The sequence below is a fragment of the Oryx dammah genome, unplaced genomic scaffold (assembly GCF_014754425.2).
Source record: "Oryx dammah isolate SB20612 unplaced genomic scaffold, SCBI_Odam_1.1 HiC_scaffold_4, whole genome shotgun sequence".
NCBI lineage: Eukaryota > Metazoa > Chordata > Mammalia > Artiodactyla > Bovidae > Oryx > Oryx dammah.
This window is the reverse complement of record NW_024070188.1, coordinates 13,557,794-13,701,972: the sequence shown is the minus strand read 5'-3', so window position 1 is coordinate 13,701,972 and position 144,179 is coordinate 13,557,794. Positions and strand designations below refer to the sequence as shown.

At 40.6% G+C, this 144,179-nt stretch overlaps 3 protein-coding genes across 7 annotated transcripts in view; 2 read left to right on the top strand and 1 right to left on the bottom strand.

Annotated features, from left to right (window-relative positions):
* Window positions 1–19,262, top strand: part of RNF217 (ring finger protein 217) — a 133,872-nt gene extending 114,610 nt beyond the window's left edge. The window contains exons 5-7 of the mRNA XM_040239332.1: window positions 4,113–4,314; window positions 7,859–7,930; window positions 9,319–19,262. Of these exons, the coding sequence (XP_040095266.1) occupies window positions 4,113–4,314; window positions 7,859–7,930; window positions 9,319–9,392 (348 nt within the window). The 3' untranslated portion in view covers window positions 9,393–19,262. The remainder of the gene's footprint in view (window positions 1–4,112; window positions 4,315–7,858; window positions 7,931–9,318) is intronic.
* A 26,252-nt stretch (window positions 19,263–45,514) lies between these two features.
* On the top strand, window positions 45,515–136,994 carry TPD52L1 (TPD52 like 1). Of its 5 annotated transcripts, none has more exons than XM_040238994.1 (8): window positions 45,576–45,748; window positions 106,187–106,302; window positions 114,574–114,722; window positions 122,525–122,626; window positions 125,962–125,976; window positions 127,904–127,942; window positions 130,884–130,944; window positions 136,378–136,994. In XM_040238994.1, exons 1-8 carry the CDS (start codon window positions 45,730–45,732, stop codon window positions 136,504–136,506), a joined length of 630 nt encoding a protein of 209 aa, XP_040094928.1. In that variant the 5' UTR covers window positions 45,576–45,729; the 3' UTR covers window positions 136,507–136,994. The 5 variants fall into 5 exon arrangements, with proteins under 5 accessions (XP_040094932.1, XP_040094929.1, XP_040094928.1 ...); XM_040238997.1 differs by lacking the exon at window positions 45,576–45,748 and adding an exon at window positions 65,508–65,697; XM_040238995.1 differs by lacking the exon at window positions 125,962–125,976 and having other exon boundaries at window positions 45,521–45,748.
* Window positions 136,995–143,088: 6,094 nt separating this feature from the next.
* The window catches only part of HDDC2 (HD domain containing 2), a 17,961-nt gene continuing 16,870 nt past the window's right edge, over window positions 143,089–144,179 (bottom strand). The window contains exon 6 of the mRNA XM_040238993.1: window positions 143,089–143,438. Within this exon, the coding sequence (XP_040094927.1) occupies window positions 143,341–143,438 (98 nt within the window). The 3' untranslated portion in view covers window positions 143,089–143,340. The remainder of the gene's footprint in view (window positions 143,439–144,179) is intronic.

Genomic DNA, 144,179 nt, shown 5'->3' with positions numbered 1-144,179 from the left:
ACTTTACATAAATGTAATTTATGTATTTATAGCATAGTTTAAAGGTTTATTGAAAATTTTAATAGCAAACCTTCATTCCAAAGGATAAGGAAGTCAAAGAAAAAATATCAATTTGCTTTCTCAGAAAAAATGACCTTTTTTCTTAATTTAGTTTATTATTTTTTAATATAAATTTATTTATTTTAATTGGAGGTTAATTACTTTACAATATTGTATTGGTTTGCCATACATCAACATGAATCCGCCACAGATACACACGTGTTCCCCATCTGAACCCCCCTCCCTCCTCCCTCCCTGTAACATCCCTCTTTAAACCGATTTTAAAAGCTTTGATGTTTTGAAAAGAGTGACCTTGAATATTCAGGGAAATTTGTCATCTTCTGGGTGTCAGAAGTTCAAAATTATAACTTGCTTATTAGCAAATGTGAAAAGTCATGTCTCTTGTTACAAGTTAACTTGGATTATGTCAGTTCATTTCTCTTTTAGCCTGAAGTTATAAAATATTCATATATAATCAAGATATATTTGCAATAGTATTAAGGGATTCACTATGTACCTGACAGAAGTTCTGAAACCATTTTTCATGATTAAGTCATTGCTGTTATGTGTGTAAAATATTCAGATTACTCTATGGAACCATATAACCCTGCAACATATAGGGTTCCAATAGAGTATTATCAGAGCTTAGAATTTTATCACTTCCTGTGTAGACATATTATTGGACTAACAGTACTTTAGTAGCCTGCTATGTTTTGAGTGTTGTTTTTGAAATAAGGAAAGACTTAAAATAGGCTAGAAATTACAGTCTTCGGTATTTAAATGAATAATGAATATACCACATAAAGATTTTAGAACACAATAAAAAGTATTACAAACAGATGTAAAACAACAGTGAAATTTGAATATGAAATTTTGAGGCAAATGAACTGTCAGCGACAAGTTTAATTTATTAGAACAAGTTTCCTGTTGAAAAAAGTTTGACTATTATTTTAAAGGAAGAATGTGGATTCGTCCGGAGAGCAACTAAGCCAAGCAGAAAGACTCAGACCTGCCTCGTGCAGGAGGCCGACAGGATGACACTGTCAGCAAAGAGTACAATTGACCCTCTGGTTTTATCTTTAAGTTTATGATAAGAGGATGCTTACCTTCTTGGGTAGCTTAAATGGTTAAGACCCTGCCTGCAGTGCGAGAGACCTGGGTTTAATCCCTGGGTTGCAAAGAATCCCCTGGAGAAGGCATGGCAACCCACTCCAGTATTCTTGCCTGGAGAAGTCCATGGACAGAGGAGCCTGACGGGCTACAGTCCACGGGGTCACAAAGAATTGAACACAACTGAGCAACAAACACTTTCACTTTCATGTTAGCATAATAACGAAATAGACATGAATCAAAATCCTTTCTCCATTCATTCAAGCAGAGTACTCCTCTGAGCTCTGGTTATGAATAAACATGCCAGTCTTATGGTTGGTCATGAGGGTAAAGATGCTATGTATGTACAAAGTTTGGTATATAATAGGCTCCAAGCAAGTATTAGCCCTTCTCCCTTTTATAGGTTACATACAACACTATGGTGTGTGGCTAGGAAATCTGTTAAGATTTATTATCTCCATATCAAGATCAAATACAACATACAGTCCAAAGGTTGAGGGTATGAAGAAGTAACCTTTATTTTGGATGCTTAGCGTTTGTCTCTGAACATGTTTTCTCCTAATGCTCGGGTGGTTTAAAGGATGAGAAATAACTCAAGGGTTAAATAGGGCCTTGCCCTACATCGTTCCTAAATGCCATCTGCTCTGCTAAGTGGATGCAGTCACAGCAGTTGTTCGTCAGGCTTATTCATAGAAACAGGCCCTACGGGGCCATGAGGGGAGAAGTTACCAGGCAGCTGCAGAGCTTAAGCTGCAGAGATCCTCACTGCATGGGACCCTTTGTAAGCATCCAATTTGTAATTTGCATGCTTCTCCTTTAAGCATGTGTGTGCTCAGTCATCTACAACTCTGCAACTTCATGCACTCTAGCCCACCAGTCTCCTCTGTCCATGGCATTTCCCAGGCAAGAATGCTGGAGTGGGTTGCCATTTTCTTCTCCTAGAGATCCTCCTGACCCAGGGATCAAACCTGCGCCTCCTGCATTGACAGGCGAACCTCTTTACCACTGCACCCCCTGAGCCCCTCTAATTAGATAACCTTAAGGCTCCACAAAATCTGGGTCCACTCTCAAAGGACTGTCGGGTAAAAGGGGAAAAAAATCAATACAATTGAAAAAGATGAGGTGGCCAATAGCAGGAAAAGCAAGTTTGGCTTCTATTGACCAAATAGTGATTGGTAGTTACCTTTGACCACTGATGCCCATATGCCCTTGACCATAGCTAGTTCTTGCCTGTCCAGGAAGGTACTCTCTAGTCTAGCATCAGTCTAAGAATTATCCATATGAAGAAGTGATAAAGGAGGTCACCTGGCAATCAGGGAATGTCAGTTACACTGCCCAGGTATTTGGTTCCTCACAGTTTTAGGTGAGTGAAGGGGGAGGGATAAATGGAACCAGTATTGTACTGATCTGACTCAGTATGTGCCTCCAAAATGGGTTAGTCCCTCTATGTATATTATCACATTTTTATTCTCTCTCTAAGTAATATAATATAAGTAAGTAGTATCATCTGAATTGTAGCCTGGGAGATAAGAAGTAACCTCAGTATTTACCTGTAACTTGACAGCAACAACTTCTATATTTTCCTGTTAACTTGACGACAGCAGTTGTGCAGGTAGCATTGTATACACAGTCCTGTACAGGCGTTTGCAACTAACCTTAGAGCTGGGAACTAAAATGGTATTGCAAATGCACTTATACCTACTGGGGCTTTCCTGGTGGCTCAGCTGCTAAAGAATCCGCCGGACTGGGTTCAGTCCCTGGGTTGAGAAGATCTCCTGGAGAAGGGAAAGTCTACCCACTCCAGTATTCTGACCTGGAAAATTCCATGGACTGAATAGTCCATGGGGTTGCAAAGAGTCAGACATGACTGAGCAACTTTCACTTTCACTTTCCACCTATTGTCATTCCCTTCAGTTCAGTTCAGCTCAGTTGCTCAGTCATGTCCGACTCTTCGCGACCCCATGAATCGCAGCACACCAGTCCTCCCTGTTCATCACCATCTCCCAGAGTTCACTCAGACTCACATCCATTGAGTCAGTGATGCCATCCAGCCATCTCATCCTCTGTCGTCCCCTTCTCCTCCTGCCCCCAATCCCTCCCAGCATCAGAGTCTTTTCCAATGAGTCAACTCTTCGCATGAGGTGGCCAAAGTACTAGAGTTTCAGCTTTAGCATCATTCCTTCCAAAGAAATCCCAGGGCTGATCTCCTTCAGAATGGACTGGTTGGATCTCCTTGCAGTCCAAGGGACTCTCAGGAGTCTTCTCCAACACCACAGTTCAAAAGCATCAATTCTTCAGTGCTCAGCCTTCTTCATAGTCCAGCTCTCATATCCATACATGACTACTAGGAAAACCATAACCTTGACTAGACGGACCTTTGTTGGCAAAGTAATGTCTCTGCTTCTGAATATACTATCTAGGTTGGTCATAACTTTTCTTCCAAGGAGTAAGCGTCTTTTAATTTCATGGCTGCAGTCACCATCTGCAGTGATTTTGGAGCCCAAAAAAATAAAGTCTGACACTGCAAAGAGAAATTTCTATCCCTTAAAAAATTTTATGTAATCCTTTTTTTTAAAGAATCCTCTTTGTCTCTTCTTATTTCCCAGGCCACCTCATTTTTGCTTATAGCATCAACAAAATATACCTTCACAGCATTTTAAATTGCCTCCTAATCATTGAGTGAGATGTATGTTTAGAAGGATAAGTGAATTTTCTTCAGGTTGTGTTTGTTTATATTAGTCAAAATAGGCCAACAGCTTCAGCATCTGAAATGTTAATGAGCTTTACACATCTAAAGGGTTTGATATAAAGATGGCCTTAAAGAATGTGATTATAAGCAAACTCACAGTTTCAGGAATGCTATCTAAGGCTTTTATTTTGGTGAAACTTGTATCTTTTGTTCCATACATCCTTTATTAAAAATTTAATAACCTTGTTCTTCTTTCTCTCTTTCTCTGTTACAGATCCACATCCAGAGAACTGAAGGGTGTGACCATATGACCTGTTCCCAGTGTAACACTAATTTTTGTTATCGCTGTGGGGAGAGATACCGCCAGCTCCGTTTCTTTGGAGACCACACCTCAAACCTCAGTATATTTGGATGCAAATACCGCTACCTCCCAGAGAGACCTCACCTAAGGAGATTAGTGCGAGGGTCAGTCTGTGGTGAGTGTCCAACATTATTTATAGGGATCTTCCTCAGGAAGTACGCGGTGATGATGACAGAGCTTAGAAATGGAATCCAACAGCTGTGATAAATCTCAGCACCTGGCATGCATTCTAGTAGAGCCTTTAGCTGAAAATAGGAAGAAGACATTTTCTCTCCTTTTGTGTTTAAAACAAAAACAAAAACTTAAGTTTGTTAGCAGGACACTACCTATATGAGCAAGTGGATTTTGTTCGAAAAACGAATAATTGAATATACCGCAGAAATGTGAAGTCATTAGTCTTCTGAAACCCTATTGTAAGTGATTTGATAAAAGGGAACACTGTCACATTTATTTTTGTAGTGATGATACCTAGCAACGGGTCTTAACATATAGCCTCTGTTTATTCACGGAAGACGTAAAGTACAATTTTTAAAACCCCTGTGTTTCCTTTTGGAGCCCATTTTCGTGTGTGTGTACGTGTGTACTCGCGTGTCAGGATGTACCTGAGAAAGCAGGGAGCAGCTGGCCTTGTAAGTTCTCTCTCCTACACATATTTTTCCACCTTCAGGACAGCTGTCAGACCATCTCAAACTGCTGTCAGACCATCACAAGTATGGCAGGAAAATGTGGACTTTTCTCCTGTCACAAACAGGGAAGAATACAATAATCCATGTGACCCATTACATTTTACAAAATGGAATAAAATGATTTTATAAGCAGTGTTTTTAAATAAAAGAGTAGTTCAGTTTCAAACATCTCATCCCTACAAAAGGCAGGACAAGGAGTTACTCTGTCAGTCCCAAGCTTGCTTCCTCCCTGCCTTGGAAGAGAGTGGATGGATGACAGCAAAGCCCTCCTGACCTCTGTCTTTCCCTGATCTACAGTTTGGGAAGTTTGCACATGTCCTTGGATAGAGACAGGAAAAGGGCCTGCCCTCCTCTCAAACCTGGAGGATGAGAAACAAGGTCTTCATTTCATGTCACCATCTGCCCAGCTACAGATCAGAGGTTCTGCCTCTAGAGAATAAGGCAGAACAGCGATTGGAGGATAATTAGCGTCCTCTGACATGGAAGTATCTCCCTAGTAGGGAGTAGGCAGATTTTTCAGTGAATGGCTTCCTGGGTAGCTCAAACAGTAAAGAATCTGCCCACAATGCAGGGGATTTTGGTTCAGTCCCTGGATTGGGAAGATCCCCTGGAGAAGGGCATGGCAACCCACTCTAGTATCCTTGCCTGGAGAATCCCGTGGACAGAAGAGCTTGGCGGGCCACAGTCCATGGGTTTGCAAAGAGGTAGACATGACTGAGTGACTAATCCTTTCACTTTTACTTTTTCAGGGAGTAGGTGGATTTTTCAGTGAATCGTATTGGGAATGAAAGTGACAGAAAAAAGCTTAGTTCTCATATTATTCCATACAAATGTTCAAAGTATTAAATCATACATTGGTGAAGAAAATACAGGTCTTTAATTGTTTTCTTGTTGGCAAGTAGCTTATATACAAAAATGGCTTATGCAAAAGAAATGGAGTCCCCCAAAAAATAAATATCAGTTTTTTTTAAAAAAAGAAAGAAGTCTGGAACCAGAATTGAAGAAATAAAGATAGCCAATAAACATGTTTTAAAAGATTCAGCATTGTTAGTGGTCAGAGAAATGTAAATTAAAATAAAATAAGGTTTCTTTGGATTATTGATTAGCAAATATTTTGTCAAGTTAATATTCTGTGCTGAATTTCCATACTCTATTGAATGAATTGGAAATTTTGTGCAGTTCTTTTACAAATAAATTTGATGGTAACGTGATAGACATTTTAAAATATAATAAATCTAGGCTGACAATGGTGTACTTGCAAGTATAATTTAAAATAGCAAAAAAGGGAACAAAAAATAAGTACTAAAATATTTAAATAAGATAGGATATATGGATATGATAGAATATTGTTCCAGCTATTGAGAATAGTATTTTAAAAGAATTATTATTGATCTAGGAATAACAGAATCTAAGCTTAACTGTCCTCAAGACAGTATTAAAAGTAGACTTAAACATGTATCAAACATTGATTGCATGATTATAATAAGTTTATTGCTTCCCAGAGAGAAAGAGAGCACATATCTGGTTGAGTCCTGTGATGTTTGAAAACAATAGTGCTATTACTTTGCAGTCATGTTTTATCACTTATGAAAATATCACTCTTAGCAAAATTGATAATTACTTAAAAAAGAAATATGAATGAGCACACACTGAGCTACATGTACAGGAGAAAACGGATTCACTTAAAATATGCATGTCAATATATTCTAAACTCAAGCATAACTTTACTAGTGTGCAAAATATAATTGTTCAGTGGGATTTAGTATTGCTTGATAAATTATATCATTGGTGAAAAATGTAAGTAAACCTCATGGTTAGACATTTTGTCAACTGAATGGCAATTTTTTCAAAATTAGATATTAAAAAATATATTTCCTAAAAAAATATTTTCTGTCTATATATTTTCTGTGGTTCCAGAGACCCTTTCTTAAGAAGAAAAAATGTTAACATTTTTCTGACAAATTTCCAACAAATGGCGACATTATGTTTCTGTTTTCTAATGTAGTTGGTTAATCCAAATTAGCATCCTTATTTATAGAATGGTGTTGCTGCTGGATTCTTAAATAGCAATGTGATTCTACTGCAAAGTCCCTCCATTCCTTCCTCTTCTCTTGTGTTTAGGTTCTGTAGCTGTTGCTACGTCACATGCTTTGAGATCAAGATTACCATGTAATGATAAAGATTACGATGTAAAGATATTAACTATTAGCCTCTATTTTTGTGCTAGTGTCTTTTAACACAAGCAGGATTCCAGTTGTGAACTCTGTGCTGTAACTAGAGTTTATTGTAATCACTGCTCAGTTATTCATTCAGAAGAAAAAATGCTGGTTGATGCCACTGGCCTGCTTACCAGTGTTTCGCCTTCTTATAAGTGCTTCCTTTTTAAGTTTGCTAAAATGATTTATTTGAATAACCTTCAGTATATTGTGTGTCTACTGGTAATTTTCTCTAACAACAGTATTGAAACATCCCATTTGTCATTCAGTATATTAGATGTTCATGTTATTAGTTTTCATTGGACCCAGGAAATAAATAAATCACGTTTTCAGATATGGGCTTTGGCACTGCTAGTGCTCCATTTTGTGAGCTAATTAGATTTTCTTTTGCCGGCTCAGGATGTGTCACTCCCTTTTTAATCTTTCAGAATATTAAAAAAAAAATGAAAGTGGAAGAGATCTAAAGGAAAAGCATAAAGCTGAATGGTTCTGGTGGAATAAAGTGAGTCAGTAGCTTTAGAATTTTCTTGGTTGTATAAGGTGAGTAATTTATGAGATGGATGACTCATGTTTCCAGGACTTGAGTGAAGTTACTGAATGTACATATTTGTTCTACATCTGATACATGTCCAGAGAAATATTGCCTTAATTATAACGACTGCTTAAAAATACACACTGTGATATTTAAAAGCATTGCTGGATTTGTATTTTGGTTTTAGTTTAAGACTCTCTAAATGGTTTGCCTTTTGTTTTCCAGCTGGAAAATTGTTCGTTGCACCTCTAATTCTGGTCTTGGGATTAGCACTAGGGGCCATAGCAGTTGTCATCGGTAAGAAACACTTAATGTATTTGAGATAAGAATTCTCTGGGTGCCGTAGAGAGAAGACGCGTGTAAATGTAATAGTGATTCAGTTAGTAAGCAGGGGAGATACCTGTCCCGTGCTTGCTCTAGATAAGCCATCAGCACGATTTATAGATTCAGAGGGCTGTGTTTCATAGAGGATGTATTTGTGTGGCACTTTTTCAGTCCAGGAATACTTTCATTCATATTTCTTATAAAGCATTATTAACCCTCTTTTAATACAAAAACTAGTATAACTAGAATTTTACCAAAAGATTCCAGTGGACAAGAACCCAGATTTTCCAATTCTGAGTTCAGTTTAGAGCATCAAAGGAAAGAGGCTCTGGTACAGTTCGGTTAGTTCTAATAAAAGGATTCCCTGGGTCAAAAAGATATGTTTGATGTGTGTAGAACACATGCCCAACATAAAATTGAGCACTGACAAATAGAAAATGTATCAGTGATAAATATAGTTTAATTCATACAGGTATGTTAAAATACACATTTCAAGCAGTGATTCTGAGACTCGGGAGTGCTTTATAAGAACCATGGAGGCTGGTTAAAACACAAAGTTAACGGGTCCTTGCCCTAGTTTCTGATTCACTACAGAGACGAGACCCATGGATTTCTAGTTCTAAAAGGTTAGGTGACGCTTATGCTGATGGTCCACTTTGAGAACCACTGCTTTAGAGAATTTAAAAGCAAACTTGATAGCTAAAAGCTGCTTGGATAATTGTTCCACATAGTAGATAGGATTTATCTTTTTTCCCTAAATAAATTAATTTTATATGTAAAGTTCTGTTTAGCAAGTAATTCACATGTGCAGCATAGATAGAATTATAAAGTAACTGACATTTATAAGTTCTTAAAATGAGTGAGGCTTTATGAAGTAGATGCTATTTCTGCATTTTACAGTTCAGGAAATTAAAGCTAGTCACTAGGACCTCACACATGGTAGAATTGGGCATCAAAGCTGACATTTGTTCCACCACCCATCTTCTTGAGTAACATGTTATATGGCCTGAAACCGAAGCATGAATATCAGTGTGAAAGATGTTAACAAGGGTTAATAAAGAAGACTTAAACTTAAGTTTTGATATTTTGATTTTAAAAAAGTCATATCAAAACTGGTGTCACAGACTCTGTTAAAAGGTGAAGAGAGAGTTTAAAAAACAAAAAAAGAATAAAGAAGAGAATCTTGAGAAACTAAGTACATTTCATAGCATAGGTGTCTTCCCTCTTCTCATGTATTACTAAATAATGATTATTAATAAATAGCTTGCAAAATGAACATTTGAAAATAGAAACGTTACAAAGCTATAGTATGAAAAGCCTGTTCTTTTAATTAGCTTTCATCTTTTTCTTTTAATCCCCAGGTTTATTTGTATTTCCTATCTATTGCCTTTGTAAAAAACAGAGAAAACGATCGCGGACAGGAATGCACTGGTAAATGCAGGTGACGTCACGTGACAGCACTGGTCTGGGTAAGAACCACACAGGATGGTACACGCGTCAGAGGGCTGCACCTTGCAACCGCCTGGAGGAACCTTCTGCCTCCTCTTCCCCGTGTTCTCTGCAGGCCACAAAGCCTCTAGCTCCAGTGCATTCCCAACATGGTATCCTGTCCTTTCCATATACAGATTGCTGCTTTTACGAAATGGTCACTTTCATAGACTGTAAACATCTATATCATAGATTCTTCATGGTTCTTGGAAGACAATACTTTAATTAGAACCAGTTATCCTCAAAACTGTCTGAGCATGTGTCTCCTGAGCATTGCTTAGACTGTCTTTGTCCCTGACTCTCCCTCCGGGCCTTCTTCTGAGACTTGGGGTGAATAACTCAAGTGCCACCTGCACAGCAAGCAAGGCCACCTTTCAGAAGATGGAGGCTTCCCACGTGCACCTGTTTTCATCTGTGGCCCAAGCATATAATTCCTTCCTCCTCCAGATGCTCTAATCGTTACAAATCTCAATGCCCAAAAAGGAACTAATGAAACTAAATGAGAAGACTCTGAAGTGTATACGTGTAGGGGTGTGAATATGTGTGTATATACATATCTATATTAAAACTAGGTCCATACCTTGTTCTTGTCGAGTTCCATGCCTCTACACCATTTTTCCACATTTTTGTAGACGTATTTAAAGACGATCGTTCCTTTGTGGGCATAATTTGGTAATGTACTGAATTAAAGTCAGTGTAGACAGCAGGCAGTTTTGATGTTGACCCTTTCTGTTTCTTGCTGTTTTCATGTGTGTCTCAGATGCACACACGGAAATTTGTGCAGGGTCACCTCAAAGATTATCAAACTTTATAAACTGACAAAACGGAGAGGCTGCTTCTGGGAAGTTCTCGAGACCTAAACATTCAGTCTTCTTTTCAGATTTCTTACATGTTGGCATACTTGCTTCACTCTATAGTTAATTTAAATGAGTTTGCTGTAGAGAGAACTGCTGAGGCCTTTGAACATATCCCCATTCTGCTAATTGTTTAACCAACTTGTGATGATAATAATTATGCTTTAGATTAAGCATATGGTATTATTTAAAACTCCACCCTCTCACCTCTCCTTTCTCTTTCTATTTGTCCCCAAGTTTTTCATAAAAACAAATACTGTTTTTGAAGGATTTTTCTTACGTTTACTGCTTCAGTGCATAATAATGTGTTGGTATCTTCTTATGGAGGGTTGATTTGAAACAAAACTTTTTATGTTCACAGGTTTATCTAGAACATAAACTGGGCTTTTAGAGAAGGAAGCAGAAAATGAAAAAAAAAAAAAATTTTTTTTTTCAGGATGTTTTACCAAACTGAGAAGTCTTTAAAAGTAAGAAAAGGACAAGTAACTAAATTGTGTTTTATTTTGTTTTCATTATGAGTGTTCATCATTAAAGACCCCTAAGAAGCCTAAAGTTTCCACTTGTCTACAAATCCTTAACATTAGTTATTGGCATTGATGTAGCCATTTACTTGTCAGCTGCCTTTTCTTAATTGAAATAGATTATGTGATAAAACATGCATTAACATGGATAGTTTGTCTTGTTGGGCTTCAGAGTATAACATTTATCATTTTTATTTGATCTAAAAACTCCATGATAGTGAAGTTTATGTGCACAGATAACAAGCCAGCACTTCCATTCTCTCTGAGTAACACTCAGAAAAATTTTACTGCTGGACTAGTCTGTTTCCAGTTAGAGGAGGCTGTGTCCATTTATGGTCCTAGAATAGCATATTTCAAAAGCATAGCATGGTACAAGAAGTCATGCTGTAGCTTCACAAATTCATCCGTGCCTCTACACTGTTTTTCCGTTCATCCAACTATCTATCAGTCCAACAAATATTTATCGAGTGCCTAGTCTACATCCTTTAGTATGAGAACTGAGAGAATGGAAAGTTCTAGCCCTAAATCCACATAATTTTGTCATAAAAGTGCTTAATTTTTGTAAATTAGTCTTTCCCTTCCTGGACTTAGGTGTTAGTTTAATGATGTGTGCATGTGATGAATTCTGACTCTAGTGGATGTGTCCATGTATGATATGTGTATGTGTATATATTTAGATATATACATGGCTGCATATGAATACATATATACCAACTAGCTAAATAATATACTCTCTGGTCCTGGATAATCTATTTCCTTAGGTTATTGTATCTGTGTGTCTGTTGTCTTTGGCCTACTCAGGGATTTTTTATTCCTTTCTTTGAATAACTTATCTTTTGGAGATATTTTTATATTATTTGGAAATGTTCCAGTTTTCCACTTACAGAGCAGTGTCTGTTATCAGTGAAGGCTCTTTCATCAACACTTGTGATAGTGTGCACAGCATTGCACAGGACTTTCATTTTTATATTTCGTAGACTTTTTAAAATTAATGTGTGCATTTTTCACTTTCAGAGTTGCTATATATCAGGCCTTTCCCTACTAGTGACTTACAGTAGGTATTTGTGAATTTTTTTGCTAAGTGTCATTAAGATCTTAAAAAGGAAGGAGAAAGATAAAAGAGATTATTTATATGTTAGTGCCAACATTGAAGGTAAAACAACCTTACCTTTTGGAGGAAATTTTAAAAATGACTTTAGAAAAAGAAGTATGTGCATAAGATGAATATCTTTTTATCCAAGGCTTATCATTTTATTATTTTTTATTATAAATGCAATATATGCTCCTTTAAAAAAATCAGCTGTAAGGAATTATAAAATACAAATTCCTCTGCTTTTCCCCACCCCTTATTTTCTAGGGGTAACCACTCTTAATGGTTTGGTATAGGTCTTTCCAGATACTATCTAAAAATATACAAATAAGTAAATATGTGTGCGTGTATCTGTGTATGTATTCGTTTTGTACAAATAGAATAATAATATGCTTACTGTCCTGTGACTATTTTTCATTTTACTATGTATGGGTAGACATATTTCCATAAGTGTTTAAATAGAGTTACCTCATTCTTTTGTAAATTACTACATATTCCATTGAAGGGTATACATTAATTTATTTAATCAGTCCCCTATTAAATGGACATCAAGATTGTTTTCACTTCTCTGTTACAAAACATTGGTGAAGACCCTTTACATATATTTTTGTCACTGTGTGAACATTTTCATAAGTTTTAAAATTTGGTTTTTATATTTATAATAAAATTTGAATACATTTTGGATGAGTGAAGATCATAGAGATAATATATTTAAGACCCTTTTCTTGGAGAAAAAGTTGTGTAAAAGTGCACCATTTTTAAAGAAAAGCATATTTTGCAGGATAATTTGTCCTCATGCTTGATTAGCCAAATAAATATCTTGCCAACACAAAATTCAGCTTATTCCAATAAAAATAAAATGCAATGAGATGTCTATAATATAATGAGAGAAAGATACATTGATGTTTGGATTGCCTAGTTTCAAAACTTGAGGAATTTAAGTGAAATGGCTAAAGTGATTTTGTCACATTTTAAAAACACTATCCATGTTCATGCATGTTGTTCCACAGAGGAACTTAATCATGCCATTGTGAAAAGTAGGAAGCAATATGTTGGTAATGATGAGTGACCACAGTATCCAGGGGAAAATAACTTTGAGTGTACATAAAGTTGATGGTTTGCTGGGGTGCTTACGAACGGAACAGCATGGCATTTACTTTACAATGATTCCCAGCATCTCCTGAAGGACTTCTGTATGCGGAGTTAAGAAGAAAAGAGGAATCACACCTTTGGCACAAACAGCATTCTCTTGCCACCACCCTGATTTTCTGATAGGTGCTGTTGTTTCCTAAAGGTAGAGCAGACTGGAAAACAATCAAAGATAATTAAACACTGGTCAGGTTACAACCTGAGATCTTTAATTGTGCTGTCCTTTCTGGGATCCCGGATTCAGGAGTGCCTATCAGGAAATCCCCTGTCTTGTGTGACCCATCATCTCTGAGTCCCAAGGCCACAGGTGAGTCTTTGTCTTTTGATCCTATCACCCAAATAGATGGCCCAAGGCTCCCCTGCAATATCTTCAAACAGTTTTCCAGTCCCCTAACAAGCCAACCTCATTTTCTCCACTCCTCTGAGACTCTAACTGGCTCCTCTGCAGTAGAAAAGAGGAGGGAAGGAGTAGGTTAAAAACTCACTTAGGAACCTGCAAGGCAGTTTCATTCCTCCTGGACCTTTGTCGAATTACAGTACATCTGCCAACACATCGATCTAGTTTCTCCCTTGTTAAACAATGCAGTTGTTTTTAACACTACAATTTTATAAGCTCTATTGAATTCATGATTATAAAAGTTAGTGGCCTAAGTAATATTAATGGGTATACTTCATTAAGTACCAAGATAAAAACTCATACCAAATGCCATTTTCTATTTGAATTTTTTATGCAAGCTGCACATATGCCTTAATGTCAGTCTTCCCATTGGATTGTGTGCTTAACCTTTCATATTTGTGGCTGAGATCTGTCTCGACTCTTGAAAGTCATCTTTCCTGTGGTCAGCTTTATTGTTTTGTGTTAATGCCTATTATAAATATAGCCTTAAGGTCCAATAATGCACTTTAAAATACTTGTGTCATTTTAAGTAATCTGACAGAGTTGAAGAAACTGATTGCAATGTTTTGATGGAGACAGTAGAATAACACTGTTAGCAAATAGATGTCACCTCTTTAAATCTGGCAGGCGAGCAGGGAGGAGGGTAGAATCAGAAGCTGAAAATTTAAACCAAGTAAAACATACCTGAAAAAGATATAGCCAAGATTCCGAAACATATAGTAATTCTAAAAATTGGCATTAGGAGCTCGAACCTAGCAAGCAATTAATGCATGTTACCTAATAACTTCACTGGAATATTTGTTTAAAATATTAATTAGTTTCCACTGCACATTTTAGCTGCACTTTTTATTTTTCATGAAATATAAAAGAAATATAAAAAAGAAATATATAAAAGAAGTTCTACCAACTAGTACCATAGTAAATCAAAACTACCATTAATAGCCAGTGTAAGCATATTTTGTTTGTTCAAATCATTGTATTTTAATTATGACATCTTCCTCTGGAAAATAAGTTGCAAGTCCCATTTTAATATGAATATCCATAATTATTGTTTTAATAATTATGAAATAAGTATAAATTTGGTCTGAACGAAATCAGAGTCCAAATTTGGGGAGTATTCAAGATTGTGAAATGCTGCCTTTCCAATGCAAACCTTTAAAGAGAAAGACACTTCTTCGTAAATCATAGAGGGGTTTCGCTGGTGGCTCAGATGGTAAAGAATCCACCTGCAATGCGGGATACCTGGGTTCGATCCCTGGGCTGGGAAGATCCCCCGAAGGAGGGCAGGGCTACCCACTCCAGTATTCTTGCTTGGAGAATCTCCAGGGACAGAGGAGCCTGTAGGCTACAGTCCATGGGGGTCACAAAGAGTTGGACACGACTGAGGGACTAAGCACAGCACAGAGGGTAAAGCTATACTCATTTCACAGCCAACTGTTGTGTGGGACTTGTACTGTACATCACTGTTCCGGGGCTGGAACTTTAGTCACTTATTCAGAATCCAAGAAACAGAGTCTCAGTCGTGTGAGAGTTGCAGTCATCTTTTTGGATCATTAGCTGAAGCCTTCAAATATCACATAGTTTACATTTCCTCATGAAAAAAAAAAGTATTAGTTACTCAGTCATGTCTGACTCTGCAACCCTATGGACTATATAGCCTCACGGTGCCAGTTTAGCAGCATGTAACTTTCCATGTTAGAAATTATGTTCTTTTTTGGCTAAAGAAGTGACTGTTTTGAGACTATCAATATGGCCTTAAAAGGCAATGAATTTTTTAAAAAAACATAAAAGATTGCTACTACCTTTTTTTGGCCACTTCCTTTTAGTTTACAAAAGAAATTTCATTAGGTGTATTTAACTCTGCTTTGCTTAGATTACACAACCTTATTAGCATAGGACATATTTTTTTGCTTTTTCAGGGCTATCCCGCATTTTTGTCGCTCTGATCCATCATACTACTTTTTTGCCTGCTTGTAAAGTGATATTCACATACTTGAACATCAAGTTTCTGTTTTCTTTCTAGATTTCTTAGTTATCTTGCTTTTGCCCTCTGCAGTCCCCTAACGTGGGATAACTTCTGTCTGACCATTAACTTTTTTGACTCTAATGAAATTCAAACTGAAAGGACTCCCCAATTTGGCCCTGGTAGTAGATATGTAAGTTGAAGCCTGCCAGGACAGCTTGGAACACTGTCCCCCTTCTTGATAGGAGTTGGAACACCCTGGGCTGCCCTCTGTTGTTACCCACTCCTTAAGTCCTGTCGGATCCTTTGTGACCCCATGGACGGCAGCACGCCAGGCCCAGCCCTCTGATATGAAGTAAAATGAATGAGAAGATGTCAGTTGAATCAGAGAGCCTAGAAATACTCTAAAACGTAGCTTTCAAAATTGCTTCAGGACTATTGTAAGGTCAATATTGTGTTTGTATCTTGGTTGGACAGAAAGCACGTGTGGACATTCATTCAGTGTGACCCCCAAGTCATTCTTGATTCATCCAGAATGGCCAGATGTGTGCCTGGGGGTCTTTGTTTCAACAGAAGTCCCACAGCTTGGTCTTAAGGCTGGATTTATAATGTTGTCACATTTGTATGTAAGACTTGACCATGGATCCTTACTCTGTGAACAGTATTAGACTTTTTGATAGTCTACAGTGGATGGCATTAAATGTAACTCATATCAGCCCTTTTCTAGAGAAACCATGCAAAGTTTGCAAATGTTCAACATTTTCATTGATATGAAAACCCACAGTCACGGTATATTAGTATAGGTTGATTATGTAATATGGAAGAACTTAAGGGAGAGTCAAACTGGGGTGTTAAATGCCCCCCAAATTGCTGAGATAATGTGACTTCAGATTTTTCCTTGTAGCTGGCCCACTACTTTGGTTATCAGTTCCCTGTAAATTTAGGTGTTCACCTCAAGCTCCCACTGGAGAAATAGTGTGAATAATTTAGTCAAGTTCTTAAAAATAATATTTTTCACTATATATTATTTCTTCTATGTCCAAATATACCTTTATTCTTTCAAGTAAACACTATCTAAATATATGATAGAAGTATCTGAAATTTTCAGTTCATACAAAATTAGCATGCTTTGTGTTCCTTTATAAAGAAAATTCTAGATAAAGTGTGCTTTTTATCAGCTGATTACAAACCCTTTCTTTAAGACATATTATTTTAAATTCTATATGGCAAGAGCTTAATTTTGTTATTTGATCATATTCATCATAATTAAAAGTCTTTAGATGGTCTTGAAAAAAGTAAACCTACCTTGTATTTTGTATGAAACTTAGAACACTAATTGGTATATTGGCAAATATATATATATATATACACACATACCTTAACAAGGACAATCTGTTACAGATTTTTAATATAAAAATTAATTGACAATCTTGTTTATTATGAAAGACATTATTAGTTTAATATGTAATAAGTTCTGAGATATCATAAAAATAATTTTATGTTGAAAGAACAAGAAAACAGTGGCATAAAAATGTTGTTATGTTAACATATTATTTATTAAGAAGCCACAACAATTAGTTGTTTTGTTTCTATTGCAAACAAAATTATTAGATGTCTTCATGAAACAAATTTATTTACATGTAAATATGTTGCAAAATTGTGGGCCTATTCTCTTTTTCAAAAAGAATTTAAAATACTAAAAAGAAAAACATTTGAGTCTTTAATCTGTCATTATTGTATATTTAGAAATTGCAGTTCTAAAGAATAAATTTTACTTCCTTTGAATTACCAGAATATATTCCATTTAAATTACATTCTCACAAACAATAGCTAATGAGAAGAATGTCTTAATTTTAAGATGAGTGACTTTCACTAGTAGGTTGTACCAGATCTTGTCCATAGGCTCATTATATTCTTTTCATTTTCTGTAACATTAATAATGTCATACTCCTTTTCATAGTAATATATGAGCCTGGTTGAAAAGAGATTTTCTTTTCTTTTTCAATGACATTGGCAAATATTTATGTGATTTTCCTTTTTATCCCTTTCTACATTTCATTGGTCATACTATTAACTTTGGTATTCATAAAACTATGTGGAGGAAGTCATTTTGAATATATTTTAAGAAAGGGGCATGTAGAAATAAGAAAATAGAAAATATTAATACTCTTTTGTAGAAATTCCTAAAAGAAAGTTGGAAAGGAAACAAATTGTTATGATGAAAATGTTGAAAAATTGGGAATGTTTCAGACTTTAATTTCTTACCTTTTTAGAGTGATCAGCTTCTTATCTCCAAGTGGTTATTTCATGCTGTTGGTTCCATGAATTGTGCTTTTAGCATAATATATAACTCCTCCTCCCCACTATTCTAGTGTTTATACATTAATTACTTTTAAGAAAAGAAGAAATTAGTGAGTTAAGGTCAGGGAAACTGGGTTTATTACCATTTTCCAATAGCACTAATGTATAGTCCCTTTAACCTTCCATATGGTGCTTTGTGTGATGAGAGTATGTAACAGTTATCTATGTTATTAGTGCCTTATTTTCTTCACTTGACTTTGTTTCTTATCTGAAGAGCCATATATTTTTGTGAGTGTGTCTTTGTCCTTCTATGTAAAGTGCTGATGAGACACTTGAGGAATATATATATGTAGGCTACATATATATACTATCACTCTATTTTCTCCAGAACAGCAGGTTAGCCAATATATTTTCCTTAAATTCATCGTCATTTTTAAGCTAAAGTATTTTTAAAAAGGATCTTAAGCACCATAAACTGAAGCCATTACAACTGAAATGTATTTTTAAGCCACCCCAAAGAATGCTGATTATTAAAGTTTAAAACAAGAGTTGGAATGGCTATAAGTCTTTATAGCTCCAATTAGGACAAAATTACAAAGCATTAAAAATAAAAGTAATTATATGGTACTTCAGGAATTTGACCAGTTTACTACCACTTGTCTTTGATAATACTTTGTAATTCCACAGAGATGCCGAAGAATTGATGGTGTTTGCTGTTTAAATGGAGTTACTCATTCACAGTGGGCTTTATGAACAATGAGACATTTGGACAATATATTATCCTGCTCTTCTTGGTCTTTGCCTTTTGTGTTACTTTTATATAAAAAGCTAGTGTTGTTGTATTCTTTATGTACCATATATAATTTGACTTTTCCTGATGAATGTATAATGAATAATTAAAATAAATCGTGTGTTTAGAAAAGACAAAGACACAGGTTGTATATGCAAATATGTGTAAATATTTGACAAAGAAAAAAGAGGAGAAGACTCTTCCTGCCAACAGATAACGTCCTGCTGGATGGGACATGGAAATTAACAGATTTTTTTTTTTTTAAGCAGTGAAATTTAAAAATCTATTACCTCAAGAATTTTCCGTGAATATGTATCAGTGTAACGATCCTTCTTCATAAATACATTGTCACTTGCTGCTGGCGGTAAAAGCAACCCACGTGTCAGATCACACAAATTTTAGGGTCAAGCCTTTCAAAAGATGGACACCTTGTAAGACTCTGGAGTCCAATTTTGGACTTTCAGTAATGTCCCTATGGCTCTGTGTTGTGGCTGGGCTTCTACATTTATTTTTTGTTGTTTTTGGTTGATTGTTTTAGAATGGAAGGGTAATCTTAATCATGAGATGAGATCTCATGGAGGGGTATAACGACATTCACTCTACTTGGATGCAGACTATAAAGGGAACCAACTACTCTGTCACTGTATGAACTGTTGTGTGGATTCCTGTGGAGTGCTGTTTACTTGCATGATGTGTGCAGGACGTCATGCACCGTCATCTAGCAATGCCTAATAAAAGTTTTTAAAAGAGAAGACTCTTGGTTTTTTTCCCAGTAGATTTGGAATGTAAAGACATCAAAAGGTAATATTGGGCAGTGCCAAAATTACATGTATGTAAGTAAATCTGAAAAGTTATTAAAGTCATGTCTGCACTAGATTCTTAAGAATGGAAAAGCAGGAATGCACAGAAATTCACGGGTGTGCGTTTTGGAAGGTGGGTCGTGTCGTGTTGCTGTGGCAGATTTTAAGGAAAGCACACAGGATAGTGGCGATCATTCTGCGTGGAGTGTGATAAAGACACAAACACTGTAACAGTAAGAGTTTGGCTTAGGGTAGTGATTGCTCCTCAGACAGGAGGGGCTGGCATGGCATGGGAAGAGTAGAAACTGCTAACCGTTAGAGCTAAATACATACGCCTTCCTTATAATGCCTTCCTAGATATATCATTAGGGAAACAAGGGCATTTGTTGGCCAAAGGACGTGTATAAGCATTCCTGTCAACAGTAAAGTGGACAAGTATACTGGGGTATATTTACATATATTTATACGATGAAATATTATAAGACAATAACAGTGAAAAATAATAATTTTAAAAATCTACAGAGCAATGCATGGGCTTCCCTGATGGCTCCTTGGTAAAGAATTCACCTGCCAATGCAGGAGACACAGGTTAGATCCCTGGGTCAGGAAGATGCCCTGGAGAAGGAAATGACAACATACTCCAGTATTCTTGCCTGGGAAATCCCATGAACAGAGGAGCCTGGTGGGCTACCGTCCATGTGGTTGCAAAAGAGTTGGACATAACGACTCAATAGAGCAACACACAAAAATGTGGTTGAGTCTCACAGACATTGTCGAACAAATGAAGCCAGACGCAACAAGGATGTGTTGATAGAACCATCAACACAGGTGAAACTAATCAATGGTGATAAAAGACACAACGCTGCTGGTTACTTTGGCGGTGGGGACAGTCATTGACTAGAAAGGGATGATGAAAAATACAGTATCACTTCATCTGGGTGTTAGACGCACTGGCCAGAGGACGGATGGGGTGTGTGGGGCCCTGGCGCTGCTTGCCGCCTCCCTGCAGGGCCTACATCCGCTGTTGCCCACCCCTGTGGACAAGGGTTCCAAGAGAAGCGGGTCTCCTGTACGTGCACAAGGGGAGGGACGGCGAGGCTGTGACATCTGTGCATCCGCAACACATCCCGAGGCTGTCTCATCCTGCGTGTGTAAAGGAAGTTGTTCTGTTCGTTTGTCTTTTAATTGAGGAGGTGAATTTTTAAGTTCAAGCTAATGATGGTGAGGCTAGAAGATAGCTATCTGCCGAGTCCTGCTTGCATCTTCCATTCACCAGATCACTTCTAAACCTGGCTGATGAATTCTCTACGTCTCAATTAAACAGTATCCAAAAGAAAAGAAACAGAAGGAGAATGGGATGAAAGGGAGAAAGAAAGCAAACAGGAAAGAAAAGGACATTTGAGAAGCTAGAATAGGAAAAAGGAGCCAGGAGGAGCCTGGATCCAGGTGGAGATGAAGTGAAATCAGGACAGTTGCAAACCCCATCTGATTTTAGAACCAAAGGCATTTTTTTTGTGACATTAGAGTGTCTGATTCCCCTCAGACATTAGAATTAACCACTGTTCAATTATTTCTTAGCATTGTGTGTGTCTTAAGTCACTTCAGTCATGTCCTTAGCCGTGTAGGCTCCTCTGTCCATGGGATTCTTCAGGCGAGAATGCTGGAGCGGGTTGCCATGCCCTCCCCCAGGGGATATTCCTGAGCCAGGGATTGAACCCCCGTCTCTTATGTTTCCTGCATTAGCAGGCAGGCTCTTTACCACTAGCACCACCCAGAAAGCTCACTGACTGAGTCTAAATAACTTGCTCCATCATAAAGCCTGTCAGGGACAGAGCTGAGATCTGAACCCAGGCTGAGGAAGACCCTTGAGTCACAGCACTAGATCGCTCCCTCATCTCCTCTTATTAACCAGGGAATCAGGCAAGCTACCTTATCCATTTTTTAACATCTGCAATTTTTTGCGAAGAAAGTGAAAGATGCTCAATTGTGTCTGACTCTTTGTAACTCCATGGACTGACAGTCCATGGAATTCTCCAGGCCAAAATACTGGAGTGGGTAGCTTTTCCCTTCTCCAGAGGATCTTCCCAACTCAGGGATTGAACCCAGGTCTCCTGCATTGCAGGCAGATTCTTTACCAGCTGAGCCACAAGGGAAGCCCAAGAATACTGGAGTGGGTAGCCTATCCCTTCTCCAGCGGATATTCCTGACCCAGGAATCGAACCAGGGTCTCCTGCATTGCAGGTGGATTCTTTACCAAATGAGCTACCAGGGACAAAGGAACACTGGGAAATAGGGAATAATAACTCACACAGAGTTGAGGCTCTGTCACATGAGACCATGTGACTGCAAGAGCACAGAATAATGCCAGTGATGTTCTCTTTGATTTATTTGTTGAAAACCTATTCAATATTTTTTATTTAGTTAATTATTTTTTCTAGTAAACATATATTGAGCTCCTCCTTTGTAAAATGATACATAATGTATATGCATTTGAGAGAAGACCAGGCCCCAACACCAGTCTAATGGAGAGAGTGCTAGGCAAAGGTTTAAGGTATACAGCATCAGGATTTGACTTACATAGCAATACATCATGAAAAGATTATCACAATAAAGTTTAGTGAACACCCATCATCTCATATAGATAGAAAAATTTTTTAAATAGAAAAAAATTTTTGTGATGAGAACTTTAAGATTTACTTTCTTAAAAACTTCCAAATGTCACATGAGCAGTGTTAATTATATTTATCCTATTGTGCATTACATTCCTAGTACTTATTGCTAAAAGTTTATGCCTTTTGATTGACTTCATCCAATCTTCGTTCCCCCTACTCCCCGCCTCTGGTAACCACAGAGCTTAATCTGTTTTTCTGTGAGTTTATTTTTGAAGTATAATTATCTAGAACACTGTCACTTCCTGTTACACAACATAGTAATTTGATTTTTCTATACATTTCAAAGTGATCACCACAATAAGTCTAGTGACCATATGTTAACATACAAAGATACTACACAGGTATTGATTATATACCTCATACTAGGCATTTCATACCTGTGACTCATTAATTTTACACCTGAAAGTTTGTGGAGAGGTATAAACTTCCAGATTACTTGAATTCTTAAGCAAGGAACTTCGATTACATGAGTAAGATGCTCTGGGGCTAAAAGAGTGTAACTTGAACCCAAAGAACTGGCTTCTGCTGCCTGCTCCTGGGTAATATGGCCTTGGAACAGGTATTCGGTCTTTTTGTAGACAATTTCCCTTCCTTGAATATAGTAGAACCAGATTTCTCACCTTACTATGTGAACAGTAATATGTAATAAAGTCAAACTACAGCATTAAAAACCATTCATAACTGTATACAGTTAAATTTTGCTTTAACAACTGCACAATGGGAATAAATATACTGGGGATAAATGTTCATACAGGAGGTTCAAAGTAGTATTCAATGAATGGCAACTCCCTTCTGCTTCCCTCAAAAAAACACACTTGACCCAGAGAATGTTCTTAATAATCGCTGGGTTTTAACGGGTGAGCTCAGTTGTTCAGTCGTTTCCAACTCTCTGTGACCCTATGAACTGTAGCCCAACAGTCTTGTAGTGACCTCAAATTATCAAATTAATAGATTTCTCATCCTGGTTATTAATTCCATGTTGAATTAATGTAGTGGCTTACCAAATTAGAATGTTGGTTTACCTAGTTAGACATAATTGGAGACTTTAAGACTCTTTGAGACTTGTTTCTCTTAGCTGATCTACTATTTAAATTAGGTACGGGAAGTACCCGCATGAGGACAGCCCAAGAAATCATCCAGGCATTCCATGAGGGAGGTTGGGGGACTCCCCCTGCACACACAGCCAGCAGCACAGAAGCCCTTTCAACATCCAGAAATAGATCTCCCATTGAGCCTCTGTTTATCTCCTCTGACCATAAAAAGCAGCTGGCTCGGCAGGAAAGACTGGTGGCTGCAATTAACTCCAGGAGACTGTAAGCCCAGTCCCAAGCAACATGAATAAAGGCTACTCAAAGAACTTTTGGAGTCATGTTGCTAGCTCATTGCTAGGACCATTTGGTCATCTGAGGAGGAAATCTGTGAGCTAAACACCAGACAAACTGCAACATTTCCTGTAGCCACCAGAGGCACTCAGAATCATCGCATTATTCTGGGAGATGCTTCAGAATGATGATCAAATATCTAAAAAATGATTAAATGCTGATGGCATTTTGTTAAATGAAAAGCATCCAAAAAAAAAAAAAGGATTGCTTGATCCCATTGTTTTCCTCTTCCGTGACTTGGTAGTCAAACTTTTGCTCAATATTAGACTAATAGGGGCTTCCCTTATAGCTCAGTCAGTAATGATCTGCCTGCAATTCAGGAGACCCAGGTTCGATTCCCTGGTTGGGAAGATCCTCTGGAGAAGGAAATGGCAATCCACTCCAGTACTCTTGCCTGGAGAATCCCATGGACAGAGGAGCCTGGCAGGCTACAGTCCATGGGGTTGAAAGAGTCAGACACGACTTAGCGACTAAAAGAAAGAGAGGCTAATAGTAGTTGCAAAGAAAAAGCTGAATCAGAGTTTTTAAAGCCACTGGAGGCAATAAGAGGTCTGTATTGGAACACTTTACACTTCATTGCTAAGCAATTACCAGGTCATTAGGAAACAACATCAAACATCTCTCATATTTTTGCTAAGAGCCCTTAAGACCACTGTTTTTGTTGCTTATTTTCTATACAAATGAATTAATAAAGGCCTGGAAAATTACAGTAATTTAATTCACTATGCATGTGTCCAGGAGCAGAAACAGGAAGTATCAAGTGCATCTAAATGACCATCTGAAGCTCATTTCCGATTTATGTTAACTTGGTATTGTTAATACTCTTGAGCTCATGCTCAGCCGTTACTGACTCTTCACGACCCCACAGACTGTGGCTCCCCAGGCTCCTCTGTCCGTGGGATTCTCCAGGCAAGAATACTGGAGGAGGTTGCCGTTTCCCTCTCCAGAGGATCTTCCCAACCCAGGGATCAAACCCGTGTTTCTTGCATCTCCTGCACTGACAGGCTGATTCTTTACCACCAGCGCCACCCGGGACGCCCATTAAATAAGCCAAGAAAGGCCCCAAATTTTTACCCCCAAAACTTCTCTGGGGTCCAACAAATGCTTTTAAAGCTGCAGGTAGGAATTTTGTATTATAAAAGTCTAGCTCTTTGCTTTTATTGCATCTAAAATTTGTTTTTTATAAAACTAAAATAAATATTTCTAGGGTGCAATTTCTACAATGTTGTAAACCCCCTATAGCTGATGGGTCCCTGCTGAATACAATGAAAATAAAAACCAGTTAAGAAAAGGTAAGAATAAGCACAACTAAGCAGGTTGTGGTGGGAAATCAAATATGGAGAAGCAGCCCCCTTGGTGGGAGGGTCTCGATTGTTTTCCTTGAATGTTTTGCTCCAAGGCATGATTGTAGAGGACACAGCTGCAAAAATTTCAGTTGAACCCCCTGCCATCTTTACCTGCCTTCAGAACTAAGAAGACAGGGCAGGAGGGGGATTGTGGAGGGGAGAGAGTGGATAAGGAGAAATGAATGAAAAGAGGAAATCTCAGCAGAGAAACAGAATCTATTTTTAAAAGAACCAAATAAAACTCTCAGACTGGAAAAATGCAACATCTGGAAAAATTCACTGGTTGAGTTCAGAACTATAACAGAGATAGCAGAGTGAAGTGTCAGTAAACTTAAGGACAGATCAATAAAAAATATTATATTTGAAGAACAGAAAGAATTTTTTAAAAATGAATAGAATCTTGAGAATCTCTAAAAGTCACTCAGTCGTGTCCGACTTTTTGTGACCCCGTGCACTGCAGCCCACCAGGCTCCTCTGTCCATGGGATTCTCCAGGCCAGAATACTAGAGTGGGTAGCCTATTCCTTCTCCAGGGAATCTTCCCAACCCAGGTATCGAACCCAGGTTTCCAGAATTGCAGGTGGATTCTTTACGGTCTGAGCCACCAGGGTAGCCCTGTGTAGGATGATATCAAAAATTCTCATATATGTAAACTTAAACTCCTAGACAGAGGGAAGAAAGAGATTGGAGGATAGATTACAATTGGACACAAGAAATCTTTTGGGAAAATACTAACTTGATTGTGGTAATGATTTATACACCCATGGAAACTCATTCAACTGTACACTTTAAATATAAAAGTTTAATGTCCATTCTATATCAGTGAGACAGTTTAAATAATTTAAAATTATATACACATGCAAAAAAAGTAAATGTTCTTACACCCAAATAAGATTTTTGGGTTTTTTAATATTCTTTTTCGTATTTTCTAAATTCTCATTATATACATGTCTTTTTGTGTTTTGTTCAAGTTCTATGTTTTAAAATTGGGAAAAATTAAAATTGTTTCTAAACAAGCAACTTTACTTTGCCAGCAAAGGTCTGTCTAGTCAAAGCTATGGTTTTTCTGGTAGTCATGTATGGATGTGAGAGTTGGACCATAAAGAAAGCTGAGCACCGAAGAATTGATGCTTTTGAATTGTGGTGTTGGAGAAGACTCTTGAGAGTACCTTGGACAGCAAGGAGATCCAACCAGCCCATCCTAAAGGAAATCAGTCCTGAATATTCAGTGAAAGGACTGAAGTTGAAGCTGAAACTCCAATAGTTTGGCCACCTGATGCGAAGAACTGACTCACTTGAAAAGACCCTGATGTTGGGAAAGATTGAGGGCAGGAGGAGAAGGGGAGGACAGAGGATGAGATGGTTGGATGGCATCACCGACTCAATGGACATGAGTTTGAGTAGGCTCTGGGAGTTGGTGATGGACAGGGAAGCCTGGTGTGCTGCAGTCCATGGGGTCGCAAAGAGTCGGACACAACTGAGCAACTGAACTGAACTGAACTGAAATAAGCAACTTAGTTTAAATATAGTATTACTTATCTGGTTTTGTCTTTGGGTACTTTCTATTAAAGTTTTAGAGAAAATTTAAGTATTATATTTGTCTTACCTATTGGATATGCTGTGTGTTTAGAGTGTTTCTTGTTTTATTGCCTCCTATTAAGTTTTGATTTGTGGCTGTCTGAAAGACAAGGAAAACACAAAAATGCTTAAATCAAAAATAGCTGTCTTACCATACTTAAATGGTTTAAACCTAAGCCAAAAAGAGTATATTCCAATCTACTCAGTGTATATGGATTAAAATTACCTTCTGAGTTCATTATTAACTTTTTAAAGTTTTATTAATGAAAATCAGCATAATCACCATGTTTTGTTATTATGACAATTGTTTCCATAACCATTTTAAACACTGCATGAGAATTTTGTCCGTTCTTAAGCATATCTTCTAGTATGTGACTATAAGAACTCCTATTTTGTGAATGTGGGAAGAAGAACTAGTTTATTAATGAATGTTCTTTGTCTCTGATAGTTTACTGATATATATAAATGTTAAATAGAAGAAGCCCAAGGCAATTGATTTTATAAACCATTGTATTACCACTATTTTCTCCTTTTTATAAGGCCCCTTGGGTTTTATCACATAACTTTTTTTTAAATTAGAAGTTACAAATTAAGAGCCAAATGGTTTTAATTTGCAGTTAAGCTAAAAAGAAAGCAAATTAAGTGTTTTGTAGACAAAAATTTAACTAATAACCTATTTGGTATTGCTGACAGTGATTACATTTCATCACCTCATTATCATCATATAGCCTTAGTAATAGGCCTAGAGTCCCAGGCTGTGCCCTCCAAAACAGCAGAGCCCAAGATCAGATCTTGCTTGTAGGTAATAGTTTATTCTGGCATGTGAATCTGAGAAACAAGAGCAAGCAGCTGGGAGAATGAAACAGGAAAGGAGAGTGGATTTATCAAAGGCTGCATTATCAAGGCACTGTTGCCTCTGCGGGCACCTCGCCTCAATCAATCCTCGAGGTCCCTCTGAAGAGCTACGTAAAATGTTTCTCAAATTGTCCACCCTGAAAACAGAAGAGGAGATGTTTATCCACCGGCTCTGATTCCCATTAGTTGAGCGTTGCTCCGTGGAACAAAACTCCCTCATACTTCCATGTACGTGAATCTCAAGGGCTCAGCAGTCTCCGCAGAGCATCCACTGAAGCAGAAGCAGAGAACTCCCCAGACGGAAATCGGAGGAAGGAGCTGTCAGATGGCCCTTGCCAGCAACTGACTGCCTCGTGCAGCTGAAGACAAAGGATGGGCTGAGACGTGAGAGCATAAGGGGTAACAGTGCAGCATTCTAGGGATAAACATACCAACAAAGAGGAGAACCAAGACAGTTTGTTGGGCTAATCCCATTAGCCTCTGATACACAACACGCACACGCGCGCGCGCGCATGTGTGCACGTCCTGACACTGTATCCATCGGATTTCGAGATTGAATTACGTTCTTCTCTTCCAGACGCTACGATCGGTAATATCAAGTTAGGAGTTTCAAATCAGCAAAGACGTGAGCGTTTTGCACTACAGAAACTGGCAGGCTTTACACACCGGAGCATTTTTGTTTGTTTCTTTAGTGGGAGTGGGGCGGAGAGCTGCCTTGCCAGCACGCCGCCACTATCTGTGTGACATGTGCGTGTATGCCTGTGCTTGCATGTACATAGAAACACATGACCAAGGTTTCACTTACTTGTAAATTGTAAGTTAAACAATTTTGGTAAAATAATAAAAATAAATTTAAAAGTAGTACTATTTTGATTTCAAAATAGAAACTATCATAGGAGCCTTTGTATGAAGGGATAAACTTGAAAGCATCAGTAAAATATTAATGCACCACCTCCCTAAACCCAGATTAAGTGGGGAAGAAAAGAAAAGAGCCTAGCTGAGATAGTAGCCATATGACAATCTGTTACGGCCTGACTGGTATACACATGAAATTTCTCAGACATTCAAGGACTAGACACATAGTACAAGTAGCCCTCCAATTCCTTCAAAGTTCCTGATTTTTTTTTAAAGCATGTTTTAACATTGAAATAGCCATTTGGGGCCTAAATTCAAATTACCGAATTCATCGTGTTGCTTATAACTTCTTGCAGTTTGAAAGATCTTACTTGTAACTTCGGATCCACAAGTTTCAACCAATTTAGAGGACAATCTGGTTACCAAAGGTAGCAAAGCTTGCCACAGAAAAATATTAGTTCAAAGGGCCAGAACATACAAAAGGAGAAAAATTCTGCAAAAGCCAGTGCTTCAGTTCTGTGGTTATCTTTTCTGTCAGGAGCCAAACATAAATTCTATTTACATTTATCCCAGGCTACGTATTGGTAAATATCCTAATGTAAGACTATTACTACATTTAAAATTTCACAATTTAAATTTCTTTCATGATGTTTCCACTTTAGAATAAACTTGAAATAGAAGCTTCTTGTGGGAAACACTCAGCTGCTGGTGAAATGCTGTTAGCAGCATAAGTATTAGCTGAGCCAAGATGTGGTTATTAAAGTCATAATGATGAAAGTGACTACCCTGGAATCTCTTTGCTTCTCTCACTCTTTTTAAATATATAACACTGTTGGTCCTGATACAAAGATATTTAATCTTTGCCTTTCCAAAATGACCCAGAGTCATGTAGCTAACAATGACTTTAGACTAGTTAAATTAAATTATTCTTACCTTGTCACATGTCACTTCATTGTATCATCAACTGAATTTAGTATCAAAGGTGAATTTACTTAAGTTGCTCCTTCCCTTGCTTTATTTTTCTGATAAACATAAGAACATTGTAGTAAGTGTCCAACACTTATATCAACTTTTCTTATAGCTTACATGATGATTGCTTTTAACACTTAAACCTAATACCACACTGCTTATAGGAGAGGTGAAATGAAAATGCTAAATGCTATGTATTTAATGGACATGAAGAGAAAGATGCATTGTGAAATGCTTGAGAAACTTTTGACTTTGTGAAATCAGAGGCTTTAGTTTCAGACAGACTTACCTCACCAAGAATTGCCTAACCATATAATATTGGGCAAATTAATTAATCTCTCTAAGCCTCAGTTTCTTCATCTATAAACAAGAAATGCAATATAACCTAACTCTCAGAGCTCTTGAAAATTATGACTAAGATGATCTATATCAAAGCATCAATACAATGCATGGAACAATGTTAAATTCAAAAGATCAAATCAAAATAAAACTGTTATTTTCAGAAATAATTTCATCTATAAAACGGAGATAATAGCTCATTTCAAGGGATATTGTGAGGAATAAAATAGTTTATACATGTAAATTGCTTAGAAAAAAATTCTTAATATAAAGTAGATAATCAAGAAATGATACCTGTTATTATCATTCGATTTATTGCCACTGAACCAAGTTCTTTTACATGCTTATGTTTTATAAAGCTTATAATTTGGAGCCCTCTGGTGTTCATACTGGGCACTGCAATTTTGAATCAGTTGGTAGGGTTCCGCTTAGATCGGTTATTTCCTCAAACTATTATTTACATATGATTTTGTCAATCCAAAAGACCTGTTACTTATTTAATATTTTAATTTAACTTATTTTTAAGGGGAAATCAACATATTTCCTAAACCAATTTTCTATCATTATGATAAATATTAAAGCACTATGTTTTTAACATCTGTGTATGGATGTGAGATTTGGACTGTGAAGAAGGCTGAGCACCGAAGAATTAATGCGTTTGAACTGTGGTGTTGGAGAAGACTCTTGAGAGTCCCTTGGACTGCAAGGAGATCCAACCAGTCCATTCTGAAGGAGATCAGCCCTGGGATTTCTTTGGAAGGAATGATGCTAAAGCTGAAACTCCAGTATTTTGGCCACCTCATGTGAAGAGTTGACTCATTGGAAAAGACTCTGATGCTGGGAGGGATTGGGGGCAGGACGAGAAGGGGACGACAGAGGATGAGATGGCTGGATGGCATCACTGACTCGATATACGTGAATCTGAGTGAACTCTGTGAGTTGGTGATGGACAGGGAGGACTGGCGTGCTGTGATTCATGGGGTCGCAAAGAGTCGGACACGACTGAGCGACTGAACTGAAATACATAACTGTTAACATAGAACATTGTAATTTGGGTACCAACCAGAATTATACCTCATACAACACTTGAGAAAACTCATTTTATATCAATAGATTTCATTATATGCATGGTTAGGAGAGCTTTCAATTTTTAAGCAAGTTTTTAAAACAATGAATCTTAAAGAATCATGAGACGTTAGTTTGATGGACAAGAGGACAAAGGATTTTTTTGAACAGAGATTAAAGTACATGTAATGCAGAGGGCTGTGGAAGCACTTGCCTCATGGAAGAAACTGCCAGCGGCTGGACCTGAGGGCCACGTGAGTGGGCGTGGCCACATCAGGGTCGGCCTCCTGTGTCCCGGGGAAAACGAACTCCGTTCCTGTAGAGTCATTATTTTCCCAAGAATTGAGTTCCATGAAATTTTAGTAAATACTTCTCACCATCTCTCAAAAAGAAAATGTGTGTGTGTGTGTATGCGCGCGGGTGCGTGCGTATGGTGTCAAGTTTGCAAAAACCTGAGTTAAACCAAATTACACAATTATTTTTTATTGCAGAGGTTGTCACAAGCACTGTAAAACTTTAAGGGGAAATTACAATGGTAATATGCAGATTTCATAACGGTGTTTGATCTTTGGAGTGGTTTAGTTTTTGAAATGTCTTGTGAGAAAAGTAAGAAACGCCCTGGGATTATGGAGAGTTCTTTTTTATAAAGACAGTAATAACATGATTAGATCTGTATTTCAGAAAAATCATCGGTAACAGTATGGTGGCTAGCTTGAGAGGAAAAAAAAGTAGAGGCTGCCAAATGTGTTAGATTGTGGCTGAATCTAGCTTAGTTGCTCAGTCATGTCTGACTCTTTGAGACCCCATGGACTGTAGCCCACCAGGCTCCTCTGTCCATGGGGATTCTCCAGACCAGAATACTGGAGTGGGTTGCCATGCCCTCCTACAGAACTTCCCAACCCAGGGATAGAACCCAGGTCTCCCGCATTGCAGGTGGGTTCTGTCCAGTCTGAGCCACCAGGGAAGCTCTGAATCACCCACAGTACATGGAGAAAACATAACACAGTCACTACATATGTCATGATTTAAACTATAATGGTGAAAAATAATTTTAGGACAGTACAAATTTGAAAGCAGTAATTTATGCCTGAAAAGAAAAAGACACTAATTAAATAAAGTAATGGAGCTTATTGGAAGGAATGACAAACCCTAAGAGATAAAAAGAAAGGACAGAAGAACAGGCTTCTTAGAATGTCAGAAAAATATTCCATGCCAAGAAATTAGTACAACAGTAAATATATCTGAGTAATAGAAAATAATCATGATGATGGAATAAAGGGTATACTAGAGGCTAAACAGTAACAAATTATAAAAAATTATTTCCTTTTTATTTGAATAATTATTTTGTGTACTTTAAAGTTTTCTTGGTGCTTTTGTGGAAAATGACAGATGGAGGTGGAATACTTTAGCTTATGAAATACAAATCAGCTGTGGCTCTTACTATCATGAGTTATCAAAGCCAGACTGTGTGTGAGTGTATGTATGTAGTGATTGGTAGTGTTTTGGCAAAAGTGAGTTAGAGATAGAAAGAGGTGGAATAAAAAAAAAATCTCTTAAGGTAGAAAGCAAAACTCCTTGAATATTTAAGAGGAATAAAAAGGGAGGAAAATATTTTCCAGAGGATATTGAATTATTCAAGCATGTTGATGGATCCTGTTTGCTTTCAAACTGATTGTATTAACCAGTATTTAGAGCAGTTGCTCTACTCATTTGACCGTTATGGGGAATAATTACTCATTTTCCTTATCGAACTGGTTTGAAATGTCACATTGTGTGAGAGTTCCTGCAGCTTGTCAGATTGTGTTAATTTTGTTCATTTTTCTAGTGAATGTTTTAAACTGTTGACCCAGCTCATGAATACAGCAGCCCTTTTCTTTCTCTTCTGAAAAAGACAGGTGATTGGGTAACAGACACCATTGGATATGCAGAAAATGAAGCATCCTGATATAGAGGTAAGTCAATAATTTTAAGAGAAAGTCAACATAATTTTTTCTTCTCTTCAAATTCTTCCATTGATATTATGTGACATTTATTTCAGGTGAATTTAATCAATTAAATTTTGTTTTTAATTTATATGTTCACTGATTATTCCCTAATACTATTATAGAATGAATTGTGGTTGTGATATTTTTAACTGTTCCAAGGAATAGAGGGAAAGAAAGTTGGAAACTAGGAGACAGTCTGGAGTCTATGTTAAGAACACAAGTTGAGGAATTTAATCTAGGTTCATAGTCCCGCTTCACAGTTCTTAGCTGTCTGACCTGAGCCAGTTTCTTTGTCTAAAAGATGGATGAAGATAATGCCTCTCTCCAAAGAGATTTTATGCATATGTGAACAATTATTTTATTGTTGTGGAACAGTCTAAAATTACATTGTTAATATTAATTTATACTATTACTTTGGGTTTTATTTTTCAAAATGAAAATTAAAACAAGAGCCTGATAGTATGAACGATTTGGTACTCTGGATTCTCCTTGGGTTCCATTAATTTATCCAACCTTATCTATAACAAATTCCCAGAATTAATCCCCCATTTCAACGTGGCTGGTCTTGTTGACCAAGCTTCCTAACTTCCATTTTCTCGAGATTCCAGCTGGATCATCCCTTCAAGGATGTCCTCACTCGTCCCAAACAAAACATCAAGCACAGGATCCTAATTCTCTTTTAAGGTATCTGCATATATATATATGATCATAACTTAGTGATATTAACCATTTGTAAAAACATGTTTGCTTTTTAACAACTGCCTCTTAAGTTATCTGGAAAATTGCCTTGTGGGAGAATGTCAGTCATCAATAGTTAGGAGTAATTTTTGGCAAAGAGCGGTATTGACGTGGTGAAGAATCTGCCTGACAATGCAGGAGATATCAGAGATGGAGATTCGATCCCTGGGTTGGGAAGCTCCCCTGGAGAAGAGAATGGCAATCCACTCCAGTATTCTTGCCTGGAGAATCCCATGGACAGAGGAGCCTGGAGGGCTATAGTCCATGGGGTCGCAAAGAGTCAGACACAACTGAAGTGACTTAGCATACAGCGCAGCATGAAATACTCTAAGTGGTTACCTGTCCCCTCTGCCCATTTATAAGCTCATCCTAGATCAGTAGGATAATACTTATATGTGTAGTCATTACTTCATCAAAGATCAGAAAATAAGGAAAACTAGGAATGAGAAAACCTTGCATTATTAAATTTGTATTTGGCAACTAAAAACCTCAAATCTCTAATTCTCATATGATAGACCAGAGATCCTAATACCATTGTACAATAAAAAATATAAATATCCTTAAACTATTAAAAATGTTAAATACACTTTTTAAATGAAGACAAAGGGCTAAAAAATAGTAGGGGACATATAAGGACAGGAGTGAATTATGAGATGTCTGGGGAAGTAAGCTACCTTGGAAGCATATGCAGATTCTTATTTCCATTCAGAGAGAAATTAAAAAAAAAAAAGTCTTCTAACTACAAAAAATGGGAAGCCAAATGGAAGAACAGTCTTCATAAAGTTTAGACTCAACAAAAAATACAAGGAACCTAGGAATAAATGTAACAAAGTTCAAAGCCTTTATTAAGAATATGATAAAGTTTAATGAAAAGATCAGTTTTCATTCCAATCCCGAGGAAAGGTAATGCCAAAGAATGTTCAAGCACAATTGTACTCATCTCACAAGCTAGCAAAGTAATGCTCAAAATTCTCCAAGCCAAGCTTCAACAGTGAGTGAACCATCAACTTCCAGAAGTTCAAGCTGGATTTAGAAAAGGCAGAGGAAGCAGAGATCAAATTGCCAACGTCTGCTGGATCATTGAAAAAGCACGAGAGTTCCAGAAAAATATCTATTTCTGCTTTATTGACTATGCCAAAGCCTTTGATTGTGTGGATCACAATAAACTACAGAAAATTATTAAAGAGATAGGAATATCAGACCACCTGACCTGCCTCTTGAGAAATTTGTATACAGGTGAGGAAGCAACAGTTAGAACTGGACATAGAACAACAGACTGTTTCCAAATAGGAGAAGGAGTACATCAAGGCTGTATATTGTCACCCTGCTTATTTAACTTATATACAGAGTACCTCATGTGAAATGCCAGGTTGGATGAAGCACAAGCTGGAATCAAGATTGCCAGGAGAAATATCAGTAACCTCAGATATGCAGATGACACCACCCTTATGGCAGAAATCGAAGAGGAACTAAAGAGCCTCTTGATGAAAGTGAAAGAGGAAAGTGAAAATGTTGGTTTAAAGCTCAACATTTAGAAAACTAAGATCATGGAATCCAGTCCCATCACTTCATGGCAATTAGATGGGGAAACAGTGAGAGACTTTATTTTCTTGAGCTCCAAAATCACTGCAGATGGTGACTGCAGCCTTGAAATTAAAAGACGCTTGCTCCTTGGAAGAAAAGACATGACCAACCTAGACAGCATATTAAAAAACAGAGGCATTACTTTGCCAACAAAAGTCCATCTAGTCAAAGCTATGGTTTTTCCGGTAGTCATGTATGGATGTGACAGTTGGACTATAAAGAAAGCTGAGCACTGAAGAATTGATGCTTTTGAATTGTGGTGTTGGAGAAGACTCTTGAGAGTTCCTTGGACTGCAAGGAGATCCAACCAGTCAATCCTAAAGGAAATCTTTCCTGAATATTCACTGGAAGGACTGATGCTGAAGCAGAAATTCCAATTCTTTGGCCATCTGATGCAAAGAACTGACTCATTGGAAAAGACCCTGATGCTGGGAAAGATTGATGGTGGGAGGAGAAGGGGACGACAGAGGGTGAGATGGCTGGATGGCATCACCAACTTGGTGGACATGAGTTTGATCAAGCTCCAGGAGTTGGTGATGGACAAGGAAGCTTGGCATGCTGCAATCCATGGGTTCACAAAGAGTCGGACACGACTGAGTGATTGAACTGGACTGAAAGCTTAATCGAAAGGTATTGAAAGACATAAATTAATGGAGTTGGTTACTATGGTCATGGATGGGAGATTCAAATTTCTTTAAATTTATCTAAGGTTCTATGATATTTTGATCAAAATTATAGTATCAGTTTTTATAGAATTTGTCTTGCTAATTCTAAAATGAATGTGAAAGAATAAAGAACTATGTATGGCCAAGACACATTTGAAGAAATACAAGCTAGAAGTTGTTCCTGAGCAGATTTGCAATATAAAATACTGTAAATTAAGATTCTGCAGTATTGTCCTAAAGATAGATACACTGATCAATGGGATGGAATAGATATTACAGAAATTAAACCACATACATATTGTTTAGTCTTGATAAAACCATTTCACAGGTTTTCACAGTAATTTTTTTAAAGGTTTGAAATGAACTCAGGACAAATCTGTATATATGAACAACAAAAGAAAATTTAAAGATTTTTAACATAAAATGTATTTGCTTGAATTTTGTAAATGTAAATACTTCCTAAGTTAATTATGACTTAATATTACATGGGGTATATTTGACTTGTGAATTTTTCCTGTACTATTTGCTTCATCAATAGGAAAGTTCCCCAGAGAAACAGATTTCTCTTCATTCATGAAGAAGACTTACTACAAAAAACAAGAACTCAGAGACAGCTCATGAAAATGTTTTTTCCTGAGCAATTTTCATATATGTTCATTTTCATTCAAATTGTTAAATACTGCAATATTAAATTAATAGAATATTTGAACAATTGAAGTTTATAGTACTTCTAAGACTTTTTCAATTCCAAAATAGTTCTTAATTACTTTGGGGTTTATTTTTTCTTCTTCCACAAATATGTTGGCACTACACAGTGTATATAAAATATACTGGGCTATATACAGTACTTTAAATCAATTTTAAATTGCTTTCTTCCATGTTATAGTTTGCAAAACCACAAGTTAATTCTACTCACTCATTCACATCCCTAGCAGAGTTAATTTGATTGAGTCTTAACTAAGACAAGCCTACCTACCAGGCCAGGTCCTTGAATTTGACATAAACTAGTATAACAGATGGGCTGCCCCTGTGGCTCAAGTGGTAAAGAATCTGCCTGCAGTGCAAGAGACTCAGGAGATACTGGTTTGATCCCTGGGTCAGGAAGATCCCTTGGAGGAGGAAATTGCAACGCAATCCAGTATTCTTGGAAAATTCCATGGACACAGCAGCCTGGTGGACTACAGTCCATAGACTCGCAAAGAGTCAGACATGACTAAGCACATATGCATCTCCAATGTAACAAAGGTTACTCTGACATGTTCTTATTGACCTACTGCAGTTTTCATGATCAATTTGTGTTGTCTATAACATTTACTTAAGACCCAGTTTAGATTATTTCAGGATGCCAAAGTCACTTTGAAGTTTAGAAAAGAGCGATCGTGATCATGAAACAATCCTTTGCCATTTTGCATTGTTGTCTGTGATCTATCCTATGGCCATAGACAACATATGTGGACTGTCATTAAGATTTTGCTGTGTGGCTCAGGAAACGCAAACAGGGGCTCTGTATCAACCTAGAGGGGTGGGATCGGGAGGGCTGAGGTTCAAAAGGGAGGGGGTATGCATACCTATGGCTGATTCATATTGAGGTTTGACAGAAAACAAAAAAATTCTGTAAAACAATTATCCTTCAATAAAAAATAATAATAAGATATCATCTAGATTTCTGCTAAACCAAATAAATGAGCCTCCTGGCTCCTGTAAAACTATCCCTCAGGACCTTATCAATAATCTCTGTGACGTTTTACTTAACCTTTCTCTAATTTTTCAATGTCATTTACAAACAATGAAGCCAGAAGTGTACATTGTGTTCGAAAAAGCATGGCCCATACCTGCCTTTCTGCTTTTGTTTTACAAGAATGGTATGGTCATATCCATTTATCTAGAGGTCAAACCCTGACAAAGACAGCCACTAACCACAAGAGCCATTTCACCAGCCACAAGCCATGCTGGAGCCTTTTGTAATGACATTGTGCTTTTCAATAAACAAATCAGAAATCCTCTAAGGAATGAGGGAAAAACACAGAGAATGAGAGAACTGACTGTGTAGTGGAGACCTTGTCTTTTCATCCTGTCCTTCTGTGCCTCTTTTGGAGCTTCCATGCTTTCATCACCCTGGCCATGTCCTGTGCTGGCCTAGCTCTAGTTGACAACACACTCCCTTTCTCTCTCTCCTTAGTGCTACTGAAAGAGTTGAACAGTTTTGGAAACACAACAAACACTAAGCAGAAACACATAACCAACAAGGACCTGCTGTATAACACATGGAACTCTGCTCAGTGTTATGAGACAGCTTGGATGGGAGGAGAGTTTGGAGGAGAACGGATACATGTGTATGTATGGCCAAGTCCCTTAGCTGTTCACCTGGAACTATCACAACATTGTTAATTGACTACACTCCAGTACAAAATAAAATGTTTCAAAAAAAACAAAACAAAACACTAAGCAGAGAAAAAACTACCCCCCAAACCCAAAAAACAAGAATATACAAACAGCCTGGAAATAGCCGACTTTGGCAAACTACAGGTTTTGAAGTCTGCTACTACTGCTGCTGCTAAGTTGCTTCAGTCGTGTCCGACTCTGTGCGACCCCATTGAAGGCCTCCCACCAGGCTCCTCTGACCCTGGGATTCTCCAGGCAAGAACACTGGAGTGGGTTGCCATTTCCTGCTCCAGTGCATGAAAGTGAAAAGTGAAAGTGAAGTCGCTCAGTCATGTCCAACTCTTAGCTACCCCATGGACTACAGCCCACCAGGCTCCTCTGTCCATGGGATTTTCCAGGCAAGAGTACTAGAGTGGGGTGCCATTGCCTTCTCCTTTGAAATCTAAGAAAACCAAATGAAAGAAAGTGAGAGTGAAAGTTGCTCAGTTGTGTCTGACTCTTTGTGACCCCATGGACTATACAGTCCATGGAATTCTCCAGGCCAGAATACTGGAATGGGTAGCCTTTCCCTTCTCCAGGGGATCTTCCCAACCCAGGGATCGAACCTAGGTCTCCAGCATTCTTTACCAGCTGAGCTATCAAGGAAGCCCAATGCTACCTCTCAAATGACTGGTGCAGGACTAGGCTTCTTTCTTGCCAGAGTCTCAGATTCTTTGTGTCCGATGGGCACGTTCCAACCTGAAGGCCCATATAAGTGATGCTTTCCCCATCCTCTTTGTTATATGTCTCCTAAGAAAAGAGGTTGGGCTAAGAATGCTGTCACTGGAAGGTCAAGTGTGTACCTGGGCAGAACTGATATGGACCCATTCGACCTCAAGGAAGAGCATGGACTTCTAGCACTTTCCTCGTGCAGGCGTACAGAGAAAAGCCACAGGGATCGTTCTGCCTCCTCTTACCCTCTCTCCTTAGGAACCAGGTAAAGCCCTTTTTAGTCCTTTTTTTGGACCATGGTGTCTGTTCAGGCAGCAGATAAAGAATGACTGATGAGAAGGGAAGAAAACGACAGGAAAGCTCCAGAGCAGCTATGTGTGGAAATGAAGGGCAAGAACCCCTTCTTGCTAGGCCCAGAGGTGTGTACGATTTAGTCATGTCCAACTCTTTGCAACCCTATGGACTATAGCCTGCCAAGCTCTTCTGTCCATGGGATTCTCCAGGAAAGAACACTGGAGTGGGTTGCCATGCCCTCCTCCAGGGGATCCTCCCGCCCCAGGGATCGAACCCACGTCTCTTCCATCTCCTGCACTGGCAGGCGGGCTCTTAACCACCAGCACCACCTGGGAAGCCTCCCTGTACTGTGGGGGCCTCCTTACCCACCCAGGGTAAGCATTTCTATTCATAATGACCTTCAAGAAATAAAGTCATGGCTCTTACCTGGAGGCAGCTTGGCCTGCCAGAAGACATTTGACAACAGGGAGACATTTTTGATTGCTCAAACTGAAGAGTTGCTACTAGTGTCTAGTAAACAAAGGTCAGGGAAGCTCCTACCCATCCTATGGCACAAGGAAGGATTAGCAAGTGAAAAATGGCAACAGGCCCTTCCCTGGCAGTCCACTGGTTAAGACTCTGCCTTCCATTGCGGGGGGCTGCAGGTTCGATCCCTGGCCAGGGAGCTAAGATCCTACATGCCTCGTGACCAAAAAACCAAAGCATAAAACAGAAGCAATATTGAAACAAATTCAATTAAAGACTTTAAAAATGGCAACAGTGTTGAGGTTAAGAAGACCTTAGAAAATTAATACATTTTAAATGTATTTTAGAGATTGCTATTTGAAAATGATTCTACATTTTAAAGCTTTAAAGTCTAAAGGAGTAAGTTTTAGTATTTGTGTGTACTAATCCTCAGGGTACAATTAAATAATATGCCTCTTTTCAGTGGGAAAAAAGCACCTTTATCCTCTAAATTCTTTGAACATCTATGCATAATTTATGACCCAGAGAAAACATTTAGAAATTTTGGAGGAACTTAGAAAAAGCAAAATCTGTACACTAGGATTTTTGTAAAGGATTTTATATAGTATGATCAATTTATTGAGGAGTTTTTGAGGGATAAACACATCTCATATGGGGTACAAGGGAATTCATTGATATTTTCCTACACCACTTGGAAGGATGGGAAATTCAAGGTGATACCCATTTTATCCTAACATTTCTCAAAACTACTTGGACATCAGAGTTTCCCAGGGGATTGTCAGGGCCAAGTCTTCCTTGCTCTGCTGGGAGGAGGGAAGGACAGGGTAAGAGGCACAGGCAGACCTAATCTAAGCTCTCCTTCAAACTTCTCTCCCTTCCCCAACTCCCCTGGAAGGAGGGACAGAAAATTCTTGCTTTGTCTGCTCACATTTCTTTTTCATTATACTCTGTTTACCCAGGTGGTGACTTTTTAACCTGAACACTCAAATTTTCATATCCTTTAAGTATTTTAAATTTTAGTTTCAAGCACAAGCTTTAGCATCAGATAGACTTAGGTTTAAATTGTGATTTAACCATATTTTAGGTATCTGTGCTTGATTTTACACTCTAGGAACAATGATAATTATTAGTAATAATTATAGTGAATATATGTCCATATGTGTGTGTATATATACACATATTAATATATTCATCTTCAGATACTGTGGACAGTTTCTAAAACAGTCATTCTCAATCTTGGAAGCATATCAATATTACCTAGAAAGCTTTCGATATTAGCTAGGGAGCTTTCAAATCTAAACGTCTGCAGAGTGGGAGCTAGGTGGTCAGAAATGTTTAAAAGCCCCTTCCCTGTGTTGTGAGGGTGTACCAGTGGGCTGGGAAACACTGCTCTAGCCCCAGAAGATAGGAGGGAAAGAACACATTAATTAATACTGCAGAGAACATCCTGCCACAAAACGCCACAAAATACTGAAACTCAGGCGCGGAGAGGCACAGAAACTTGCCTCCAGTTCACTTCAGTCATGTCAGACTCTTTGCGACCCCCTGGACTGAGCCCGCCAGGCTCCTCTGTCCATGGCATTCTCCAGGCAAAGATACTGGAGTGGGTTGCCATGTCCTCCTCCAGGATATCTTCCTGATCCAAGGACTGAACCCGCATCTTCTGCATTGCAGGTGGATTCTTTACCGCAGGGCCACTGGGGAAGCCCCCTCCAGTTACATAGCTAGTACTTTTCATCAAAAGGCATCAAAAGCATGTTCTAAATGACCCAATCAAAAAATGGGCCAAAGAACTAAACAGACATTTCTCCAAAGACATACAGATTGCTAACAAACACTGGAAAAGATGCTCAACATCACTCATTATCAGAGAAATGCAAATCAAAACCACAATGAGGTACCATTTTGTGCTGCTCAGAATGGCTGCTATCCAAAAGTCTACAAACAACAAATGCTGGGGAGGGTGTGGAGCAAAAGGGAACCCTCTTACACTGTTGATAAGAATGCAATCTAGTACAGCCACTATGGAGAACAGTGTAGAGATTCCTTAAAAATTTGGAAATAGAACTGCCATACGACCCAGCAATCCCACTGCTGGGCATACACACCGAGGAAACCAGAAGTGAAAGGGACACATGTATCCCAATGTTCATCGCAGCACTGTTTATAATAGCCGGGACATGGAATCAACCTAGATATCCACTGGCAGAAGAATGGATAAGAAAGTTATGGTACATATACACAATGGAATATTACTCAGCCATTAAAATGAATATATTTAAGTCAGTTCTAATGAGTTGGGTCAAACTGGAGCCTATTATACAGAGTGAAGTAAGTCAGAAAGAAAGTCACCAATACAGTATATTAATGCATATATATGGAGTTTAGAAAGATGGTAAAGTGAGGTCACTCAGTCATGTCTGACTCTTTTCGACCCCGTGGACTATAGCCTACCAGGCTCCTCAGTCCATGGAATTTTCCAGGCAAGAGTACTGGAGTGGGTTGCCATTTCCTTCTCCAGGGGATCTTCCTGACCCAGGGCTTGAATCCAGATCTCCCACATTGCTGGCAGAGACTTTACCCTCTGAGCCTGTAACAATGACCCTATATGCGAGACAGCAAAAGAGACACAGATGTAAAGAACAGACTTTTGGACTCTGTGGGAGAAGGTAAGGGTAGGATGATTTGAGAGAATAGCATTGAAACATGTATATTACCATATGTGAAATAGATGACCAGTCCAAGTTTGATGCATGAGACAGGCCACTCAAAACCGGTGCACTGGGACAACTCAGAGGGATGGGATGGGGAGGGAGGTCGGAGAGAGGTTCAGGATGGGGGACACATGTACACCCGTGGCTGGTTCATGTCAATGTACGGCAAAACCACCACAATATTGTAAAGTAATTAGCCTCCAACTAAAATAAATAAATTAATTTTAAAAAAAGCATGTTCTTCAGTGTATTAGTAAGGTCAGAGTGGCATAATTTATCTGTCCTTTCCTGTTTGTACCTCAAATTTCTCTGCTCTGCCCATCTCCCACGGGCTCCCTCAGCCCGGGTCTGAGTGTGTGCTGGGGAGTTTTAAGTGACCCAGGAACTTATTTAGGCAAGACTGGCGGCATACCATGCCTTTGTCCAGGTAAGATTCCCACTGCAACTCTATCTCTGAAGAAAGGTCAGTTGTGGAGGAGTGAACAGGTTTTCATTAACTTAACCAAACACACACCCATTGTTTTCCAGGTGGATTATCTACAGAGACAAAGAACACAAGGGTGAAGATGGCTGTTTTCCTTAGCTTTAAAGAAGTGAAGGAAATTCACCATCCTAAGTGCCAAGGAAAAGGAGGATGTAAACACAATCTCCTTTGACTAAACCATTAACCTGGTTAATTCCTCCATCCTTCAAGACTCAGCTGAGGCAAGCATCCTCAAAGAAACCTTCCTTTGTCTCCTCCCCCATCTGAGTTAGGAGAGCTCCCTTCTTTGCCCCGGTGCATACTTGGCTTAACTCTGCACTGCTTTACATTATATTTATATTATGTTATGTTTTTATTATACTGCACTGCTTTATAGAGCATCTGCCTTCTCATGAGTCCATGAACAACCTGGGTAAAAAGGGTCATGCCTCTTCCTGTCTCTTTAGTATCTAGCACAGTCCTTGGCACATAGAAGATCTTCAGTAGCTGTTTCTGAATCAATATCAATATTTCCTTATTATGAACAGTGATAGAAGACATCAAGAGGGCAGACCTTAACATTTTGTAAATCAGAAAAATGAGTCAGAGCTTAGAAGAAGTTTAGATGACTCAAGGTGGAAAGTCATTAACTATTTTTAGCTCCTTTTAACTGCTAGGAGTCAACTCTAACCTGTTGTTTAATCTCCAGGGTAGAGAGGACCGGAACAATGAAATAGGCTCTAAAAAGTGATTTAATCACCGATTCTGATTCATCCTTTGGTGCATCCTTGTTTGCTATCACCAGAAACCATTTAAAAGCCATGCTTGGCGTTCTATAGAGCCATTTTAATGGCAGTGATTACAAATCAGGGACCTCTTCAGTATAACAAGAAACACTGATATGTTTATACACGTTCCAGGCAATTATGAGTGTTCCTCTTTCAAGCAACAATATGTCTCTCTTAATGTTTATTAGACTATATTCTGAGAGTAACTATAGAAACTACTAGTTAGTTGTTTACTCAATAAATCATTTTATAGCTATGAATCTGTATAAGGCTCTTTAGCAGGCAATGAGAGGCTCAATATAAAGACCCACATTGGCAATGCAGGAGACCTAGGTTCAATCCCTGGGTCAGGAAGATTCCCTGGAGAAAGAAATGGCAACCCACTTGCCTAGAAAATTCCACTGACAGAGGAACCTGGTGGGCTACAGTCCATGGAGTCACAAAGAGTTGGACACGACTGAGTGACTAACACTTTCACACTTTCAATATGAGAGACCCACACTGGACCCTGACAGATTTTACCATCTAAGAGAGGACAAAAAAATAAAACCAACTGAGCAATACAGCAAATAATTCAAGACGAAAAGTAAGTAAAGACTACACTGTATTTTGCAGATGAAGATGGTATAGATGGGAGGAAAAGTTACCGAGACAGCTAAAGATCTGAGGAGGTGCGGCAGGAGCTGGTATTGACCATTGCCAGGTCAGGTCAGGTCAGGCTAGGAACAGAAATATAACTTTCTAGTCTTTTGTCTCAAAAATGTGACTGCTTCATCAACCTACAGGTACAGCCCATGGGCTTCAGATTAGAAAAATTATACAGTTGATGCTTTTTAGTGGCAGATTCTGTATCTGTGAATTTGTCTCCCTACGAAAATGTGTGATACCAGAATCAACAGAGCGCTTTCATGGTCCCTCCTGGATAAGGGCAGAGCCCTGAAAAAGTTAGGAGGACAGGTGTATACCTCCTAGCAAAGGAATCAAGAGGCTAACCTCCACCTTCTTTCAACCCTCAGATGGTACACAAGTGCCCTTTTCACAGACTACAGTGAAGGCTACTATGAAGGCTAGTTCTTCTACTTAAAAAGGCCTCCTCGCCTAGTTGGTGGTATAGTGGTGAACAGAGCTGCCTTCCAAGCAGACCTGGGTTCAATCCCCAGCCAATGCAGCAGGCTAATCTTTGGGGCTTCCCGGGTGGTGCTAATGGTAAAGAATCCACCTGCCAGTGCAGGAGACTAAGAGACATCGGTTCAATCCCTGGGTTGGGAAGATCCCCCGGAGAAGGGCATGGCAACCCACTGCCGTATTCTTGCCTGGAGAATCCCAAGGACGGAGGAACCTGATGGGCTAAGGTCCATAGGGTTGCAAAGCGTCTGACACAACTGAAGGGATACGCATGCACGCACCAAGCCTAGTGCTGAACAGCGGAGGGGTATCCTAAGTGTCTGAAGGCTGTCTGTGCCTTAGGGAGAAATGCAGATATTGAATAAGCTTCAGAAGTTCTGTTCAAGTTTCCTAAGTTAAATAAGCTTAATAGCGCTGTGGGCTGGGAGTGTTCAATATTAGTGAGTGAACAGTATGTATTAAATGAAACAGAAACACAGATCAAACAAAGTTATATACTAATCAGTTGACAAAAAAATATTGAGTCCAGAGGTTCAGAGGAACCTACCACTGTATTTACCAGAAGCAAGGATCCCTTATTGTAAAGCCCCCTTCCTTCCCCTCTTCAGGGCATTGGGCTCCTGTGCTGCAAGCCCATGGATCTTGCCATTGGTCAGCAACGGCATTCATAAGAAACTGTCCCATAAACACACACACACACACAAACATACTCTTTCATCTCCAGAATTCTGACACCAAGTGTCAACAGTGGTACTTTCTTCACCTAGGATATTGATTCCTAATCACTTCTTTTTGTTGATGATTGATACCCTTTTCCTTGATTTAACGTACACATAATTTTACCCTACATGCTCCGTTGGCATAGAGTCCAGAGCCACCGGACCACTTGAGTGTATAAGGGCCACTGTTTAATGATTTCTCAATATTCAGGTCTGTGAACCGGCAGACGATTCTGACGATTGAGACCTCGGTTGATTGGACCTCGGTGATATCCAAAAGAAAAAATGCTTTTATGTTTGTGGATTATTTCAATGAACTATAGAAAGTGGGTATCAATAAATGTATTTACAAAAAAAAAAAAGAGAGAGAGAGAGAGCAAATTGAAGGCAGCGCAGACCTCAAGCCGGCTTCAGACATCGCTGGGCGGAGCAGGCTCCCTGAGCCCGGAGCGCGCGCCCCCGGCCGGATGCCCGAATCGGCCGGCAGGTGGCGCCCAGCGGTGGGCTGCACCCCCGCGAGGTCTGGGCCAGGTAGACTGGAAGGGGCGGAGGTAACCGGGAGCGGGCAGCGGAGGCCGCCCCGCGGCCCCCACCCCCTCCACGCCGCGCTCGCTGCACGCGTGCGGGGAGAGGACGCGGCCAGCTGCGTTCCGAGATCCGGCACCGCCGCTGCTTCTCCGCCGGGCGCCGGGCGTCCCCGCCACTCTCAATCCGAAGTCGGCCACTATGGAGGCGCAGGCTCGAGGTGAGTGGTCGCCGATCGCCCCGAGGGTCGGGCCCTAGGGCTCCCAAAGGGCCTTTCCCCTCATCACCTAACTTTGCTCCCTGGCTGAGCGGATGGGTGACCTCATCCCATGGGTCCACCACTCTACTCCTCCCCGCGCCTGCGGGACAATTCCTGCTCCCCCAAACTCAGGATGTGCTGTGGGCTGGGGACCAGTGGAGAGGACCCTCGACAGGAAACGCGCTCCCGGATTGCTCCACTTTTTTCCCAGCCAGTCGCGCTCGCGCTTCGCACACCTCGCGGGCGCCCGCAGGACCTGTTGGGCAGGGTCCGGAGAACGCCTTTCGTCCCCTTCTCCCCGCGAGGAGTAGGGAGAGGCTGCGACGACTCCTGCCGTACACGGGGGGCTCGCGTCCTGCACCTCCCGAATCCCGAGCTGAGCGCAGCGCGCGCCGAGGTGCTGGCTCCGCGGAGACCCCGGGTCTCCCGGACACGCGAGGGGTTTGCAGCGCGGGCACCTGCCTTCCGAGGCCGAGGAGTGCGTTACCCGCCCGCTGATTTTCGCGGCTCGACACGAGCGTCCCGGTTTCCTTCGGTCGGGGGGCGACCTCTGCCTCCCTTGGCGCGCGGGGCCTTCGAGCTCCGAGCGTCGCTGGCTCCAGGAGCCCGAGAGGGTTTCACCGAGGGCAGCCTGGTGTCTTGAGGTCGCCAGCAGAGAAGGGTTAGGGAATCCCGATGGAGTCGTGCCAGAATGGAAGTAAATGGTATGTGTAAAGAAGCAGAGGTGGACGAATGTGGAGCGGGAGACTGGTGGGAAGTCTGACTCTATAGAGTCTCTCTTGGAAGCAATGCCGAGAAAGAATGAATGTGGAGTTCAGCATTTTTCAGGCTTTAGAACAATCATCACCACCTTTCTTCCACGGGAAATTCTATGTAGGCTTTTAAATCAAATAAGAGCCCCGTTTAAAAAATTAAAAAAAACAAAGAGGTTCATGACCCTATGTGCTCCCCGTTCAGGGGCCTAAGTGTCCTACATGAGAGCGACTTGGCAGATGCTGGGTCTGGAGTCACCCAACAGGTTTGGCTGCCAGGCTTACAATGGTCTGAACAGTACGAACTATCCTCATTCTTTCCATCAGCCAAGATCTTGTCCGTAAAGCTGCTGCTTCCAGTATTTTTCCTCCACTATCTATCTAAATAGGAAAGGAGAATTCAACCAAGGGTGGGGAATTTTTGTATGTGTGTTGTGTGCTCAGTCGTGTTGGCCCTTTTGCAACCCCATGAACTGTAGCCTACCAGGCTCCACTGTCCATGGAATTTTCCAGGCAAGATACTGGAGTGGGTTGCCATGCCCTCTTCCAGGGGAAATTTCCCAACTCAGGGATCAAACCTTCATGTCTTGTGTCTCCTGCACTGGCTGGCAGATTCTTTACCACTGTGCCTCCTGGGAAGCTCCTGGGGAGCTTCTTAGTCTAATTCAAAAGTTGAGATCAGGTTGGAGGCCTTCACTCCTAAACTGAAGCAGATCGGGACAGCTGGAGCTTTCCAACCTGGTTTGACAATGAGAATTATTTGCAGTTTTAAATACAGGCCCTGGCCCATTCCAGATCCAGCAAACTGGAATCTCTGGGGCCTGGGCATGGGTATATTTGAAAGCTTCCCAAGTGAATCTGTTATTCAGTGAGGTTGGAGAGAAAAACTACAGCAGGTAGGAAGCATTCATCAGATTGGACCCTCTGGTGTTACTGGTTTGCTTTACTTGTGAGATTTACTTAACAAACACTCCAGTGCTTTCCTTTGCCAAGCACTGTGCTAGGAGGAACAAACATGGCCTGGATCCCTGCTTTGTGAAATTTATAGTAGAGAAAGAGACGGATATTAACTTGAGAGTTATTTGATAACTAAACGGAAAAATTGCAACCATCTAAATGATAAGAAGAGGACCACAGGGTAGTGAGAGCCTGAAGGAAGCTCCCACCCTAGTAAGGTAATGAAGTTGCTCAGTCGTGTCCAACTCTCTGCAACCCCAAGGACTGTAGCCTACCAGACTCCTCCGTCCATGGGTTTTCCCAGGCAAGAATACTGGAGTGGGTTGCCAGTGAGAGCCTGAAGAAAGCTCCCAGCCTAGCAGGTGATAGTCAAACCAGCAGAGTTTGCTCACTGTGTCCCTGTTTCTGCTCTTTGTGCTTTACATGGGTTGACTCACTGCTTCACAGCAGTTCCATGAGCTAGGTAGTGTGGTCCTTCCCATTCTCCAGAAAGGAAACAAGCCAGATATGTAAATTCCTTATAACAACAAGTATATAATATTGCAGAGTGGATGCTGTAAAGGCCTACTCCCCACGGAAAGCCTACCACTTTCAGAACAGAACTAAAACTTGAGTCCCTACCTGCTCTTCCTCTCTTTGGCCCTTCTGCCTCTTTCCCCCTTCATGTGAAGCCCTCCCAGGGAGACTGGATTAGGGTGATGGTCAGCCAGGGGGGCAAAAGTGAATAGAGTTGAGAAATACTTGGGAAGAAAAAAAAATGGTAACTTGGATTGGCTGTGAAGGATGACTTTCAACTTTATAGTTTTACAATCTGGTGGATGATATTTGCCCCTTAAATTCTCATCTTCCCAGTACATTAAGTTCTCCATTTTCAGACTTTTTTTTTTTTTTTTTGGTCAGTTAAGCAGCAGACATATTAAGTTCTTTAAAAATGAAACGTTTCACAAAATGTTTATGGTTTTATTAAAGAGATCTTCTTTCTATTTGGTACATTTCTCTGGCTAAATAATTGCCTCTTAGATTCTAAGACAGTCCTGTAGTTTCCTAAACGTAAGCTTCTAACCTCAGCACTGTTTATTTTAGAGTTATCTAGAGTGGAGAAGGAAATGGCAACCCACTCCAGTGTTCTTGCCTGGAGAATCCCAGGGATGGGGGAGCCTGGTGGGCTGCCGTCTATGGAGTCGCATAGAGTCAGACACGACTGAAGTGACTTAGCAGCAGAGTGGGGACGGCTTCTCTTTCTGCCCCTTGATCTAGAGAAAAGCAAATATGAATGAGGTTAAGTGGTCAGTGCTATTGAGATGTCCTCAGGTACTTTATAGTACCTCTTCCTGGAGGAGGGCGTGGCAACCCTCTCCAGTATTCTGGCCTGGAGAATCCCATGGACAGAGGAGCCTGGGGGCTTCCAGTCCCTGGGGTTGCAAAGAGTCGGACAGGACTGAAGCGCCTCAGCACGCACTTTACAGTACAGATGCCATGGACTTCGTTTGTACACAGATCTCCATAAATGAGTCTTAGAAGTGGAATGCTGCTGTTAGGTTCTTTGACTTTGTAGAACAGATTACTTCCAACAGAACAGGAAGACATTCTGGGAAGTTGGCAGAAGGAAAAACACAGAAGTGGGGTTAGGGACAATTCCAGGAGGAGAGGCTGGAGAACTGTGTGCAGTGAGAGGCCCACAAGAGGCTACTGTTGCCAGTTGTTTTCCTGGTACTAGAGAATTTTGCTTTAATAAAGTTGATATGTTAGAGAGAGAGTTTATTTTGGAATGTAGCATTTTCCGGAAATATTTGGCAGTCCTTTAAAGAAGATTCCTGATCTTTTGGAACCACCTTTCATATTTCATTACTTTAGAAATTAACTTTTTGTCTTTCCCAATGTCTTGAATGTTACAAGGAAAAATTTCACTTAATACTTGTATGTATTCAGATTAATACTTGTATTAGCATCCTATGATTGCTGTAACTGTAGGGTAAGGGAGTTAGAGAAGGCGAGGTTCGGGAAAAGAATGAGACCAGCACTTTATAGAAACAGATCACCTTTAATGGGGCGAGAAGGGGCAGCAGTCAGATTAGTGAGCTGCTGCACTAACCCAAGAAAAGAGTAAGTATATATAGGCATATATGTGGAAGGCTACTGTCTTAAGGGGGCCTGTTCTTCTCCAAGGTTGTTCAGAGTAGTTCTGTCTTAAACGGCTGGGGCAAGGAATTCTGGATATTGGCCAGAGGCTGGACTGGCTGGGAGCTGGGCGTAATCAACCTTACTGTCCTTTTTTTTTCTTCTTCTTCTTCTTTGTTTTACATAGAATGGTGGGGAGGACCTGGAGGGGAGTTTTAACTCCAGGCTATTTTGAGCCCTGTAACTTTCCTTCAATAACAAATTACTACAAATATAGTGGCTTAAAACAACAGAAATGTATTCTCTCACAGTTCTGGAGGCTTGAAGTCCAAAATTACCATTGCTGGACCAGATTAAGATGTCAGCAAGGCTTCGATCTTTCTGGGTGCTCTCAGAAATACTTTTTCCTTGCCTCCTCCAACCACTGGCCACATCTCTTCAGCCTCTGCCCTTGTGGTCCCATTGCCTTCTCTTCCGTCAGGTCTCCCTCTGTTGCTCTTATAAGAATATTTGTGATATTTCATTTGGAGCTCACCTGGAGAGTCTAAGATAATCTTCCCATCCCAAGATTCTCTTCCCATAAAAGGTGATATTTACAGGCCCCAGGGACCAGGACCTGATATCTTTGGGGGCCAATATTCAGCCAATTATAGTAACTATCTTTTGTATTCAGACATTCTATTCAGGAGGATTCTCAGAAGTCCATGAATGACTTAAAGTAATAAATGTCAGATTAAGCCTGTTTGCAGATTCCATGAAAGTGAAATGTCATGTTTAGCTTTCGTTCCTCTTTGCTCACAGGACGTTTGTTTGGACTTGTCTTGTTCCAGGAAGAAGTCAGGGCACTTTATACAGACAAATGAAACACAGGAAGCTAATGTAAGTTAGATGAAAGAAAACAAACAGATAAGAACCAAAAATTAAGCAAAGAATGAACTCTAGAAAAAATAAATACAGTTGTATCCTTTTATTAATATTCCATGCAAACAAATTCTTGCTTTGTAAGCAAAGCATATTATTGTTTTTTGACAAAACAGTAAAATAATCCCTTCTCTCTCAAAGAGCAAGAGGTTTTAAGTCTCTTATATTGTAGGGATCAGATTACCCAAAGAAAAAGAAATCTGTTTTACACATTTCAGGCAGTACAATCATGAACCTCAAACTATGGAAGCTAGGTATTACACCTTTTGATTTATGACTTTTAAAAATATTATGAAGAGTATTCTCACTGTCTTCAAAGCTACTTTCTACTGTTTTACTTTCCCTCTAAATAAAAATCTTAAAGTCAGTAGTGATGTACATATAAGATAAAGTAAATCATTTGTAACAAATCATATACTGTTAGGCTTCCCTGATGGCTTAGTGGTAGAGAATCCACCTGCCAGTGTAGGAGATACAGGTTTGATCCCTGGACTGGAAAGATACCCTGGAGAAGGAAATGGCAACCCAGTATTGGAAATGGCGCTCCAGTATTCTTGCTGGGAAATCCCATGGACAGAGGAGCCTGGCAGCCTACTGGTCCGTCAGGTCACAAAAGAATCAGACACAACTTAACGATTAAACAGCAGCATGTACTGTTGTTGCAATTAAATTTTTTATAAAATGGAGTCACATGAATCATAGATACTACGTTGTTGTCGTTGTTGTTCAGTTGCTAAGTTGTGTCCAACTCTTTGTGACCCCATGGACTGCAGCATGCCAGGCTCCTCTGTCCTCCACTGTCTCTAGGAGTTGGCTCAAATTTGTGTCCATTGAGATGGTGATGCTATCTAACCATCTCATCCTCTGCCGCCCCCCTCTTCTTTTGCCTTCAGTCTTTTCTAGCATGAGGGTCTTTTCCAAGGAGTTGACTCTTCATATCAGGTGACCAAAGTATTGGAGCTTCAGCTTCAGCATCAGTCCTTCCAATGAATATTCAGGATTGATTTCCTTTAGGATTGACTGGTTTGATCTCTTTGCTGTCCAAGGAACTCTCAAGAGTTCTCTCCAGCACTACAGTTCAAAAGCATCGACTCTTTACTGCTCAGCCTTCTTTGTGGTCTAGCTTTATGGTTTTTATGGTCTAACTCTCATATCCATACATGACTGCTGAGAAAACCATAGCTTTGACCATATGGACTTTTATCAGCAAAGTGCTTTTTAACATGCTGTCTAGGTTTGTCATAGCTTTCCTTCCAAGGAGCAAACTTCTTTTAATTTCATGGCTGCAGTCACTGTCTGCAGTGATTTTGGAGCCCAGGAAAATAAAATCTGTCACAGTTTCCACTTTTCCCCCATCTATTTGCCATGAAGTGTTGGGACTGGAAACCATGATGTTAGTATCTTTAATGTTGAGTTTCAAGTCAGCTTTTTCACTCTCCTCTTTTACCCTCATCAAGAGGCTCTTTATTTCCTGTTCACTTTCTGCCATTAGAGTTGGTATCATCTGTATATCTGGTGTTGTTGACATTTCTCACGGCAGTCTTGATTCCAGCTTGTGATTCATCCAGCTCAGCACACTAGAAGCTATTTTGAATTGCATTCCCTAATATATGCCTTGTTTTCTTAATACTTTTTGGCAGGCAGAATTTGAGAAGTTGCTTCAAAAAACTTAGAAGTATGAGAGTCCATTTTTCTGGTCAATCATAAGATTTGCTACTTGGTGTTAATATGTTGTCTCATGTATTCTTCACAATACAACCTCTGAACTAAATCTGCATTTTTATACTATGGAACTGAGACTGAGCAGACTTGCTTACTTCCTCTAATTTACCAGCCAATGTGTGTGCTGCGTGGCTTAGTCATGTCCAACTCTTTGTGACACTGTGGACCATAGCGTGCCATGCTCCTCTGGGCATGAGATTTCCCAGGCAAGAATACTGGAGTGGGTTGCCATTTCCTTCTCCAGGGCATCTTCCCCAGCCAGCGATTGAACTCATGTCTACTACATTATAAGCAGATTCTTTACCCTTTGAGCCACCAGTGAAGCCTCAGGATAATAAATAAGTACTTTAGCAACTATCCTTTAAAATATGTAAATCATCTATACTTCAAAACTGGCAATTGGAGGAAAGAGGGTGGCAGCCCCAGTTACCAGCCTGCCTTGCTTTCCATGTACGTGAATGTTCGTCATTACTGCAGTTCTGGAATGTCCCCAGCAACACTTTGAAGCCACTTCCTAAACTGACTCAGGATGCCGTTAAGAACACATGCAGGATGACCCTAAACTGTGGATTTTCAAGCTTGTCATTCTACTTGTCATTGAATGTTTATGAAATGAAGTGTAATTTGTTTAAAATCTATGCATTAAATTAAGAATCATTATTAATGCACCAGGGAAGGCAGTAGAATATTTTAATGAATTTGAGTTGGCTAAAAGAAAGCTTTGGGTCCTCAAGGAAAGATGAATTTTAAATAGTTTCTCACAGTGTGAGTCGTTTATAAATGTTGCATTTTGATGCAGAGCATGTGAAAGTCCCAGAATAAAACCACAATCTCCAAGAATACCCCTTTATCGCCAACCTATTACTTCTTCCTCAGAAGAGAAAAATCTGATGCTTGGCTATTTGTGTTATAGCCAAATGATATACCACATACCTAAAAATTGTGTCTATATGTTACCTTTCATCTCCAGACTTATATCTAGTTATTTTCAGCTTACACAAATTACATTTTCTCTGACGTATATCTAAAATGCAGAATCCACCAAGCCCTTGGAAACTACAAAATGCAATTTTCTTATGATTAGACACTTCTTTTGTCAATCAATAGCAAGAGCAGCTTGTCAAGGATCCTGGAAACAGAACTGATTCATTCAGAAGAAAATGATAACTACGGCGACAATGAGAGGGGTCTCTTCAGATTTCTCTATTTCAGAGTCTCTGACTGTTGGATATTTTTTGTTTGTTTTCCCCTGATTTCCACCCTCTGTATGTGAACGAGCTGAGAGTAGCGATAATGAGAACAGTAAATAGTCTATAGATATTGCCAACATTTGGGATTTCAGAATTCATGTAGGATTCATTTCTACATGAAGACATCATGGAAAGATGGTTCCCTTACTTAAGAGTTGAGACAAGTCAGGAGGAAATTGAAGTCTTTGATCCTCATTATTCTTCTTTTGATACCCCAGGATCCATCTTCTTGCTTTCTGCAAAGTTTATTTCAAATGATGGAAAGGTTCTTATAAGCACTCACCCATTTCTCCTAATTTACACATTCCATGAAGGACATTACTGGCAAGGAAAATGTCTGTTTATTGTGGACTTACTGTGTGCTGGACCTGGTTCCAATTGTTTATATGAGATGTTCCATCAGATTCCCAGAGCCCACCCTCGATGACTCTGTATCTGAAAGAAGGAAGCTTATTCTGAGGATTAGGACTCGCATTTGTCCCTGTGACCATTGAGAGAATGTATAGAGGTAAGAACACACATGCAGAACTTTTTTGAAATATGATCTTGCTATTTGGGGAGAGGAGAGTGCTGAAGAATTGATGCTTCTGAACTGTGATGCTGGAGAAGACTCTTTCGAGTCCCTTGGACTGCAAAGAGATCCAACCAGTCCATCCTGAAGGAGACCAGTCCTGGGTGTTCATTGGAAGGACTGATGCTGAGACAAACTCCAATACTTTGGCCACCTTATACGAAGAGTTGACTCACTGGAAAAGACCCTGATGCTGGGAGGGATTGGGGGCAGGACGAGAAGGGGACGACAGAGGATGAGATGGCTGGATGATATCACTGACTCGATGCACATGAGTTTGAGTGAACTCCAGGAGTTGGTGATGGACAGGGAGGCCTGGCGTGGTGTGATTCATGGGGTCGCAAAGAGTCGGACACGACTGAGCGACTGAACTGAACTGAACAGAACTGATCCACCAGCCAGAAGGCAGCTGGTTATTCCATGGTAGTGCTCAATGCATATGCCTTACGGATTCTCTTGCATGCAGGAAAAGGGCTGAGCAGAGACCTTGGCCTCTCCTTTCCAGAAATGATTTTGATATCTGAGAGAAAAAGGCCCTTGTATTTACAAACAGAAAATCTAATACATTTGAAAAACAAATCTTGTATTGGAAAAAAAAAAAGTGGGTTAAGTACCAGTAAAAATCAGAGGGAAAACACACATTTAAAAAAAACGATTCATATATACATTTGAAAAGAATTGGAATCACAATATTACCTACCCCCCTAATGACTTACATTCTTTTTTTTTTACATTTAAAAATATATTTTATTTTTGAATTAGAGGATAATTGCTTTACAATGTTGTGCTGGTTTCTGCCGTATGACTATGCAAATAAGTCATAATCATGTATACATCCCCTCCTTTGTGAGCCTGCCTCCCCCCCTCCCATCCCACTCAACTTAAATTCTTTGATTATGTATGTTATGGGGTTGCTGACTTCCTTCATTAAGAGAATTGGACAAATAGTAGTGGTATTAGCACTAACATTTTTTTATTCTGTCGTCTTTTATTTAGTTTAAAATATTTTAAATTTATTTATTTTTAATTGGAGGATAATTGCTTTACAGTGTTGTGTTGGTTTCTGCCGTACATCTACAGGAATCAGCCATAGATACATATGTGCCCTCTCTCTGGGTTGGGGACATCTGAACCTACATATGAATCTCCTTCCCACCCCATCCCACCCCATCCCATCCCTCTAGGTTCGCACAGAGCACAAGGTTGAGTTCCCTGCATCATATAGCAAATTTCCACTGGCTATCTATTTTACATATGGTAATGGATATATTTGAAGGCTACTCTCTCAATTCACTCCACCCTCTCCTTCCCCCGCTGTGTCCATTAATCTATTCTCTGTGTCTGCGTCTCTACTGCTCCCGTCAGATAGGTTCATCAGGATCATTTTCCTAGATTCCATATATATGCATTAATACATGATATTTGTTTTTCCGATTTACTTCATTTTGTATCACAGGCTCTAGATTCATCCACCTCACTGGAACTGACTCAGATTTGTTCCTTTTTATGGCTGAGTAATATTCCATTGTATATATGTTCCATAACTTTTTTATCCATTCATCTGTCAATGGGCATCTAGGTTATTCTGTCTCCTGCTTATTGTAAATAATGCTGCAGTGAACATTGAGGTGTCTTTTAGAATTGTGGTTTTCCCAGGTTTTTTGTCCAGTAGTGGGATTTCTGGGTCATATGATAGTTTTATTCCTAATATATTTTTTAAAGAAATTCCATACCGTTCTCCATAATGGGTGTATCAACTTACCTTCCCACCAACAGTGCAGGAGGGCTCCCTTTTCTCCACATCCTCTCCAGCATTTATTGTTTGTAGATTTTTTTTTTATCATGGCTATTCTGACTGTTGTGAGGTGATATATATCTCATTGTAGTTTTGATTTTCATTTATCTTATAATAAGCAATGTTGAGTATTTTTTTTCAGGTGTTTATTAGCCATGTATGTCTTCTTTGGAGAAATGTCTCTTTAGGTCTTCCTCCCATTGTTTGGTTTTCTTGTTTGTTTTTCTGATATTGAGCTGCATGAACTGCTTTATTTTGGAGAGTAATCCTTTGTCAGTTGTTTCATTTGCAGTTACCTTCTCCCATTGTGAGGGTTGTCTTTTCACCTTGTTTATGGTTTCCTTTGCTGTGCAAAAGCTTTTAAGTTTAATTAGGTCTCATTTGTTTATTTTTTTCATTTATTTCCATTACTGTAGGAGGTGGGTCATAGAGGATCTTGCTATGATTTATGTAAAAGAGTTTTTTATCTATGTTTTCCCTGTAAGAGTTTTATAGTTTCTGGTCTTACATTTCGGTCTTTAATCCACTTTGAGTTTATCTTTGTGTATGGTGTTAGGAAGTGTTCTAATTTCATTCTTTTACATATAGCTGTCCAGTTTTCCTAGCACTACTTATTAAAGAGACTGTGTTTTCCTCCCAGAATATTCTTGCCTCTTTTGTCAAAGATGAGGTGCCCATAGGTGCATGGGTGCATCTCTGGGCTTTCTCTCTTGTTCCGTTGGCCTATATTTCTGGTTTTGTGCCAGTACCGCACTGTCTTGATGACCTACCGGCCTCACTTGGCACAGTTGCTCAGTCCCTCCTCCCTGGAGCGCTTCGTTCTCTTGGTTTCCAGGATGCTAAGTGCTTTTCCCCCACTCCTTCACAAGCCCTGCCTCAGTCTCCTTTCTTTCTATTGCACTCATTCTCTTGGTGAGCTTCTCACACTTTTAAATTCCATCTGAAAACTAACAACTCCCACATATGTTTTCCCAGCCTGGACCTGGCCCCTCACCTGCAGCCTGTTCACTTGCTGTCTCTACATGAATGCCTAATAAGCATCTTGAACTTAATGTGTCTGACGTTGAATTTCTGATCTTCTTTCTTGGAAATAACCCTAGAATCCCAGTATCTCCCAAAGTTATCCACATCTCAGCTAACAACACCATTTCAACCACAGTAGCCCCAAACCTATCGTTGGAAAGGCCCCATCATAGCCCATTTCCAGTTTGTCATGCTAGCTCTGCTTTCAAACATATGGAATGTGTGTGTTAGTTGCTCAGTTGTTGCCAGCTCTTTGCAACTGTAGCCCGCCAGGCTTCTCTGTCCATGGGATTTCCCAGGCAAAAATACTGGAGTGGGTTGCCATTTCCTCTTCTGGGGTGGAGCGGGGGTCTTCCCAACCTAGGGATCGAACCCAGGTCTCCTGCATTGCAGGCAGATCCTTTCCCATCTGAGCTACCAGAGAATCCCCCTTTCAAAATATGCCTAGAGTCAAATGACTTGCACCCTCTCTGCACCTCCCAGACGATGGTCTGGGCCACCATCATCTCTCACTGACTCTCTGCTGGAGTTTCCTAGCTGGTCTCCCTGCTTTGGCCCTGGCCTGTCTTCAGGTTGTTCCTCCACATGGTGCAGAGAGTGGCCCTCTCAAAACATGTGGCGCCATGCCACTCGTCCCTTCAGGGCTGGCAGTCAGCTCTCCTTTCGCTCAGGATAAAGGGCGGGGTCCTTGCTGTGGCCAAGAGGCTGCGCCATGATCGGTCCCCCTTCTTCCTCGTTTCCTCCCTGACCTCCTCTCCTAACAGACTCCCTGTTTCCCCGGCTGCCTCCTCACAGCCTTTCAACTCACTGAGTCTCCTGCCTCAGAAACTCTCCCTCGGCTGCCTCCCCAGCTGCCTCCCCGGCTCGTGTCCTCATCCTCGTTTCCAGTCGGGGTCACCCTTCATCCTGGCAGCCGGGCCCTGTCGTGAGGAGCCAGTTCTCCCTCGGTCTCTCCAGTTTCCGCACGGCTGGTCTTGGGAGCAAAGGCATTCACAGCTGATTCTCCCTGGACTGTCTTTTCAGGGAGGTTTTGCATAGCAGGCAGCCGTGGAAGACAGAGACCGCCTCCCTTAGGGGCAGGTAGGTTTACCGTCCGAGATAATAAAGATCAGGACTCCAGCGAGACCCGATGTCTGCGGATCTGTATAAAATCAGAGCATCCTAATCTCGGTGTTGCTCTCAGAAACTCATCCCACTGTGTAATCAGACAACACCTGGCCCTCAGCGCGTCACCCTGCCAGAATTAGGGCTCAGGGAACCGGTGCAATGATGTTACCATGGCTACTGCTATCACTGTGAGTAATAAATTCTCTCTGTTCTGTGACCCAGGAGTCGGGTGTTTTCTGCCAGCATCTCCGAAGCTGGCAGGCTAATTTGTTTGTTCGCCAAGTGGGGCGAAATCCAACCCTTCACAATCCTTGACACCCGTCCTGAGCCATTAACTTCAGACGGCCCTGTTTTAGGCTTCCTCTAGCTGCACCTTGTCCAGAGTGAGCAGTCTGTAGGCCCACCTAGAATCTGTGTCTCTTCTCCTAGGCTGTCCTCAGGGTCCCCAGGACTCCAGAATGCTGTGTGTAAACAGCCCTCAGTGGGCTGCCAGGCTTGCATGTCCCCTCGCGGGCGGACCATGTTGCCAGCGTGAACAGTCTTCATCCTGAGCTATGACAGAGCTGACTGCTCTTAGAGGTGGCAGTGGTGTATGGGCAATGTGATCCCTTGACCAGCCGCATTAGCTTCACCTAGGAACTTGTTAGAAATGCATATCCTTGAAGCCCCACTCTGGGCTTCCCAGGTGGTGCTAGTGGTAAAGAACCCGCCTGCCAGTGTAGGAGACATGAGATGAGAGTTCAGTCCCTGGGTTGGGAAGGTCCCCTGGAGGAGGGCATAGCAATTCACTCCAGTATTCTTGCCTGGAGAATCCCATGGGCAGAGGAGCCTGGCGGGCTACAGTCCATGGGGTCACACAGAGCTGGACATGACTGAAGCTGCTTAGCATGCGTGCATGCAAGCCCCATTTCTAGACTGACTGAAACAGAGACTTTGGAGACGAGCCATCTCTGTCTCCAGTGCCCTTCCAATGATTCTGATGCACATTCTGCTTGAAACTTCCGATATAAACTCACCGGGCTGGGTTTCTGCATGCACGTGTGTGGGAGCCCCTACTTGTTCTCATGGTGGACAGACCCCAGGGTGACCCCAGTGAGGAATGATTTCTGGTTTGCATACCCCTGTGTGATCGCTCCACCTGGATTTCAGGTCTGTTTGCTCACCTCTTGCTCGAGAGGTTGGCTCAAATGTCCTTTGAGCTCCTGACTAGCTTGTTCTTGAAAGGCTCATTAAGTTGCTTTTTAAAAATAAAAGTATGTAAACATGTATGTACCAGACATCCCAGGTGGTGCTAGCGGTAAAGAACCCAGCTGTCAATGCAGGAGACATAAGAAACTCAGGTTTGGTCCCTGGTTCACGAAAACCCCTGGAGGAGGGCATGGCAACCCACTCCAGTATTTTTGCCTGGAGAATCCCATGGATAGAGGAGCCTGGCAGGCTGCAGTCCATAGGACTGTAAAGAGTTGGGCATGTTTGAAGCGACTTAGCATGCATGCGTGTGTGTGTGTGTGTGTGTGTGTGTGTGTGTGTGTGTAAAGCTGCTGTTCCTATATATATATACACAAAACTATAAAGCAGCAATAATGGAACTATGCTTGTTTCCATTTCTATGTGGAAAGCTGCTGCTGCTAAGTCGCTTCAGTCATGTCTGACTCTGTGCAACCCCATGGACAGTAGCCCACCAGGCTCCCCCGTCCCTGGGATTCTCCAGGCAAGAATACTGGAGTGGGTTGTCATTTCCTTCTCCAATGCATGAAAGTGAAAAGTGAAAGTGAAGTTGCTCAGTTGTGTCCAACTCCTAGCGACCCCATGGACTGCAGCCTACCAGGCTCCTCCATCCATGGGATTTTCCAGGCAAGAGTACTGGAGTGGGTTGCCATTGCCTTCTCCAAAGTTTGCAGCCAAATTAGATATTTTCTTTTACTAACGTAATTCCTAAAATTTAAGTCTGGATGCTGGTCCTTTGCATTTAGAGAATGACTGTACACCCACATAAGCTGTTTCTCTAGGCTGAGGATATGAGTGTATCATGTGGGGAGAAGTCAGGAGGAAGAAATAGAAGATAAAAATGAAAGAGATTCTGGCATATAAAGGAACTCCAGCCTAGTGGTGGGAACACAGATGTTGTCTCACAGAATTGAATTCATGAACTGAATTGAGTTCAGTTACTTTTTGGATGTGTGACTTTTAACTTAAGTCTCAGTCTTCTTATCTGAAAAATGGTGAGAGTGGGGGGTTTGGTGATGACTGAGACAGTGCCCATGAGGCACTTAGGACAGTGCTTGGGTACTATCCCAGTAATCAAAAGAAAATGTGAGATTTATTTATTAAACCAAAGTCCTTTCTTCAGAGCTTACCACCCTATTTTTGTCATAGCAGTTAGGTGTCAAGCTACTATCTTTAATGCATTCTTTTATCAGAAAATTCTTTGGATTTTGTACACCACCTACCATGTGATTAAAAATAGCTCTCTGGAGCTAAGGAAAGATGAGTAGGTTGAAGATAGAAATAAATATATAAGTTGCTGGAATTTGGACATCTGGCCTGCATGCAGAGTTCTTTTCTGGAGTGTAAATTTTACCGAGTAAAGCACACTGCAATCTTGCTAACAAGAGGGTATTATAAATGATTGCTCCTTTGGTCCTCCTTGGATCAAAACTTAAGAGTTAGGCAGACATACAAAGCCGTGTTCGTCATTTGGACACATTTTGAGGATGTGAGTGCTCAGTTGCTCAGTCGTGTCTGACTCTTTGTGACCCCAGGGACCCGCCAGGCTCCTCTGTCCATTTCCCAGACAAGAATGCTGGAGTGGATTTCCATTTCCTACTCCAGGGGATCTTCCTGACCCAGGGCTTAAATCAGCGTCTCTTGGCAGGTGGATTCTTTACCACGAGCGCTGCTTGGGAAGCCGTTTTGAGGATGAATGAGTTAAATTCTTTGCTTCCATTTCCGCTGCTTCTCTCATGATAATTTCATAGATCATCGGAGGCGGGGGAGTACTGGCAGTGCTTATCTTTTCAGATGGCAGATCTTATTTCTGGCCTTTTGTGGTTTGGATGTTGATTATTACAGTGCAGCCTTGCTGAAGCAGTGCGGAGCCCGTGGAGCAAGGTGTGTGTTCGGGTGGCAGGCCTTTAAAGATCCTGGTGTCTGTTGCTTAGCAGCACACTTAAGATTTCCAAGTATTCTGAAAAGCTCCTAATGACAAATGTAGGTTTCTGCTCTTGCTATTTCAGAGGTTTCAAAAAATAAGGCACAAATGAAAACTACATATATATATATTTATATATATATATTTATATATGTATGTGCTGCGCAGTCACTTCAGTTGTGTCCGACTCTTTGCGACCCTATGGACCATAGCCCATCAGGCTCCTCTGTCCATGGGATTCTCCAGGCAGGAATACTGGAGTGGGTTGCCTTGCCTCCTCCAAGGAGTCTTATATGCATATATATTTTATGTATGTATATATATACCCATCCCAATCTATTTCCTTTATTCTGCCTTCTTTTTCTTCATAGCACTATGGCATTTTATATTATGCATAACTGTTTGCCTCCATTTTCTCTCAACTATTATTTAAATTCCTTGAGGGCAGGGAACTTTGTCTTCTTTATTTTCATATCCCCAGTGTCTGGAACAATGACTGGTCCATGGAAAACACTGTAAATACTTGTGGAGGAAACAAAAATGAAGGAGTGAATAGTACTAAGTGGATAACATCGTATCTAGCCCCAGCAGGGTGTAATAGGGGATGAACATATCAATTTTTATAAGAAATGGCTAGTTTTTTAAAAAAAAATTATTGTAACTTCTCATCAAATCTTTCTAAATTAAAGAAGCGCTAGTAAGAGGGATGGGCTTGGTGAAACGTAGGAGATGTAGGAGACACGGGTTCAATCCCTGAGTCAGAAAGATGCCCTGGAGGAGGGCATGGCAACCCACTCTTAGCTTTCTTGCCTAGAGAATCCCATGGACAGAGGAGCCTGGAGGGCTACAGTCCCTAGGGTTGCACAGAGTCGGACATGATGGAAGAAACTTAGCACACACGCGTGCAGTAAGAGTGATGGTAAGAATTCTCAGTATTCTTTCTTTGTCCTGATTATCGGCAACACTGAAGTACCAAAGATGACATTAAGCTTAGGAGTTGAGGGATGGCGATATAAAAATAAAAGCTGGGGAAGAACTAAGTTGCCCCTCTTAAGAAAAGGAGAGTGAGAGGACTCTGGAGAGGGTGAGGGGGAAATACAGGAAGTCGGGAAGGAAGGACCCACAAAGAGTGAGCCTTGGAGAGAGAAAAGGAAATACAGCGGGACACAAGAAGAGACGCCTGGAGGCTGATGAGAGAAACTTAGGACAAGAGGTGCTTCTAATGGCGCTTTCCCGGGAAATGAGATCAATCACCTCCTGGATCTCCCCGTGATATCTTGATTCAATGAAGAATTTCTTTTTTAAAATGGAGTTTTGTTGGTAAGACAGCTCAAAAGAAAAGCGGTCACTGGACACCTGATATATATTTGACAAGCAAAGAAATAGGTACTAGGTTTCTCCCAGTCTCCATTAAGCCACTATTGAACAAATACGTAATAGACTTCAGGATGAGCTGTGCAGATGAACCGTGTGCCCTGGGTTCCCAGGTTTTCCTGGCTGTCCTGGAGCAGAGTCCAAGAAGGCAAAGGAGGGACCAGAAAGAGAGACTGTAACCCACTCTCTTGAGGATGCTTTATCCGAGCAGCTGATTTTCAGTGCTGTGGGAAACCCTGCATCAGCAATACTTCATCATGCTGTTTTACCTGGACAAATGAAAGTCTCATTCATAGAAATAAAAGCTACTGGAATTTGGTAGCATTTTCTCCTGTAATGTGCGGGTGGCCTGATCTGCTTGCTCTTTTGTAGAGATTTACGAGAAGGTATGTCCTTATTCTTACATCCACTCTTCTCCTGTTGCAAGAAGTTACTGAATTAAACTTGAAAAGCACTTATTTCCTTCCCTGAATGAGCCACCTCCCCCAGGTCTTTGCTGATGGCCTGTGAGGCTTTGAAATATTGATGCATATGCATCCATTTCTCTCCCAGTTTCACTGACCTTTCATTGGAGAGTATTTTTAGCTTGTTGAGAATTTAGGGCAAATTCTGATTTCTGAGGGCATCTCTTATAGAAATATCAGACTATGTGGGTATTCTTTCAGTTTCATAAAACTCAAGATGTATTCTGTAAAATGAATATTTGACTCAGGATTAGCCTTTATACTAATGAAGTTGTACACTATGAAGTAAATTTAAAATAAGCTCCCAAGGAATTACTGTGTAATGTAAAAGCATATTTTTGGCGGGTAAAATCTAATCTTAATACAAATAGATGTAATCATTTTGATAATCAAATGTTTGTTGAGGCCCTATGTAAATACTACTCTTGTGCTGTTAAAATGTCTCTGACTTCCTAGCAAATACAGTAAATGCTGCTGCTAACCTATTAGCTTTTTGAGTTGTGAGCTGTATTTATCCACACACCAGTGAAGAGCTCTCTTGACCGTGTTAGATGGCACACTCACCATTGGACATTTTTCTGTGTCTCCATTTCCCAAGCCCACTTTCTAGATTCCCAGGTTTTGTCCACCTGGAATCCTGGTTCCTTTCATATCGACTTAACAGATCCCATCCAACTGCTAATGAACTTCTGATTTTCTCCCTGGAGTTAATCCCTCTCTTTTCCCAACTTCCGTGGCATTTTGAATCTGTTGTGTCCTTAAGGAACAGCATCATCACCGAGAGCTGGGAGAAGTTAATTAGTGATCTGATACAGTCTCCTCATTTTGCAGATGAAAACACTCCAAGAGCTGGGGTGGGGGTGGGTCGTTGGCTCAGGCTGGTTTCTTTTACGTGGGTTTTCTTCCTGCCTCGTGGCCCTGTGATCCTGTCTTGTGTGTGCCTTCTGCCTTCTGAATCACACTGTGATTTGTTCTTGTGCCCTGTTGAAAAGACTATTTGGAAGTGTTGTCTTTTTTTTTTAAAACAGTTAACATTTTATTCATTGCAATCAGATTCAGAATATTTACATTCTTAAATTCAGCTTGCAAGTCTTATCCTATTTATAAAATGAGCAAATGCTAATAATTACTGTTAAAGGAACTTTGAATAGTATGATATTAAAATAGTCTGATATTAACCAATATATACATTTAGCTGATATAGTCAATTTCACATTTGAGTACTTCAGTTTTTCCAGTTGACTATCCTGTCCAATTACTTAAATCTTGTAAATCTAGAAATTAAATATATAAATATAGTAAATCTAAAATTCTCTTAAATGTTCTAATGTTACTTACAAATTTAGTAAGATTTCTACTTTAAAATCACATTTAAATCAATGACCTAATTAAATGTTTAAAATTGTAATTATAAACCTGATAGTCTCTCAAAAGATGAAACTCTCTCAATCATAATATGAAATTCCAAATATTCAGATACCTTCCCACAAGTTTGCCAGTTCTGTGGTCTTACTCATTTCTTCATGCGGTAATTACCTGAAATATCTATGTGTCAAGGCATTGCTTTAAACTCCAGAAAAAAATAAGCAAACAAAAAGAAAATTTCTGCCCTCAGGAAATTTATTCCCCCTATTTGAGGGAAGAAAGTGAAAGTTGCTCAGTCCTGTCCAGCTCTTTGTGAGCCCATGGACTATGCAGTCCGTGGAATTCTCTAGGCCAGAATACTGGAGTGGGTGACCTTTCCCTTCTCCAGGGGATCTTCCCAACCCAGGGATCAAATCCAGAGTGGATTCTTTACCAGCTGAGCCACAAGGGAAGCCCATTCGAGGGAAGAGGCAAATAGTAAACATGGGCTGCCTCCCGGACTGTAACCCGCCAGGCTCCTCTGTCCATGGAATTCTCTAGGCAAGAATACTAGCATGGGTTGCCATTCTCTTCTCCAGGGCGTCTTCTGTGCCCAGGGATTGAACCCAGGTCTCCTGCATTACAGGCAGATCCTCCACTGCTGCACCACCTGGGAAGCCCATATAAACACTAAACAACATAGATTAATTGAAGATGTACTATACTAGATGTATTGGTCATTGTTAAAGAAAACAGTGGACCGTTGAAGGGGGTGGGTGGAGTGATGCTCATAGATAATTCTGCATCTCTGTGGGGTTGACGCTCTGCACAGAGACTTTAATCTATTACCTGAGCTTACTTTCCAGGAGACAGAGTTGGCCTTCTGAGTACGTGTGAAGTTGCACAAGGACAAGAGATTTAGGTTGGAACATTGGTTACATTCTCACTGGTGACCCTGGTGAATACCCTGAACTGCTGTGTCTACAATTCTGGGACTTCTCGAGGGAAATCTGCAGCCCCCACTTGACTGGATTTTGCATTTCTTTGCCTCTTACAAAATATGAACATTCTTTCTACCCACCTGTAAAGACCTCTGCTGTATCTCTGAAATCCTTCATATTCTTTGAGTCACTCAGTCTTAACAGACACACCTGACTGCATTCTTGGCATCCTTCAGGGTTCTCTCCTCCATTTGGACACAACTTCCCCACTCACTTTCCTGTTCAACTTTAGCTCTCCTGGCAACAGAGAACTTCAAGAAGAAAAACAATGCGCTTTGCTCCATTACTCTGTTTATCATTGTGTGCTGTGGAACACAGTGGATTACCCAAGAAAGCCCTCAGGACATGTTGATTAAAGCAGTAAGGACCCTGGTGGGCTGCCGTCTCTGGGGTCCCACAGAGTCAGACATGACTGAATTGACTTAGCAGCAGCAGTAGCCGGGTGCGCCCCCTGGCGGTCTGTGATTATGGTTCAGGGCTCTCACTGCCGCAGCCCGAGTTCTCTTCCTGGTCAGGGAAGCCTTTCTTCTTCCTCTCCACCTGCCACCTACCAACCTCCTCGGTGTGACTGTACCACCCTTTGGGCTTCCTCGGTGGCTCAGATGATAAAGAATTTGCCTGTAATGCAGGAGACCAGGTTCGATCCCTGGGTCGGGAAGATCCCCTGGAGAAGGAAATGGCAACCCATTCCAATATTCTTGCCTGGAGAATTCCACGGACAGAGGAGCCTGGCGGGCTGCAGTCCATGGGGTCACAAAGAGTCTGACACGATTGAGCAATTAGCATAACAACAACACTTAGTGTTGCTCAAAGAAAGGCAGGGTCATCCCACTCAGCCTCCTGGTTAAAGTCAACTGCTCAGAGGCTGGACTCCCTCAAGAGTGAATGTTGTTGTTGTTCAGTCTCCAAGTCAGGTCCAGCCCTTTGTGACCCCATGGACTGCACCACACCAGGCCTCCCTGTCTCTTACCATCTCCTGAAGTTTGTCCAAGTTCATATCCATTGAATCTGTGATACCATCCAGAGGATACATCTCATCCTCTGTCACCCTCTTCTCCTTTTGTCCTCAATCTTTCCCAGCATCAGGATCTTTTCCAGTGAGTTGGCTCTTTGCATCAGGTGGCCAAAGTACTGGAGCTTCAGCTTTAGCATCAGTCCTTCCAATGAGTATTCAGGGTTGATTTCCTTTTAGGGTTGACTGGTTTTATGTCCTTGCTGTCCAAGGGACTCTCAAGAGTCTCCTCCGGCACCACGGTTCAAACACTTTCAATTCTTTGGTGCTCTGCCTTCTTTATGGTCCAACTCTCACATCTGTATATGACTACTGGAAAGACCACAGCCTTGACTCTGTGGACCTCTGTCGGCAAAATGATATCTTTGCTTTTTAGTACCCTGTCTAGGTTTGTCATCGCTTTCCTTCCAAGAAGCAATCGTCTTCTAATTTCATGGCTAAAGTCACCATCTGCAGTGATTTTAGAGCCCAAGAAGAGGAAATCTGTCACTGCTTCCACCTTTTCCCCTCCTGTTTGCCATGAAATGATGGGACTGGATGCCATGATCTAATTTTTTTTTTTTTAATATTGAGTTTTAAGCTGGCTTTTTCACTCTCCTCTTTCACCCTCATCAAGAGGCTCTTTACTCCCTCATTGCTTTTGGCCATTACAGTCCTATCATCTGCATATCTGAGGTTATTGATATTTCTCCTCGCAGTCTGGATTCCAGCTTGTAACTCATCCAGTCTGGCATTTCACATGATGTACTCTGCATATAAGTTAAATAAGCAGGGTGACAATATGCAACCTTGTCGTACTCAAGTGTGAATAGAATTATAATAATCCCCACATGCCTCTAAGCCCTTTGCTAACTAAGAACCACTATTGGAATACTGATTTCCATAGTATTAGTGGTTGAATATTTATTTTATAAATTCCTTAAAACATTTCACAGGCAGATCATTTAATCCCCTTTCTATTTAGGCTTTAGGGTAATGTGAGTTGTATACTGTTTTGCTTCTACCATGCTGATAATTTCATTGTGTCTGGTATATATTTAAGGCAGAAGTTTTTTCCATGGATAGCTTCAATGTAGCAGAATGATTTTTCATTTCTTTCTTTTCACCTGGTAGTACTAACTTTTTTTTTCTAGTCCTTCAGTGTACTTACTCTGAATGCCAGTGATCTTTTTATGGACGGAAATACTGAGAAGGACGGAAATACTTCTTATTTGAAGTGAGTCTTTTCTGCTCTCAAGCATGATAATGTTGTTTGAGCATTCTAAGAAAATTTCAAAAATAGTTTTTAAAAGAGCTGTGTTGCTCTGGGGAGTAGCATCTTCGAGGCAATCTGGTTAAGAGAGAGAGAGAGTTTGAAAGCCATTTTGACAAGGAAAGTCACTTTCTACCTGGATCCATCACAAGACAGAACTCTGATGCCATCTTGACACTACCATTTCATTGTCTCTTATCCATAGTTCTGGTTATTGCTGTTCTTCTGTCAGCTCTCTATCACATGAGTAATTGTTCCACTCAGAGTCTTTGGGAATTATCAGATATGTCAGTTTCCCTATGTCTTCTCATAGTTGCTATACAATCCCTATTTTATTTTTGTATAATTATTATCTCATCATATATGATGTTGTAAGTCAATTCAGCTCTGTTATGGAGTGAAGGTGGAAGACAAGGAAGGAAGAAAAAGAAAAGCAGGTTTGTATTTGTTATGATTTCAAGGACAGATATTTGAAATTGAGCCTTTTCCCAGGGTTACCTACCACCTGCTATGGTTAATTGGACAGTTAGTGCCAAGCATGGTTTATAACTTTTTTAAATTGAGCAAAATTTCACTTTAACTTTGAGGTTCCTGAAAATACTAACAAGTTGGAATTTGCAAATAAAATTCAGTACATACTTTTTAAATAAATAAATAAATTCAGCATATCTATGTGTGTGTGTTCAGCTTTTCTTTATCAGAGGATATAAAGGAGAGTGTGAATTACCCCATTCTGTAGAATTCAACTTATAATTGAAAACATAGTGGGATTCTTTCACGTCTATATAAAACACTGTTTCCCAGTTTTTCTAATGATACATTCAGGTATCAAAAATGTTTTCTATTTACTTGCTCAAAGTTCCTTTAAATAAAGAAATAGAATCATACCAGCTCCCAGCTCTGGTGGCCCACAGAATGGCAGCCAAATGACTTGCTATTACCATAACCCTTTATACTTGCTGAATGCTATTCAGTATATCTAACTGTGAGTATTCACAGTCTTTTCAGGGGGTGTGAAGGAGGCTGGCATTGCTCTTGTGCAGATTACAAAGCTGGGAACAGAAGAGGGGGGAAATAATGGCTTAGAGTAGTCTTAGAAGTTGGGTTCAAGTCTACAGTTTGCCTTTCTCATTAAGATCCAGAAAGGTGAAAAATCTGATGGCAGTGAACACGATGTCATATTATTAATGAACTATTAATTTACATACTTCAAATAAATTTGTAGCAATGAGGTAGAAAACCTGTTAATATATGATCTAAATGATTAGCATAAGTAACAATGCCAAGACCAAACTTCAGGAAGACAAGAGGTTGTAGTATAAGATACCTCTCCAGAAGGATTTGGGAATAACCCAGGAAACTACGTAACAGATCTAAGAGACTCAAGAAACATTATCGGCCATAGAACAAAAAGAACTACAGCTGCTGGGGGTTTAGTGATACTGTCAAGGTGACCAGCTATTTTACCAGATTATGTACATGCTACTTTCTAGAGGGAAAAGAGAGAGACGAAATCAAACCAAGATTTAACCAGAATCATGGAATTTAAATATCAGACTAAGAATAGTTATAGAATTTGGGTGTTTTCCACTAGCACTGAGGATAGAACTAGACAGAGGCATATGTTACTTTATGATAACATTTATTAAATGATAGGCATTCCCTGAACATCTTCTGTATGCTGGGCAATGTATTGTTGTTCAGCCGCTCAGTCATGGACTGCAGCACAGCCGGCTTCCTGTCCTTCACCGTCTCCCGGAGTTTGCTCAAACTCATGTCCATTGAGTCAGTGATGCCATCCAAGCATCTCATCCTCTGTCATCCCCTTCTCCTCCTGCCCTCAATCTTTCCCAGCATCAGGGTCTTTTTCAATGAGTCAGCTCTTCGCATCAAGTGGCCAAAGTATTGGAGTTTCAGCTTCAGCATCAGTCCTTCCAATGAATATTCAGTGTTAATTTCTTTTAGGATGGACTGGTTTGATCTCCTTGCTGTTCAAGGGACTCTCAAGAGTCTTCTCCAGCACTTGAGAAGTGTTCAAAAGCACCAGTTCTTCAGTGCTCTCCTTCTTTAGGGTCCGACTCTCACATCCATACATGACTACTGGATAGACTGCAGCCTTAACTATACAGACCTTTGTTGGCAAAGTGATGTCTCTGCTTTTTAATGCACTGTTTGGATTCTGCTGATACAGTGACGACCCAGAAGGGGTACTAAAACGTGTCAGCATAGATAATTGTGGCCATTCAGGACTGATCTGTTTCCCTTGGCATGGTATGAGCCATAGGTCTCTGGACAATTTCTCTCTTTTTTCAGGTTTCAAAGGAGAGCTGAAGTGAGTTGGCGTTGGATGGTACAGGGTCTGAGGAGTCTCTTGGGCATTAGGAAGATTCTGGGGCAGTTGGCTTTTGTTTGGAAAGTGGAGTTTGAGTGCTGTGCCCCTGGTGGCTCTGTCCTACATCACCCCTTCAGGCTAGTTCTTGTGGGCCCAGCTACCTCTAGGATGTGTCTGGCTTGAGGGAGGCAGGACTGTGTTCCCTGGCAGCTATACTTTCTAGAAATCAGTTAAGCATATAATGACAGAGTCCCTGGGATGGCAGAAAGGCATAGATGCTGAGTCAATGCCCGGGGGCATTTTATTAAGCCAGTACCCGTAAATGTATGTCACTTGGCTGGATGTTGTACAGATCAGTTTAAACAGCAGCTGTGCCTTCTCGGAGGCGAGGTGCGAAGCACACGATGAGGGGAACGTGTGTAAACCTGAACAAACGCACAGCGCAGCATTGTTTTTGACCACGCAGAGGCACAAGCTGCCTTTTTCGGGGTTCGTGAGCTGAAGTCGTGAGCAAAGTGGTGTAGGAGTTGCATTTTTAGAACGTGAGGTGAAAGCAGTGGCTGCCTCTGTATAGACAGTCAGGAGAGGTTGCTGAGGGGGCGGTTTTGAGAGCTGGTTGAAGGTAGAAAGGGAGGGAACCTGCCATTTAGATGGATGATGACTTTCCAGGCGCTGGGTACTGCGTCTTTTTAATTTTTTTCTTTTAAAAAATTTATTCTTTAATTGGAGGGAAATTGCTTTACAATGTTGTGTTGGTTTCTGCTGTGAAATAAAAGAAAGTGAAAGTCTTAGTTGCTCAGTCACGTCCAACTCTTTTCAACCCCATGGACTGTATAGCCCATCAGGCTCCTCTGTCCATGGGATTCTCCAGGCAAGAATAGTAGAATGGGTTGCCATTCCCTTCTCCAGGGGATCTTCCAACCCAGGGATCGAACTCCAGTCTCCTGCATTGCAGGCAGATTCTTTACTGTCTGAGCCCCCAGGGAAGTCCTACAACAACACAGTTCAGCCATAATTACACATATATCACCTGCCTTTTGTGCCTCCCTCCCAGCCCCCCGTCCCACTCATCACAGAGCACTTTCCTCATAGCTCAGTTGGTAAAGAATCAACTTGGAATGCAGGAGACCCTGGTTTGATTCCTGGATTGGGAAGACCCCCTGGAGAAGGGATAGGCTACCCACTCCAGTATTCCTGGACTTCCCTTGTGGCTCAGTTGGTAAAGAATCTACCTGCAATGCAGGAGACCTGGGTTCAATCCCTGGGCTGGGACGATCCCCTGGAGAAGGAAACAGCTACCCATTCCTGTATTCTGGCCTGGAGAATTCCATGGACTATAGTCCATGGGGTCGCAAAGAGTCAGACACAACTGAGCAACTTTCACTTTCACTTTGAGACTTTAAGTAATTTGTGCACCAAGTACTCACAAGTTACTGTGTGTGTTTATATACCACATTGTAACATACACACACAGAGACATACACACACATATGGTGAGGATTAAGAATGCAATGAAAGGTATTTTGAGTACTTCGTGAAACTCTGAGGACAGCCAAAGAAATAAATTCCCTTTCTTTGAGGAAATTCCAATAGAACCAATCCTTATACAATAAACGAAAATGAAACGAAAGTAGGAATGAAAAGCATCATTGAACATGTATAAATAAAACGGAAGCATCTAGAAGGTTCAGGGTGGCCAGCCCGGGTCACAACTATAAAGGAGAACTTCTTGGAAGAGTGCGCTTGAAACACGGCTTTGTAGTTAGGATTGACAGGACAAAAGTGTTGGATTGCTCCTCAGCCTTTTGGCTAAGATCAAGTGTAGATTATAAGTATTGGAAAGAAGCTTAGATAGTTGAAGTGTGCCTAGTGAAGGGCCTTGAAGTGGCACAGGTTGATGCTGTTGGTGTTTGTATGACTCCACTGGAAGGTCTTAAGGGAAGTATGTTTAAAAAAATATATATACATACATGACAGTATGCACACTACAATATGCAAAATAAATAATCAACAAGATGTGAACTGCTCCAGTCTTTTTGGAAAACAATCGGGCAACATCTATTAAAATTCACATTCTTCCCTTGAAATTTTTTGAAACCAAAACTACCCTATGTAATGGTACCTGCACGAAGATATCCATTGCAGCACTGATTATAGTGGGTACCTCCCCAGCCAGAAAAAAGTGAAGTGAATAAGTGTCCATCAAAGGGGCAATGTTGGAATACATGCAGTATTTGCTTATCATGAACTATTCACCAGTCCCTTAAAGCAATTAATTTTGGATGTACCATTTAGCATGCATATTCATTATGAATTGTTAAGTAAGAATAGCAAGAGACAGAAGAGTACATGACTGTGATGCTATTTTTGTCAAACAGCGGCAAAAAGTGCATCCCTCTAAGACTCCTAAGTCACTTCAGTCGTGTCCGACTCTGTGCGACCCCATAGACGGCAGCCCACCAGGCTCCCCCGTCCCTGGGATTCTCCAGACAAGAACACTGGAGTGGGTTGCCATTTCCTTCTCCAGTGCATGAAAGTGAAAAGTCAAAGTGAAGTCGCTCAGTCATGTCCGACTCTTTGCTACCCCGTGGACCGCAGCCCACCAGGCTCCTCCGTCCATGGGATTTTCCAGGCAAGAGTACTGGAGTGGGGTGCCACTGCATATTAATGTGTAACTATATATTTATACATGTGTACACACGTATAGACACATGCATTGGCAGCAAATAAACAAAGTCTTATGTCATCTTAAATCCAGAAACTGTCAGATGCACTTTTGTTTTTATACCTCCTCATCTACCAAGGTTTTTTATGGCATTAAAACATGAAGGGTTTTAGCTGGGGTTTAGAGAGAGGAGTAAGGGGAACATTTCACCTTTAAGAATAATTAGTAGAGATCCTGTTTTGAAAGTTTCTGTTGAGAAGGTGGCCAGGATTTATGGCATCGCCTGTTGAATAAGATACCCCATAGTTATCCAAGTGCATTGTACATTCCGCTAAAGCCGTCACAGCTGGGTAGGTTTTGGAACAAGTTACCATAGCTGAGAAAACTAATGACTCCAGTGGAGACTACAGTGCCTCTCTCCTGTGTCAGCTTGGTATCTAAGTGGAAAGGCACATTTTTATCCTTCGGTGGCTCTTCTTCCTGTAGTAAGTGTTGATTCTTCCTCCTGCAGCTGTGTTCTAAGTATAGCTAAAAGGGCCTCACTTATCCTGGCTTACTCCTACCCTTACCTTGTTGGAAAGAGGGACCTGTGCAGTGAGAGTGTGTGAAAATTTAGATCTTGTATTAAATGAAGTAAAGCGTCCTTCTTAGATGTGTTTTTCAAACTTTTCAAACCTTGATACAAAATAACCAATACATCTTATGTTACATTCTGTGATATTGGTGTGTATATGTATATGGTTGTACATATATATATATATATATATATATACACACACATATATATAGAATAATGGCTATGAAGGAAAATTTCATGAAACATTACTTGCCCTAACTCTGCATATTCCTAGTAATTTCTACTCTATTCTCATCTACTTGTTTTATTTCATTAAAAAAAAATGCTAGTCACAGACTCTTAAGTTGATTTACTGATCTACTAAATGGGGTTCAGTTCAGTTCAGTCGCTCAGCCATGTCCGACTGTTTGAGAGCCCATGAATCAGGCCTCCCTGTCCATCACCAACTCCCGGAGCTCACTCAGATTCATGTCCATCGAGTCAGTGATGCCATCCAGCCATCTCATCCTCTGTCGTCCCCTTCTCCTCCTGCCTCCAATCCCTCCCAGCATCAGAGTCTTTTCCAATGAGTCAACTCTTCGCATGAGGTGGCCAAAGTACTGGAGTTTCAGCTTCAGCATCATTCCTTCCAAAGAAATCCCAGGGCTGATCTCCTTCAGAATGGACTGGTTGGATCTCCTTGCAGTCCAAGGGACTCTCAGGAGTCTTTTCCAACACCACAGTTCAAAAGCATCAGCCTTCTTCAGCGCTCAGCCTTCTTCACAGTCCAACTCTCACATCCATACATGACTACTGGAAAAACCATAGCCTTGACTAGACGGACCTTTGTTGGCAAAGTAATGTCTCTGCTTTCGAATATGCTGTCTAGGTTAGTCATAACTTTTCGTCCAAGGATTGAGCGTCGTTTAATTTCATGGCTGCTGTCACCATCTGCAGTGATTTTGGAGCCCAAAAAATAAAGTCTGACACTGTTTCCACTGTTTCCCCATCTATTTCCCATCAAGTGATGGGACCGGATGCCATGATCTTCATTTTCTGAATGTTGAGCTTTAAGCCAACTTTTTCGCTCTCCTCTTTCACTTTCATCAAGAGGCTTTTGAGTTCCTCTTCACTTTCTGCCATAAGGGTGGTGTCATCCGCATATCTGAGGTCATTGATATTTCTCCCGGCAATCATGATTCCAGCTTGTGTTTCTTCTAGTCCAGCGTTTCTCATGATGTACTTAGAAGTTAAATAAGCAGGGTGACAATATACAGCCTTGACGTACTTCTTTTCCTATTTGGAACCAGTCTGTTGTTCTATGTCCAGTTCTAACTGTTGCTTCCTGACCTGCATACAGATTTGGGGTAGTGACCTGCATTAAAAAAAAAAAAACCCGCATCAGAAAACACCTATCAAGCTGGGTGTCTGGCATTCCCTAGTCAGAAGATTTCCACTGGGCTGGTTAGGCAGTTACTCAGTGAGATCAAATCCAGACCTAGATGTTTTTCGCTTTGTTGAATACATGCCAGTAAGGCCAGCTTATGGGGAAGACATTCAGGGAGCAGGTTCCTTAAGATATTGTGTTGGCCCAAAAGTTCACTCAAGTTTTCCCATTACATCGTAGGGAAAAACCTAAGCAAACTTTTGGGCCAACCCAATAGTTTTCAGTCTTAAGGAAAGCATTGTGTGATACTTTTAGAGAATTAGCTTAAAATGGGAGCAGATACTTTTTTTTACTGCTGTGATAGATGCCTTAGGTAATAATTTTTCTCCAGCAGTTGGATTTGTCATAAGAAGGCTGATCATCCTGATATAAATAGAAGGCATCCCAGTTAATTTCACCTGTGCCCTAAGCATTCTTTTCTACTTAAGCTTTAAAATTATATGCTTAAATAGAAAGAAAAAAGTTCCATACCATACTTAACAACAATTAAGTATATTTTTATAGTAATTATCCCAGTTGGGCAAACTGCTAAATTAATTCTTTGTAGGACCAGTAGAGATCAGTTGCGCAGCTCATTTCAAATACAGGATTTGTGTGGGTCATAATCACAGAGGCGGCTGATGTAGGCATTGAAAGTGGAAGTGTTCAAAAATCTGACTCCTACTTTGACTGCAAAGGAAAATGACATGTATTATATCTAACTGGATTTGAGAGCAACAAATTTTCAAAAGACGGCAGAAAATGGACTCTGCCTACGGCGTCCTAGGATACCTAATTTAAGATGTGTATAACAAACATTTTTTAGGTATTCATTAGGAAAGAAAGCCTTTATATCCTGCCATCAACTTTATTTTTTTAATCTAACATGTTTTTCATGGTCATTAACACTGATGCCTTTGATTTTGCAGGTGTTGTCAAAAGATAGATAGTTAATCACAGAAGGAAAGAGCAGAGTTGGGGTTGGCAACCTCTCTCTTCGTAGTACTTTTCCATAAGACTTCTTTCAACAACCTCATTGTTCTTCCCTTTTTACTCTGGAGTAGATCTAATATTGAAAGAACTTGATTTTGTTTCCTTATTACATGAGTGTTTGAAATAAATTGAGCCATAACAAGAATATAAAGTAAAAACCATAGCAGTAATACTTACAGTTAATGAAATGCTTAATAAAAAGGGTATTCCAAGACAGTGAAAGTCAAATCATAGGTCTTCCTAAAATATCCCTTTCCATTTGCCCTCCCTTCCTAGAATTCTCTACCAACACTGAAGCATTGGAGTTTAGGTTAGAAATGAAGTATGGATAGAGCTTTCTGCTCTAAGGTCATTTCCCACATCTTTAAAGAAAGACAGCCTCAAGAACCAGAGTAGAAATAGCTTTTATAATCTATACTGGTCATAATTTGAACTATTCCTACTGGCTGTGACTTTGTAACTGGCAAGAATTAATACGCCTTTCTTAGTTTTTTAGGACTGTCAAAAATGAAGACACCAAACTTGTGACCGGTCCCAAGTGAATCAGACTGTTGTTCTTGGTGCCCTGTTTGCAGAATAAGTCCTAGGTCATTCTCTCCGAAAACAGTGCTGAAGTAGGTGGCATTTGGGAGTCGCTGCAAAACCCAGAATGAGGATAGGAAATCAATGAAGTGGAATACCATCAACATTACATTGGCATGCTTCGGAGTTTTTACAGTGTACCCAACATAATCTCCTTTGCTAGACCAAGGAAACAATATGGAGCCATCCAATACTGTTGTCTCTGCTCTACTTACTGATGACAGTGGTTTGTATTATGTCGTATGATGGTCCGTGGAATCTTAACTGGATTCTGAATTCATTTGTCTTCCAAACTGTAGTTTTGTTTTTTCTGAGAGTGAATTCTTGGTGACCTTGGAATTTTGTTTTGTTCTTGATGTCTGCTTGGTTATTTTGTTCAGATTACATTTTCTCCATTCCTTTATTCTCAATAGTGTTCCTAACCTTATTTCCTAGTGGATGATTTTGCAGGAGAACAGACTGTCCTTTGACACTTGGATCTCACCCATTGTCCACTTGCTTGATGTGTTTCGTGGCACAGGCGTTTCTAAATGGAGAGACTCAATGTCCTCTTTCAGTTCCATCAAAATATGGATTTAATTAGTTTTCCTTTAATTTCAAAAGGAAATGGAGAAGGGATAATGATGTGTTCAAAACTGGGTGCATATTATTTCTTGTAGGTGAATCAGTGTAGAGGAACCTACCCACTACCAAATATCACTGGTGCAGCACTCTAAGCGCCCAAGCACAGTGGTGTTTTCCATTCGGCTGGCTATTCTCACATGCAGTTTGTCAAAACAGAGAAACAGGGGGCAGATATTCCAAGTATTAATATAAAGCCAAACATACTCTGAGCTTATCTATCTCTTTAATATCTGGAGAGAGAGAGTTCTGAGCAAAGGAAGAAGTGGATAACTGTGGGACATCACAGTCCTCACCGGCCTTCAGATACTTGATTTTCTCTTGTTCCTCCTGCACACTGGACACCAACATACCTTGTCATTATGAACTTTTACTGTTTTTTTAACAAAAAGTTCAAAAAAAAGAACCAATATTCACACAGTGTAGTAACATGGAACTTGCTATTCTAAAGCACAATATAGAATCATAAAAGGTTTGAACAGGATTATGAATAAAGAACCTGAAATAGCAGCTACACAGCCACCAAACTTTCCTAGTCATGCTGTTGCAGAAGACTGTCCCCTCCTCTTTACTCCCTCAGGGCCTCTGTTGCAGGAGAATTGTTGGGGTGGGGGGTGGTTAAGGATGGCTTTACTCCAAGTGGAGATTGTTGTTCTTCTGATGAAACTGGCTGGCATTCAGGACCAGGTATTTAGCTCTTGGCATATGACTGTCACCCAGCCACACTGACACCTGCCCTTAATGCCAAGGGTTTCAGAACCAGCATCATGCAGTTCTTTGGGGTTAATTCATAGCAATAATACTTTTGAGAAAAAGGGGGAAATCCTCATTTTCCTTGTCTGGAAGTGCCTCAGAAGGATCGCCAAATGTACTTGCTGGTAACTTGGCCACCTCATGCGAAGAGTTGACTCATTGGAAAAGACTGTGATGCTGGGAGGGATTGGGGGCAGGAGGAGAAGGGGACGACAGAGGATGAGATGGCTGGATGGCACCACTGACTTGATGGACGTGAGTCTGAGTGAACTTCGGGAGTTGGTGATGGACAGGGAGGCCTGACGTGCTGCGATTCATGGGGTGGCAAAGAGTCGGACATGACTGAGCAACTTAACTGAACTGAACTGAAGGAAGAAATGGACATGCAGACCTTGTCCCTTTAATGGAGAAAACACCTGCTATGACATCACTTGGCCACCAAGGGACGCGTTACTAGCCCTTCTTGGGAAAGCAGCCGGGGGGTGGGGCAGGGGTGGGATATGGGTATGTTTTCTTTTCTTTTCATGCAGCAGTACCTCACAGTGAGTCTTTCTGCTGCCCATCTTCAATTCTGAGGAAATCAGTTCAGTTCAGTCGCTCAGTCGTGTCCACTTCTTTGCGACCCCATGGACTGCAGCACGCCAGGCTTCCCTGTCCGCTATCTCCTTGTCCTCCTTGGCAAGCATTTAATCCTAAGGGCACCGATGTTCGTGTAGCACTGCCTAGCTGGTTGTTTGTAATAATCAGTGCTGACATCTATTCATTATCTTTCTGTGTTAGACATTATACCCAAGAGTTTACATAATTTAATCTTATTTAAACTTCCGGACAATTTTTTGAAGGAGTGACTATTATTTTCTCTATTTTACAGATGAGGAAAGTGACGCTTAGAGAAGCTAAGTAAGATAGCCAGGACTGCTCAGCTCTTAAATGTGTTGCCAGGACTAGATTCAGGTCCATCTTATTCCAAAGGAGATATTCTGAAGTTATACTGAGATTCTCAGTAGAAAGGGTGGAGACCAGGGCTAAGACCTGTCCTCAATGGGGTGGGGCAGAAGGACCTAGGAGATTTTTTTCAAGCTGTTTGTGTTTCTGTTCCCCTTTGCCGTGTTCCTCCTCCATCCTCCCCTCTTTCTTCTTTTTCTGGTGCCTCTCTTCCTGGGTAGACTGGGTGGGGGAATGCTATCCCTACTGCCATTCACTGCCACAATGAGTCACTGTTCCTGAGAGTGTGTCACAGCTCTTAGGGGAACCATGAAGGTAAATTGCTGAGAACCAGTGGGCTGTGGAAGGCTGACAAATCCCCAGCCAATTTTTCTGTGACTTCCTGTGTGAGGCATTCTCTCTACGATGGCATAGCTTCAGGGGCATGCACAGTGGCAAAGTGCTAAGGCAAGCTGGAAACAGCCTCTGTGGATATGAGAAACGCATGCATAAAAAAAATAGGAAATTTGTCTATAAAATGTACGTGTGTGTGTGCAGTCAGTCATGTCTGACTCTGTGCGACCCCATGGACTGTAGCCCGCCAGGCTCCTCTGTGTCTGTGGGATTTTCCAGGCAAGAATACTGGAATGGGTTGCCATTTCCTACTCCAGAGGATTTTCCTGACCCAGGGATCAGACCCATGTCTCCTATATTGATTGGTAGGCAATTCTTTACCACTGCGCCTTTGCGTGTAAACATACATAAGCAAAGCACATATTCATGAAAAATATGTATGTAAATGAGAAAAAAATATATAGATATTTATAGATATCTATATATGTATATATAGATAAATATAATCATAGATATTTTATATGTAAATCTATGTATCTAGGTATAGATATTGATGTGAAAGTATTGGACTCTAGGTACGTATTTTCTCCCCTCCCAATTCCAACATCAGCCTTAGTAAAAGTGCAAAGCTGTTATGCGTTCATTGCACAGCAGTTCTCCTTTGAGACTTGCAAGACTGAGCTGGGGAGATGATGAGGATGAAAGCATGCCCAGGCCTTCAAGGAGCTCACAATCCAAAGGACCTTTGTTTTTCTTGAGGATAATGTTGACAGTTCAATGTATAGATCACTGCTCTCAGAGCATCGTGATTTAGACAGCCAGAAAATTCTGTGGAAAAGTTTTCTGAAAAGTAAAACAAAGTTAAAAAGTGAATACAGGGCCCCATGCCATTTAATCGGTAAGAGCTGACTTAGGACCACCTTTGGAGTTCCAACGTATTTACTCAATTACGCAATTGATATTGAGTGCGACATTTTTTGTTTGTTTTCTTGGCATCCTGTAGTTTGCAATCGGTTAGAAGTGGGCACTTCACAGCAGGGAAAGATCTGGAAGAAGCAGGAATAAATCTGGAAGCTCAGTATTTCCGAGTTTTCTGTTTAAGGATGAAAGGGCCATTTATAACTCAGCAGCCCATGAGGTCATCCCTGAGTACATCATAGCACCAGGAAAGTCATGTTTTCTCCTCTAAGCACATCTCCTAACCTGCCATCCTTCTGCTCAAAAGCCTGTCCTTCTTTTTCTATCTCCTGCCTCCAGTCTCCTTTCCATCTTTTTTCCAATTCAGGGTCCTCTAGGATCCAGACCAAACGTTCTTTTTGGTACATTTCTTATCCCTTCCGTAGAAGGCAATGGCAACCCACTCCAGTACTCTTGCCTGGAAAATCCCGTGGACGGAGGAGCCTGGTAGGCTGCAGTCCTTGGGGTCTCGAAGAGTCGGACACGACTGAGCAACTTCACTTTCACTTTTCACTTTCGTGCATTGGAGAAGGAAATGGCAGCCCACTCCAATGTCTTGCCTGGAGAATCCCAGGGACGGGGGAGTCTGATGGGCTGCCGTCTATGGGGTCGCATAGAGTCGGACAAAAGTGACTTAGCAGCAGCAGCAGCAGCAGCTTATCCCTTCTCCTAAAAGCCTAACTTCAGATGGTCAAGCAACTCTTCATTCTTGTACTAAACCTGAACTTTTTTTGTTCTTCTACTTTGCCAATGCTCTTCCTATAAGATCTGCCTCCCCATTACTACCTGTCAAGATTCTCCTATTTTGTGAGATCAGTATTAAACAACATTATTTCTGAGAAGACCTTGAGGATTAGTTTTGGGACTTAAAGATTTCCTATCTCATGCCAATAGTATGCTGTTTAAACACTTGGCTAAAGTGTTTATTACATTCTTTCTTAATTTATATTTAGCTGTGCACACTGAGGAGCTCTACTCTGTTCTTTGAGGGTAAGAAGCATATCATGCATTTTTTGTGTCTCTTTAATGAAAGAAAGATTTTGTATAAAATGAGTATTTTAAAAGCATTAAGTAAACTTTAGATCTATGAGAAGCGCACTGATGTGACATTCCCTGGTAATACAGGGTAAGTCAGCATTGTCATCTCGTGTTGCTTTAATCAGTACTTGCCTGTTTTGATTCTTTGATGTTCCAAGCAGGTTTTAACCTTAGGGCTTTTGAGCTAGCTCTTGCCTGTCCCTAGAAATGTCTTTCCTTTTGGAGTTTTAAATTTCAGCTCCTTCTTGGGGCCAGCACAATGACCCATCTGAGAGAGGCTTCTTTTGACTTCTCAGACCACTGCTGGTCCTGTTTTGAGATGGAAACCCTTCCTCCAGTTGCTGTGTCGCGGTGCCCAGCCACAACCTTATGAGTTGTTGCTTATCTGCTCAAGTGTCTCTAAAGTTTCATGAGAGCAAAGGCTTTGTCTGCTCTGATAATCACTGTATTTCTAGAAACTAGGCCAGGGCCAATCTGTGGCACCGCTTGTATCATATTATGTCATTTAAAATCAGTTGTTCTCAATCTTGACTGCCCATCAGTGTTACCTGTGCGACTTAAAAAACACAAATGTGCAAGGTTGACCTCAAAGATTCCAACTCAGTTGACTTGGAGTGATGCCTTAAATTTAGCTCTAAAGGTATGACTCATCAAAGGCTCAGGAAAACAAGGAAAGATAAGATTTGCATAGCTTCCAAAGTTGTGGTTGTTTTCTAAGACTTCCTATATTTTATGTTAAGACCTCATCTCATATCCTTAATCCTTCTGACTGTCACAGAGAGATAATAAGAAGATCAAACATGAACTTGCATCAGAAACATCTGGGGCAGTTCCAAAGCTTTAATTACCATTTCAGTAATGTAAGAGCTTAATTATAGTTTGAATGTTGAAACAAGTTTGGGTATGTTGCCCTGCAAATACAGGAAATGTAAATAAATATCATCTGAGCTTCTGTCTAAATATGACTGACAATCGCCAAATGGTTTTTAGGAGACATACTACACGTTAAATTGTTATTTTTTCTCTTAGCTTATATAAGACACATGACATTGACTAATGAACTTGACATAAATATTTATTTTATCCATAATATGTACTTTGGTGTTTATCAGATTCCATTAAAATTGTACAACAAATTTCAGTGGAAGTAGAGCTTTCCTTTTCCTCATGCTTATGTATGTGACATCAGACTTTATTCTTAGACTCTCCCCCTACCTCATCACCATGGTATCTAAACAGATTTATGAATCTGACATGCTGTCCATGTTTTACATATGAGGCACAGAGGTGAGAGCAAAGAGAAGTCCCTCTTGGAGCCGCTTACCCGGAGAGTGGCAGAACCAGCATTAGAATTTCTGCCCCTTAGTAGCAAAGGTGTAGTCATATTCCTAAATCTTTTGGCACAAAAATGAAAAAACAACAACCATAAAACTGTTCCTTGGAGACACTTGGCCAAACCCATGCTTTTAATCAGAATAGTCATGTGGCGACTCTCCCACTAAGGAGCTCCGGAAAAGAGTCTCCCAACTTTACCTAGACTTTGAAGAACTACATTTAATTTATAATCTGAAAACATTTCTGAACACAGATGCATAATCTTGCTTACTGAAATGTCATTTCATCTTTTTTATTGCTTGCTGAAAAAAGAGTTGCAGCTCTTTTCAACATACCTCCTGATATGAACAGTCTTTCATATAGAGAAAGAGATGTCCCTTTCCCAGATTACAGTTTCTTTTTATGTGTTATCACTTTGACTGTCTAAATCCTTGAATCTTTTAACTTTTTCATCTTGGTAGGTCTGTTCTCTTCATAATCTCTAATGAATAGTTCTCAACAACACATATCTGCCCTTTGATCCAGTTTCATACTGAGTGGTATGAATCAAGTTCACATGCTTAGAAATGCAAGAGATGTAACTTTTCTTATTTTTCTGATTCTCCTTTTCATATCTCTTTTGAGTTCTTCTTCTAACAGTGAGAATTTTGGGGAAATGTTTGTCTTCCAAGTCAGTAATCACTTCCCTCTTTCTCCCTGCCAGGCCATAAAGTAAAGACTCCTTTGAGTGTTAAGTGTACGACTCAGAACTCTAAGAGGCAGAACTCGTGCCATGTACTAAGTTGCTTTAGTCGTGTCTGACTTTTTTGCAACCCCATGGCTAGGCTCCTCTGTCCATGGGATTCTCCAGGCAAGAACACTGGAGTAGGTTGCCATTTCCTTCTCTAGGGGATCTTCCCGACCCAGGGATCTAACCCGTGTATCTTAATATCTCCTGTATTGATTGTTCTTTACCACTAGAGGCAGAACAGTTGGATGAATTTTTTTAAAGCAAAGTCTGTTTTCTACTCAAAGTAAAATATAACGTTCTAATCACGTGTGCAAACTTGTTATTTCTGAAATAACATGTAATTTAATATTTTCTTAAAGTTAGCCCATACTTCAGAAACAAGAGTTTCTTTCCAATGACTACTCTCATTTGAGCTCTATCCCAAACGATCATTAAAAACTTGGCCAAGTTGTTTTTCATTTCATCTTAGTGCTAAAGATTCAGATGGGTGGCAGGAACTAGGTAAACAATAGCGTCTGTAATTGGTGACTTGAAAGAATCCAAAGAGAACTGAATGAAGCCCATTAGCCTTCGGAGGTGAGAGGTTATACCATCCAGTTTTCAAAGAGGCATTTGAGTGTCCTTTACCTGATACAGTGGAATCACTAATGTCTCCAGAAAAAAAGGAAATAAGAGAGAAGGGAGGGGGTGTTATGGGCTTCCCAGGTGGAGCTAGTGGTAAAGAACCTACCTACCACGCAGGAGAGGTAAGAACCTATGCAGGAGACATAGGAGACGCAGGTTCGATCCCTGGGTCAGGAAGATCTCCTGAGGAGGGCATGGCAACCCACTCCAGTGTTCTTGCCTGGAGAATCCAATGGACAGAGGAGCCTGGCGGGCTACAGTCCATGGGGTCACACAGAATCGGACACGACTGAAGCGACCTAGCATGCACGCATGCACGCATGCAGAAAAAGCAGGGGAACATGGCTCGACCGTTTTCTCTCTGTGAACACCAATTTTCTCATCTGTAAGTTAGGAATGATGATACTTAACCATATGAATTAATGAGCATCAAACCCACTGACCTAGTGCCTGACACACTGAGAACACGTGTCAGCTCCCTCCTGGCAGCCACAATAGTGGACATGGGGCGCCTCCATGCTTCCAAGAGAACTTCTTCAGTGGTTCCCAGCTGGGTGTGGTTCTGCCCTGCAGAGGACATTGGGCAGTGTCTGGAGACAGGTAGTCTCAGCTGGGAGAAGGGTCCTACCGATGTCTATCTGGCAGAGACCCTGGAAACTCCTGAGCATCCTACAGTGTGCAGAACAGACTTCCATAACAAAGAATCCTCTGACCCCAAATGTCAAATTGTGCTGGGGTTAAGGCACCCATCCAACTGAAAAGTCAGTGAAAAAGAACAAGTTTGGCTCATTTTCCTTCACCCTTAGGAAAAAGAACATGTAAATATACTAACATCGTGTTAACATAACATTACTGACCTCTTCTGGCACTTAAGGATCCCAAGAACCTACAGAATCTAGACACTGCTGTGAAACAGAATCTGATTCTGGTGAAAGAAAACTTTTTCTTTAAATGTAAGGGTGTCTTTGTTTGTTTATTTGAATTTAAACAAGCCATCTTACCTACTCAGCTGATTATGGATTGAAGGGTCTAAGGCTGGATATTATTGATTTTCATTGTTATCAAAAATACAGCCTAAAAAAGCTTTGCTAGATTTGTATGGTTCACTAAATAATTACTGATGTTTGCATGACACATAAAACCAAGAAAAAGTCAAGTGTTAAATTCTTTATTTAGACATTTATTTCAATTCAAATGAGACTCTGAAGGAAAAAGACATCAAGTTTAACTTGCCTTAATATACAAGGAAAATGTGCTAGAACTGAGTACTTACATCATGAAATATCAGATGTCAATGAAAAATTTTAAATGACTGACTGCACAAGAATGCTTTGGAATCATAAGGCAGTGTTAAAGCTTGACTTTGTGTTTGCACATTGTTGCACCGCCGGGTGAAGTCTCTAGTGGATGATTACCGCCTGACTGCCTGCGTTGGGTTTCCTGGGACACATCACCATGGTGTAGACCTGCTGTGTGTGTGTGCTAAGTCGCTTCAGTCGCGTCTGACTCGTTGTGGCAGTATGAACTGCAGCCCACCAGGCTCCTCTGTCCATGGGATTCAACAGGCGAGAATACTGGAATGGGTTGCCATGCCCCACTCCGGGGGATCTTCCCAACCCAGGAATGGAACCGCAGGCTCCTGCATTTCAGACGGATTCTTTACTGCTGAGCCCTGGGGAAGCCCTTAGAGTTGCTAGCATGTGTTAAACTTTTGAGGTGCATCTTTCTAAAAGAATGTACATTTTAAAGCCACTGATTATTATTTAAACCCTTCTTTCAGTCATTTTACTTGAAGACTTTGGTTTTGTGGTTTTGTTTGCCACCACCTGGAGAAGAAGTTTAAAAAAGGACCAGGAGCCTTCCTGTTTCCATGTTTGTGTGTGTGTGTGAGATGCTCAGTTGTATCCAACACTTTGCGACCCCATGGACTGTACATAGCCTGCCAGGTTCTTTGAGTCATGGGATTCTCCAGGCAAGAATACTGGAGGGGATTGTCATTTCCTTCTCCAGGGGATCATCCCAACCCAGGGATCAAACCCAGGTTTCCTGCATTGCAGGCAGGTTCTTTATTGTCTGAATCATCAGGGAAGCCCGTTTCCATGTTTAGTATGCCATAAACTCACTTAATAAATTCTTAAGATAGTTTGATCTTTTTAAAAAAAAATAGTTCTAGACTTAGTCATTTGTTAAAACTATGTTGAAAATTGACTACATGTGTACAGAATTGTACTCACTACAAACTAATTTAAATACATATTTTCTTTGAAAAAATTTGCATTCAAAATATAGGAAATGCTTTCACAAAACAGAGGCAAATGGTGTACACAGTTTCTCATCAGTTCAACATGACCTGATTTTTAAATGTTCCTCAGTAGTCATTGCTCCCCAGAATGAGCAAAGGCTTGTATGTCTGAGAGTGTGGGGACAGCAGACCAGCTTCTGGTAACTTCTGACTGTAGTGGTCTGTGAGCGCTGTCTGAGATCCTTGGACAGTGGGGCTTTGCGTTCTCCCTGTCCCTCCTGCTGATCTCGAAAGGCACTGTCTTCTCAGTTCAGTTCAGTCGCTCAGTCATGTCCAACTCTTTGTGACCCCGTGGACTACAGCATACCAGGCTTCCCTGTCCATCACCAACTCCCAGAGCTTATTCAAACTCATGTCCATCAAGTTGATTATGCCATCCAATCATCTCATCCTCTGTTGTCCCCTTCTCCTCCTGCCTTCAATCTTTCCCAGCATCAGGGACTTATCCAATGAATCAGTTCTTTGCATCAGTGGCCAAAGTATTGGAGTTTCAGTTCAGTCCTTCCAATGAATATTCAGGACTGATTTCCTTTAGGATTGACTGGTTTGATTTCCTTGCAGTCCAAGGGACTTTCAAGAGTCTTCTCCAACTCCACAGTTCAAAAGCATCAATTCTTCAGTGCTTCCCTGTAGCTCAAACGGTAAAGAATCTGTCTGCGATGCAGGAGACCAGGGTTTGATCCCTGGGTCGGGAAGATCCAAGAATTGTAATCCACACCAGTATTCTTGCCTGGAGAATTCCACGGACAGAGAAGCCTGGTGGGCTACAGTTCATGGGGTCACAAAGAGTCCGACATGACTGAGTGACTAACAGACACACACAGTTTTCTTTACAGTCCAATCCATACATGACTACTGGAAAAACCATAGCTTTGACTGGACAGACCTTTGTTGGCAAAGTAATGTCTCTGCTTTTTAATATGCTGTCTAGGTTGGACATAGCCTTTCTTCCAAGAAGCCAGTGTCTTTTAATTTCATGGCTATAGTCACCACTACAATGATTTTGGAGACCCCCAAAATAAAGTCTCTCACTGTTTTCATTGTTTCTCCGTCTATTTGCCATGATGTAATGGGACCAGATGCCATGATCTTAGTTTTTTGAATGTTGAGTTTTACACCAACTTTTTCACTCTCTTCTTTCATTTTCATTAAGAGGCTCTTTAGTTCTGTCTTTGCTTTCTGCCATATAGGTGGTGTCATCTGCATATATGAGGTTATTGATATTTCTCCTGGAAATCTTGATTCCAGCTTCTGTTTCATCCAGCCTGGCATTTTGCATGATGTACTCTGCATATAAGTTAAATAAGCAAGGTGACAGTATACAGCCTTGACGTACTCCTTTCCCAGTTTTGAACCAGTCCATTGTTCCATGTCCATTTCTAACTCTTCCTTCTTGGTCTGCATGTAGATTTCTCATGAGGCAGGTCAAGTGGTCTGGTATTCCCATTTCTTTCAGAATTTTCCACAGTTTGTTGTGATCCACACAGTCAAAGGCTTTGGCATAGTCAATAAAGCAGAAGTAGATGTTTTTCTGGAACTCTCTTGCTTTCTCTATGATCCAACAGATGGTGGCAATTTGATCTCTGGTTCCTCTGCTTTTTCTAAATGCAGCTTGAACATCTGGAAGTTGATGGTTCACTTACTATCAAAGCCTGGCTCAGAGAATTTTGAGCATTACTTTGCTAACGTGTGAGATGAATGCAACTGTTGAGTAGTTTGAACATTCTTTGACATTGCCTTTCTTTAGGATCAGAATGAAAACTAACCTTTTCCAGTCCTGTGGCCACCGCTGAGTTTTCTAAATTTGCTGTCATACTGAGGGTAGCACTTTCACAGCATCATCTTTCAGGATTTGAAATAGCTCAACTGCAATTCCATCACTTCCACTAGCTTTGTTCATAGTGATGGTTCCTAAGGCCCACTTGACTTCACATTCCAGGATGTTTGACCCTAGGTAAGTGATCACACCATCGTGGTTATCTGGGTCATTAAGATCTTTTTTGTTTAGTTCTTCTGAGAATTCTTGCCACCTCTTCTTAATATCTAATTTAATTCAGATGACCGTTATATCTACTACCATGGGCAAGAATCCCTTAGAGGAAATGGAATAGCCCTCATAGTCACAAAAGAGTCCAAAATTCAGTACATGGGTGCAATCTCAAAAACAACAGAATGCTGTCTATTTGTTTCCAAGGCAAACCATTCAATATCACTACTACAAGTCTATGCCCCAACCAGTAATGCTGAAGGTGCAGAAATTGAATGGTTCGATGAAGATCTACAAGACCGTCTAGAACTAACACCCAAAAAAGATGTCCTTTTCATCATAGGGGACTGGAATGCAAAAATAGAAAGTCAAGAGATACCTGGAGTAACAGGCAAATTTGGCCTTGGAGTACAAAATGAAGCAGGGCAAAGGTTAACAGAGTTTTGCCAAGAGAACTCTCTGGTCATAGCAAACACTCTCTTCCAACAACACAAGAGAAAACTTTACATGTGGACATCACCAGATGGTCAATACTGACATCAGATTGATCATATTCTTTGCAGTCAAAGATGGTGAAGCTCTATACAGTAAGCAAAAACAAGACCAGGAGCTGACTATGGCTCAGATCATGAAGTCCTTATTGCCAAATTCAGACTTAAATTGAAGAAAGTAGGGAAAACCACTACACCATTCAGGTATGACCTAAGTCAGATCCCTTATGATTATACAGTGGAAGTGAGAAATAGATTCAAGGGGTTAGATCTGATACAGTGCCTGAAGAACTATGAACAGAGGTTCGTGACATTGTACGGGAGGTAGTGATCAAGACCATCCCCCAGAAAAAGAAATGCAAAAAGGCAAAATGGTTGTCTGAGGAGGTCTTACAAATAGCTGAGAAAAGAAGAGAAGCTAGAGGCAAAGGAGAAAAGAAAAGATATACCCATTTGAATGCAGAGTTCCAAATAATAGCTAGCAAAGATAAGCAAGCCTTCCTCAGTGATCAATGCAAAGAAATAGAGGAAAACAATAGAATGGGAAAGACTAGAGATCTCTTCAAGAAAATTAGAGATACCAAGGGAACTGTCTCCTCAGCCACCTTCTAAAATCCAGACCCTTGGGACTTCCCTTGCAGTCCAGTGTTTAAGACCCCACATTGCCAGTCCAGCACATGTTCGATCCCTGGTCGGGATTCCGCGTGCCACAGGGTATGGCCAATATGTAAGTAAATAAATGAATGTTTAAAAAAATAATAATAAAGTAAAATAAAATCGGGACCCTTTTGCCCAGGTCCATTTTGCTCAGCTTGTGTAAGTTTTCTTTGTGCATGTTCCTTTACCAACTCCTTATTTGGAATTAAAATCACCATTCACGATTCAGAAGTGTGCATTGTCTCCCACTGGTGCCAAAGATGTAGACTGAAATGAGTTATTTAATGGTTTATACCTATCCTGTATAGATGCTGTCCTTGTGGTGATAACATTGACACAGTTGAAAAGACTCCTCTATTCTTTTTACTCCTACGTATTTTAAAAGTCTATCTTCCCCCACAAAATAGGCTATGATTTTGGATTGCAGTTTGTAAGAACTGGCAACTCTCTTGCTCAGAAAGATTCCCTGATTCAGTAGTTTTTGTTGTTTCTCTATTTTCTTGGTGATTTTTGACCAGAGGTTCCAATCATTCTCCTATTATATGCTACAACTGTGCTAAGTGCTGGAGATTCAGACATAATGAAGACAGAGTCTGTATTCTTGAAGAGTTCTTAGGTAAGGACTAATAAACCCAGAAGTCAGTGTGATGAGTCCTGGAGCAGAACCAGTCAGAACAGATAAGATACATACACGAGGAAGCAGTTAATTCAGGGAAAAGCTTCACAGTGTGGGTGCCATTTGGCCTGAGCTTCCCAGGTGGCTCAGACGGTAAAGTATCTGCCTGCAATGTGGGAGACCCAAGTTCAATCCCTGGATTGGGAAGATCCCCTGGAGAAGAGAATGGCAACCCACTCCAGTATCCTTGGCTGGAGAATCCCGTGAACAGAGGAGCCTGTTGGGTTACTGTCCATGGGATTACAAAGAGTCGTACACGATTTAGCGACTGGCACTTTCACTTTCTTTCACTTTCTGAGGTTGAAGGACTTCCCAGGTGACGCTGGTGGTAAAGAACCCACCTGCCACTGCAGGAGACACAAGAGAAATGGATTCAATCCCTGGGTTGGGAAGACTCCCTGGAGGAGGGCAGGGCAACCCACTCCAGTATTCTTGCTTAGAGAATCCCATTGACAGAGGAGCCTGGAGGGTTAGTGTCCATAGCATTGCAAAGAGTCGGACATCACTGAAGCGACTTAGCCGGAGGCAGGCTGAGGGTGAAGCAGTTGAACGCATGAAGATGACAGGGATGGGTATGACTTGCCAAAGAGCAGCATGAGTAGAGGATTGGGAGCTGAGATTGCCCAGTGCTCTGAGAATGGCTGATGAGCTGACGCAGGTGGAGAGCAGGCTGCCTGATAAAGACTCCCGAAGAGCTCAGTGTAGAGGGGCTCTATCCAGTCTTGATGCTCTGCTAAGATGGTTATATTTTATTCTGCATCTAGTAAAGAGCCATCAAAGGCTCTCTGGTGATGTTGTAGACCAGCTTATCCTTAGGTCAGCTAAGTATGATGTAGGGGCCCCAAGGAACCCAACTAGAATGATAGGGACTTTTTTTCCTAATATATATCTATTTTAGAAAGTTTGAAGAATATGAAATAAATGAAAATGTCACCTATAAATCCACTTCCCAGTAATACTCATTTTAAACATTTTTGTGGATTTCCTCCATATAGTCTTTTTCTATGCATAGAAAATATATGCATTTTACATAAAATTTGTTTCAAAATTTCAAACTACAGTTTTATATGTTTTAAAATTAGCATGATATTTTGAGCTTTTAATGTTATCATTAATTGTTTTTCTGGAAAATTGGTGTTTTAAAATGCAAAATGTTTGTTTTTAACAGACTTACCATAAAGTATAAAAATAATCCTCCATTTCTTTGACATTTAACATTTCACTTTCTTGCTGTTAGTTTTCAATATTTGTCTTTAAGAGAGTTTGCTGAACACACCAGTTAGTATTGTTAAAAATAACACATCAGTGATATTGTATAATTTTTCATTGATTCCACTGAAACAAGATAATAAATAAATGTTTGTTATGAATGGAAATGAGGCATTTGCTTTAATGGCAGTGAGAGTAATTTGAGTTAGACATTAGAAAAGACTTTCTTACTCTAACAGTGGGAGACATATTTGTAACCATGGGACTCCTGAACCTATAGTCTCATTTTCTGGATAACTTAAAAGATAAATAGCCAGGACCTAAGTACTTATCATTTTTACCTGAATTGACTAGGATAGGTAGTATCTTGTGTATATATTTATACTTTTGTTATCCTTTTAAATTTTACTGATACATAATTTTGAAATTATAAAATGCAAATTTTGAGAAATTTTAACAGTTACATACTATGTTAGTCCATTCAGGCTACCATAACAAAAATGCCTTAGACTGAGTGGCTTAAACAACAGAAATATATTTATCATGTTTCTGGAGGCTAGAAAGTCCAAGATCAAGGTGCCAGCAGATTCTGTGTCTGGTGGGAATCTACTTCCTAATTCATAGCCCTAAACTTTCCTTTGCTATGTCTTCACTTAGCAAAGTGGAAGAGGGCGAGAACTCTCAGGGGTCTCTTTTATAAGGGCACTAATCCCATTCATGAGGCCTCCACCCTCATTACCTAGAAGTGTTAGTCACTCAGTCATGTCCAACTCTTTGTGACTCTATAGACTGTAGGCCGCCAGGCTCCTCTGTCCAGGCAAGAATACTGGCATGGGTTGCCATTCCCTTCTCCAGGGGATCTTCCCAACCTAGGAACTGAACCCAGGTCTCCTGCACTGCAGGCGGCTTCTTTACCATCTGAGCCACCAGGGACCCCCTCATGACCTTATCCCTTCCCAAAGACCCCACCTCCTAATATCATCACATTGGAGAGTATGATTTCAACATGTGAATCTGGGGAGACCACGAACATCCAGTCAATCGCAAATACTTATTGTAACCAGCCAGGTAATACAGAGGTACGTAGAACAGTTAATCTTGTCCCTGTCCAATCTCACCCTTTTGCAATAAATAGCATTAATGATTTGGTGTGTGTTTTTTCTCACCTTTCTCAGTACACTTAGAAACACAGGGACATTCATGTTCACATATAAAAGGTATTTCTGTTGAGCAGAGAACTGTGTGCTGGATATTTATCCCGAGGGAGCAAAACACCATGCGCCAACGCCAGGAGAGAACTTTAAACACTCCTGTCCATTGTACCTTGATCCTGGGATTACCGAGGAAAATACAGCAACTCAGTCAAGCACTCGATGGAACAGTGCTGTGCTTACGTAGAAAAAGAGAAAGATCAGCTTCATCAGTGTGCCTAGGTCCCTCAGGACTAGCAAGTCCCCTCCCTCACCCAGGTAGACAAGGGCAATGGATCTTACTTACCCTTCTCCTTTCTGCCACCATCAGCAATGGAGAGGAATGATCCCAACGCCACCCCTGTGGAGTCCGAAATACTGAAAGCTGGGGTGTGCTTGGAGGCCATTGCCACATGCTTAAGCAGAGCAAAAAAGCACCCACTAAGCCTGAGATAAGGAAAGAGATTCGCTTACGAGGTGATAAACCCTGCAGAGGCCATGTGGGCTCTTTATCTCTTGGTTGAGATATCCCAGGCCCAAGGCCCTTTCTTATTCTGCCAGATGGAGGTCCGAAGACCTCATTCTTGAGACTGCCTTTCCCAACAGTTTGTATTCTTCTTCCCAAATGGGTCATAGGGAAACATGACTCGGCAATTTGCTTGAACACATATAACAACATACAATGAACCTTCCTCCTGGTCCATGCATGTCGATCCAATTCATTATTTTTAATAACTGAAAAATAGTACTCTGTGTGAGTGTCCTGTGAGTACTCTGTGTGAGGTGCTTGTCTCTGACATTCCTATACTAATGAGCATCCAGGTTTTTTTTTTTAGTTTTCTACCGCTGCTAACAATGCTGCTGTAAATATTTAATACCTGTTTTCTTAAGTCTTCCTCTCTTCCGTAAGATTGATTCACAGAAGTGGGAGGGCAGGGTCAGAGGGGCTCTCAATCAGCTGTCATAGTCCAGAAGTGAGTGATGAGGAGGAAGACCTGTTTCTCTACAACCTTAGCAGTACAGGCTGTGCGCCCACGTTCACATTTTTGCTAATCTCTTAGATGAAAAATCATAGGATTTTTAAATTTTAATTTGCATTTTCCTTCTTACCAGTAAGTTATATTTTCATATTTTATTTAGCCATTGCATTTTCTTGTATTTAACTTGCCTTAAAAGGCACAAACTTGCCTCCGTGCATGCTAAATCGCTTCAGCCGACTCTTTGCGACCCTGTGGACTATAGCCTGCCAGGCTCCTCTGTCCGTGGGATTCTCCATACTGGAGCAGGTTGCCATGCTCTCCTCTAGGGGATCTTCCCGACTCAGGGAATCGAATCCCCATCACCTCTGTCTCCTGCATTGGCAGGCGGGTTCTTTACCACTAGTGCCACGTGGGAAGCCCTAAACTTTCCTAGTTCTTGCATATTTTATTTCTGCTAAAGATTTCATGATTCAGAAACACATCTTTCTAGCTCCTTTAGCATTTATTTTCCTTCTCAGATTTCAGGAGAACAGAGATTTTTCTCCTGGACATTGTCATTAGCGGCTATTTGAAATGCTGAAGTTTTAATAAGCGAAACTGGATACATATGAATGTTATTGAACTGATTGTTTAATGTAAAGGGAAGACTGCCTATACCTCTGACCAATGCTTTTTAAATGATCAAGCCTTGGAGTCAGACTGTGGTACCTGTAGCTGATGGTTTAAGAAGAAAGAGGGGAGAGGAAGGGAGAACCAGAGAAGGGATTTCTTTTTTAAAAAACCAGTGTTAATTTTTGTTGATGAGTTTGGATCCAGGATAGTTTATTACCCTGGGCTTTTCTTGTAATAGAAAAGAGACCATCTCCCTTCTTGTTCAAAGCAAAAATCTGAGGCTGGGTGTTAAATTTGGAGGATTTATCTTGTGTCAGTTTTGGTTTCTTTTTCCAAATTCCATGAGCGGCAAACTTGAATATGTATGTATGGGGCTGGGAGTTCTGAAATGAGGATGGAGATGCAAAAGAAAAGGGTGATTTAAAAGTTTAGATGGTCTACCTATTTGGGGTTTGTCTATACACACTCCCGCAATAGTTTTATTTTTCTGCATCAGTGCAGGAGTTTATTCAGAGAAGGAAGTTCCTAGAGTCTGCCCCACAGGAAGATTAGCTATTTTTGTTTTTCCACAACTACTTGTTTGTTTTTTAGTCACCAATTTGTGGCTGCTGTGTTTTTATGACTGTGTTTTTGGGTTGCTTTGGTCTGCGTTGCAGATTTATCCACCATGCATCTATTTTGTGTGTGTTGAATTGTGCCTTTCAAGACTAGCAAATGATGGTTTGAAATGGGAAACATATTCTAAGTGCCTTAATCTTATACTTGAAACATAGGCCATTGGAGAGCCGAGAAGATTTGCAATAAATATTTTACATCTTTTCACTGAAAATTGACTTCATGTTTTTCTCTGTGATTTGGACTGTGTTCACTTGAAATGCTTGTAAGAAACAGAAGCCATTGGTGTGAATAGGGCCATGTGACCTCAGGTGAGGCATAAAAGCTCAGATCTGCGTGGCTCACCCTTTACTTGTGATGTGTCGTGGTCTCATGGGAGTGACGTTCAGAAACAGCCCCTGGCAGAACACATCTACCACATCAATTGTAAGGAACTTAAGCTTCTCTGTTGCTGGCTTTCGTTTCAGAAAACCTAACTAATGTCATGCTTGTTCCCTTGACCCACGTTTAAACACTGTTTTTAAAAAAACTTTTTTCTACAGTATTCACAGTTATCTTTTATCAATATATTCTAAACATAAATTCACACTGATGTTGGAAAGCATAATACAACTCTGTCCTGGGTGACAAGAAGAGAACCTTTCTACCACAAATGTTGCTGTTGTTCAGTCCTCAGTCATGTCCAACTGTCTACAACCCCATGGATTGCAGCACGTCAGGCTTCCCTGTCCATCACTGAGTTTGCTCAGACTCATGTCCATTGAGTTGATGATGCCATCCACCATGTAATGCTCTGTCGTCCCCTTCTCCTCCTGCCTTCAATCTTTCCCAGCATCACGGTCTTTTTCAATGATTTGACTCTTCTCATCAGTGGCCAAAGTCCTGAGTATATGTCTGTTTTCAGTTTGTGGGGATGTTGGGTAAGATCCTGCTGTCGGTGTTTTCTGTTACCAAATGGAGTTAACTTTCTTGGGTCACCCATCATGTCTTGAGGATCCTAATTCATCTTAATCTTTCTCATTTTACTTACTTGTATCTTTTTCAAGGAAGTAGAAACTTACAGCTGTTTTATCTGGAATTATAGAGGTATAAACTCAGGCAGAACATTGATAGAATGAAAGCTAGCTTCAGGTTTAACGTAGTTTTTAAAGGGACTAGAGGCAGTAACAGAAATGGACTGCTGGTACCAGGGCAGCTGATATATTGATGTGTGTTGATTGTTACTTCTCTGCCATGTTACTTACCACTTTTGTCAATGGCCATCACACTGGTTGTAAGTCTTGGTCATCTTGTTGTCAACACCACAGAAAGACAGGTGTTCCCCTGACTGAACATCAGATTTAATGTATAGGCATTTGAATAGCACATATGTAAGGTCATGATAGCTAATTAAATTATTCCACAGATATTTATGGAGTACAAAGTATTGAGTGAATAAAGTACTTCAGAATCTAACAGAGGAGAAAGACAATGAATCATACAGTTAAAATACGGCATAAGTGCTAAACATCTCGATGTCATCAAACTCTCTGTGTCCTTCCCAATGCTTACCAAATAATCCTTTGCTGTTCATTTGGTTTCTCAAATAGATATTGTTCTGGGAAAGTAGAGAGCACAGACTTTCCCATTAGAAATTTGATGTACTCGACAATCTCCCAGAAAATCTGTTAGTAAAAGCTATCATCTAAGAGGCTGATTACCACAGTGTGAAATAGTGACATAAAATATCTAGAGCTAAGAAAAACCTCTGATGACAGCTTGGAATCTGACATCACTCAAATATGCAGCCAACCCAGTGATCCCAGCCTGAATGGCCAGCTAGTCTTTCACAATAATAATGGCCAGCTAGTCTTTCACACTGTACTCAATGCGATGACATTGCCTATAGTTAGCTCAGTAAAATGATGCCACAAAGCAAGCCACTCACATGGCCCTGGGCAGTGGCACTCTAGCTATAGGGTGAACAAGGCCTGTCTCTCCTCAAATGCCCACAGTTTTCAGAGCCTTCAGGAGCACCCTGAAGATGTGGGTGGGCTGGGAGCCCAGAGGAGCCTTGGGTAAATGGGGCCAGTTCGTGCTATCTGGGATTCCTATCCTGGGAGGTGAGTAAGAGCCCTGGTCAGACTTTAGTCACAGAAATGATCATTTAGGTTTAAGTGCATCCTGGATTGATCTGAGCTCCTTGAAGATAGACTGCCCTTCGGGGCTGGGTAGTGCTTGTGTAAACACTGAAGTGAAGTGAAGTGAAGTGAAGTCGCTCAGTCATGTCCGACTCTTTGCAACCCCGTGGACTGGAGCCTACCAGGCTCCTCTGTCCATGGGATTCTCCAGGCAAGAGTACTAGATTGGGCTGCCATTTCCTTCTCCAGGGGATCTTCCCAACCCAGGGATCGAACCCGGAACTCCCGCACTGGAGGCAGACGCTTTGACCTCTGAGCCACCAGGGAAGCCACTGGGTGGCATATACTTTCTGCTAACTTTAGTTTTCTGTTGAATTTTGGTGACCTCATCAATACCCAATGCAAAGGTATGTTTTCTTATACAATCAGAAGACAGTCACCTTGTACATATGCATGAATGAGAAATGGAAGGAAATGTTTCCATTGATGTTTACGTTGATCTGTATCTGTAGTAGCATGTCACTTCCATCTCTAGCCAAAGTTAGATTTTGATCAGTCATGAATTTTTGTTTAGAGATGAATATATTTTAACCAGCATCTAACTATGTGGGCTATCACCTAAATAGCATATTTTTTTAAAAAAAGGCAGAAAGATGGAGTATAAGAATTTAACTTAGTCTTCTACAACCTCAGAAGCATCTTTAGATAAAATGCTTAGTAAAAAGCATAAAGTGTTCCTTTCCTTTAGTTCGCTGATTAGTAACTCTCGGGCTAAGCATTACAGAGATGACTTGTTTTAGTTACATTATTAAATGGCACCAAAGCTTTAGAAAACAATGCTATTAATAGTGGTGATTCATGTGTTCTTCATAGTTTAAGGACACCAAATTTTGCAAGACAGTGTCTGAAATGTTTTCTTCATAAACTTAACTATAGTAATACATAGTATTGTGTGTTTTACTGCAATTTATAATGCAAATTATAATGTAGCTTATACTCTCTTTATGCTATTTATTAGCAATATGTAGAGTAGTTGGGCTTCCCTGGTGGCTCAGCTGGTAAAGAATCCACCTGCAATGAGGGAGACCTGGGTTCTATCCCTGGGTTGGGAAGATCCCCTGGAGAAGGGAACGGCTACCCACTCCAGTATTCTGGCCTGGAGAATTCCATGGAGTCCATGGGATTGCAAAGAGTCGGACACGACTGAGTGACTTTCATCTCATGTAGAGTAGTATATGTCATAAAATGTAGAGAAAGCAAAAAAGACAATATTTTAGATTAATTTAGGGCACACAACACGTTAGCTTATTTTCCTAGTGTTGTTGGCAACTTGGTAGGATTCTCAGAAGAGAAACTGAAGAGGAAGGGGAGAGAAAATTCGGAGAAAGACGGGGTGGTATGAAAACAGGAATGAATAGAATATGACTGAGGGACATAGCATGTGACAACCTGTTGGGTTTTGAAGCATTGGTGGGAAAATCTTAGGCAAGCTAGTTGGAATCATCACTTGTAGACTGCTGTAGATGGTTTTGAATGCTAGTATTAGAATTTTCAAATTTAGAAACAAATCTCATCCACTTAATGTTTTTTAAACTAGCTTTGACATGATGAGAGTATTGTGTTCAAAATATTAATTTGAGTGTTGTGTAGGCTGAGTGGTGGAGAAAGCCACGGAAAGCAAGGAGATAAAATTTAGCTGAGATTTAAATGCTTATGAGTGTGTAGTGATAAAAGCCTCAATCACAGTAAGCAGTAGGCACAGCAAGCAATATTGGGTTGTAGCAGTGAAACTTCAAAAGGATAGACAAATATGACAGATAATGAAGAGATATGCAAAGGGCATCAAGAAGACTTGATAGGATGTAGAAAACAAGCTTATGGTTATCAAAGGGGAAAGGGGGTGGGTGGAGGATAAAACAGGAGTTTGGGAGTGGGTTGCCATTTCCTTCTCCAGGGGATCTTCCAGACCCAGGGATCGAACCCAGACCTCCCACATTGCAGGCAGATGCTTTAACCTCTGCACCACCAGGGAAGCCCCAGATACAAACTACTATATATAAAATAGACAGACAACAAGGTCCTACTATATAGCACAGGGAGCTGTAGTCAATATCCCATAAGAAACCTTAATGGAAAAGAATATGAAAAATCTATACATATATATATATAAAACTGAATCACTTTGCTATATACGAGAAACTAATACAACATTATAAATCAACTATACTTCAGTGAACAAAAAGAAGAGTTGATAGCTTGGTTTTCTATTCTAGGGTATTGGTTCAATAAGCATTAGTTAAGCAACTCCTATACAAGAGGGTTTGGGAGATGAAAGCCCACCCTGGACTTTTCCCAGTGTTTGATGGTGGTGAGGCTGCATGTGTTACAGCTACAGACTGTCATAGGAGACAGTTGGGGTTTATGTTTCACCCCTGCTCTCAAAGACTTGAGGTAGGTTACCCCCATCCAGTTCTGTCCTGCCTTAGGGCTCAGGCCTTGGTTTTAGGACATGGCAGTGCAGAGGCCTCGCTGTACTGCTGTTAGCATTTGAGGCCTCTGCTGAGACTACAAGGTGATGCCTAAGAAACGATATTTTGGCTTCCTTGTGGAAGATTTAGTGAATCCTGTGGAAAGGATTCTAATGAATAAATTTATTTTATAGCTTTAATTTCTACCCTTCTCAAATTAATATGTATTAGGGGCTTTGTTCACTTAAAGATAATCATAAATCCAACAGGAATGAGATTAGCTCAGTTGTTTTTCCCTTAGGGAATAAGTGGAGATACTTTGAAGTTTTATGTTAAAAGAATGCCTAAAGCTATTTTTACCAAACATCCTAAAGAAAATGTGATTAAGTAATAAATATTGCAGTCTTAAATTTATTATTTAAAACATGGTTAATTTTCATTTAAGCTGTTTTATTGAACTCTTTTTTTTAAGTCCTTAGGATAGCTGTGTGTTCTTTTTGAAAATATGCACTATTCTTCTTTGTTAGGTTAAATTTATTTGTTAATTTCTGAATATTGGTGTAAACACACACATACATGCAAGACTATTTTGTTTTTTAAGAGAAATTCTGTAACTTTTCTGTATTTGCCAGCAATTCAGGATATGATCACTCAACTGAAATCACAGTTCATAGTCATTTTAACTCACAGCTGTCTATACTGTTTCAATCATATACATGAAGCCACAACCTAATCCACTGACTCTTGAGAGTCCCTTGGACAACAAAGAGATCCAACCAGTTCATCCTAAAGGAAATCAACCCTGAATATTCATCAGAAGGACTGATGCTGAAGTTGAAGCTCCAAAACTTTGGCCACCTGATGCAAAGAGCTGACTCATTGGAAAAGACCCCGATGCTGGGAAAAATTGAAGGCAAAGGAGAAGGGGATGACAGAGGATGAGCTGGACCGACTCAATGGACCTGAGTTTGAGGAAACTCACAGAGATAGTGATGGACAGAGAATCCTGGCGTGCTACAGTTCATGGGGTCGCAAAGAGTCGGACATGACTTAGCAACTGAACAACAATAGGAATCCACTGGAGCACTTGACAAGGATGTGTTAAAAGCATATTGATGCCAGTGGCTGATTTCATTTCAAGACCAGAGGGGAGATGTTTTAATCTTGATTTGTGTTTGCCAACATTTTGTTTAATATTCTTCAAATGGTTGTGAGATATAGAAGGGTTAGAAGTCAGACTAGCCTAAATTAGAGCCCAACGACTTGTGACTGATCCAGACTCTAAACCCAGGTCCTATGAGTAAGAGACCCCATTAGCAATGGCTGAGACCAGCCGACAATGACTTCTCAGTTGGATCTGGTTCAGTTTGTTGTCATTCAGCCCCATATGTGGGACTGACCCATCTGAGTCATTACCGGCCAGCGGTAGATACAATGAAAGCAGGAAGATGCTAGCATTGGACAAGTATTTAGACACCTACCTGCTTCCCCAGGATGTCACCTCTCCAATGCAGAAGCACGAATCCTGCAGTAGAGTCAGACCTGTGGATATTTGTTAGTTTTATTAAAACGAATCTGTATATTTTGCTGCATGTACTAAATGAAAGGAAATCAATCCCAAATATTCATTAGAAGGACTGATGCTGAAGCCCCAATACTTTTGTCATCTGATGTGAAGAGCTGACTCATTGGAAAAGACCCTGATGCTGGGAAGGATTGAAAGAAGAGGGAGAAGGGGACAACAGAGGACTAGATGATTGGATGGCATCACTGACTCAATGGACATGAGTTTGAGCAAACTCTGGGAGTTGGTGAAGAACAGGGAAGCCTGGCGTGCTGTAGTCCATGGGTTTGCAAAGAGCTGGACATGACTGAGTGACTTAACAACAACTAAATGAAAGTAAACGGCCATCTTTGCGTACAAAGTACTCCACAGCAGGGCCGCAAGATTTATTCACACTACATCTTGGTGTACATACATGTGCTCCATTTTGTTTTTTAAATCTATCCCTGATCTATTCCTGTATCCCTACCACCCTTGGGCTTTGGATAGTGTGGAAGAAAAAGTGGTTTAGTCCATTCCAGTACAATCATTTTTAAAGCCCCTTTAAGTTATACTCAATTCCTCAGTAAAATTACCCTCGAGCTCAGAATTCTCCTTTTTTAGCTGCCCTTTCCCTTGTCCCAGCTAAGGGGGTGGCTAGTATATGGAAGCAGGAAGGGCCCATGTGGTGCCTTGTATTCTGCTCTGGCTCTTTGGGCAGCTGGGACCATGAAGTCTTCTGCTGCTGCTGTTTCCTGCAGATATTGCTTATGATCTTGTCTTCCTCATCTGAGTTTGGGCCCAGTAGCCCTTACAGGCTGATTCAGCCTCACTTTGGCACTCACTGGCATCAGATCTCTCTACCTTCTCCATCCAGACCTCTGGCCAGAGCCAGGACCCTCCACTCCTGCTGCAAGACCCCCACCCCTGGCCAAGGCGGCAAGTTTCTCCCTAAGTATGACGGGTATTCTGGATCCCATGCATGGTTACCTGACTGCAGAAGATTGAATTAGGAAACTAAACACCAGGGGTCAATCTGCCCCACCACCCAGCTCCTGCCCAGTTTACTGAGATGTGGCTGTGTTCCAGGTTGGTATGGGACAATCTGAAAGATATTTTTTTTTCTAGACACCTCACCTCAGAATAAAAGGAGAGTGGGGGCAGTCTTCCTGTATCAGTCAAGGACCAGGAAAGAACTCAATGGATGGCATGCTCAAAAAATGTGCCTGATTCAAAAGGGTTTAATGAAGGAACTATTAGAAAGATAGGAAGGATTAAGGGAAATGAACAGGGGATGTTATAGTTCTTCAGAATGACAGCAGCAGGAAATCAATACAGTCCCTAAGCTGGAGGAGAGGTCAGGGTTCTAGGAACTAGATGAGAGCTGAGCTGTAGAAGAAAACTGCCTGACAAGAGCTGTGGTCTTTGGTGGTGAAAAGGTGATTCAGTATTTTGATATACTGAGCCAACTCACTGGAAGAGACCCTGATGCTGGGGAAGATTAAGAGCAGCAGGAGAAGGGGACAACAGAGGATGTGATGGTTGGATGGCATCACCGACTCAATGGACATGAGTTTGAGTGCACTCTGGGAAACGGTGAAGGACAGGGTAGCCTGGCGTGCTGCAGTCCATGGGGTCACGCAGAGTTGGACACGACTGAGTGACTAAACAATGAATACGCCATTTAAAGTTATTATAAAAATATTGGCTGTGCTTTACAACATATTCTTGTATCTTATTTGTTTCATATAGTTTGTCTCTCTTAGTCCTCTACCCCTATGTTTCCCCTTGCCTATCCTTCTTCCCACTGGTAGCCACCAGTTTGTTCTTTATATCTGTGAGGCTGTTTCTGTTTTATTTATTTATTTTTTTAGATTCCAAATAGAAATGATAACAAACAGTATTTGTCTTTCTCTGACTTATTTCACTAGCATAATACCCTCTAGGTCCATCCACATTGTTGCAATATCTTCTTTATTTTTTCATCTGTTGATGGACACTTAGACTGCATCCATATCTTTGTAATAAATAATTATGCTATGAATATTGGGGTACATATATCTTTTCAAATCAGTGCTTTTGTTTTCTTTGAGTAAACACACATAAGTGAAATTGATGGATCATACAGTAAGTTCTATTTTTGGCTTTTTGAAGAACCTTCATACTGGCTTTCCATAATAGCTGCACCAATTTACATTCCCACTAACAGTGCACAAAGATTCCCTTTTCTCCTCATCAGCATTTGTTATTTGTGGTCTATTGGACAATAGCCATTCTGGTGTTGGTGATATGAGGTAATACCTCATTCTTTATCTTATCCTTCCTTTCTTTCATGATTTGCCCTTTGGAACAACAGACTGGTTCAAAATAGGAAAAGGAGTACATCAAGGCTGTATATTGTCACCCTGCTTATTTAACTTCTATGCAGAGTACATCATGAGAAACACTGGGCTGGAAGAAGCACAAGCTGGAATCAAGATTGCCGGGAGAAATATCAACAACCTCAGATATGCAGATGACACCACCCTTATGGCAGAAAGTGAAGAGGAACTAAAAAGCCTCTTGATGAAAGTGAAAGAGGAGAGCGAAAAAGTTGGCTTAAAGCTCAACATTCAGAAAACGAAGATCATGGCATCCGGTCCCATCACTTCATGGGAAATAGATGGGGAAACAGTGGAAACACTGTCAGACTTTATTTTGGGGGGCTCCAAAATCACTGCAGATGGTGATTGCAGCCATGAAATTAAAAGACGCTTACTCCTTGGAAGAAAAGTTATGACCAACCTAGATAGTATATTCAAAAGCAGAGACATTACTTTGCTGACTAAGGTCCGTCTAGTCAAGACTATGGTTTTTCCTGTGGTCATGTATGGATGTGAGAGTTGGACTGTGAAGAAGGCTGAGCCCCGAAGAATTGATGCTTTTGAACTGTGGTGTTGGAGAAGACTCTTGAGAGTCCCTTGGACTTGCAAGGAGATCCAACCAGTCCATTCTGAAGGAGATCAACCCTGGGATTTCTTTGGAAGGAATGATGCTAAAGCTGAAACTCCAGTACTTTGGCCACCTCATGTGAAGTGTTGACTCATTGGAAAAGACTCTGAAGTTGGGAGGGATTGGGGGCAGGAGGAGAAGGGGACGACAGAGGATGAGATGGCTGGATGGCATCATGGACTCTATGGACGTGAGTCTGAGTGAACTCCAGGAGATGGTGATGGACAGGGAGGCCTGGCGTGCTGCGATTCATGGGGTCGCAAAGAGTCGGACACGACTGAGCGACTGAACTGAACTGAACTGAAGAAATCCTTTCTTACCTAGAGGTCCATAAATATGAAGTCCCATGTTGTCTTCTAAAATATTTATAGTTTAATATTGGTGAATGGTGTGAAGGTATCCCATTTTATTTTTTTAATATGGGTAACAAGTTGTTCCAGTAGAATTTATTGTGTGACCTCCCTTTATCCAGAGACGTATAAATGCCAGTGCTGTTGTAATTCATGTCATAAATAAAGCTTCCCTATATGTGTATGCCTGCGTCCTATGCCCCTAGAAGAACAATGCATTTGCGTTGACCAGATGCTGATGAACTCCATAGGGAACCTCTTTATGTTTTTGCTAATAAGGCATTTTTCTCACATGACAAGTCCAAAGTCCCTCGACAAGCTGTGGCATGATGGTGTCACCAAGAACCCAGGCACTTCCCACGCCCCTTACCAAGAGTCTGTGTGATCATGATGTTCCTCACTGCTGCAGCTGTTCTAGGCCCCATATCTGTATATTTCCTTTACCAAAGTCGAAAAGAGTTTTATTTAATACCTCTTATCTCAAGGTTTGTTTGTAGTGATGCTTCCAGTGGAGGTGATGGAATTCCAGTTGAGTTATTTCAAATCCTGAAAGATGATGCTGTTAAAGTGCTGCACTCAATGTGCCAGCAATTTAGAAAACTCAGCAGTGGCCACAGGACTGGAAAAGGTCAGTTTTCATTCTAATCCCAAAGAAAGGCAATGCCAAAGAATGTTCAAACAACCTCACAATTGCACTCATCTCACATGCTAGCAAAGTAATGCTCAAAATTCTCCAAGCCAGGCTTCAAGAGTATGTGAACCGTGAACTTCCAGATGTTCAAGCTGGTTTTAGAAAAGGCAGAGGAACCAGAGATCAAATTGCCAACATCTGTTGGATCATCAAAAAAGCAAGAGAGTTCCAGAAAAACATCTACTTCTACTTTATTGACTATGCCAAGGCCTTTGTGTGGATCACAACAAACTGTGCAAATTATTAAAGAGATGGGAATACCACACCACCTTACCTGCCTCCTCAGAAATCTGTATGCAGGTCAAGAAGCAACAGTTAGAACCAGAAGTGGAACAACTGACTGGTTCCAAATCTGGAAAGGAGTAAGTCAAGGCTGTATATTGTCACTCTGTTTATTTAACTTATATGCGGAGTACATCATGTGAAATGTCAGGCTGGATGAAGCACAAGCTGGAATCAAGATTTCTGGAAGAAATATCAATAACCTCAAATGTGAAGATGACACCACCCTTATGGCAGAAAGTGAAGAAGAACTAAAGAGCCTCTAAATGAAATTAAAAGAGGAGAGTGAAAAGTTGGCTTAAAACTCAACATTCAGAAAACTAAGATCATGGCATCTGGTCCCATCACTTCATGGCAAATAGATGGGGAAACAATGCAAACAGTGAGAGCCTCACTTTATTTTTCGGGCTCCAAAATCATTGCAGAAAGTGACTACAGCCATGAAATTAAAAGATGCTTGCTCCTTGGAAGAAAAGCTATGACCAACCTAGACAGCATATTAAAAAAGCAGACATTACTTTGCCAACAAACGTCCATCTAGTCAATGATTTTACCAGTAGTCATGTATGGATGAGAGAGTTGGACTATAAAGAAAGCAGAGTGCTGAAGAATTGATGCTCTTGAACTGTGGTGTTGGAGAAGACTCTTGAGAAACCCTTGGACTACAAGGAGATTCAACCAGTCCATCCTAAAGGAAATCAGTCCTGAGTATCCATTGGAAGGACTGATGCTGAAGCTGAAACTCCAATACTTTGGCCACCTGATAGGAAGAACTGCCTCATTGGAAAAGACCCTGATGCTGGGAAAGATTGAAGGCAGGAGGAGAAGGTGATGACAGAAGGTGAGATGGTTGGATGGCATCTCCAACTAGATGGACATGAGTTTGAGCAAGCTCCAGGAGTTGGTGATGGACAGGGAAGCCTGGCATGGTGCAGTCCACGGAGTCGCAAAGCGTTGGACATGACTAAGGGCTGAACTGAACTGAACTGATCTCAAGGTTTTTTTGGACCACCTCAGGATGTTGTGAATTCTTGGGGGAGGCTCTGTTGGTCTGTCCATTCTGTGCTGAGGATCAAGGCAGGTGATCTGCCTTGTAGATCCCTGTGGGGAGGAAGGGTATTTATTTCCAGTTCACCTTACTCTCAGGGTGTGGCCCTGTGGGAAGGTAGATTTATGGAGGGGTCTCTTCATAAAATCCTCTCCCTCAATAGTCCTGGGCTTTGTCCCCAGTCCTCTGCATCCTATGGGACAGTGAAAACCGAGGCTGGGATTCATCTCGGTGGCAAAGGTAGAACTAATGGAACCTTGTTTATATCTATAGCTTCCCACTTTCACTTAACTTTGGGCGATTCTTAGTATTCTTCACTTTCTTGGCAGCTCATTACACATCTAGAATGATTTTCTTCTGGAATTTTTAGTTGTTTTTCAGAGAAAGGGTCAATCAGAATATCTAGTCCTTCAGACTGTGGAACTAGAATTTGGCTAAACTCATTCTTTAAATGACAGTATATTTTACCAATCTTGCCTAAAGGTTTGTTGGAGACTGAACCACTGCAAGGAAGAGATGAAGATGCAATAGCCAGTGCTGACTCCCCTAGCATGCTCTCCGAGGAAGAAAAAGAAGAGTTAAAGGCAGAACTAGTTCAGGTATGCTCAGTGATCTTCTTGTTGCTATACCTATCTCCGGATTCTCAGAATTATTGTTAGTCTGATGTTGGGTTGGCCAAAAAGTTTCAGTTTTTCCGTAAGGTTTTAAGAAATGGAGGTCCATTTATATGGACCAATATATTGGAACATTTATATAGTCCAATAAAAGGTCCATATTACAGTTATGTTGTCTTTCATTTAATAAGATTGAATAGGTGTTGAATTGTAAGATAATTCATTTTCTATGGTATTTTGTAATGCTAATGGTCCATTACCCAATGGTGACCGTAGGAAAACAAATGGTCTTGATGCTCAAGCAACAATAAATAGTTGTAAACATGCACCTCATATTTAGTATCACAATGCTTAAACCTGATGGAATTCCTTCAAGACCTCAGTTTAGGTGCCAGCTACCTTTTAAGAGCAGTTGTTGTTTTTGGTCAGCAGCCTAGCTCAACAACTACTCGGAAATGATTTATTTTTATAATGACAGGTCAGTCATGGAAGCAACTGGATTTATTAAATTGATGTGCTGTTTTTCAGAAGACTAGAACGCTGCGGGTGGGGAGGGAACCGTGATAACTTTAGGCTTCGTTAGATCTTGTGTAGTTGCTCCGAGCATCTGGTTCTAGATTCAGGGAGGCTTCCCGGCTTGTCGTGAAGACAACTCTTAGTTCAAGCCATTTGTCTGTATCACCCACTAGCCCCTCAACACTTTGCTAAGGAGCGTTTACATTGTAGGAGGAAAGGGCAGGAGAAGGGGAGCTTCTTAAGCAGAAGCAGCAATAGGGCAAGAAGGAAGGGGCCAGTGTTCCTCCCCATTTTGAAGCCCCAGCTCAGAGGACAGGAAGCCCCTGGTCCAGTGGCAAGCAGGCTCCCCCTTCCTGCTTTGGCCTCTTCTACTGCTTTAAATTAAGCTTCACCTTACCCTCACCCCACTTCATTCATCCAAGACTCTCCAAGCTCTAAGGTTCTGATGGTGAGTGTTCATGATAGCTCTTAATAAGACTGAAGACATTTCAGGTGCTTTCACAAGACACACCCTAAAATCACTTCATGCTCAAATAAAAGAGCAGCTTGTTCTAGTGCAGCAGAGATTATTTTAGTAAGGACAGTGCCTCAGATCAAATGGCCTAGTTCTTTAGCTGGGTCTGTCTGTGGCCAGTGATCCAGAACCACCTTGTTGACTTCACATTGGCCACACCTGCCAGGGTTCATGGACCAGTCAGCCTTGACAGAGAACATCCTAGCTCCACATTTTCTTAAGGCCTGGAATCCTGGATCATGACTTGTTTGTGTCAGTTTTGGGGTCCAAAAGTTATATTCTACAGACTGCTGTTAGCTAACTGATTCTAAGCTAAAACTTAACTCCTTCACTGCTGCGATCCACGTTTAAGTTCATACGCAACCTCTGTAACAGACCAAGTTTTATAAAATGACTTGATTTTTCTTTTGGCAATTTCTGATAGACAGATGGGTAGATGGACAGACGGATGGATACACACATACATACACCTATGTTTTGTGTGGCTGCATTCTATATTTTCTAAACTTTCAACAATGATCGTGTATTGCTTTGATAATCGAGAAGCAGTAAGCCTTGGTTCTCAATGGTTGCCGCCATGAATATAAAACCCCAAAGTTTCCACACATTTTTGTCTCATTTGGCCACATTAACGATCCTCCAGGGTGTCTCACTCCTAAGACTTTTTGAGCCTGACTTCTGAAAGTAACATCAGACTCCGTGTTACTTGTTCATGTTATCAGGATTGATGTTCTCATCCCTTAGGATGCATTAGCCTCCATGCCTCCTGTCTCTCATTTCTGAATTCCTCAGGGGTAAAGAAGCACTGCCTCTTGCTAAAGGCGGCAGTGTGACTTCTGGGGGTGCTGGGCACAGCGCTTTGCTCATGCGCAGCAAAAATCAAAGAAAGTTACCTGCTATTTTTCCTTTTCACATTCCCATTTCTCCCTCCACCTCAGGCCACCAATGCTTTATGCTCACTCTTTTCTTAAACCCGCTTTTTCTGCCCTTACACAGTGCCTGCCCTTCACACACACACACAAATTAGGTTCTTTCAGACCACACATGCATTCAGATGACCTCAGATGCTAGGGTTTAATTTTATCAAGGACATCTCAGCGGTCTCACGGCTGGCCCTATGAAGAACTGAGACGTCTTGTAAACAGCTCAGTTTATCTACCTTATCTACCTCAGTTCTCCACAGATATTCTTCCAGGACCCCTGCTCACAAGCAGCTCCTCTCTGTTTGAGGGAAGATCCCACTGGGTCTGTTAGCCACGTGGGTGGACACCTCACAGATAGCCTGTTAGACTGCTTTCGAGTCAGGCAATCAGTTGTGGCCATGATCCCAGGCGAGAGCTTTGCTTAGGAGGACGTCTTCTGTCTGACTGCTTTGCTTAAAGGGGTCGCAGGGTATGCCGGGCACCCGGTCTCCCCTTCTGTACACTGCCCTCCCTCGGACTCTCCCACTGTCTGCTAGCTGTGCTGGATCCACCCTGCTGCATTCCCCCCGCACCCTGGTCTGCTTTTACCTTACGCTGTTTTGTAGCCCATATTCCCAGGAGGACACCTTTAGACTTCAGGGTGAATCTGTAACTGCATTCACTCACACAACCAGCATATTGTTCTGTTTACCAAGTGCTGGCTGCAGGAAGACCTGTCCTTGAGAGGAGAGATGTAAGCAAATACTGTCCAAGAAGCTACTACATCTTAAATGGAAGTCTGCATTTTAAAAGAGCAATCTGTTCAGTCCTGAGTTTGTTATTGTGGTCATGCAATATGCATGTTTTTAAAAGTTCCTTCAGCTTTCCTCTGCTGCCACGAAGGTGCTTGGTCCTTCTGAGGAAGCGAAGGCCGTTTTGGGGTGAGGTTCTCACTTCATCCGGCAGCTAGCACTGTGCCTGGCAGCCCCCTCCTAGCTAACTCGCCTGCACCCTGGCCTCCGTCTTGGAGCTCGCCTGCATCCACTCGGCCCTCATTCTGCACAACAATGAGGTGACGGTCCGGAGGATAAGATCAATGCCTTCGTTAATGCAGCTGGTATACATGTGTTCACTGATTCATATCAATATATGGCAAAAACCACTACAATATTGTAAAGTAATTAGCCTCCAATTAAAATAAATTAATTAATTAAAAAGAAAAAAAAAGCAGCTGATGTAAATGTTGAGCCTTTCTGGCCAGGCTTGTTTGCAAAGGCGTTGGCCAGTGTTAACATCGGGGGCCTCCTCTGGGCTGGCGGACCTGCCCCGGTCACCACTGCTACCCCAGCTGAGGAGAAGAAAGCAGAAGCAAAGACAGTAGAATCTGAAAAGTCTGATGATGACATGGGCTCTGGTCTTTTTTCACTAAACCTCTTTAGTAACACATTCAATAAAAAGCTGAGCTCTAAAAAAAGAAAAAAAAATTCCTTCAACGCAACACCAGTATCACTTCTGACCTGATGCCGTGGTTTGTGTATACATGGAAGGTGTGCAATTAAGATTTCTAATGAACTTGACTCATAGCACCAACAAATATATGTATTTGTAAATTCCAGAAGTAGAATATGGGTATTTTTTTAAACAAATCTTGTCCATATATAAAGAAATTCTATTTGTTTTAAGCATTTGTTCTCATTAGTCCTCTTACCAGCTGCTCCTAACATCTTTTCTGAGGTCTTTACACATCTATTCTGTGGGGTTTCTTTCCCTAACTCTCTTTTTAAATAAACTTGCTCATTAGTTCTGTGCTACTAACATTGCACTCCCACTTCATTGCACTAAGCTGCATTTGATGCTCAGTATTCTATAATGTGGCTTGGTTTTTGAAAAGGATGAAGTGTTGGCATTATAACTGTAAATTTATGATTATATAATAATCAGGTACTGCCAATGTCGCCTAGATAAAATGACTCAAGAAAAATAGGTATTAATAAGAGTAGGAAAATTACCAGACAGCATTACTAAGTAGACAAGCCTCTTTTGGCTGTTCCTTCTTGGTGTGTGGTTTCCCAAGGAAAGCACACAGTGCCCTCAAGCCACCTGTCTCAGGCTGGCAAATAAGTGTCCTGGGCTCTTCCTTCCTCTCCCAGTTTTTTCCTTCAAGTATTTATTTCTTTCTGGACTGAACTGGTGAACAACTAAAGCCTTCATAACCAATAGTGTCTTACTGTAGCACCCCTCTGTGTCAATCGGTGTTCTCCAGAGAAGTAGAACCAATAGCATGTATATAGAAAGAGATTTATTCTAAGGAATCAGCTAATGTGGTTCTGGGGGCTGGCAGCTCCCAAGACCTACAGTCAGCAAGCTGGAACACCCAGGGGTGTCAATGGTGCAGCTTGGTCTAAAGGTCTGGGAAGAGCCAATGTTTTAGTTTGAAGCTGAAGGCAAAAAAAAACAAAAAAGCCAAACAACAAGACAAAACAATGTCCTAGCTCAAAAGCAGTCAGGCAGATAGAATTCCCTTTTGCTCAAGGGAGGGTCAGCCTTTTTGTTTTATTTAAGTCATCAACCGATTGGGTGAGGCCCACCAACTTTGGGAGAGCAATCTGCTTTACTCAGTCTGTCAGTTTAAATGTTAATCATGTGCATAATCACCCTCAAAGACACAGAATAATATTTGACCAAATGTCTTGGTAACCCATGGCCTGTCATACTCTCCCAGGTATTATCTGCATTTTAATTTTAATTCTTCTTTACTCTTAGCCAGGGCAGGAGAAGAAGCATGATTTGAAGCAGTATGAACAAGACACCAAAGGCTGTTACTCCTAAACATCATACTGATAATTAATAGTTTAAAAAGCTATTTCTTTCTCTGTATTTGTGACATATTTTATGTAATATAGCAGAATAAATATAAAAGTAAGTTGTCAGTCTTCTAACATAAATTTTATTTTGAACCTAACTCATTAGTTCATTTGTATTTTTGTATTTTTATTATAATAAATTGATATAAAATTAACTATTTTAAAATGAATCATTCAATGGCATTTAATACTCTTTTAATGTTGTGTAACACCACTTCTGTCTAATTCCAGAGCATTTTCATCATCTCAAAAAGGAATCCCTTACCTGCTAAGCAGTTGCTTCCCATTTACCCTTCTTTTCTGTAGCCAAGAGCCAGCATTCTGTCTCTGGATTCAGCTATTCTGGTTATTTCATATAAATAGAATCATACAATATGTGACCTTCTGTCTGTTTCCTTTCATTTAGCCAAATGTTTCTGAGGTTCATATGTGTTGTAGCTTATATCAGTATTTCATCTATTTTTGTGACTAAATAATATTCCATTTTATGTATATACTACAATTTATTTATCCATTCATCCTTTGATGAATATTTGGATTGTTTTCCTCTTTTGGCTATTGTGAATAGTTCTGTTATGAACATGTATATACATGTATTTGTTTGAGTATCTCTTCTCAATTCTTTGGGGAATATAGGAGGAATAGGAATGTTGGGTCATATGGTAATTCCAGCTTTAACTTTTTGGGAAACTGCTGGACTATTTTCCATAGTGGCTGAACCATTTTTATTTCTACCAGAAATGTACAAGGGTTTCAATGTCTCCACATCCTCGCCAATACTTAAATTCCTATTCATTCATATTTAAGTAACCAAGTTTAAATATCTAATCTTGTACATAAATATTTATCCTACAAGGAGATCTCCTAGGGGATGTCCAAAAACCAGAGAACCAGACTATTAGTTTCTAATGAAGACATGATTAATTTAAAATTAACGGGGAAAGGATATCTTAAATACTTCAGTTAATGATTTACCTGCACTCCAGCTCATTCCAAAATGAATTTGATATGGCTTACAATGTAGAATTTCTATACTACCTGCATCAGAGTATCTGGGGGTACTTATTAAATAATATATATATATAGACAGGCCTCACCAAATTTGAGACATCAGAATCTCAGGGCCTTAAAAGGGGCCTCCTTCTGGAATCTTCATTTTAAATGTGCTCTCTGAGTGACTTTTATATAAACTGAAATTGATGTAACTAGGCCAAAAATTCTCATTAGTCCAATAAGGGGTTGAATCTCACCAGTATCATCATTTAAAGTATTTGTGATTAGAGGACTTTCTGCTGTGTCAGGACTCTGTGCTCTGCAGAAAGAGATGAAACTGACCATTTTCAGTTTTGCATGTTAATGTAATTTAAGAATTATCTTTTAATTTTACCTTTTGGGATTTTCTTAATAACTATTTTGGCATATATTATATTTAGATCACTGATATATAAATGGAAGCATTAAGAAGTGTGAGTCTAACATTTTATTGCAATAGTGAGACTTTCATTATAGTACCTGACATTAGTCTGCATAGACTAACTGAGTTCGTGTTTTTACCATTAGAAGTCTTTTCTCTACAAATACCTTTTAACATATGCTTCGATTTTTAAATGATTAGATGTGGGATTTAATATTTCTTGAGGATGATGTTTGATGAATTGGTCACTTCAGTATTTCTATCACTTTTTTGGGACCATGGATTTCATTAGAAATCTTATGAATCCTTTACCCATTCCTCCCACCTCTCCAAAACTAATGAATATCCTACTGTCCCCCAGAATTTTGAATAAATTTCTGAGATTCCATAGATAAAAGGATGAGAATACCAAGATGTTTAAACCTCTCTCTTCTTCTCTACATCTTTAATTTTTTTCTGCAAGTTAAAAAATTTCTCATTACTCTTGTTACACATTGGAAAAAGCAGTAATACCTAATATATCTACAAAACCAGATTCCCAGTCATTTCAGTCACTCAAACATATTATTTCTTCAAAAGAAAGAAGAAAAAAATCTTTCTATACTGAATAAAAAGCTGACCTGAAGCCCAAGTATTTTCTATGGTAAGAGAGCTAGAGATACAACCTTGAGAAATCTTAGGCAACAGACTAAATGCAGGTGAGTTCATTGACTAAGATGAAAATATGGGATATAACATGAGAGCAAAAGAATAGAGGGATCTGATTTTAAAATAATAGTTGTTCTCATTTAATGGAGGGACTAAAAACACAGTCCCCCTTGGTCACCCCTAAATATACTCCTTTTGGAGTAATGAGTATATATTTGCATACCGAAGACTCTTGCTTGTCAAGAAGAGGTAGCATGGAGACTTCTCTGGGGGTCCAGACTCTGTGCTTCCAACACAAGGGGTATGAGTTCGATCTGTGGTAGGAGAACTAAGATCCCATATGGCACTTGGCATGGCCAAAGAAAAAAGAAAAAAAGAAAACATAGGATGCTACTAATTATAACATGTTCTTGCCTGGAGAATCCCAGGGACGGGGGAGCCTGGTGGGCTGCTGTCTTTGGGGTTGCACAGAGTCAGACACGACTGAAGTGACTTAGCAGCAGGAGCAGCAGCATGGAAGGTGGAATTCATTTTAGAAGGACTTCAGAAAAATTTCCATGAACATACAAAAACGTTTCACAACCATTAAGAAAAAATGGATAATGTTAGACTACTAGGACATTTTGCTGATATTAAAAGCTCCAAGATAGTGTTCTTTTCTACTAGAATATTTCAGATGGTTGATTCAGTATTTCTGCCTGTTTTGTTTAAGTGATTTTTTTGTGAATACAAAGGTTTACAACACTATTTTTGCAAAAGTAGATGTCATTGTTGAGATGTTTTTCTAGCAGCTATGTCTCTGGTGACCCAAGAAACACATTTGCAAGATGATTGACAGGGTTAGTGATGCTGTTTGTGGTCAGGAGTAGAGTGACACTTGGAATGTAAATAAGACTTAGATGCTTCATTTTTTAAAAAGAAGTAAGTAGTAAAATGCCAGCTTGGCAAAACCACAATGTATGCTTAGGTGTGGATGGCAAAAAAATAACACTGACTAATGGCATTTAAAAAGAAGTTATTAGATATAGACTACAAAAGCAATTTCCTGTTCAAAAATTATATCTACGTATAATTTTAGAAAAACATTTGGACGACTGAAAACCAGAAACTCTAAGCGGTATCTATTTCCTAGTAGATTACACATGGTTTTTATTGTCTTTTGCTGTATGAGTGAATATTTTACAAGGAGTAGTGTTTACATTTAGAATCATTCAAACTAAAAAATCTACTTTCATTTTAAAATATTAGACTTCTCTACAGGATGTGTTTTCTAAGGCCTTGCATAGGGCTGTGTAAACAAGAGGGTGCCCAGGGTGCTTTGGATCACGGAGAGCTTCCACCCTTGTATGTTTCACCTGGTCTGACATTTTCCCCTATCATTTTCCCTCCTGCTGGTAGCTGGAGGACGAAATTACAACCTTACGACAAGTTTTATCAGCGAAAGAAAGGCATCTTGTGGATATAAAACAAAAACTCGGCATGAACCTGATGAATGAATTAAAACAGAACTTTAGCAGAGGCTGGCATGACGTGCAGACCACTACTGCGTAAGTATATTTTTTTCTTAAAAGGTAATCACTCAGCCCGCTGTCTTGCCTCTTCTATATTTTTTTTTTCCTTCAAGGCTTATTTTGTACTGGTGTCCAGGGAAAATATTTTCTCTAGAAGTAAAATATATAGAAATATGAATGGTCATTAATATGTTGCGTGATCCAGGCTCTACAAAATAGCTTCATGAAATAAAACTTTGTTCACCGAAACTCTGTTTTCACTTAGACTACTTTTATGGAGTTGTACGGTTTTAAATTCTTTCTCTTCTATATATATATATTTTTTTTAACATTTGTTAAATATATACTTTAGGCTTATGTTTTTCCATAAAATTCTAAATCCTTTGAATACTTAGCACTCACTACATATTTTGAATTTCTATCAAAAATGATTGACAGTTTTAAAAACTGTAGACTTGTTGACCATTAACGTAAAGAGAAAAAGCTGTATCTTTCATATTTGGGGGATGTGCTTTTTATCCCCGTTACTGTATAGAATGTGTATGTATATATTGGCCTCTGCCTCCAGTTCCTGGCACAAAGCTCCCAAACTCATATAATTTCTTAAGTGATAAGAGCACTAGGAGCATCTTTTGTTCTCATGTTTGCACTGTGACCCTCGTTCCTGACACAGAGTTCCTAAATCCTTTGGGATTTCCAAGATGACAGCTGTATCCTTGGTTCTAATGAGATGACTCTTGGTGGACTCCTGGAGAGCCGGTCACCAGAAAGACCAAGCCATGATTAGAAGCTGTCAGTCCCATGCCCCCTTCTCTATGGAGAGAAAAGGACCTGGAAATGGTCTATCATGCCTATGATGAAATTCCATAAAAATCTCAAACATATGGCATTTGGAGAGCTTTGAGACTGCTGAACCCATGGAAGTGCCAGGCAGGTGGTGTCCCAGGAGAGAGCATGGAAAGCATGTGTTCCCATGGGAACATGGGGATGGGTTCCCATCCCCACATGCCTCTTTCATCGGGCTGTTCATCTGTATCTTTTATCATATAATTGTTACAATAAATCGGTATAACCTAGCAAGTGATCTGTTTTTTTAAGTTCTGTGAGCCACTCTAGCAAGTTGATTGAACTTGGGGAGGAGGTTGTAGGAACCTCTGATTTATAGCCCCGTAGACTTCCCTGGTGGCTCAGACAGTACCTGCAATGTGGAAGACCCAGATCTTCATCAGGAAGAACCCCTGGAGAAGGGCATGGCAAGCCAGTGTCCAGTATTCTTGCCCGGAGAATTCCATGAACAGAGGAGCCTTGAGGGCTGCAGTCCAGGGGATTGCAGAGTCGGACATGACTGAGTGACTAACACTTTGGTCAGGGGCACTGGTGATAATCTGGACTGTGATTTGTATCTGAAGTGGGGTGACTGGGGTACAGTCTTGTGGGACTGAACCCTTAACCTGTGGGATCTGATGTGATCTCCAGGTAGTGTCAGAATTAAATTGTAGGAGACTCAGCTGGTGTTGCAGAACCTCTTGATGTGAGAAACGCCTCCACACAAACACATCTGGTGTCAGAAGTGTCCTGAGTATGCTGTAAGTGTGAGAGTACAGGAGAAACACTGGAGAAGCAAGTTTTTGTTTCTTAGACCAGCAGAAATGTTTTCAGCTTTGCTATTATCTTCTTGTCTGATATTAGGCAAGGTATAGAATAACTTTGAGTATTCTACAGTCTTGCTTTTATGGGGTTACTTTTTAAAGTTTCACAAAATAATTAACTATTGTGGTACTTTTCTAATGATTTAAAATATTTTGCTTGCCAGGTGGTCTTGTGCCAAAGGGAAGAAGGTGCCCAAATCATAATGTGATTTTTCTTCCTTTCATGTGTTGGGGGGTGGGGCCTGATGGAAAAACCATAGAGGCTTCCTATCTTTGACCCCAGATTCCACCATCAAGAAATTTTTGACCTTGTGTTATGCATTTTCTTCCCTACTATTACCCTTTGGAACTTAAAGATATTACATTCCTAGTATCTGAGTGGGAAACAGTTTTTCTCTTTGCTGATACTTCTCTCCCAAGCATAGAGGGGCTTCCATGAAATGAGATCATATTAGTACCTATCATAGGTAGTGAGGATTCAGTGAGTGCAAAACAGCATCTGGCATTTTGTATGCCTGTTTGCTGTTCTAGGAAGCAGGTCTGGTGGGGAGATCCAATAATTCTGTTTTGGCTTCACAGACTTAGAGAAGCAACCATGGTTGCCAGGGAAGGGGGGAAGAATGGGGAGCAGGGACAGCTAGGGAGTTTGGGATGGACAGGTCCACTGCCATATTTTAAATGGATAACCAACAAGGATCTGCTGTATTGCATGTGGAATTCTGCTCACTGTTTTGTGGCAGCCTGGATGGGAGGCGAGTTTGGGGGAGAATGGATACATGTATACGGCTAAATCCCTTGACTGTGCATCTGAAACTATCACAACATTGTTAATCGGCTATAGCCCAATACAAGGGCTTCCCTGGGGGCTCAGTCAGTAAAGAATCTGCCGGAAATGCAGGAAACCGCCTGAAATTCAGGAGACCTGGGTTCAGTCCCTGGGTCAGGAAGATCCCCTGGAGAAGGGAATGGCAACCCACTCCAGTATTCTTGCCTGGGAAATCCCATGGATGGAGGTGCCAGCTGGGCTACAGTCCATAGCGTCGCAAAGAGTCAGACACGCCTTAGCAACCAAGGCAAAATAAAATGTTGAAAAAAAAATTCTGTTTGAGCTGTGTTTAGTCTGAGATGCCCAACAGACCAACAAGTTGCTCCAAGGGGGCAACTCAGAGGAAAAATCAGGGCTAGAGATGGACATGAGAGTTATCTACATGCTGATGCAGTGAAAGCTACAGGACTAGAATAGATTTCCTCAGAGATTAGTTAATAAATACAGATGGTTATGGTCTCACTAACCTTTAGGAATGATGTGAACTTTCCTTTGTAAAGAAGAATAAATCTCTTTTTTAAGAGGGAGGCCTGAGTCTATCAGCAACATAATTTCAGGAGATCATTCTTTTGCACCCTTTTTTCTTGACTGCTAAGGGAAGGAATGATGCTGAAGCTGAAACTCCAGTACTTTGGCCACCTCATGCGAAGAGTTGACTCATTGGAAAAGACTCTGATGCTGGGAGGGACTGGGGGCAGGAGGAGAAGGGGACGACCAAGGATGAGATGGCTGGATGGCATCACTGACTCGATGGACATGAGTTTGAGTGAACTCCAGGAATTGGTGATGGACAGGGAGGCCTGGCATGCTGCAATTCATGAGGTCACAAAGAGTCGGACATGACTGAGCGACTGAACCGAACTGAACTGAACTGAAGCGAAGGGAAAAGTCCTATGTTGTGACAAGGAGAAGAGTATGATCATAGAATCTATTTTTCCCCTGGATATTTTTAATGGTGAAATAAATTATTGTTTGTTAAATAATTTGCATCCATTAAAATGCTGCTGCTGCTGCTGCTAAGTCACTTCAGTCATGTCTGACTCTGTGTGACCCCATAGACAGCAGCCCACCAGGCTCCCCTGTCCCTGGGATTCTCCAGGCAAGAACACTGGAGTGAGTTGCCATTTCTTTCTCCAATGCATGAAAGTGAAAAGTGAAAGTGAAGTCGCTCAGTTGTGTCTGACTCTTTGTGACCCCATGGACTGCAGCCCACCAGGCTCCTCTGTCCATGTGATTTTCCAGGTAAGAGTACTGGAGTGGGGTGCCATCGCCTTCTCTGATTAAAATGCTACTTTTCAAAAAAAAAAAAATTTATTACATAGAAAAATGCTAGCTAACATAATATTCAGTGAAAACTCATCTCACTTATAAAATATATATATGTAGAAAAAAAGACTGAAAGGAAACTGTGGGTGATGGATATGTGTGTAAGATTCATTATTTTTTCCATTCGCCCATCTTTCCTTTTTTTTCTCCCCTGAATATTTAAATTCCTGCCATTAATGTACATCATACTGATTTTAGAACAATATCTATGCATCATGTGGTGAAAATTTTGATGTGAGGGAGTGATGAACTGGGGTAGGGTTAGCTTGGATAGAATTAGATTTCAAAGCACTAAAAAGAATTTTAACTGTCAAGGCACTACAGGTATTCCAGAGGCAATATTTTGCATGCTGATTAAACAGTCATGACCTAGTTAGTTTGATTTATAATGAAAGGAAAACCTCTGATATGTTAATGAAAGATTTTGCATATTTTAGTTTGTGGTAGGATTCATATTGGAAAGAAACCAGATGAATAGGAATAACTACACAGCAGATTAAAATTATCTCCCTTTTAGAAAGATAACCATACAGTATTAGGTCAAGAGATCATCTGTGTCCCAGGGCTTGTTGTTGCTGTTGTTTTTGTCATAGTTTTTTGATTTCAAAGACTCTAAGAACACACACAGAAAGTCCCCCTACCCTCTTCTTTTTTCTTCTCTGAAGCTTTATAATGTTGTTAGGCTTTAAGGAGGCACAGGGGAGGTGGGTGGCCTTGGGGTGAAGAGGTGGGGAGACCATTGGAGGAGAAATTGAATCTCTTCTGGAAATAGAAGGAAAAGTAATTTGAAAACCTGATGTCATGTCATGGTGGGCTATTCAAACTGATGTGCTTCATTTTAGTATTTGGCCTTTGCTAACCCGTAAAATTGCCCCAACAATAAACCCCTCTGAGTTGTATCATAGACCAAATAGTAGTCTACAAAGAGGAGAAGGTCATGGAATGGAATTTCAACTATTCCATCTTTTTGGAAGCTTAATAAATTCACCCTATATACAGAGTAGTAAAAATCTAACATTCAGCTTTTTAAAAAGTGCACAGTGCTTGAAAATTGAAGCTTGGTATATGATTTATTTACTCTTTGATTTTGTGCTTCTAAGACTTCCATCCCATTGTGGTCAGTAAAGATTATTATATCTTATTTATGTGGCATTGCTGTGGCGCCATTAGGTTCAGAAGTGCCAGTGAAGATTAAAGACCTAATTTTAAAAGACCACGTAGCCCATCTCATGGTTGCTCATTCTTACTGGCCTCATCATACAAGGTAGAACATAGGTTCTACTTTTCTAGATTCAAGTGGTAAATCTGTGATTTGGTGTTGTGTTTAGAGAACCTTTGGAAGAGAAGAAGTCTAAAGAGTTTTTGTGTCTTTGGTGAAGTGCTGCATATGCAGTTGTTAAAAGTATTACTCTCTTTTAAATCCCATAATAGAAAATAGATTTCTGTTCTACAATGTCTTCTTATAAAAAGACTGTTGAATTTAAATTCTTTTCTTCTTCCTGCATGTAGAAAAATGCTTTAGGTCAGAACACTTTAGAGGATGACATGCTTTCTCCTTTTAACTATTAACACTGATTTTCAAATCACTAGCACATTAAGATGGTGACTGCAGCCATGAAATTAAAAGACGCTTACTCCTTGGAAGGAAAGTTATGACCAACCTAGATAGCATATTCAAAAGCAGAGACATTACTTTGCCAACAAAGGTCCGTCTAGTCAAGGCTATGGTTTTTCCAGTAGTCATGTATGGATGTGAGAGTTGGACTGTGAAGAAGGCTGAGCACCAACGAATTGATGCTTTTGAACTATGGTGTTGGAGAAGACTGTTGAGAGTCCCTTGGACTGCAAGGAAATCCAACCAGTCCATCCTAAAGGAGAGCAGTCCTTGGTGTTCTTTGGAAGGACTGATGCTAAAGCCAAACTCCAATACTTTGGCCACCTCATGTGAAGAGTTGACTCATTGGAAAAGACTCTGATGCTGGGAGGGATTGGGGGCAGGAGGAGGAGATGACAGAGGATGAGATGGCTGGATGGCATCACCGACTTGATGGACATGAGTTTGGGTGAACTTGGGGAGTTGGTGATGGACAGGGAGGCCTGGGGTGCTGCAATTCATGGGGTCACAAAGAGTTGGACATGACTGAGCGACTGAACTGAACTGAACTGAAAGTGATTTCAGTCCCAAGGAAAACTGACAGGGTATTTTAAAGCACTTGCTTAAAGTCTGATAGTATATTTAGGGCTGGATGACTTGTGGGAGGTGGAAGGGGTGGAGGGATAAGGGAAGTTCCCACATAATGGATTTCATAGGACATAGTCTTCTTGGAGGTGCCATATGCATTAAGCAGGGAGCTTTGGGGGAACTTACCTGGGGACAGCATATATTGGAATATGATGGTATGTGCGTTATAATAATTGTTTTTCAGTTGTGATCCCATGGATTGCAGCATGCCAAGTTTCCCTGTCCTTCACTGTCTCCCAGAGCTTGCTCAAAGTCATGTACGTTGAATCAGTGATGCCATCCAACCATCTCATTTATAATAATTAATTTTTTAAAAATCAGTTCAAATTTTTGGGTTCAGTTGAGATATAATTATATTAAGTATAACACATGTGCATATGTGCTGAGTCGCTTCAGTCATGTCCAGTTCTTTTGTCACCCTAAGAACTGTAGCCCACCAGGCTCCTCTGTCCATGCATTCTCCAGGCAAGAATACTGGAGTGTGTTGCCATGCTCTCCTTCAAGGGATCTTCCTGACCCCGGGGTGGAACTCACATCTCTTATGTCTCCTGCATCGGCAGGCAGTTTCTTTACCACTGGCGTCACCTGGGAAATCCAATATAATACATACAGCTCTGTAGAAGTCTAAGCAGTGCAGTGTAGTGACTTGACTTATGTATCCCCTCGGGTTAGGTGCTTTTGTTTTCTGCTTTATTAATTAACGCTTGGAAATTTCCCAGGCCAGTGGACACACCACTGCCTTTTCTGCCACCATGCTCAAAACCTGAAACCAATCTTTCTGTCTTGTTCCATTTGTCACTAGTGACCTCTTGTCAAGTCTGTCCATTCTCTCTCTATAATCCATCACACCGCTCTGTTCTTACTGCCTTGACTCCCAGTTCAGACCAACAGAGGCGCTTCCCCTTCGATCACTGATTCCTTCATCTAGTATTTATTCAGTTTCCCCTTTTTCCTGCTGCCAGATCCTAAGGACACAAAAATGAATGGCTTCCTTGTCCTCGAGGAGTCAGCCTTGTGGGGACATAGGTTTAGGAACAGATCATTGCAGTATTGTATTCCTAAAACTGTCTTGAAAAAAGTCACTGTTTTAGCTTAAGATTATGCACCCTACTTACTCCAACCTCTCTCCATATTACAAAATAAGTACTAGTTCAATTTTGCCTTTTTATGGTTCCTTTTACCCACATAAATAGTAAAAGCTTACATTTCTCTTTGAAATATGCATTCTCTAATCTGTGTTAGCTTTGATGGCTAGAGCTTTCATTGTCCTTTCATAGAGTTAATACATCTCTTTAAGAATAATTTTCTACTATCTAAGCAGTTCCATTATTTGTGATTAAAGATCTGCACATTCACATCTAGGCTTACAAATGTGTATTTTTCACTGAAGTCAGATTGCATGGTCTGACTTTCTTGCTGATGAGCAGCCACCAATCCATCCTTCCCAAAGAACAGAAGCAATTGCTTCTGTGGATCATCTTCCTAAATCTGTTTTGGAAAGGGAACTTTCAGAAGTTCCTTGGTGGCTCAGATGGTAAAGAATCTGCTGCAATGTGGGAGACCTGGGTTCGATCCCTGGGTTGGGAAGATCCCCTGGAGGAGGGCATGGCAACCCACTCCAGTATTCTTGCTGGAGAATCCCCATGGACATAGGAGCCTGGCAGGCTGCAGCCCATGGGGTCCCAAAAAGTCGGCCACGACTGAGCGACTAAGCCCACAGGAGAGAGCAGGACAATGAATGTATTATGGGCGGTCTTGATAATAAGCTGTTCTTATTTTTCTGTTTTATTTCTAGCTACAAGAAAACACATGAAACCCTCAGTCATGCGGGGCAGAAGGCAACTGCAGCTTTCAGCAATGTTGGGACAGCCATCAGCAAGAAGTTTGGAGACATGAGGTACTGTGGGAAAGAACCATGCTGAAGAGGCTAGGCCTTTGGCTTTCAGAGACAAGGAGCGGCATTATCCATTGACTAGTCTTTCTAAGGCATTCTTTTCTTTAATTGGATTAAAATTTTATGTGCCTGATCCTATTGGTGACTGAGATACATTTTTATATTGGGACATTTTCTACCTAAAGGTCAGCTTAGTGGACCTGATCGCAGAGATGCCCTTTCTACTATTTAGTAAAAATAGAAGACAGAGGGTACCTTTAATCACCAGTAATAAGGAGAGATTTCAAAAGAATGCAGCACACACTGAATTTGAATCACTGTAACTTAAACTAAGTTAAAATATGCTTTCAGTGAATATGCTCTGATAAACTATTCTTGCCTACATTTTTGTACACATACAGCTAGTATATATTTTTTTTCTATGCTAAATATATAGATATTTATTCTTTTATTCTAAAAAGCTACCATGGATATATGCACCTGGTAATATTCTTTCTTTACTTTGCCAATATATTGTGAATATATTAATAAATGTTTATTACATCTTCATTTTCAGAGGATGTATTATCTTCCAGTGCACAGCTGTACCAAAATTTTTAAACCAGTTCCTTTGCACATTTCGGTTATTTTCAGTATTTGTTATATAAAATTAGGGTGAATATCAAGATTTTGAACTGAGATCAATGTAGTATTGACCATTTTTATTTTTTATATTATATTCTAGAAAGTTATCTTACATACAGTTGCTGTTCTCATATTTTTTTGCTTATTTAAATACCTATCATAGTTTATTTTGAATTTGGCTGATATGCTTAGGAGATTTTTCTTTATAAATCAATGTCATTTTTGTCTCTAAAAATCAAGTTCAATTTTTAAAAACTTCTCAAGTACATTTTATGTTTCTTCTTTTTAAAAACTATTTGCATATTATTTTACTGGATTCTTAAATTATTGCTTTCTGTATTACTCTGCAGCTTTGATGCCTAGAGGCAAATATTTATATCTTTGTGTTTAAGTTATTTTTTGACTTCAAAAATTACTGGATTGTGCCCAAAATTCATGCATCATCTTAAGAACTTGGCATTCATGAGGCTAGAATTAAGTAAGTACATATGCATGAATCTGAGTACATTGCTTTATCTTCATTTTTGCTAATAAAGCAATAATGAAAAGCAATTAAAATTCTTCAGAGGCAGCATGTGATGAACCAGTAAGCATTTTGGATTATTAATTAACCCTAGCTTTATTAGAATAAAATTTGCAGTCATTTCAATGGCAGGAAAGCATTTATCTAAACTAATTAAATAATTCCTTAAAACAGGAAAGACCTTATCACCAGTTATATCCAAGAAAATGTATTTTGTCATGTTTATAAAATTTGTTTTCCACATACTTAGTTGAAACAATGATCACAGTGCCATAATACTGCCAACAGGAACAGTGTTTATCCAACTGTAGGAGACTTTACAGACACCTCTGAAGCTTGTGAAATGCATATTCCTAGATTCCACCTCTCTCTCTTGAGATTGCACCTCAGTAGGTCTTGGATGGCATCTAGGAATCCGTTTGAAATAAGCTCTCAGGTTATCTGACTTCAACTGGTTAGGTGTTGAGGAACCAAGTGTAACTTACCTGTACCTGGGAATTCTCAGTTATAAATGTAGATAAGAGTAACAAGATCATCAGGTTATTATGCACGTAGCAGAAGGCAGCATGCCATGTATTAAACATTCAATAAATGCTAGTTTTTACCTTTACTAAGGAACTATCTCAGTTACAAGGTGGCCCTCCAGGACAGAAATTAGGCAGAGCCCCTGAACAGGAGTGTGCTGTATTTCATGAGTTGTAAAGAATGAAGACTGTGTTTCACACATATAGCATGTTGACACACTCATGTTCCTGCATGAACTGGGCATAATATCAAGGTGTGTTAACTGCCTTTCCTCCTGTTTCAATGTGGCTTTGTTTTAGCATAATGGATAATCTGTTTCCCAGGAGTGCCAAACTTCTTGTTAATTACTGCTCTGTGTAGAGTACACAACACTTCCATTATAAACTGTGTCTAAAAATATTGGGAAATGTAGTCTTTATTACTAGAGATTCAAATATGATCCTGTAATATTTTGTAGACTTATATTTTCCGATCTATATTTTTCTCAAGCTAAATATCTAACATCTATCTATAAATGAGGATAAGTCCCTGTGGAAACAAGTTTTACAAAGGATTATTACTTTTGATTATACTAGAACAAGTAATATATGTAAAAATCATATTTGAAAATTACTTAAGTTTAATACAGTAATGATTCTTAAATGAGAACAATTAGTGGGTTTTCAATTTGGGGTTCAAATTAACTTGTCAATTTATAAAATGATAGTGGGGAAATTTAAAAATTTTATTGCAGGCATTTTACTTTGAACCTCTTTGCAGTCTGAAAGTATTAATATCATATTATTTTATATTTTGTTGGTTACATCATAATATCCCTTTGTGAATTCTGGGAACACATTTCTGAATTTGTTCAAAAATTGCCAGAAAAATTTAGATACCTTAGGAGAAAAACAGGACCTCTCAGTTTTTGTTTAAAATCATTACAAGTTAATACTCACAGGTTTCCAAAACTTAGAATTTGGACCTTTTAATAACTGAGTGAAAAACACTATGTTAAGATTTAATTTAGATGTTTTATAAAAACAAATATTTCCTGAGCTAAGGTCCTCCTTTTATCCTGATGACCCCTAAGTGAAGGCCCCTCAGCCCAGTCCTGGAATTCTGCCTCCTTCTCCGTCTGCTGGATAACATGGCTAATAGCTACCTAACCAGATGGTTTTCTCTGAGGTTAACACGAAGTCACATTTATGAAACGACTCTGTGAAGAAATGCAAGCTACTGGAATCATTTTTATAATAATAATGTTGCCATCTTCTTGGCACTTCTGGGTGAATTCACTCAAACAGTGTGTAATCTAGTGGAGATGACATCTTTGGACAAGGCTTGTATAACTTTAACAGAGAATCCAGCTATAGCCATGAGAAAAACAGTGAGAAGCACCCATGGCGGATTCATGTTGATGTATGGCAAAACCAATACAGTATTGTAAAGTAAAATAAAAAATAAAATAAAATGAAATTTTGGCTCAAAAAAAAAAAAAAAAGAGTTGGGAAAGCAATTGTGAAGACATTGAAAAGTCAGTGCACTCAAAAAGAATAAGGAATGGGGTCCCTTATCTTTTCCCTGGGGCTCTTGAAAGGCGACAGCGGGCAGTGTGGTCCTTTCTCTGCATCCTGATGTGCTAACCTTGCTCCTCCTTTTCTCTCCTGTGCTGCTGTGGCTGCAGGTCTCATTCCATCGGGTAAGCGCTGCCCCGGGGGCCCAACTGGCTCCCTCCCTCGAAGCTCCCTTCCTCCCCAGAGCACCATAGTGGGCGTGCCTCGGCCCCAAAGCTCTTTTCCTGAGAGTGTCATGACCAGGGAGTTACAGAGTATAGAGCACCTAATGTGTTTGCATCTATTTCAGCACTTGTTTATCTCATTTCTGAATCATTTATTAATGCATCACTTTCGCTTGCTGAATCATCCTCAGGGATCTCTTTCTGCATCATGCCTGTGTACAGAGGTCCTTAGAAGAAAAGGAAAGTGAAATTGTGCACTGCAGATGTATATGAAACCGGCAGAAAGTAAAGTCGAGAAACAGAACAATTTCTTCTAGATTGTCATGTTTTTCTGAACTTCTTATAATTGTTATTTAGGCAGATGGTTCACCTTCAACTTTCTGTACCCTCTGGAGTTGAAGTAGAAAGCCCAAATGTTAACATGTGTGCAACTGTGAGTCCCAGGTCTCTGAATTAAGCCTCCGTTGGGGTGGAATCTTATTACATAAATTAAAAAAAAAAAATTCTTTGCTAAGAAAACTACCTGTATTTAAGAGATGCTACTGCTAAGTCGCTTCAGTCGTGTCCAACTCTGTACGACCCCATAGATGGCAGCCCACTAGGCGCCCCCGTCCCTGGTATTCTCTAGGCAAGAACACTGGAGTGGGTTGCCATCTCCTTCTCCAGTGCATCAAAATGAAAAGTGAAAGTGAAGTCGCTCAGTCGTGTCCGACCCTCAGCAACCCCATGGACTGGAGCCTACCAGGCTCCTCCGTCCATGGGATTTTCCAGGCAGGAGTACTGGAGTGGTGTCCCATTGCCATCTCCAATTTAAGAGATGAATACGTGATAATGTTGATGAATTTCTTTTAGTAATTCTCTTTTTAAAATATAATTTATGAAGAAGTATTTTGCCTATGATTTCTAAATGGAGTGTCTGTAAATATCCGCTGCATTTCTTTGTTCTTTTCTTTCTGAGTTCTAGTAAAGTTACTAACCCTAACCTCAGTGGATATTGTTAGGGAAGGTGAGGGTGGGTTTGATCCCTTACCTGTTAAGCTTCTTGGGAGAGGAGCAGGCAGGAACTGTGCTGGAAAGTGGATGAGGGAATGCTCGCCTAGGAAAATGAACCCCATTTTGCTTCCTCTCTCCACACACCGTGATTTCTAAGCGGAACTCACATAGAAATAACAGTCCGTCAGAGGGACAATGAATCAGTTGCTGTAGGATCAATAAGGTAAGACAGCTGATGCTCTTAGAAGTCTCAGAAAAGTTGATCCTTGTACCAGTTGTCCTAGGATGGAGGCGGAAACCTAGCTCCCACGTCGGACTGTGTGAAATGTGTTTACTTGGCGTGTTTCCTTGATTGACTCATGTTGACTCTGTGTGGTCCTCTGATGAGCTTCAAATGGGATGATGAGCTGTTAGCTGCCTGGCTCTACCTGCTGGGCACTGCCCCTTGTCCCTGACTGTCTTCCTGAAACAGGAGGAGGGAGCTGGACCAGAAATCATGTCCCCAGAGTCATGTACATGGGCTGCTGGCCTGACCCGGGGGGAATCAGACACTTTCCTCAGATTTCCTGGCTTACAGGGAAAGTATAGGGTTGGCCAGAAATTTGTATGGGGTCTTTCATACGATCTTGCAGAAAACCCAAATGAACATTTTGGCCAACCCAATAAAATAATATGCAGCCACGGACCATCTGCTCTTCCTTTATTCCTTGGAAATGATTGTGGCCCATCCTACCCAACAGTAACAAATATCATCTTGGTGGGGAGGGCAGGGAATACTTCAGATAGTTGACATTGCTGTTTTAAAACTGTGAATGAGGAGTTTCTCATATACTTACATTGTACTATCTTCTTTTCTCTTTTTTTGTTTCCCCTTTAATCTGCTTTTGCCCTGAAGCTACTCCATTCGCCATTCCATAAGTATGCCTGCAATGAGGTAATGTGTAAATTAGTTTACATAATCTCAATGCAGAATGTGTATGAAGTGTTACTTTTATTGTGGATTTTTTTCCTTTTTTATATGAGGGGAAGTGCCATGACCTATTATATTCTCTTTTCTGATGGCCCCAGGAAAAGAAGGCTGACAATGCTATAGAAGAATTGTCCTTGTGAAGGGCTCGGGTTATTGACTGGACACACTAGTTTAAATCCAGCAGTTCCTGATTTGTATGACCTGAGACAGTTTACCGAATCTACTTCAATCTCCATTCTCTTGCCCGTATACTAGGAGAAATGAGAATCTATCTACTTCATATGGCTGTTGTGAGATGTATGGTCTGCATAAAGCACTCAGTACAAGGCCTGGAACATTCCAAGCACAACTGTAAAGGGGGAAATCATTTTATTATCACAGCATTAAATGAAAAAATAGGAGACAAAGAGGGCTACAGTTCTAGAAAGGATAACAATAGGATTTGTTAAAGGATATATTAAGGTGAAGAGTCTGTTGAACAATAAAAATACCATTAAGCTTATTGGTCAGCTGAAAACTCCAGAGAAAGGTGTTCCTCTGGCTTCCAGTGGGTGTGACATAGTGATATGATCAGATAAAATCAAAATGTTAGACTGGGAGTCAGAGGATGCAGGTTGTAGCCCAGTTCTTCTAGGGGTAAACTTGGCAGCTTTGGGAAGATCATTTCGGTGATAGCGGTTTCATCACGCTTAAAAATAAAGGGTAGAACCAGACTTTGGGCTCCTCCCACGGTGCTTCCAGGAACCCTTGGGCTGCCCTGGGGAGGGGCTCAGTGGAAGGACATCTGGCCCCTGGAGCCCTCCCTCACTTCATTCAGAACTGTGTCTCTGCTTTCCTGCTTTATATTACATATTGTGGTGTGATTACATTCTAGAGGGAGCTCAGTTACTCTAAATAGTTCAAGCACTTTGAAGCCAAATTCTTTCTAGGGTTATTTGCAGTTTCTCCCTCTTCTCCAGCATGCAATCTAGTGTAATCAGATTAGAGGAGTGTCTGATTTATTATACCTGCTGATGTCTCTTCTACACCGGGGCTATGTTGTGACTTTGCAAGTTGGACCAGAGCATTTGATTTCCCTAATGTGGGGAAAAATAGAGAGCATAGATGGCTTAGTTTATATTTGAATGACTTGCTCCCCTAGCATGAGAACATTGACCAGTGCACCCTGCAGCCCTGAGCTTCCTTACTTGTTAAATTTTGTCTGAGTGTCCAAAGAAGGCTTGAAAAAAATTCATATGGCTTTTCTCTGGGAGACAGAAATAATCAAATGACTTATGGGTCAAATGCGTTCCTTATGAGCTTGCCTGAAATTAACTTTTTTCTAAAAAAGGGATTTTACTCAACTAACATCCACTGTGAACCATTAGGATGAACTAAGTGCCCACTGTGGTCCTATACAACTGATGGATAACAGGTAGTCATGTGACCAGCTTGGTCAAATAAAATGTGCGTTGGAAGTCAGGTGCTAGTAAGTATATACTTTTGAATCACTCTCATGCAGTTTCACTAGTATTTCATCATGAGACAGGTACTGTAGAGGATTGCTCATAGGAATTTGACTCATATTTGAGTCATATACAAGATGTGATGCTGTGCTTGGTCCCTCCGGGCTCAACATTGTTAATTCATGCAACCTGGATGCAAATGGATTTCTGACCATCCAGAGTATCAGCCTTGACAGACAAACTCTAACAAAGACAAATTCATTCAAAAACATATTCTGTATGTTAGTTTTCTCTTGATGGTATTACAGCCATGCTACAGCCCACACCACACAATGAAGCCCATGTTTTATAACTGTTCTCCCTTATAAAGTTTCTTTAGGTCACTTCTCTTATTTTATTTCTTCTGTACTCAAGAGAGACTAGAAAGTGGCTTATCAAATATAGTAACATTCGGTTGAATTATTTGACCTGAAAATGATGACAGTCACTGTTGCTGAAAGCTGACATGAATGCTAGATTTAAGACTCATTTTTAATTCAGTTCCAGTTGCCTTAGTTGGACTGAGTTGATATCATTGGACTCAGTTGATATCACTTTTAGGGTAATGATGTCATTAATTCATAATTTCATGTAGACAAATACAGTATAGGAAACCAAAAAGCACCACATGAAAAATCTAAATCTTAGAAGTATAACATGGTATGTAGATTATTTAATACAATGACTGAGTTACAAATAAAACGTCAGTAGACTGCAAGGTTCTGTCTAGTAAGAACAAATAAGTATCTTCTTTGAAAGGAAATATAACACATGTGAATAGCATCGTTTTGATCAAGCATTAGACAAGTAATAAGTATATTTCAACCTAAAATAAGGCATTGACTTTCAGAAACACTGCTTCCTGGACCCTGACAAAATACTTAGTTTTAAAACTTAAAAATTTTAACGTTTGAAAACATATGAACCTTTTTTCCCCTGTAGCTATTTCTGTCTTGTCTCACATTCACTAAAAATAAATGACTTTTAAAATTCCATGTGGGAAAACTTGAACATGACATTCTTCAGATAGACTTTCCAGTGGTTATAAAATAACTGGGTTTGAAAAAGGCGTATTGTGATAGAAATCATTAATTAGTAAATGAAAAATTAAGCTATCACTTCTTTGACTCACTGGGAATGATTTATGGTTCAACATGGAATTATGCCAGTTGTAGCCTTGCCAAATGCTCTATTATTTATTCTACAGCTGAACATCTGACAATTTTACTTAGAAAAATCCCATGGTAGGCTATGGTTTCTGGATCTAACCTAGCAGAAGTGAAATATCTTTTACAACATGGTTGGTGTAGGTGGTCAACCAACAACTAGCTCTGGTGCAGAGGCAATGTTTGAAACCAGATAGCACAGTTGCTAACACAGCTAGGTCTTTGGAGCTGACCTCTCTTTTTTTGTTATTTTAGGAATTCTCCTACTTTCAAATCATTTGAGGAGAGGGTTGAGACAACTGTCACAAGCCTTAAGGTACAGATGAAGTAAATTTTGCGTCATGGGGTTCATGAATCAGGAAAGCTTAGTCGCTTGGTTCCAAATGTGGGGCCACCAGCATTTGGTTCCAAGGCTGCCATCAAGAAGGCAGCCTTGCACCGAGTCACTTTTCTTCACATATAAATCTGTAAATAAAACCAGTATTGAATATTGTTACTGTATACGTACAAAGTTGTTCATGTAAACCATTCAGGAGTGAATTGTGCACTCAAGTGAATTGGGGTTTGTGTTGATCTATTTGCTGGTTAGAACTCTTAATGCTATTACTCAAGAAGCAGGTATGTGATAGATGAATGTGGATAGGACAAACCATATGTGAACTCTGAATTTAGAGTGTTAGGGAAATTTCAGTAACAGCTCAGAGCTCCTCTGAGCTGATTTGGTGTATCAGTAGAAATAAACCGTGGATCAGTGGAAATAAACTTGGCTCCATGGGTCATCCTGCCATCCACCACCCCTCAACTATTTAGATTTGTCTACTCCATTCAAATATTGAGCACAGCACAGCATGAAGGCAAAATGAAGCTGAGTCACAAAATGTATTATTTTGTAATGGTGCATTTGTTCTCTGGATATACTGAAAAGATGCTTGTTGTATCGTAGGTGCTAAAAAAATTGATTGAATTTCATGTTTGAGCATAGATAAATTAATGTACTGAAGATAAAAGAGCAAAAATAGAAGCAGTCTAATCTTAAATGTATAGAACATTTAAAACAGGAAAAATCATGGATACTACTAAGGATTTTTTTAAAGGTATTACTTAAACATAATTACATCTTGATATTATCACTATTTTGTATACATTCCATTTCTGTATTTCCCTATTACTGGGAAAATTAAGAACATGTGTGACCTTTAGCTCAAAAGCAGATAGAGGCATGTGCTGATTACCCAGCTGCTTCTGAATCATGCAGCCCCCACATGTGCTGCCAGGCGAGAGTTCATGAGATTGTAAGTAATTCCCTCCTGGAGGTCCTACATGCTCTTATCAATTTTGAGCTGGAGGGTCCTTCCCTTTAGAGGAGGGTTTTTACATGGTCTTCTCTTTTCCAGGCCTGTGATTAGGTATTTAAGGCCCAAGAATGAAATTATTACTCAGCATTTACCATGCTTTCATTGCCTTCAGTTATGAGCAGTTTCTAGTTGTACAGTTCTACTGCTCTGTTTGTCAATGTTATCATTTATTGAGTGTTTAGGAACCAGGAGGAACCATTATATTGCCCCTATTTGTAGAGAAAACTTTTGATAGGAAGGGACATGCAGTGTCACAGACATTTCTCTTACTAAAATACCTAGTTTCAAAAGAGAAGATTCAAAAAACCCCAGGGGTTAATTGCTCAACATTTGGTTCTCAGCCTTAGACAGTCCAGGAAGGATGGATTTTGTTGTTAGCTAAATTCTGACACAGGAAAAGTTGTACATTTTTAGGTTTCCTTTAAAAGAAGGAGATATGAAGAAGCAAAAGAAGAATAAAGAACAACCTATTTACTTTTGCTTTTAGGAAAATCTGGTACGCTTACAGGACACATATGATTCAAGAGTTTGATCCACACTGTCAGCCTCTCACTTTTCTCACCTCATCTAAATGGAAGGTATAGAGCGTGCCTCCTCCCTCAGACATGTACAAAACCAACTCCGCCAACTGGATACTAGCCTGTGTCAAGACCACCTGAAAGCAGGTCCTACATCCGCATGACTGCCCATAGATTTTACAAGACTCACATCCCACCCAGCTCCTGGGTCATGGCCAATGCTAGCTTCCCTTTTTCCTGCCCACACAGACAGTGGAGAATAGCTGATAATCATTCTTTGTGTCAAACCGTCAAGTACAAATTCCTCATTCATTCCTTTTGTTCCCCAGACTAGACAGTAGACGTTTAACCCTTCCTACATTGTTTATTTTCTGTGTAGTTTACTGTTGTGTTCTGAATCTTCTCCAAAGCTCCTATAACTTTCTTCAATTATGAATCCTGAGGCTGTTTCCTGCTGAAGGAATGACTCAGGAATCAGTAAGGATGAGTGAAATAACCTGCAGGTCGATATGCTGTATTTGTACTGACACATACTGCTTCAAGCCTGATTTTTCAAACACCACTCAGAAGGGATCATGTTCATATTTGAGTTCTATTAGAAATAATGTTCTGCTGTGAAGTGAGGTCCGTTCCTGCCATCTTCTCACACAGTCTGTCACACCATCTGGCATTTGTACCCAATGGATCGTTCGGTGGATCATTCTTATTTTATACCCAATTGTGTCGTTAGTTTGATTTTCCAGGAAAACTTGCCAACTCATCCAAATCATGTAAAGGTAGTCCTTTCCACCTACATCCTTGTAATGCACATCCTTATAATACACATCAGTGTATTGCTTGAAATCTTGGCTGGTGTAACCTGTATACTCAATAAGCACAATTTCTATTTCATCTAAAAACAAGCAAACAGAAAGCAGGCCTAGAATCAGCTCCTATGAAACCATATTTGGAACACTGTTCTACCGTGTTCCAGTGAATCATGAGCAATGACATCCTCTCCAACTATTGTATTGTTCCGTATCAAGCAGAACATATTTTCAGTGCACCTACTTTTTGATAAGCACATTGTATAGCCTAAATTAAAACCTCAAAAAAGGTAAGACATATTATGCTTATTGGTTCTTTGTGTCCTTTCAACTAGACATTTTATTATGAGAGACCAGGAAACCCAATTCAGTAATTCAAAGAAATTTTTTTTTTTTTTGCTAAGAGCAGTTATAATTTTGGGGACATAGTGACAAATTCTTGGATGAAAAACCATTTTGAAGGGAAGAGTTCAGGAGAAGCTTATTATTCACATCTCTGCTTAAGCACATGTGTATGTGCTAAGTCACTTCAGTTGTGTCCAACTCTGTGGCTCTATGGGTTAGGGTTAGGGTTGGCATGCCATTCTTCAAGGGATCTTCCCAGCCCAGGGATTGAACCCAAGTCTCTCAAGTCTCCTGCATTGGCAGGGAGTTCTTTACCATTAGCGCGATCTGGCAGAGAAGGCAATGGCACCCCACTCCAGTACTCTTGCCTGGAAAATCCCATGGACAGAGGAGCCTGGTGGGCTGCAGTCCATGAGGTTGTTGAGGGTCGGACACGACTGAGCGACTTCACTTTCACTTTTCACTTTCGTGCATTGGAGAAGGACATGGCAACCCACTCCAGTGTTCCTGCCTGGAGAATCCCAGGGACAGAGGAGCCTGGTAGCAGGCTGTCTATGGGGTCGCACAGAGTCGGACACGACTGAAGCGACTTAGCAGCAGCAGCAGCAGCAGCAGCACCATCTGGGAAGCCCACATCCTTGGCTTTAGGCAGTACTTTAGTATTGTAGTGTGTGGTCATTAAACTCACATGGTTAGGAAACCCCTTTAGTCCACTCCTTTCTTTGCTAAATTGCTTTATTTCAAAGTGGTTTCCTCCTTCTTTAATTTTCTCTTTTGATTTGAGAAGCTGAAAACTAGAAGAGAAGAATAAAACAAAGCCCAGAAGAATACATCAGTAGTTGGTATTCACCTGACTCAATACTCTGTGTGACTGAATGCGACTAAAGAGGAAGATGAAAACTATTAATAGAGTCAATTACATTGAATTAGACTTGTCTCTCAGAAAATAAGCATAGTGAAAAATTAGGTAGTTGAAGCCAATGCCCTGCTTCTTCCCAGTGTTAAGACAACAGAGTAGAGGAGGAATCAGTGCTCTGTGCCTGAGGTCTGCAAACTAAGATGGACAGACTGAATCCAGCTGGTCCCCTATTTTTGAGTGATCTGTATGCTAAGAAATGATTTTTACTTTTTTCTTAATGGTAATTATTCTTCAAAGGAAGAATAATATTTTGTAATTTGAAAATCAAATTACATGAAATTCATATTTCAGTGTCCATACATACAGCTTTTACGGTGCCCTGCTTCTTCCCAGTGTTAAGACAACAGAGTAGAGGAGGAATCAGTGCTCTGTGCCTGAGGTCTGCAAACTAAGATGGACAGACTGAATCCAGCTGGTCCCCTATTTTTGAGTGATCTGTATGCTAAGAAATGATTTTTACTTTTTTCTTAATGGTAATTATTCTTCAAAGGAAGAATAATATTTTATAATTTGAAAATCAAATTACATGAAATTCATATTTCAGTGTCCATACAAACAGCTTTTACGGAACTCAGCCATGCTTATTCACTTACATATTAGCTTGGCTGCTTTCTACCATTGCTGATTTGAGTATTTGTGACAGAGACTATGTGGTTCTCAGGTCTAAAATATTTATAATCTGTCACTTTCCAGAATGAGTTTTCCAATCTAAAGCAGAGTGGAAAAACTCAACTTAGTAACTGAATTTACAGAGGCAGAGGGATTTTAGTGACAGTGGGAGAAAAGTAGGTGTGTGATTTGCGAGAACTGAACTGCTTTCAAAACCTGGTTAAAGTTTTTAAAAGGCAGGCCAGGCAATCAGCAGGTACATTCCCCAGTGTGGTCTATGTCCTTGTGAGTGATCATAGTAAGTGACAGTGAGGTGTAGATAGAATTTTGGGAATAGCCACATTATCTATTCTGTACCTTTCTTTTCCTCAGAGTGTTTTTCCATATTGTTACTGGTTAAAGGAGGGCCAAGACTTGCATTAAGCCTTTGGGGCCATTAAATATTCTTTTGAGAGACCTTTTACTAAGAAATTTTTCAAAGTACTTAACCATATTCCTTAATTATAAATTGATTTCTTCCTGACTATATTCTTATTAGCCAACAATAAGTATACAAACAGAGAGCATCTGAAAGCATCATAATTTTGCATTTTAAGGTATATCCTCCTATTAAGACCGCTGCCTGGAAAGATATGAGAGGACTAGTGCTTAAGCCATGACTCATCTCCAACTCTCAAAGTAGAGACCAGAGATCATGTTCCCTTGATCCACCCTGCTTTCCAAGAGACATTTACCAGAACTTCAGATTGTCTTGTTAAGTCTCAAAAGGAAAAGTTGGCGTCGCTTAAAGGAGTTCCTCCATTTGTAAAATTGGGGGGATTTATCTAACATTCAATTCTGTTTTGATTAAATTGGTTCTCTGGGTGACTGAAGAGACGGTGCAAATCCACAGATCTGGACATGCCCCTGAAGGGACTGAGAATTTTAGATGTAGAAGGGACAAAGAGAATATTGCTAAAGTTAGAGAGACAAAGAGAGTGTTGTACAAATTAGTTTCGAGTCCAGTCCCCAAACCCAAATATGATTGACACCCTAGCCCTCTGTGAAAGGAAACTTAACTTCTCTACATCCTTGGCATCCCGTTTGCATGCCCGCTCAAGAAAACAAGTATTTCTGTACTTCAGAGTAATCCATCTTATTTTTTAAAATTACGAAAATGACAAAGTAACTGTACCCGTGCCTCTTTGCCCGTTTCAGACGAAAGTAGGCGGGGCGAACCACGGCGGCGGCAGCTTCGAGGAGGTGCTGAGCTCCACGGCCCACGCCAGCGCGCAGAGCCCGGCCGGCGGCCCCCGGCTGGCCGAGGGGGAGGAGCTACAGTGCTAGGGCCCCGCCCCGCCCGCGCGCCTCGGGAAGGAAGACCACTGTCCCTCGGGAAGACACAGGCCTTGACCTTGTTCTTCAAATGGCTTCGCCTCAAAGTTTAATTAAATGATTTACATTTGAATTCGTGTCTTTGCTGGACCACACAACCATTTTAGAGTTCCTAGATTGTCATCTTTTAAAATGTCAACTTCAGCAGGTACACAATTGGTCATGACCCTTGTTTTTGTGTAATTCAACATGTTTTCCAAACCTGTAGCTGTTAATTATTTGCTTTGATTTTTGCTTGAACTCCTATAGGAAGTGCATGTCTTTGAAGGCTAAGTGCCCCCTTTCAGTTCTGTTCGCTGGATGGCTCTCTTTCTGACTGGCTCCAGCAGGGAATGAGATGACACTGCAAATATCTTCAAACTGCTTGTGAGCTCCCTCACCTACTTCAATTAATTCCCTATGCTTATTTGATCAATTAAAATAATTGATTTTAATGATAACTTTGAATCCTTAATTTCTTTACGTTTCAGGGCTGTTGATGAACTTGACAGGTGGTAGTGTAATTCTGCAGACGCTGTTTTAAAATCAACGTCTACTGCTAATCTGAAGAATATAAGAGGATACATAAGTAATTATAACCTCTGCTACTTTAGGATGCTAAAACAATCTGCAATTCTGAAATTCTCTCAAATCTACCTAGAATAGTATTTAACTCAGGTAACTACTGAGTTAAGTAGGCAAGAAACAGATGCAAAAGGATTTGCTAGAAAATGGTAGAAGCAGAGTTCTGCCACTCTTTCCAGTATGCAAACTGCTCACATTAAAAAAAAAAAAAATCGTCTTAGTACAATCAGATTTCTGCAGTAATGTTTACCTTCCACATCACAAACTTCTCTTTTCTTCTCAAGGGGAACGTCCATTTGTTGTTAGGTAGCAGGTAGCATTTATTATTAGTAGTGTGTGTCAGGGGGTGGGGGGTGTAAGGTCGGCCCCCGGGGGCCATGATGGGCTGCCCCTCCTCTCCCCCGCCGGCGGGGGAAGTCCCTAATGGAGGGCGCCTCCCAGATGCCAGGGACCAAGGACAGCACACTCTGCCAGCTAAAGCCGCCCCGCCCCCAGCTGCATGAACCGCGCCGCCTCAGCTGCATAAGCCGTCCCGCCTCAGCTGCATAGAGAAACCTATCAGCTCGCAACGCCGCGAACCAGCAGCCTATCCAAACTCCCATCCGCTAACCCAGCCATCCCTCGCGACGTGCATATATAAACAAACTCCCAACGCGGTTCCGAGCCGATTCCCTCGACCTGCCCCGTTCGGTCTGGAACCCCGCCTGGGAGTGCTTCGCCATTAAAGCCTGTTAGACATTTTTTGGTGTACCTGGTCGTCTTTTACCTAACAGGGGGTGTATAATTTCCTCAGTTCTGTCTCATCGCAGCAAAAATTTGAAATGGCGGACCAGTGTTGCAGCTCTGTTACAGCTCAGTTTTATTGGGCAAGCAAAGAAGAGTACACCCTCGAGGCATGAGGGTGGGCCAACCCAAAAGGAGAGGCCTCAGTCTGTCTTGGCTTCCTCCTTTGATTCATTCATCTCCTCCTCCCCTGAGCCTGCCCTCTGCCAATTGGAGTAGGCAAGAAGGGGGCATGTTTGTTTCACCTGAAGTTCTCACTCCAGTCTGAGGATTTTCTTCTGTTCCATTTTCGCAGGCTTTTCTCTTTTAGCCACCACCATGTTGGACTCCTTTTTTCTATTCTAATTACCTGACAGTAGTATCCTATAGCTACATTTTTTAAAATGTACACTCTAGAATGTAGAATAGACTTACAAACTAAAAAAAAAAAAAAAAACACCAATTTAAATATAGTAATAATGTTATTTATGGATAATATATAATCCATATAATATGCATAACATAGTATGTTCATTGTTCAGTTTTTAACTTCATTAGATAGAAGTGGGTATTTGTGACATATTGAAATAAAGCTAACTTTAAAAAATTCTATTCACATTAATGGAGCAGAACAATCCATATACCTAACTGAAAATCAAACTGGTTTGGGGACACAGAATTTCCGAGGCCTGGACTCTTGGTAGCAACAGGTGTGGGGGTGTAAACTCGAACCAGAGTAGACGAATGTGGACAAAGGAGCTCTGCCAGTCGAAGTGTTGGCATTCTCCCTAACTTAGCCTTCCAGCCTGCTGGCTGAAGCCAAACCATGTCTAGCTGGCTTGTGTGTTGCTTGCCCACTGCTGTGGCATGCCCTTGGTCTCTCTGTCCAGTCTACAGTGGCCTGGTCACCTCTTATAAACTCATTGCCACCTTCTTTTGGCCACATTCAGCACACTGCATTGTATTAGAAAATGCAGTTACATTGCTATAAACAAATGTCTTCATTCACCAACCCATTTCTACACACAATAGTCTCAACCTTACAATCTGAAAACACAGCATGAAAACTGGGCAGAAAAATGATCAAGAAAATTAGTGTTAATGCTCAAAGCTAAAATAAACTATATCTTAGCTGTTTATTTTAAATCATTCTTCAAAAATTCTATTTTGATGTTTTATAAAAACTATATTCCTCTCACCTCTATTAATTGTTAAGTTTTCAAAAATTATTCCCTCTGAGCGAGGAATGGTATGATGGCCATATCTTTTCTCATTCTGCCATGAGATGTGTGATGAATAACCCACATCACTTCAGTTCAGTTCAGTTGCTCAGTTGTGTCCAACTCTTTGCGACCCCATGAATCACAGCACGCCAGGCCTCCCTGTCCATCACCAACTCCCAGAGTTCACTCAAACTCACGTCCATCGAGTCCGTGATGCCATCCAGTCATCTCATCCTCTGTCGTCCCCTTCTCCTCCTGCCCCCAATCCCTCTCAGCATCAGTATCTTTTCCAATGAGTCAACTCTTAGCATGAGGTGGCCAAAGTATTGGTGTTTCAGCTTCATCCTCAGTCCTTCCAATGAACACCCAGGACTGATCTCCTTCAGAATGGACTGGTTGGATCTCCTTGCAGTCCAAGGGACTCTCAAGAGTCTTCTCCAACACCGCAGTTCAAAAACATCAATTCTTCGGCACTCAGCTTTCTTCACAGTCCAACTCTCACATCCATACATGACTACTGGAAAAACCATAGCCTTGACTAGACAGACCTTTGTTGGCAAAGTAATATCTCTGCTTTTCAATATACTATCTAGGCTGGTCATAACTTTCCTTGCAAGGAGTAAGCGTCTTTTAATTTCATGGCTGCAATCACCATCTGCAGTGATTTTGGAGCCCCCCAAAATAAAGTCTGACACTAAGCCATCCCATGTGGGGCCACCCAAGACAGGAGGGTCATGGTGGAGAGGTCTGACAGAATGTGGTCCACTCGAGAAGGGAATGGCAAACCACTTCAGTATTCTTGCCTTGAGAACCCCATGAACAGTATGAAAAGGCAAAATGATAGGATACTGAAAGGGGAACTCCCCGGGTCGGTAGGTGCCCAATATGCTACTGGAGATCAGTGGAGAAATAACTCCAGAAAGAATGAAGGGATGGAGTCAACGCAAAAACAATACCAGTTGTGGATGTGTCTGGTGATAGAAGAAAGGTCCGATGCTGTAAAGAGCAATATTGCATAGGAACCTGGAATGTCAGGTCCATGAATGAAGGCAAATTGGAAGTGGTCAAACAAGAGATGGCAAGAGTGAACATCAACATTCTAGGAATCAGCAAACTAAAATGGACTGGAATGGGTGAATTTAACTCAGATGACCATTATATCTACTACTGTGGGCAGGAATCCCGTAGAAGAAATGGAATAGCCATCTTGGTCAACAAAAGAGTCCAAAACGCAGTACTTGGATGCAGTCTCAAAAACGACAGAATGATCTCTGTTCATTTCCAAGGTAAACCATTCAACATCACATCACTTAAGTAGAATAATTAAAACAGTTGTTGGTTGGCAGGTCTCATTTTCTCATTGCCTAATGACTCTGGAGCTGCCTGTCTCCCTGACTTTGACAGGCAAGTGTATCCCAATTTGACCGGCTGCTGAGTTGCCCTATTTTGTTCAGCTGGGCTCAGCTCACATGCAGTATTTTCAAGTGTTCCACAGTACTGAACAGTATTTGCACACAATGGACATATTTGGCTAACAAATCAAAACAGCTTCAGGCTAGATCAGCACCAAGTATATGAAATGATATTATAATATGTATGATACCAAAAATATATCTCAATAATAAAAAATTCCAATATGAATTGTGATTATAAAATATTTTTTTTGAAGTAAGTCATTCTGTAATTTAACCATTTATCACTTATTAAATCCTGTTGTTTTGATGGAGAATATTCATAAGTTCACACACCTTTATCTCATCAACTATGACTATTGATAGTCATGTCAGCAAAACAATCTGCATTTTCCCTAAATTACACATTTCTTATAGATCTGGTCATGAACCATGGAAAACAGAACAACTGTGTGCTTTACTGTGAGCACTCCTGATAAGCCATGCCACTCACAGTGGTCAGTGTGAAGAGGACACTGGGGATCTAAGTGACTGTTCTGCCACTGTACATTGTTCCAAAATTATGTCAGCCTGAAAGTTGTTGAACTTCACTGTATAGTAGTGCATAAGGTTGTGAACTTTAACCCCAACCCTCTCCTCTCACTTTTTATCAGGTTGGAGTGTGGATGGGTACAATAAAAGAATGTAACCGGAAAGGGTTAATTTTGAATTCATGTTGCTTATGTGACTTTAACCCTCATTTTGCCACTTTTGGGGCTTCCCTGGCGGCTCTGATGGTAAAGAATCTGCCTGCAATGTGGGAGACCTGGGTTCGATCCCTGGGTCAGGGAAGATCACCTGGAGAAAGGCATGGCAACCCACTCCAGTATTCTTGCCTGGAGAATTCCATGGACAGAGGGGCCTGGCAGGTTTGCAATCCAGGGTTGCAATGAGTTGGACATGACTGAGCAACTAACACTTTGCCACCTTGTTATTATAGGCATACATAATTGCCTGCCTTGGGGAGATAACCTGAGCCCACCTACCTCTGAAGGACAGTAAGGAAGTGAAACTAATATATCCATCCCCCTGCCTGAGGCTTGCCATTTGCAAGGATTGAATAGTCTTTTCACTTGTTTCCTCACCTCCCTCAATCTCTGATCCATTAAAGAACCTGGCAACTAGGCCCTGGGAAGATGGTTATTTTGAGGTGCTATCTTGCCATCTTCTTTCAGCCAGCTTCCAAATAAAGTTGTCTTCCTTGCCTTAACACCTTTTCTCAGATTTATTGGCTGATCTTTGACAAGCAGAGGGAGCCTGGATTTGGTAACAGGGAGATGGTGATAATGTGACATGGAAAGCAACTGTTTCAAACCTGGTGTTTAAATATATTATTCCAAGTAAGCAAGATTTAGGAGTAAATGTGAACCCTCACGTGGCAGGTAAATGAAAAACTGAGACGATTGTGCCTAGTATTAAGTCTGACCCAGGAAAAACTTCCAGTCTCTGTGTGGATTTATGAAAATTACAGCAGGCAAACATCCCAATAAAACTCCAGGGTCACGGAACATCTTCCGGTTATAAATGTCTGAACTTTATCTGGGGTTATTTTGTGTGGATGATTTCATGCCAGGAGGAAAAGAAAAAAAACTCCAAAATACTGATATGGTTCTGTTTTCTTGCTAATTGTATCTTCAGTACTAACCAGACTTTGTTGACTTCCAACCATTTACTGTTTTTTACATGGTGTGGCTGTGATGCAACAGCATTTCAGTGCAGAGCAACACGGCTCTTTGCAGTGCAGATCAGCTCTATGTACACGTGTGTGTTGTCTCTGAAGAGATCATGGCACCTTGCTTCCGGCAGACTGGGTATCCATGGATACTGCAAAGTGTTTCCAAAGAAACGCTGCCTAGAATTCTCACCATGCTAGCCTTTTTAGGCCTTCTTCAAATGGAAACTGACATCTGAATTAAAGGGATAGGCGTCATGCTTCCACCAAACTCTTGAGCTGGCCTACACGGACAGCCATCCTTTCTCCGCCATTCAGTGGCTTTGTATCACTTAAAGGCAAGCAGGGAAATTACTTACCCTGTGAAAGGGAAATGAAGGGAAGAAGCCAGGTCTGACGTGATCTCTCCATAAGGTTCAATGACCCAGTAATACCTTATTATGTATTTCTTGTCTGCTGATAAATATAATCAAGGCCTGAAAAATATAAACCAGCCAGGGGAAAAGCAGAGGCAGACAAATAACATTTGAAATTGCATGCCCAGATTTCTATCCCCAGATGACAAAAAGGATTGCAGGGAGGGAACCATGACCAGGTTTTCAAGTCTGTGATCAGGGGCCTAAAGCAGGTCATAGTGAATTAAAGACGGGCTGCAGAACTTGGATAAAGCAGCATTTCAACTGATGGGAGAATGCATTATAATAATTTGTTCTCCCTAGATCCTTATCACTAAGCCAGCCGAAGAATCTTCTTAAAAGCAATCATAATTAAATTTTCTATTGTTCAATGAATCTGGCCTTCAGGGATATAAGTTATGAACTCAGAATATGATGATTTAGAATCAACAATAAATATTCCAAAGTTTAAGACTTTAAAATTTTATTTAGTTCAAATCCCTCCCTCTCAGCCTCCAAGTCTCCATCCATGACATTTTCGTGACCATATTCTGTAGCTTCTGTTATTATCCAAACTGTATCATGTTTCTTGCTGGAGTCCAGGCAATTGAAAATAAACACATCTGGGAAAATCAACAGACCAACAGTGGCAAAACACAATACCATGAGACAGAAAACCGAAATGTTTGTTACAGGAGTGCAGCCACGTAGGGGACATCTCAGGAGCGTGGCTCACTGGCGGCGCCGGCTATGTTTGCGTTTCTTTCTGCCTCGAGTTCAGAAACAAGCTGGACTATCTCAGGGTGACTGAATTTTCCTGCAAGGCAAGAAGATGGGGGAAGAAATAATGACAAGAGAATACATCATTTCTCCAGCTGGATCCTAGGGCTTGCCAGGGGCTCAGTTCTGTGATCTGACCCACACTTCACTCCAACACAGATGATACAATCCCAGGTCCTGGAGAGGTGCTTAAGGCAACCACTCAGAACTTACTTTTCATCACCCCAGATGCAACGAAGAGTAAAGATGAGAATTAGGAAAAGAACTGCAGCTCAGGCAGAGCTGGGGAAAACTGCAACAAGCAACCTTTACTGGGAACTCCAGGGAAACGTGGGGAGGTTGGGGCCCTCTCTGGGAACATCTGAGAACAGCCTCTGGCCATTCTGAATTTGAAATTGTGGGGAACCAAGCACCTACATTGGAGAAGGAAATGGCAACCCACTCCAGTATTCTTGCCTGGAGAATGCCATGGACAGAGGAGCCTGGCAGGCTACAGTCCACGGGTTCACAAAGAACCAGACAAGACTGAGCAACACTTTCACTTTCAAGCACCTACATATGAAGACTAGCAGGAAGACCAGTGGGTCCAGGCTGTCCCCTCGCTTGCAAACAAGAATGCAAACACTTACCCTGAAACCAGCTGCTCTGTCCTGTCTTCCCGGCCCCTTGGCTTTCCCTGGACTTCTGCCCTGGGCAGTAACCAGGCTCTGGGCTATTTTAGGTGGACAGAGGCTGGCAGGGGTGGTGTTAAGCCCACCGTCTCTTCCCTGACGGTCTT

Coding starts and splice junctions, on each gene's coding strand:
- TPD52L1 (XM_040238994.1), top strand. Junction 127,943..130,883: donor ATAAGTATGCCTGCAATGAG/GTAATGTGTAAA, acceptor TTGTTATTTTAG/GAATTCTCCTACTTTCAAAT. Junction 130,945..136,377: donor CAACTGTCACAAGCCTTAAG/GTACAGATGAAG, acceptor TGCCCGTTTCAG/ACGAAAGTAGGCGGGGCGAA.